This window comes from Neltuma alba, unplaced genomic scaffold (assembly GCF_004799145.2).
Source record: "Neltuma alba isolate B1F8T4 unplaced genomic scaffold, ASM479914v2 tig00010511_pilon, whole genome shotgun sequence".
Lineage (NCBI taxonomy): Eukaryota > Viridiplantae > Streptophyta > Magnoliopsida > Fabales > Fabaceae > Neltuma > Neltuma alba.
The window spans coordinates 890,194-1,034,042 of NW_021635387.1; the positions used below are offsets into that span (position 1 = coordinate 890,194).

The 143,849-nt window shown below is 33.5% G+C and overlaps 11 protein-coding genes, 3 non-coding genes and 1 pseudogene across 15 annotated transcripts; 7 read left to right on the top strand and 8 right to left on the bottom strand.

The window, feature by feature from the left end:
- Positions 1 to 1,888: 1,888 nt before the first annotated feature.
- Positions 1,889 to 2,106, bottom strand: LOC114756852 (small nucleolar RNA U3). Its single transcript, XR_003741510.1, has one exon. It is a non-coding gene; the product is annotated as a small nucleolar RNA U3 (small nucleolar RNA).
- A 3,331-nt stretch (positions 2,107 to 5,437) lies between these two features.
- LOC114756850 (small nucleolar RNA U3) lies at positions 5,438 to 5,655 on the bottom strand. Its single transcript, XR_003741508.1, has one exon. It is a non-coding gene; the product is annotated as a small nucleolar RNA U3 (small nucleolar RNA).
- A 990-nt stretch (positions 5,656 to 6,645) lies between these two features.
- LOC114756831 (uncharacterized) lies at positions 6,646 to 11,492 on the bottom strand. The gene is made up of 4 exons (XM_028945771.1): positions 10,991 to 11,492; positions 9,895 to 9,948; positions 7,651 to 7,776; positions 6,646 to 7,179 (listed from the first exon to the last, which is right to left on the bottom strand). Exons 1-4 carry the CDS (start codon positions 11,354 to 11,356, stop codon positions 7,000 to 7,002), a joined length of 726 nt encoding a protein of 241 aa, XP_028801604.1. The 5' UTR covers positions 11,357 to 11,492; the 3' UTR covers positions 6,646 to 6,999.
- A 12,391-nt stretch (positions 11,493 to 23,883) lies between these two features.
- Positions 23,884 to 27,808, top strand: LOC114756833 (chloroplast envelope quinone oxidoreductase homolog). The gene is made up of 4 exons (XM_028945773.1): positions 23,884 to 24,025; positions 24,701 to 24,842; positions 26,289 to 26,380; positions 26,891 to 27,808. The coding sequence occupies exons 1-4, from the start codon at positions 23,933 to 23,935 to the stop codon at positions 27,578 to 27,580; spliced, it is 1,017 nt and encodes a 338-aa protein (XP_028801606.1). The 5' UTR covers positions 23,884 to 23,932; the 3' UTR covers positions 27,581 to 27,808.
- Positions 27,809 to 30,824: 3,016 nt separating this feature from the next.
- Positions 30,825 to 34,242, top strand: LOC114756834 (chloroplast envelope quinone oxidoreductase homolog). The gene is made up of 4 exons (XM_028945774.1): positions 30,825 to 30,964; positions 31,594 to 31,735; positions 32,092 to 32,183; positions 33,163 to 34,242. Exons 1-4 carry the CDS (start codon positions 30,899 to 30,901, stop codon positions 33,850 to 33,852), a joined length of 990 nt encoding a protein of 329 aa, XP_028801607.1. The 5' UTR covers positions 30,825 to 30,898; the 3' UTR covers positions 33,853 to 34,242.
- Positions 34,243 to 35,058: 816 nt separating this feature from the next.
- On the bottom strand, positions 35,059 to 53,759 carry LOC114756835 (uncharacterized). Of its 2 annotated transcripts, XM_028945775.1 has the most exons (5): positions 53,754 to 53,759; positions 38,355 to 38,762; positions 36,117 to 36,169; positions 35,392 to 35,571; positions 35,059 to 35,279 (listed from the first exon to the last, which is right to left on the bottom strand). In XM_028945775.1, the coding sequence occupies exons 1-5, from the start codon at positions 53,754 to 53,756 to the stop codon at positions 35,063 to 35,065; spliced, it is 861 nt and encodes a 286-aa protein (XP_028801608.1). In that variant the 5' UTR covers positions 53,757 to 53,759; the 3' UTR covers positions 35,059 to 35,062. The 2 variants fall into 2 exon arrangements, with proteins under 2 accessions (XP_028801608.1, XP_028801609.1); XM_028945776.1 differs by lacking the exon at positions 53,754 to 53,759 and having other exon boundaries at positions 38,355 to 38,844.
- LOC114756832 (putative F-box/LRR-repeat/kelch-repeat protein At1g11620) lies at positions 46,175 to 47,705 on the bottom strand. The gene has a single exon (XM_028945772.1). The coding sequence runs from the start codon at positions 47,628 to 47,630 to the stop codon at positions 46,500 to 46,502; it is 1,131 nt and encodes a 376-aa protein (XP_028801605.1). The 5' UTR covers positions 47,631 to 47,705; the 3' UTR covers positions 46,175 to 46,499.
- Positions 53,760 to 53,806: 47 nt separating the features above from the next.
- On the top strand, positions 53,807 to 71,179 carry LOC114756837 (DNA mismatch repair protein MLH1). The gene is made up of 16 exons (XM_028945777.1): positions 53,807 to 54,137; positions 54,334 to 54,506; positions 54,711 to 54,783; positions 58,080 to 58,214; positions 58,325 to 58,535; positions 59,443 to 59,591; positions 60,578 to 60,676; positions 61,371 to 61,440; positions 61,540 to 61,675; positions 62,224 to 62,318; positions 62,393 to 62,501; positions 63,165 to 63,330; positions 65,378 to 65,539; positions 66,176 to 66,341; positions 69,524 to 69,687; positions 70,746 to 71,179. The coding sequence occupies exons 1-16, from the start codon at positions 53,880 to 53,882 to the stop codon at positions 70,788 to 70,790; spliced, it is 2,211 nt and encodes a 736-aa protein (XP_028801610.1). The 5' UTR covers positions 53,807 to 53,879; the 3' UTR covers positions 70,791 to 71,179.
- Positions 71,180 to 73,254: 2,075 nt separating this feature from the next.
- LOC114756823 (caffeic acid 3-O-methyltransferase 1-like) lies at positions 73,255 to 77,449 on the top strand. Its single transcript, XM_028945765.1, has 4 exons — positions 73,255 to 73,724; positions 74,080 to 74,393; positions 76,140 to 76,204; positions 77,150 to 77,449. Exons 1-4 carry the CDS (start codon positions 73,255 to 73,257, stop codon positions 77,447 to 77,449), a joined length of 1,149 nt encoding a protein of 382 aa, XP_028801598.1.
- Positions 77,450 to 78,188: 739 nt separating this feature from the next.
- On the bottom strand, positions 78,189 to 80,957 carry LOC114756838 (uncharacterized). Its single transcript, XM_028945778.1, has 4 exons — positions 80,686 to 80,957; positions 80,281 to 80,621; positions 79,573 to 79,743; positions 78,189 to 78,681 (listed from the first exon to the last, which is right to left on the bottom strand). Exons 2-4 carry the CDS (start codon positions 80,374 to 80,376, stop codon positions 78,607 to 78,609), a joined length of 342 nt encoding a protein of 113 aa, XP_028801611.1. The 5' UTR covers positions 80,377 to 80,621; positions 80,686 to 80,957; the 3' UTR covers positions 78,189 to 78,606.
- LOC114756849 (small nucleolar RNA U3) lies at positions 80,721 to 80,938 on the bottom strand. The gene has a single exon (XR_003741507.1). It is a non-coding gene; the product is annotated as a small nucleolar RNA U3 (small nucleolar RNA).
- Positions 80,958 to 82,560: 1,603 nt separating the features above from the next.
- Positions 82,561 to 90,789, bottom strand: LOC114756842 (12-oxophytodienoate reductase 1-like). Its single transcript, XM_028945783.1, has 6 exons — positions 90,704 to 90,789; positions 90,479 to 90,592; positions 89,425 to 89,541; positions 84,877 to 85,007; positions 84,076 to 84,228; positions 82,561 to 83,245 (listed from the first exon to the last, which is right to left on the bottom strand). The coding sequence occupies exons 2-6, from the start codon at positions 90,547 to 90,549 to the stop codon at positions 82,653 to 82,655; spliced, it is 1,065 nt and encodes a 354-aa protein (XP_028801616.1). The 5' UTR covers positions 90,550 to 90,592; positions 90,704 to 90,789; the 3' UTR covers positions 82,561 to 82,652.
- A 19,854-nt stretch (positions 90,790 to 110,643) lies between these two features.
- Positions 110,644 to 113,585, top strand: LOC114756824 (G-type lectin S-receptor-like serine/threonine-protein kinase At1g11330). Its single transcript, XM_028945766.1, has 5 exons — positions 110,644 to 112,264; positions 112,346 to 112,456; positions 112,673 to 112,875; positions 112,976 to 113,186; positions 113,347 to 113,585. Exons 1-5 carry the CDS (start codon positions 110,644 to 110,646, stop codon positions 113,583 to 113,585), a joined length of 2,385 nt encoding a protein of 794 aa, XP_028801599.1.
- A 65-nt stretch (positions 113,586 to 113,650) lies between these two features.
- LOC114756843 (G-type lectin S-receptor-like serine/threonine-protein kinase SD1-13) lies at positions 113,651 to 114,392 on the top strand. Its single transcript, XM_028945784.1, has 2 exons — positions 113,651 to 113,821; positions 113,954 to 114,392. The coding sequence occupies exons 1-2, from the start codon at positions 113,678 to 113,680 to the stop codon at positions 114,260 to 114,262; spliced, it is 453 nt and encodes a 150-aa protein (XP_028801617.1). The 5' UTR covers positions 113,651 to 113,677; the 3' UTR covers positions 114,263 to 114,392.
- Positions 114,393 to 133,819: 19,427 nt separating this feature from the next.
- On the top strand, positions 133,820 to 137,516 carry LOC114756825 (G-type lectin S-receptor-like serine/threonine-protein kinase At1g11330; annotated as a pseudogene).
- The last annotated feature ends 6,333 nt before the right edge of the window (positions 137,517 to 143,849 follow it).

A 143,849-nucleotide genomic window follows, 5' to 3' on the forward strand; every position in this document is an offset into this window, starting at 1 on the left:
AACTTTGAACACATACAGAGATGGGTGACCCTATGGGCATCATCATTCATAGAGCGAGAATCCCACTTGGTAGTTATTCAAAATGATGAACTCTCAGTTATAATCATAACGCATATTTGTTTCTCGCATTAAGCACGTCTAATGGCTAAACCCCAATTCCTCTGGAGTATTGTGAATTTTGCAAGCCTTATACGAGGCTTGAGTAGCCATTAACCATACGTTCTCTGCTTCATTTTGGTTATTATTAGTTGGACAGCTAAGGTACCTCTGATTGAATTTACCTCTAAAAAAGCCAAGTCAATTCCATTCCCAGTTGAATGTGTCTTTAGCCAGCATACCCATGCTAATTCCAATCCATCAAAGATTTCTCATAGCCTGCGCTTGTTTCATGGAAAAGGGATTCAAGGAAAGGGCAAAATGTAAGAGAAAGTGTTTTTATGATATTTGGTTGATGGCAAAGTGGTTTTATTCAAAAAGGGAGCTTCTCATGCCTATGAGCCCATAGTTCAGCATCAGAACACAATGCTATCTTCTAACAAAGTGATTAGAGTAAAACGAGAGCTTCCCATAAGTTACCGTGAAAAAGTTCTCATTTTCACCTCAAACAATTGCTTCCACACAAGTATGAACATGCTATCATTCTCACTCCCTTTCCCATTTTGATTTTGTACTAAATCAGGGCATAGTTTTGCATTTAGGACTAAACCGTCCTCTAGAAGGAAAAAGGTGGGGGTGGGGGTAGGGAAGAAAGAGGAAAAGATACGACAGTCCAATATATCTGAGCATTCACAATCCCATGGCAGAGGTCTTCAAAACTGCTTATTTTCTTCCAAGATGCTTTTGTTTCAGGATTCACCATGCTATTTCAGACTTCGCAACTACCCTCACTCCTATCAGGTGCTTTGTCTGTAAATTATTGCTAAAATGTCACTGTTCGGAAGAAAGTTTCTATTCTATTCCCACAATTACATAAGCTACATTTCCTGTTGATTAGAAGTTTCAGAACTCAAGATCACTGATAAACTAGTGCAGCCCATCACAAGTCGAGATAAACAAACCTGTTAAGAAGTTTCTCTTTAACTACTAGCCATCAGGCCAAAGAAAAACTTCACTTCGAGCTCCTGGCTATCTAGCCGCCATATTTCTTCCTCCTCCCCCCAAATCGTCACGCCTTGATCTTTCATTTCATAGGATGATTTTACTGTGAATACCCCATCAGAGCAAAAATTCCAATCGTATTGTGCTTTGCCACTATCTTCTTGTAGTGGCTTTACACCTACAAGCAAATTTTGGAACGCTTCCTACTTCCATTTAGTCCAAGCTAACAAAGTGTCTTGGCAACCCAGATGCCTACGCAGCATATAACATTAAATGGGATAGCAGCTGAAACTGAGTTTATTTCATTCCCCAAATGCGCACATAATAAGTAGAACTCCCAAGTATGGCGTGCCGCAATTCGTCCATGCGATTTCATGAATATAATCACGCCCAAGTAGGTTAGATGGTAAATTGAACCTGAGATTTCTTCAATCACAAGCTCCCTCGGTTCCTCTCTTCATTGGATGTTCCTCAGAAGCTAGTGTCACGGGCCCCTGAGAATGGACTTTCCCGTCGATCTCCATCGCTCATCGGAGGATGTGAAATCTCTTCTAAAGAGAGGTCGACATCAACGGTTTTTTGGCTGTGAAATACCCTTGTATGAAAACATTCCAAGGCACAGCACAGGCCACTGCGGACCTCCAAGCAAGCAGCGCGCACAGATCAAACTGGAAAATATTGCAATTGAACAGAGAAACCAACAGAAATAAGGAATCCTTACGCGTTGTTCGGGGAGAAAAGGGAGCAGTCCTTTCGGCTTTTCAGGAATAAACCGGGGAAAAAATTTTGGGGCTTGTCAGACAACCAAGTGACCATCCCACACAGTGGAACTGCCCGGGAACGATCCTCTGCGGCCAAATCGACCCACCAAGATGGACGACTCAGCCAATAATCACGCTCTGGTCACCTGGTCATGATTCATCAACCAAGCTGCGGATCTTGTCTCCTTGATACTCAAGGACACAGAGGTACGAGCCTATAGAACAGATCCTGTTCAAGTAAGGTCGTGCCCGTTACTATTCTGCCACTCGCTTATATCTTCTTTTTTTGTTTTTGTACAGCCGATGTGGGATTTTAGGGTGGCTTGGTTTTTTCTCGCTCGGCCCAGATGCGCGTCCGGGTCTAATGAATTTGTGTAGGTCAGTTTCAACTTGTGTCCTCTACTTTCTTCACTACAGAAAATTTTTAAAATTTTTTTTATTACATTGGCATGTGGAAATTCATGAGAGAGAAGTAATATCAATTATCAAATGCACTTCTAAACTAAAGAGTTTCTTCCTATAAAACTAACAAAGTTCCGCTCTTGTTTGTGCAGAATTTCTTTTATACCGAATAGGCTTATGGGACATTTTACCTTCATAGCTCCATTATTTGCATTTGCTAAAATAAGAAAAAGAATTTACTCTTGCATATAATTTATGATTCCATGTCAACCATTTGAAAAGTAGTCATGTTATGTGTTCTCAAAAGGGGTCCGATGGAGCAAGTCTTTCGACCATCACCTGAATTGCTCATTGAAGTAAATATCAGTTTTCTTTTGATCACGATGTTATGCAAGTTGTTATTCTTACCTTCAATCTAAAAGGTTTAGACTTATCTTGGCTTATGATTGTTATTTCGTAAGCTTTTTATTGCCTACTAATTTTTGTTCATTCTTTGATCTTTTCCAAGTCTATTTTAGTGTTTGTGTATCAATTTTCATTTACTTAAGTTTCTCTTTCAGTTAGCCAAAACAAATTATTATTTTAGAAACTAATTTTTGCTTGATGCAGTGAAAGTTTTAAAAGCAATATCATCAAAGATATAACTTGAATTGAAATGTGAGAACAAGTCCTTGCTTTGTTGGATGCTGAAAAAATGAGACCATTAAAAAAGAGGAGAACATCATAAAGAATGTAATGTGCAATTGCACTTTCTCAAGCAAAAAAGTTTGCCATGTTACGTATATATAAGTAAGTATTCCTCCGGTTCCTAATATAGGATCTAATTAGAATATTGATCTTGGTCCTAAATATATGACATATTTCTTATATTTACCAATTCTTTCCTAAATTACTCCTATTAAATAATTAAATATCACAATAATACTTATTACTCATTAATTTTACACATACATCAATTCTACCGTTTTATATTTTAATAAAATAATTTAAAACATTTTTTGAAATGTCATTTTTTTAAAGAAGTTTTAACTGAGGGTATTTTGGGAAACATATGCTATAGTTATGATTATTACCTAACTTAACAAACTTCTTTAATTTAATCGAAGTAGTTAAATAGATCTTATATTAAAAACTGAAACAGTATATCATAACTCCTTTTAATTTATGTAAGTATCACAAGGAGACATTTTACACTCCTGATCCAGTTATTGGTTACACCTATCGATCACCCATTTTTTGAATACAGTTTTTAGGTACGCCTTTGATTAAATTATTTATATTTAGTAAGAGCTTATAAGAGTGTATCCTAACCATCTATTTGCGATTTAAAGGAAATGAAATGGTGTGTTTTGGTTAGTGCGATGTGAAACATCTATTTAATCACAATCATACACTTAGAATAAATTGTTAATGCGTCTTATTGAATCTAATTCTGTTGAAAGGGAATTTGGACCTATGCTTTTGTTCAATAACTTTCGCACCGTATTGCATATTCCAATTTTAGTGTTGACAACAATAATTTTACAATATGCCAATAAGAAGAATAAGGTAATAATTGCATCCTAAATGTACAAGTTAGTTTTTTATGCCAACTAAATATAGAAATTAGTTGAGAGGTAAGTTTTAATACTAAAATGTGAAGTCTTAATTAACTTTATTTATCAAATTTGATACTTTTTTCCATAAACTTCATTGATTGCACAAAATAATGGGTGCAGCCAATGGTTGTTTTCAGACATAAGTATTTCATGAAAATTAATACTACCTCCGATCTTAAATATAATAATTCGTTTGCGGAGGAGGTAGTATATATATTTGGTTCATGGGAAAATGGTTTTATTGAAAAGAGAGCTTCTCGTATATTTATGAAAAAGTGTTTTCTCACTGCCATTCTCAGTCATCTTGCAGTTCTCATTTTGTACCATATCAGCCCATAGTACAGCAATATGATACAATACAATCCTCGAACAAAATGATTACAATAAAAAGAAAGCTTCCTTCCCATTTGTTTATGTAAAAAATACAACCGTCCAATATAGCTAGAGCACTCAAAATCTCATAGTAGAGGCCTTCAAAACGCGGTTTATTGCTTCCAAAGATGCTTGATTGCAGAATTCACCGTATGCCGTTTCAGACTTTGCAAGCTTCACCCTCATTTCTACCAGCATTCTTTGTCTTTAAATTACTGATAAACCATTAATCCCATGGTTCAAAAGAATTTTTTTCTATTCTAGCTCCAGATCCCTTTTGTACATAGGCATCCTCTTGATACAATATTCCATGTATCTTCATACCCATAACTACATATTCATCACTGGTTAGAAGTAATCACTGATAAACTAGTGCAGCGCACTTTAAGTTGAGATACACGCACTGTTAGAAGTTTCTCTCTAACTACTAGCCATCTAGCCAAAGAAAAACTCCAATACTTTGACCTCCTGGCCACTTAGCTGCCACATTTCTTCTTCATCCCCCCAATCTTCACGCTTTGGCATTTCATTTCAGAGGATGATTTTACAGTGAATACCCCATCAGAGCAAAAATTCCAACTGTACTCATATTGTGCTTTGCCACTATCTTCTAATAGTGATTTGACGCCACTTCCATTTAACTTTATCAACATATAATTAAGGCATCTCGTTCACTAACAGCTAACAAGTGTCTTAGCAATCTACAAGTCTACATAGCATATAACATTAGCGGGGATAGCTGCTAGAACTGACTTTGCCAGGGTGATTCTGCCTTCAAGTGATTAATCTTTTGGCGTTGCCCCATTTTTCTAACTGTTTCTGTCTTTATTTTATTCCCCAAATGAACAATAAGTAGAACTCCACGGATGAAGTGTTGCAATTGGTTTGTGCGATTTCATGAATATAATTACGCCAGGGAGGTTGGCTGTGAAGATAAACCTGAGATGTCTTCAACCACAACCTCGCTCGGTCCCTCCTTCCGCTGGAAGCAACTTCTTCTGAAGCCACCGTCACTGCTTATCCCCGTCAATCTCCGTCGCTCATCGGAGGCCGGCGAAGCACATTTCACTACTGCCTAATGGCAACCAAATAGCAAGCGCGCACAGAGCAAACTGGAATACTGCAGTTGAATTGAGAAATATTGGTGAATGAGAAGAAGATAACCGGATTGCGTTTGCTGCTACTTCAGAAAAACAAAATTTTGGGAGCTTGTCAGACAACCAAGTGACCATCCCACACAGCAGAACTGCCCGGGAATGATCCTCTGCGGCCAAGTCGAGCCATGAAGATGGACGACCCAGCCAATAATCACGCTCTGATCACCTGGTCATGATTCATCAACCAAGCTGCGGATCTTGTCTCCTTGATACTCAAGGACACAGAGGTACGAGCCTATAGAACAGATCCTGTTCAAGTAAGGTCGTGAACGTCCGTCTCTGCTATGCTAATTATATGCTCTTGTTTCGGTTGTTTAATAGCCGGTGTGGGATTCCAGCAGCACGCATCACTCATAACTCATTTTCATATATTAAAAATATATTAAATTGATTACCACAAGTGATTTACAGAGTAATATTTTCTCGCTCAGCCCAAAGGCGCATCTGGGTTGATTAGATTTATGTCTTTGATTTATGTTTGACATTAACCCATTTTCAACCGTATCCTCTTTTTTCACTACAGAAAATTTTTAAAGCAACTTCGATTAAATTGACACTTGGGAATTCCAGTGAAAGAACTATTATCAATATCAACTATCAAATGCGCCTATAAACTGAAGAATTTTTTCCCATAAAAGCTACAACGATTCCTCCTTTTTTTTCTTCTGCCTATTTCTTTGTGTAAAATTTTTTTTATACTGAATGGATTTAAAGGCATTCAACCCCTTCAGAGTTTGATTATCTTCTTTTGCTAAAACAAGAAAAAGAAGTTACTATTCCATGTTTATAATTCCACTTGAATCATATGAAAAGTACTTGTGTTGGTTAAAATAGTCATTATCTTAAAATTAATTAACCTTAAAATTTTGAAGTCTTCATACCTCTATACTCAATTTAAATGTGTTGCTGGTTTTTCCCCAGATGGATTCAGTTAATAATACCCCAAAAAACAAATAATGATATGACCCTTCTACTTCCACCACATCGTCAAATCATTTTAAAATATCAGACCCAATCCTTAACTCAAACCTGGCTTAGAGCCAAGTCAGTGCCAGGTGGGACTGAAATACCACGTCACTAGATTGCCATGTCACCCTTATACCCAACATCAATACAAGCAAATACAATGATTGAGGTATCAAAGATTGTCGTGTTTTTTAAGTATGTTAATGTTCATCTTAATGCATACAAATCAGAAATATGTCAAGCCGGATGGTACTAACCACATCATTCCTGTTGTGTAGAAATTAATTAGAATGAAAATGACAAAACATTTGAGGGGCGATACATTATTCTTCCCAGATCTGTTCTCTGTACAAACAAGGTTGCACCAACGCAACGGCATATAACTTGCCTTTTCTTCTTCGTCTTTTTTTCCTGTTCTCCCTCTTCCTCTCTTCATCTATTCATAGTAATAAGAAAGGATTTACAAGTCCATACAGCTGAACAAAACCTCTAAGTACTCGAAGCATTGTGTAAAGAACAAAACTCAACCTAGCATAACTGAATAATACTACAAACAAACAAACAAACAGAGGCATTGTATTCTACTTGTTGTATGTTTCCACTATAAAGCCAGAATCATAAATGCGGATTTAAGCATCCCTTCCTTCATTTCTCCTCAAAGTCAACGTCAATAATATCCGGTTCTGATTTAGAAGAGGAGTTTCTTCTTCCATCCTTTGAAAAGAAATCCCCTTTGGGTTGCCACACAATGTTGCCACAGCTAGAACATCGAATTACTTGGTTCTTGTAGCCGGCAAATTGCATTTTGCAAGCTGGACAAGTGCCCTGCACAATTGAAGATTTAGCAACCGCTTGAGGCAAGTTTTCAAGATGACTTGAGAGTGGATTATAGAATAAAACAAATAATCGTTAGCTGTAATTGTTTGGAGCGAAATACTTTTACTTCAGAAGAAATACCGTGGAAGTGCATAACTGTTTAGGCTTTCCCTTGTTACAGAAACTGAATAGTTTAAGTACTCTATTGGGTCAAACGAGCTACTTTGTTACTGTTCTCTTAAATGTTGTGCTTGTTTTAAGAAGACTTTATGTTCATCCTCGTTTCTTAGATGCCTTTCCTTTCATCTCTTATAAGCAAATTTCAATACACATCAGAAGAGAAAAATAAAAGTTTTGGCAAAAAAAGGAAAAAAATTGAAATTCAAATCAACTTCTGTCAACGACTAATGCTAAGCAAAAATATTCAGAATGCTTTTAAGTGCAAGGTACATTGGGGACCCAATCAACTATCTCAAATACCTTGATAGTTAGGTTGTTAGCCAGTGTACCAATGAGAAGAGGTCCAGCAAATGGAAGAACCCAAGTCGCAATCACCAAGAACCGGAAAAGCCAGCCAGATAATGCAAACCAGAGGAAGAAAACTGTCTGAAAGAAACAATTGGCACATAAACAATAGAATAAGGCTGTGTTATCAGAATTGAAAAATTATATGAAGTTTATTTCCGTTCACACAACAAGATATCACATTCAAGTAATTCTTCTATTGGGGAAATGGATCAACAGTTATATATTTCCTTCCCAGTAAAAGAATCTAAGGCAGAAAAGTGCCATAAATCAGAGGAGAACCCCCCAAGAAAAATTTAAAAATGTACAGAGCTGTGGAAATTTTGGGAGAAAATGTATTTCTTATATTAGAATAGTGAGATACACCCAAATATCTATACTAGGGGCAAAGGCAAGAGAATGAAAGCCAATAAATGTTACCCAATCTTAGAGAACAATTACGATCAAACAAACATATTCCCACAAAAACAAAGAGAAAATGAAAGCAAAAGGAATTAAATATGTAACAAGTTTGCTTGATCCCTACGTATATCAAGGAGAAACCGTGCTAAATGGCAGCCACCAGAAAGACCCCATCCCATATAACACCAAAGGTCCTTGAAGCCTAATTTAGCATGCCAGATTTTGTGAAATTCTGGGCAGGTTTGGTCACCCAGCACTTATAAGATATTTGTTTTCTTCTCAAGTAAATTTTGGGCAGCTTAACTGAATAGTTGAACCGTCAAACAAACTCATTTTGCCTCAAGCTTTTTCTGGCAAGTTATGTGGAGGGCTCCATCTCCAATTTTCTGAATTTGGGAACCCTTTACAACAATCTTGGGCCTAGAACAATTAAGAGCTAGAAATTGATCAGAAAAACAGACACTATCTTGACCAGCAGCCCAAGCAGAGGTTTGGTACCCTGTACTTCCTCCACTTACAGCGTATATGATAATATAGGGCACCACTCCAAACCAGAGGGAGGGGTTGAGATGCCAAACTTCTATCTATAATTTTCTTCCCAACTTTCCCCCCAAGTTCTGGCATATTTGATGGCAAGTTTTGGTAGGAATGTTATGGGGCACTTTACAGATGTTTAAGGAGCATACAAATGGGTACAAGAGTGCTAATAGGAAAAGCCATCATATTTGTGTTTGAATGATTTTTCCTAGCTCTGATTGTGTTACATGATACCATCTGTGGGAAACATACGGAACATAACCTATCATTTTCTTTCGTGAGCTATTTGTACCAGGCATATAACCTATCTGAGTATTTCATTGATCAGAATATTGCCTTTAAACGAGGACGACTGAATATACATAGTAGAAGAATGAGAGAATTGCTTCCAAAAACCAATGAAAACAACAGAAAAAGAAAAAAAAAAATGTGACAAATAAAGGACATTGATACCCAACAGCTAGAAGAGCAATAAAGGCCTAGATCTGGATTCTGGAAAACTTAAAGGAACTTGATATTGAACTATTCAAGTAAAATAGCCATTGTAATTGCAGCTAATCAACGAAGAAAGAATGACAGAACATGAACACAAGATAGTGACAGATCTGGAGAGATGACGGATACAGGATTTGGAAAGAAAAGCTACAGATCTGATTGCGCCAGATCTGAAGAGAAAAGCTAAAACTTGTCTTCTGGTACAAACAATGGCAAATACAATAACCATTTTTTTCCCGCAAGAAATACATTTTTTGATGCTAAAGCAAATCTTATTATTCTACCTAAAAGAAACATCCAAACCAACAAAAGAGCTAGCCCTAAACAGAATGAAATATTATATAACCTTCCCTATGCTTTAAGACGCTGAAACAAGGAACCTAGAGCTAAAATATTGCAAAGGAAGGTGTGCCATGCATATTTTTCACTTACTATCACGCAATAAACTGCTAGCACCATAATAAGACTAGTTTTTTGCGCTCAGCAATGAGATTATGAGAAACATATGTCATTTCAATGATGACATCAGAAGCACATTACGACTAACCTAGCTAACAACCATAATTATAAAACATATAACTAGAAGATAAAGATGGAATATTTTGAAATGATTAAGACTACTACAATAAAGGAGCACACTAAGAAAACCCATGAACACAAGACTACACTTTATAACAAGCAATGCTGGAGTTATGACAAAGAAGCACAATTAATATGACAAGAGTCACAAAATAATGATTGAATAATAATATAAAGCCTACTTACTGCAGAGCTCCTTCCAATTGGACTATCCAGAAAGTTGTTGAGCTGCGTCCTGTACTGCAAACATAACCAAACAAAACCATAATTGTTCAGACAGTAAAAACCATCGAAAGACAGAAAAATTTCTTAAGACAGCAAAAATTCATCAATCTCAATGTCCCCTAACCCAGAAAAGAAACAAAGAAAACAGTTTGATCAACCCAATTACACTTTCTCCAATACCATCTTTAAGCCATAGGTAATGGCAGAGATGAAAGTGCGGGACCGGGATGAATTAAAAATATGGAAGTGCTAGATGACAACAATGCTTTTGGTGGTCATAGCGGCCATTTTCTCCAACAAGAAGGCAATAATTAGATATGAAAGTATTTTCTATAGCATCCTTTCAGGACATATTGACATAATCACCTGTAAATATTCTAATAAAGAGATTATTTATGACTTATGCTACACTTATGGTCAGTCATCTTAGTTTGAGGATCCAAAATCAAGTGAAAGATGTTATATTACCTCAAAATAAAGTTAAATTCGCAATCTTGAATATGTTTGATCTATCTATTATGATAACCCCAATTACCACATACTCTAGAAGGCAGAAACGTAAGGACAGAGTGGGACTTAATGCAGAAGAATGAGTGAAGATGTGGCTCACCAAAGTGAGAGTTAATGCAAGATGCGGGTCGTGGGGCAGGAATTGCATGATTTTCAAATTTTTAGCAATCAGTATTATCTTCTATATTTTCTACTTGAATTGGTGGATAGGAGGATTAAAGTAAATAGCATAACCAAAATTAGTAGAAGACCAATTTGTTGAGTATCAACTTAAGTAATCCTTTTGACCAAAGGAAAAAAAAGGACCTTAAGTAATCCATTTTACGTGTCAACCTATCAGCGTCAGGATTAGTACACTATTTACAACTCAAATTATCCTTTCTTTTTAATTTTGGACAAGTTCAACACATTTTTCCTTCTAAACTCCTAATTTGAAAGCTTTTTGAAACCATATGTTGTTTCAGAAGCATAGAAGACAATTCTGAAAAGAATAAATAGACAATAAGAAAATTATATATGCGCCCCGCAAATTAAAAGGGCAACCCACCCTCGGCCAGTTTCTACTGAAATCCATGGTGAAAGCACGCCATCGCATTCCAATCTCAAATTCACGATCAATCTCACGCGCCCGATCAACAGCGGACCTCGTAGCTTCACTTACCCGCCGCGACACCGCGTAGCGGCGGTCTATCCGCTCAGCAGTCTTCTTTGCTTCAAAAAGCAGCTGCTCGAAGCCATCATTGGCACTGCGCCAAGCGTCCATCCATGCCTCACCAGAAGTCATGCGCTGAGCAAAGTTATCGAAGTCACTCCGACGGAAGGCTTGAACCGAAACCGTGGGCCGAACCAACACCGAGCAACGACGAAGCTTTACTGGGCGAATAGGTTGCCATGGAAGCGTAGTGGTGGCCATGGCAGCACCTTCAGCAAGATTGGTGGTGGTGGAAGAGCGATGCTAAGCCCTGAGTAAGGTCACGAGACAAGAAGATAAGCAACCAGGACGCCGGTCGGCGAAGTCCTGGAAAGTAAGGCGTTTTGGCGCAGATAACAGATGCTTTGTTTAGAAACGAAAGTCATGAATCCAAGGCGTAGAAAGTGCCACGTCGTTTTATCATGCGGGACGCGCAACCGTTGGCGCGTTTTGCCTCAAAACGACACAAGGCATGATTAGATTGATTAAGAAGACTCAACCGCAAACGACACGTAGTTAGGGATGAATGGGGGGGATACGGATCACGGGCTTTCTATTTTCCTTTCGAGTGCGATATGACCATTCTCTCTGGAACGGGCCCCATTGAGATACTTCCTTGTGGGTCCCTCCATTGTAGGTGAAGTGGTGAACCTTGACCGTTCACTTCATATAAGAGCTCCCAAGGGTGCCAAATCAGACTATTGGTGTTTTATCTCAGCACCATTTTTTTGGGGATGGAAACTGAAATGAATCATTCACCAAGAAAAATTACAAAAATAAATCAAAGAAATTAAAGGGAGAAAAGGCTCTGTTTCATCGTTTATCACCTCTGAACGAAAAAGCAGGTAATAATAAAAAAAACAACACAAAACTGGATAATGAGTTGATAAATAAGTTATAAACAATTATAAGTACTTTTATCGAAACATTTTATAAAACATTATTAAAAATCTGTTTATAAATTATTTTAAAATTTTAAACAAGCCCATTATTTTTCTTTTAGCTAGAGTGTTTGTAATACAAGTCACTTTCCTCAAAAAAATTAATTAAGGCTTTACCAATGCCTGCGAAGCATATAAGAGCTAGGTTGTAGTGTAATTTACGCTACAACCTAGCTCTTATATTTAAGATCACATGTAGTATAATATAATGTAATATAAAATAAAGTTATACTCTTTCTGTCTCTTTTTATAAGCAACATTGGAGCTCATCACGTAAATCAAAATATTAGTTAAAATTAGTTAAAGACAATAAATGTATAACAATTAGAAGTTCTTTCTCTAAAATGCCCTTATTTATGGGGAAAAGAGTATAAGAGAGAGAATAAGAAAATTATTATAAAAAAAATTATAAAAGAGAGAGAATGTGTAATGGAGGGATGATGGTTTGGGAAATGAGATGATAAATATATTGAGTATTGATTTATCCCTATTTTATTATATATTTGTACATATATTTTGGGGATTTTATTATAATTTAAGGGTTTTATTGCAATAGGTGTCAATAATTTGAACTGACAAGGAATTATATAAATAAATGCTAAAATTGGTCTAATTGTTATGTTTTTTCCAGTTAAACTAATCTACACGAAAGTATTTCTACTTTCTTGTGTGTTTCAGGATAATCAGGAGCTTTTAATCTAAATTAGACCCAAGACACTATTACAAGCTGATAATGAATCAAGGAAGGTGGGCTTTAGAGCCCAAACGGATTTGGAAAAAACGTAGATGTTTTCAAGAATCAATAGATTTCAGGGCCTTAAGTATGCATTTGAGCCAACTTACAGCATAGTTAGCGTCCATATATGTTAACTGACCACTTATACCTTTCAAATGGGTCCAAACACCTCTACTTAAGCCCAAATAGCATCTCTTTCATAGCCTTGTTGTTTAAAAACGTGGCTAATGAAGAGTAGGAAGGTGATTTCACAAGGTTTTCTTTCTTATCAAGTCAAATATAGTGCCACCTCATTAATAAAGTGCAATTTTGGGATTGTAAAATTAATTAAAGTAAAGGGAGAATTGTTAATATCTAATTAGAGATATCCATTAGAGAATATCCTAAAATATCTTCTTTAAATTAATTATCATCCCAAATTCATATTTGAATAAGTCAAAACTCCTACTAAATCCTCTTACTTTCTCCCCAAGTCTTCCTTTTTAATTATTTGAATTATCTTAAATCCTTCATACTTCCACTCACATTGTGCTAACTAAGTTCCTCATTATCCTAAACCTTAATCTAAATCAACTTAAATTATCTTTTATCTTAATTCAAATATTAATTTGATGACTTATTTTCCAAGCCAAGTCAAGAGATAAAAACCCTATCCTCTTCCATCTAATCCTTTTGACATTTTTCAATTACTATCATTACTATCATATCTTATCATATCCTCCTTATTAAGCATGCCATTCTCTCCATTTTTTTTTTCTCCATCCATATTTTATATATGACAACATTTTAGTTTCCTAGGTGATTATCTTAAATTATTTGTATAGGATAATTTATTCAAAATATGTAATATTTAAATAGATTATTCTAGAATTTATTTGAATTGTATGAAGATAGTCATGGGAAAATCAAGGAAGGTATGAGGAGGCTAAATCATTCAAAGATCAAAAGTCCAATATGAAATAAAAATCATGAAGATAGATTGAATCCTTATCCCATAAGAAGGTATGGAGAGGGTTAGCCAAGGCTATGAATGGAGGTTTAAGGGCAAGGAGCAGAACACGTGTTCTTCACTCACTCTCTACACTTCTCACAAGCATTCACTAAGATGTCAAATTCTCTCTATTTTATCTTTATATTTTTGTTTTCTTTCTTTATCAATATGATGTGTTCTAGTCACATGAGTGACTAGTCTCCTTGTTCTTGAGGAGAGATGTTGTGGCTTAAGTCCCATGCTTTAACTTGGATGAGTTGTAATTAGAGTTTTTAATCTTTCATATGTAGGTTTTTATGATTTCCTACTTTTAGGTTTTGAAACTCTTATATGTGGTTCTTTTGATTATTAAAGTGAATTTTTTTTTTCAATTATAATTTGTGACCTTATTTATAAATCTTTTTTCCTCTTATGATTATTTCATGTTATTCTAATATGTTATTTTTAAGGTTGTATGATTAGTTATGAATTAAATTTAGCACTAGCTTACTTTTCAAGAATATATCGTTTGAATATTCTTGTTTTGAGAAACAAATTGTAATTGGAATTGAATTTCACATGTTAAGTGGTTCTGAAAATAATTATTTGGTTGATATTTATATACTAGTTCTAGGTATAGATATTAATTAAATAGTTATGACCTATGTGTTCACCTAGGATTTATATTTTAACTTAGTACTCTCCTTTTTATCAACTCCTATTAACTTTTGGATCGGGATAGCCATACATCAATCTTTAGGAAGCTCATCTTATAGGTAAAGTTTTTCGTATTTATTATCTCCTATTTTTACGTTCTCTTTACTTTCTTGTTCGCTTTAATTTAAAATCAATATTCTCTTCTATTCCTTATTTCTTTTTAATCACATAACTCAACTTAAAAGTTGTTTTAAAGCCAAACTTTGACTCCAGAAGAGACTGACCTAGGATTAGCTCCTATACCACATAGGGTTAATACTAGTAACTAATTTGAACCGCTAACGACAAGTGCAATCACTTATTAAAATAAATAATTAATGAGGATAAAATAGGAAATTCACTACAAAAATTTAAGTCAACTTGCAAATATTATTTATATTTAGGGAAAAAAAAGATAGTAGTTGTTGCTTATAAAATAAGATGGAGGGAGTAACTTTTTAACAAACAATGTCAAACTCGCAACTTTAGCTTTTGTTTTGTAAATTTTTTTGTAAATAAGAGTTCGTAGGTTTAAATTTTTTTATAATAAAGCAAAATTATATGAATAAATAAAAGAGTCATTACAAGACAGGTGTAAGAATATTTGTAATCTCATATTGCTAGCGTCTAACTCCTTTAATTCAAAAAAAAAATAATGAAATATATAAGCGACTGTGACCTAAATTTATTTGGCAGAACATAATTTATTTTTATTGTTGAATGAACCTCAAATGAGATTAAAATGCCTCTCCATGGCATAGGATGGCAAGTGGCAACAAAACAAGATGATGGCTTGTAGCAGCGGATAGTGACTGGTGAAGGATAATGATAGATTGTGGTGGCAGAGCATGGCCAATGGTAGATAATGGCCAAGCAGTAAAGAAAGATGATAATTGACAACAAAAATGGACACCAATACAAGAAAGTAATAAGTACTGCTTTTGATACTTAATATAAGACTTAATTTAATTTTTAATCTGGTTTTAAATATAAACCAATTCACTTTATCTTTAATATTTATTTATTTTGTCCTCAAGTAATCCCTATAGTAATTGTATATGTTAAGGAGTTATTATCAATTTGTACCTGAGAAAACATATGACGAGATGTGATATGGTTCTGAAAGATGAACTAGACAGTTCCAATAAGATTTCATTCTTCAACAAAAATCCATTTTTTGATTTATTTCATCTATTCCATGACTGGAACAGGGGGAGATACACGTTACACAAAAAATTTCCATTAATGAAAGATATAAATCCATTGGAAAATCAAAAATACATATGCCGGATGAAATGGTTATTGCTATTTGCTCCAATAATGAATCATTGGTTTAACTGAATAACTAGATAAAATAAATAGACCTTTCTTTCTCTTCATCTCAGGTCGATGAATCTTCTCAATTGAAAGATCCCTAGCTCCCATAATGTGACGGGCAGTGTGTACAAGGCCTGGGGATGAATTCACCGCCGTATGGCTAGCCGACCATTAACTTAACTAACTTTCTTAATCTCTACAAATTAATCAACTAGGTCTTATATTAAGGGCAACAGATAATAATATTTATCCTTATATGTTTGGGTATATTTTTATACTTAAATTATGTTAGATGAACATATTATTAATTTAAACGTGTTTTTGTGTGGGTATGTGAGCTATGAATATATATACTAATGTGTGTGTGTATAGCCTAACCATTTCAATCACATGCTTCTTTTAAACTTTAAAGCTCATATCTTGTACTACCTCTGATTTTTAATATAAAAGTTTTTACACTTTTAATTTAATTTTAAATATAAGATTTCAATCTATTTTGTCTCTCATATTTATTTATTTTTTTAAAGTAGTCTTTGTAGTAATCGTATATATATCAAATATTTCATCAAATCACCCTTGATTAGTAAGGATATTTTAGGAAAACTAGCACCTATTTATTACAACCAACTAATTTAACTAATTTTCTTGATCTACTTAAATTAGTCAACTATATTAAAATAGTATTGAAAAATTAAACTTTAATTATATTATTTATAATTTTTTATAATTAACGTATCAATATGTGTGGCTTTTCTTTGCATGTTTTTTTAATTAGCTATTTAAAATTTTTATATCACTATGCATAATCTGTTTTCCAATTACTTTTTTGTGATCAACTTATTTGAAAAAATTATTTATGACAAAACATAAAAAATAAAAATTGATCTAATAATATGTAGATAGATAGGTACATTTCTATAAGTTGGCGGGCTCCGTCCTTTGTTCTCCATACAAATATACAACACATGAAGGATTTTGGTTCCAAATCGGCCTGTGCTTGCTAAGACGTGATTTGTTGTTATAAATCTATTTGCAGTGCGTCCTCCAGAGGGTATGAAGCACCAACATGGGTGAGCAATAACGTCAAGGAAGGTAGAAGTTGACACGGATGTATACGTTGACAAAATTCATCTCATGTCGGAAAATAAATACTCCTCCAGTTCTTAATATAAAACATATTTAACTAATTTGATTAGATTAAAAAAGTTAGGTAAATTAGTTAATTATAAGAAAAGTAACACATTTTTCCTAAAACACCATAATCATCTTTTTTAATACCCCATCTTCCTCTTCTACTTGATTATAGTTGATGAAGTATCCATAGAGGTAATTTAGAGAAAACTGATAAATATGATAAATGAGTCTTATATTTAGGACCAAAACCAATTCAAGAAATTGGACATCGCGTACGCGGTTAATCGACTCAATCAATTCTTGTCACAACCTCGAACCACTCATCTCCGCGCCGCTAAGAGAATTCTGAGATATTTAAAGGGAACCTATCGCCTCAGCCTCCACTTGAAGTCTATCACCTCTCTTCAATTACATGCATATACGGATGCCGACTAGGCTACTGACGTTGATGATAGAAAATCTATGGCTGGGCTTTGTGCTTATCTGGGTGGTACGCTGGTGTCCTGGTCTGCTCGGAAACAACGTGTTGTGGCAAGATCAAGCACGGAGTCGGAGTACAGAGCTTTGGCCGATGGAGCTGCTGAAGTTAAATGGCTCAACTCGCTGTTATCTGAACTTGGGTTATTTCTGAAGCAGCCGTCAATTATATTCATTCCTAAATCTCTCTTGGTATTATATTAAGGACCGGAAGAGTAACACATATGAAGTTAAAGTTAAGAATACGTTGGATTCATGTTCAAGTTAAAATTAAGAATAATATGTTCGGGTTGTTCTGAATTTACCAATGCTAAGACAGAGTTTAGAGTGTAAAATTGAGTGACACAGCAGAGCACCACATAAGAAGGACGCCTCTTATCTATAGAGTCAGAGTCAAAGTGACCATAGTTTTTTTTTTGTCAAATAGAAAGTGTATATCCATTAATCACAAAAAAATAAAGCAAAATCAAAGGTACAAACAGAAAAGTAGAGCTTCTTTTATCATCATCCATCTCTCATTAAGAAAGATGGGATGTGATCAAAGATGAAATAATTCTCTTCTGTCCTAAGTGATAACTTGACAAGGTGATCAACCATAGAATTATTTTCTCTATAAGTGTAGTAGATTGTCATCTGCCAATAGTTGACCATAGTTTAGGAAGTGTAATCTCTCCTATTTATTGCAAGATAATTTCCTGGTTGCTTTTTAATTCACAATCCATAATTAACACCTAATTGACTTCTCTTCAATTCACAATCAAGACCTTAATGCCTGATTGATTTCCTAATCAGTCATTTATTGTCCCCTAATGTTTTTCTAGCGATTTATTTCTCCGATTGACTGGGATTTGTTTGAATAGAGAGATTCTCTGATTTTCCAATTAAATAATTCATCCAGACCATAACTTGTACTGCCACCGATTTTTAATATCCAATCTAATTAACCAATTTCAAGAGATTAAAAAAATCAATAAATTCTTATTTTGCATATTCCACACGGCCACCTCCTCCTTCCTCGCTTTCTCTTGAGAACCCCCAATAACCTATGTCCTTCTCTGAGAGCTTATTTGGATGACATTTAAAACTATAGTTGAGAAGGCAAAACCATGATTTAGATAAGATGACATCCAAACAATTACAAGTGAAATCATGGTTTTGAAGGCTAAAACCATGGTTTGGTAAGAAGTGAAAAATTGTTACTTCTGGGGAGTGAAAGCCGAGTCATTGGAGTGATAACTAGGAGTCAGATGGGAGCAACGGTATATTTTGACCAAAAACACCCAAATTAATATTTTCAAGAAAAATTAATAATTTTGTGTTTACAAAAAATTAATTCATTTTCTCCGAAAACATTTTTACTGTTATATTTTATATATATATACACACACATGTAGTAACAATTAATTAATTAATTATATTAAATATCGGAGGTAGCATGTTGTTACAAAAACTAATTGTAAACAAATATTATGGGATTTCATGTTTAAAATCTTTAAAGAAAATTAATATTTTTCTGTTAGCAAAAAAAAAGTCATTTTTCTTTAAATATATTTAATCTTATATTTTATAAATATATATCGACATATTAATTATTTATTAATTATATTTTTTTATATATTATTAATTATATTGGTAAAAAATATTATTAACAATTTTATTCCTTCAAATTAAAATATATTATAAAATATATCTTTTATGTAATTATCATATTAATTTATGCTCTTTTTAGTAATTTACATATATAAAAAGTGTTTCTGATAACAACTATCCAAACACTCTCATTTTATCAGAATCACTTTTTTACAAAATCTATTCTTCACAAAATATATTCTTCTCAAAATCTATTCTCTAAAAACTATTTTTTAAATTATGATTTGGTTTCATCTAAACACGTTCTAACTTGTCCATGTTTTCTGGCTGCGGTACATGTCTCGGTCCTTTTATGTGCCCGGGGTTGCTGCGGTACATGTGTGTTATGAATATGAAGGAATCACTGTTAAGATTTGAGGAAAGTGCTAAGACGGACATTGAAAATTGTACATAGATATAAAATAATTATTTACTATACAATTGTTGAGTTTTGCTGCAGTGCATGTTAATTTATCCATATCATAAAATTTGTGTTGTAGTCTATGTTGATGTTGTTATTATTTTTTTTTTAACCTTTCAGATTCCTAGTCTTAGTTCATTTTCCCGCCTAATTTATTTATTTGTTTGATACTTTGTTACAAAATTTTAAGATTTGGGGCAATTGCTTTATTTCTGCGGATTAGGATCCTAAATATGCAGTTACTAATAATTCAACTAAAATAATAGGAATTGGAGCTAACATGATTCCAAATAGAAAAATTTAATTATTTTTGTTTTCTTGAAAGTAGAAAGGAGGGGATAATATATAGGGAAAATGACAGATAAAGAAGGTGGAATATCTGAAATTCCAATTTGGGAAGCTAAGCAAATGTAATGACAATGAGGGAAGTACTTCCCAAATTGGAATTTTGAAATTCAGTGAAATGACAAAAATGCCCTTTGTCTTTTTTTTTTACCCAACCTCTCACCGGTGGCCGGCCGCCGGCAACCACCGCCGGCAATTGGCCGCCGTCGGCCGGCGGCCGCCACCAGGGCGCCGCCGGCGGCGGCCGTGTGGTGGCTGCCGGTGGAAGTTTTTTGTAATAGTTTTTTTTGTGTGTGGGAGAATATTACAAGAAGTGGTAGGGGTGGGATTTGATCCCACGACCCCTTGGCCATTTGGGCCAACAAAAGGACAGATGACCATTGGGCCATCAAAGACTTCTTAGCTTTATAATGCAAACAAAAATATAAGTTGACTCTTTTACTGTGACTCCAGCCCGTGACAATAATTTACCTCAGGATGACAAGTCTTAATTGAGAAATAACAAGTCTAAATTTGATATTAACAAAGCGACTTTTCCTGATACATAATAAGAAGTAACAGTATATTAATTAAAAATGACAGTTTATTTGAATATGACACGTCTTTACTGAAAAATGACACGTCTAAACGCGAGATTAACAATATGCCTTTTTTTTATATATATATATAACAAGAAGTAGCATTAATAATATGTCTTCTACTGAAAAATGACAAGTCTAAATTTCATATTAACAATGTGTCTTCTCCTGATACATAATAAGAAGTAGCATTAATAATATGTCTTCTCCTGATACATAACAAGACAAGTCTAAACTTGAGATTAACAATGTGTCTTCTCCTAATACATTACAAGAAGTAACATTAACAATATGTCTTATACTGAAAAATGACAAGTCTAAATTTAAGATTAACAATGTGTCTTCTCCTGATACATAACAAAAAGTAGCATTAACAATATGTCTTCTCTTGATACATAACAAGACATGTCATTTTCAAATAAATTATGGTCATTTTTAATTAATGTACATGCTACTTCTTGTTATGTATCAGGAGAAGACACATTGTTAATCTCAAGTTTAGACTTGTCATTTTTCAGTAAAGATGTGTCATTTTCAAATAAATTATGGTCATTTTTAATTAATGTACATGCTACTTCTTGTTATATATATAAAAAAAAGGCATATTGTTAATCTCACGTTTAGACGTGTCATTTTTCAGTAAAGACGTGTCATATTCAAATAAACTGTCATTTTTAATTAATATACTGTTACTTCTTATTATGTATCAGGAAAAGTCGCTTTGTTAATATCAAATTTAGACTTGTTATTTCTCAATTAAGACTTGTCATCCTGAGGTAAATTATTGTCACGGGCTGGAGTCACAGTAAAAGAGTCAACTTATATTTTTGTTTGCATTATAAAGCTAAGAAGTCTTTGATGGCCCAATGGTCATCTGTCCTTTTGTTGGCCCAAATGGCCAAGGGGTCGTGGGATCAAATCCCACCCCTACCACTTCTTGTAATATTCTCCCACACACAAAAAAAACTATTACAAAAAACTTCCACCGGCAGCCACCACACCGGCCGCCGGCGGCGGCGCCCGGTGGCGGCCGCCGGCCGACGGCGGCCAATTGCCGGCGGTGGTTGCCGGCGGCCGGCCACCGGTGAGAGGTTGGGTGTTTTTTTAAAAAAAAAAAGACAAAGGGCATTTTTGTCATTTCACTGAATTTCAAAATTCCAATTTGGGAAGTACTTCCCTCATTGTCATTACATTTGCTTAGCTTCCCAAATTGGAATTTCAGATATTCCATCTTCTTTATCTGTCATTTTCCCTAATATATATCCTTAAATATTAATTTGTATTGTTTGTGAATCTCAATGACAATTAATACGGTATAAAAAAGTTATAGAATAGTACCTCCGATCCTTGATATGATATTTTTTTAATATTTAATTTGATTATAAATATAAGATATTAATCTATTTTGTTTTTATTATTCATTTGTTTTGCTCTTAGATAATTCCTATAGTGGTTACATATGCTAAAGAGTTATTATTAATGAATAATTCAAATAATTAATAAGGATATTTTAAGAATGATAATATTTATTTACTACAAATAACTAACTTAATTAATTTTCTTAATCTCTCCAAATTATTTATTTGAGTCTTATATTAAAGATACGAAGTAGTATATTGAATATGGTGAGTTATTCATACTTAATGCCATGCATGAAGGCTTAGAATGAGCCATATTATCCAATATTCATGCTAATTTTTTTTTTGGGCACAGTATTCATCCTAATTCAAGCATCAATAACAACCAAATATATTATGAAGTTTGGCCAAATCATATGTACATGATGAATAACAAATAAAAAAAAAAACAGATTCCAACCGCACTGGTCAGCAAGTGGTCATTTTTTATAGGTGGCCCAAAACAATATCTTGATACAAAGTTGGTAAAAATAAAAGGAAAATAATTTTTAAGGAAAATTTAAAGTCACTCAAAAAACCAAAGCCTCTTAGAAATCACAAGTAACAACTTTAACCATAATTAATACTATATATTCTAAATATAAAAACTAATTGACTAATTTGAATAGATTAAGAAAATAAATTAAATTAGTTATTTATAATAAATAGGTATTGTCTTTTCTAAAACATCCCTATTAATAAAGTGTAACAGCTGAATTACTATTGTTAGAAGGACTATTTTGAAAAAAAAAGATAAATATGAGAAATAAAGTAGATTATGGTCTTATATTTAGAATCAAAATAAAAATTAAATAAGATTTTATATTAAGCTTCTGTTTGGGTAATTGTCCAAATCATGTTTTGGGCAAAAAAATTGCCAAACACTGAGGAAAAAACAAAAACAATAATTTTGGGCTCAAAACCATAGTTTTAGAATAAGTGAATCCATTCTACTTCTGGCTCAAATCAGAGAGTATGATTATGTCTATCAGAATAGATTTCAACAATAATATGATTTTAACATCCCTTAATTATTTTTTATAAACATATTTAATCTTATATTTTATAAATATATATACAGATATTATTTATTTATTAATTAATTGTCTTATATATTGTTAATTATGGTGGTAAAAAAATATTATTAACAATTTTATTCTTTCAAATTAAAATAGATTATAAAATATATCTTTTATGTAATTATCATATTAATTTATGCCTTTTTTAGTAATTGCATATATAAAAAGTGTTTCTGATAATAACTATGCAGACAATCTTACTTTATCAAAATCACTTTTTCACAAAATCTATTCTTCCATAAGTTTATTCTCCAGAAGCTATTCTCCAAACCATGATTTAGTTTCACCCAAACACCCCCAAGGATGGTAGGTAGTAGTAATTAATACTTCTCTTGTCCTTAATATGATACCTATTTAACTAATTTGATTATATTAAGAAAGTTAGATAAATTAGTTAGTTATAAAAAATATGATATGTTTTTCTTAAAACATCATAATCATCTTCTTTAATATTCCCCCTCTCTCTTTTACTTGATTATGGTTGATAGAGTATCTATAGGAATAATTTAAAAAAATTAATAAATATAAAAATTAAGGCTTATATTTAAGATCAAAATTAACTTAATAATTAGTTCTTATACTCCTCCGGTCCTAATTATAAGACCCAATTGACTTATTTGAGGAGATTAAGGAAGTAAGTTAAGTTGGTTATTTATAATAAATAAGTGTTGTCATTCCTAAAATATCCTTGCTAATTAAATATATTGGCTAAAACTATCATTATTAGAAGGATTATCTTGGAAAAAAATACATAAATATAAGAGACAAAATGGATTGGGGTCTTATAATTAAGACCAAATAAAAAGTCAAATGGGGTCTTATAATAAAGACCGGAGGAGTATTAAATATGAGAGGAGTATATTTGGTTTTGATTTCAGCCTTTAAACAAAGAAAACCTCTCCACGGTAAAAAAATTAGACAAAACCTTTAATATGTCGTTTTCTGGTTCAACGTCACTGAGTCATTTCAGTTATAAATAAATAAATAATAAATGCCCAAAAACAATTTAATAATAAGCCGAGACGCAATCCCCTCAACACTATCCTAACCTGGCGGAGCGCCCAGAGGCTTCTGGTAGATGTCAACCCTCTCGTCATCAGTGGAAATGGCAACGAAGCTTATGCAAGCGATCCAATACGATAGCTATGGCGGTGGTCCCGCCGGTTTGAAGGTGAATTTTCTTCTTCTGGGTCGTTGTTGACTTCCAATTCTTCTATATGCTGCTATTTTTTTAATTGAATCGCAGAACGGTTTCTGTAAATAAATCGAGAAGGAGGAGGAGGTCCGCTTATGAAAACTGATCATTACGTTAGGGATTTTAATTTTTTCTTGATAAAAAAAAAGAATAGTAATTTTCTTGGTCGAATCTTTGTTGGACTAGTTCAGTGTAAAAAAATAATAAGGAAACGTGCTGCGTGTCTGTGCAAGCAATTCTTTTTCTTTTTGTCCAATAATACTTGCTAAGAATTTCAAAGGCTTATTATTAGTCAAATAGGACCGAGCAATTGGGAATTTCATTTATGCGGCCCTCCTTTCTTACAACTAAATTATATTTAAGCACCGGATCTGGTTGGACTGGGCTTTGTTTGAGGGGTTGACTCAGATATATTAATAAAATCATTCTTTGGTCGTCATTTGGGGTCCCTAATGGTCAAATCTAGGGTCAATGATTCCGAATACTAGGTGATTGTGAATATATATCTATATATATGTTATTGGATCTTCATCTAACAGCTGAAGTTTTGGTATGAAGCGGCCGTTGACGATGATTCTCTCTTTCTCTTCTGTTTTGTGCATTTGACATTGCTGTAAAAAATTGCTATGCTTATTTTATATTTGTAAGCAGCATGTTGAGATTCCAGTTCCCACTCCAAATCAAAATGAGGTTTTGCTGAAAGTGGAAGCAACTAGTCTGAACCCTGTTGATTGGAAGATTCAAAAGGGCATGCTACGGCCTTTATTACCTCGAAAGTTTCCCTACATTCCTGGTAAATTGATTTTTTTTTTTTTTGGGGTTGTATCTTGAGAAGCTTTTGAGCATTCCTGGTAATATTGCAGTTATATTATGTAGTTAGCTCTCAAAATTTGTGATAAACTCGTGTTGTTTGATTTTGCAATTTGTGATTTCATCAACATTTGCCAGTTGTGTTAGTATCTCACTCACTCACTCACTCTCTCTCTCTCTCTCTCTCCTTATACATCTTTATCAGTATGTTCTTATATTTATTGAACTTAGGCAGACTTAGCTTCCCTTATTTGAATTCAACATGCAGATAATCAATTTACAATTACTGAAAATTTAGGCGCCTGGTACTTTATTAGAGTCAAAATCTCTCCAAAAACGCTAGAAATGTCATCTATTGCTTAATTTGGAAATTCAAGTTGGTTTTACTACTTTACAAACTATGTTTTGATTCAGGAACTTCATACTTTGCTGTTCCAGAGCTGTGAAACAGAACTTTTGTGTTTGTGATTAAGGGTTAGGGTTCTAGGCAATATTGAAGCAAGAAAAAGAGGAGGATATCTCACTAAAACTGTAGGTTTAGCCTGATGGTATAGTCAGGGGGAAAGAGAGCAAAAGTATAGAAGCAGAAGATTATCATAGGCATAACACACATCTTTGCAGCTTGAGCTATTTTGAAAATAAACCCCTTATTCAATGGTTCTGGTAGCTGATTATGACAATTGATTGGGCTTTGGAATCAGGTAGTTAGCTGCATAAGGCCCCTGTTATTTAACCAGTCACTAGAAAATTAAATAAGAGCATAGATAACCAGGAAAAAAAAAAAAATTAGAGATCATTGTACGGAACATATAAAGCACCTTTAGCGACATGGACACGCTGACATGTCCCTTCTCCCTTTCAAAAAGTATAAACACGGCATGCCTATGTAAAATTTTTATTTATTGATCTACTTCATTAAAAAGAGCGCAGCATCATCCTATATATCCTATGTATCTTATTTGTTCATTCTCAGAAAACTTCTATCAAATAAATATAAAGGTATTAAATTATATTATTCTAATTATTAATGTATACCTAAAAAGCATTAAGCAAGAACGTGTATGAGCTCCTTGAAATGGGAGTCATTTTGCTTGAAGTTGTCTTAGAAGTGTCTGACTGGAGCAAAAATTCAATTTTGACATTTTTCTTTACTGTGACAAAGCTAAATAAATAACTTCTTGAAGACCCTAACATTAATGTACTATCACCTCTAAGACTGAACTTAGAGTACTAAATAAAATGATGCAGGATGACTGCACACTCCGCAATTCCAAACAGGTTTTGTTGGCTGCATCATGCTTGCTTACTTTGGATGTTTATTTGGTTTGTTAACCATGGGTTTTATTTGTCAATTACTTTGTTTGGCGTGTTCCTCTAAAATTAAGGGAGAGATTGTGCATCTGAACTAATTTTTTTTTGTTGAAAACAGGTACTGATATAGCTGGAGAAGTAGTAGAGGTTGGACCCCAAGTCAAAGATGTCAAAGTTGGTGACAAAGTTGTTGCTAAAATTTCTCATGATGTAATCTTCTCTAACTTTCTTTCTATGTTTTCTTTTTTGGTTTTTTGTTTTTTTTTTGGGGGGGGGGGAGGGGGTGCAGGTCTCTACCTAACTCCTTTATTCTGGTGGCTGGGGGATAATTGTGACTCTGAAGAAAAATGTATAGCAGATAGAGAAAAGCAAAACTCAGTTGTTTGCTAATTGCACCATATGTCTAGTTTTCCTACTCCTTATACTTTTATCTGTTAACTAAACGTAACAATTGTGAATTATATCCACCGTTCTTAGTCCCTTTTAATGGAGACTGTGCGCTTATTTTATTTGCTGTCTAGAAAACTCAGGATTTATGAGGCTGATTTTCCTTCTTCCTAATATCTTAGCAGTTTTAGTCTATTAGGTAGTTTTTTCAATTTTTTTTAACGTACCTTGTAATTTAAAAAGGAAAAAAAAAATCACTCTGAGGATACATGATTGTTTGCATGAGTTTACAATCTGTGCCAGTACATTCTAATCATTCTTGTCGAATGACAGCGTGGAGGTGGGCTAGCTGAGTTTGCTGTGGCTACTGCGAACTTAACAGCTTTAAGACCGTCTGAAGTTTCAGCTGCTGAAGCTGCGGCGTTACCTGTGGCTGGACTCACAGCTCATCAGGCCCTCACTGAAATTGCTGGAGTCAAGCTTGATGGAACTGGTGAACAGAAGAACATCTTAGTAACTGCAGCTTCAGGTGGCGTGGGTCACTATGCAGTTCAACTGGCAAAGTTAGGGAACACCTTCGTGACAGCCACTTGTGGGGCCCGGAACTTTGACTTTGTCAAGGGCTTAGGTGCTGATGAGGTTCTTGACTATAAGACTCCAGAAGGAGCTGCTTTAAAGAGTCCATCTGGTCGAAAATACGATGCGGTGATACATTGCACGACCGGAATACCATGGTCGACTTTTGACCCTCAATTGAGTGACAATGGGAAGGTAATAGACTTCACGCCTGGCTTGAGTTCAATGGCGACTTTTGCTCTGAAGAAACTCACATTCTCTAGGAAGCAGCTGATACCGTTCTTGGTGACAGCCAAGAAAGAGAACCTGAGTTTTCTGGTTCAATTAGTGAAAGATGGGAGGCTTAAAACTGTCATTGACTCTCGTTTTCCTTTGAGTAAAGCTGAAGATGCATGGGCTAAGAGCATCGATGGCCATGCTACTGGAAAAATCATTGTGGAGCCATAGGCAAAATTTCTTGGAACTGCTGGATCCTCTGTTTCTGTGAGGGGTTTGTGGGTCCCCTCCCATTCATATATGTATGTAGAAGAACAGTAAATAATTATATGTTGTATTTTCACGATGAAATGAATAACTTGACATATCATTGAGACTTGTGGTTAGGTTTTTAACCCTGTCGTCTTTTGAGCTTCTGTTCTGTAAGTTATTGATTTATGAGTGAACTTGTCCTGGTCACCTTCTGTCTCCTCTCTTGTTGCTTTTGGAAGGAAAAAAAGGGTTAAATGAATAAATCCATTATGAATAGAATGGTTGTATAGAGGGAGATATAAATATTTTATAAATTACATTCACCTATATAAATGCAAGAATTACACGTGTGTTAATTTCTTATGTAATACTACTTCCTGTCTTAATTATAAAAGCTAGTTGATTAATTTGAAGAAATTAAGAAATAAGTTAAATTAATTATTTGTAATAAATATGTGTTACGATTGTTAGAAAAACTACCTTACGAAAAAATGCATAAATATGAAAGATAAAGTGGATTGGAGTATTATATTTAGAATTAAAATAAAAATTAAACAAAATCTTATATTAAGAATCGGAGGTAGTATTGGGTTATATCTCAAATTGAGTCAAAGCATGTCAGAAGAAGACATGGGATTGCATCTACCTGATAAATCATTTTCTAATATTTATGCTCTTTAACCTCCAATTGTTTCATTATGTACAATTATGTAGATTATTTTTTTTTTTTAATGTAGTTGTAACTCGTAGGTCAATTTTAATAGTGGGAAGCATATATAGAAAGAGGGTGTAACAAGTGTGTTATTTGTGAATGAAAAGAATTCGATCCTATCTACAAGTGTATTATTTGTGAATGAAAAGAATTAGATCCTATCTTCTCTTTAAAGCTCTTGTTCCTCTCAACTTACATTTTGTAGTTTCATAATATACCTATGGATGGGAACGATTTTTCATGCAGTAGGAAGCTCTTTTTTATTTTTTTGGGGTTCAATTTCAAGGAAGCTTATTAGACCCTATTCATGCCAATTCAAGGAATAATAAATACCGAAATACATAATGAATATTTGGCCAAAAAAACACGAAAAATACTTTTTTTTTTGGAATAGAAAATGTGTATCTATTAATCATAAAAGAATAAAATCAAGGTTACAAACAAAAAAAGGTTTTCTTTCATCAACATCCATCTCATATTAAGAAAGATAGAATGTGACCAAATATATAATAATTTTCTTCTATAATAATTTTCTTCTATCCTGTGTGATAACTTGACAAGATGATCAATCATAAAATTATTCTCTCTATGAGTATAGTTAATCATCACCTGCCAATCCCTATAAAAAAGTAATCTAGCTTCGTCAATAATGTTTTTGAGGGGTGTGTGGAATCATAGCCACTATGCAAAAAATTAATAACCTCAATACAATAAGAATAGACAAAAATTAATCGATATTTTTACTTTAATTTTACTATTGATTACTTTTATTTCTAAAAAAAAAAAAGCAACCAAAGCTTCTAATATATTTCTCAAAATTTTGAAATTGAAGCAATCAACACCAAAACTAGAATAGTTGATAGTTTAAAACAAATAGTCACCATATCTTTAAAAACAAAAATAATCAATAATAAAACTAGAATAATCAATAAGTAAATAAGAATAGTGATTGTAGCACTGATGGCAAATCTAAAGCTAGGGGTACTTACGTTGCATTCTGAAAATTGAGAAAAAAGTGACTTTGCCAAAAAAAAAAAAGTGAGGGTAGTGGTGTCATTTTGTATCATTTCAAAATACCAAATGGGTGCAAATGTACTAATTTGGCATTTAGCTGCTATTAATTACTCCTTCCGTTTCTTATTATAAGAGACATTTGATGCTTATAGCATGTTTCATATATAAGAGACACTTAAAAGTTATCTCTATTTTTTTGTATCGATTTTCTACTTTACTCCTATTTATTTTGTCTCCAACTCATACTCTTTCTCTCCCTCTCACTTCTCTTTTTTTTTAATAATTTAATTGTTATCTCTCATACTCTCTCTCTTTATTAATGGGAGCATTGTTGAAAAAAATTATACTTTTTACACATTAATTGTCCTAAACTAATTTTAACTGTTTTTTGAATCAACATAATTTGGTTATTTGTCTCTTATAATAAAGAACGGAGGGAGTACTCTTCTTCCTCGAAAGTAATAATCACAACTTCCGATACATTTTTTTTTAAACTTTTAAAATAGAAGTAACTAATAAGAAACTTGGAATAGTTAATGCTGAATGGTTAAAGAAGAGTAACTACCATATCTTTAAAAACAAAAATAACCCATAACAAAATTAGAATAGTTGCTGGTAAAACAAAAACAAAATTAGAATAGTTAATAGGGAGAATTACAATTAGGTCCCACTTAAGGGAATTAAATACAAAAAGGTTCCTTGAAATCATGAAATTATTCTGAAGTCTCAAAGGACCTTTTTGTAATAAATTTTATTTGTTTAACTACTAAATTACCCTTCTTCTTTTTTTTAATTTGTATTGACAACTGAAAGAGCAGTAGTTGACAACTCAGGGTGTAAAGATTGACAACTATGACGGCTAGTTTGACAACACATTTTCTCAGCATATTACACCATAAGTTGTCAAACCAGCCGTGATAGTTGTCAATCCTTACATCCTGAGTTGTCAACAACTGCTCTTTTAGTTGTCAATGCAAACTTTAAAAAAAAAAAAGAAGGGTAATTTGGTAAGTGAATAAATAAAATTTATTGTAAAATTTTTTTGGGACTTTAAAATAATTTCATGATTTTAAAGAATTTTTTTGTATTTAATTTTCTTGAGTGAGACCTAATTGCCATTTTCTCAACTTAATAACAGCTACAAGATAAATAAGGACAGTAACTCGTAAAGCCACTATGCTTAGGTCGCGTTCTACAAAAAAGGAAAGAAAAAAAATGGGGCGAGTGACGTCATTTTGCATCATTTCAAAATATCGAATCAGGTCAAATGCACTAATCTGATATACTACCTAATTTGGAAATTTAGCCTTCCCACTAATGTGGCAGCCAGCATTTTTAAAGGCTTTTTTTTGTTGTCATTTTCCCAAATAGTCATCCTATCTTTTTTTTTTGTTGGGGTGATAATAGTCATCCTATCTTCCAAGTTCCAACTGTTTGATTCTTATTCAGGTCAACAAAGACTGTTTGATTCTCGTGATCAGGTCAGAAAAACTGTTTGAATCTTCCCTACCAAAAAGATACTATTTAATAAGGCGAGACGCCATCCCCACGAGACTCCTAACCTCGCAGAGATGGCAACGAAGCTTATGCAAGCGATTCAGTACGATCGCTATGGCGGCGGCCCCGCCGGTTTGAAGGTGATTTTCATTCTTCTGCGTCTTTCACCTACAATTCATCTACACCTTTTCTTTTTTTGAGTTTTTGTTGGATCGCTTAACTTAAAAAGGTTTTCTGTAAATAAAAATCAAGAAGGAGAAGGAAGACCAGGAGTTATACTAATGAATTGTGATTTCTCTTGATTACCAAAAAAGAAGGAAGAACTGTAATTTTTAGCCTGTCTTGGACTAGTTCAGTTTTTAAAAAATAATGCAGAAAGTCGCTGCGTGTCCGTGCAAGCAATTTATTATTATTATTACTATTTTTTTAAGAATTTCAACTTAGTGATTAGTGTCAAAGCTTTATTTTATTAATAATTAAGTCCGGACCAAGTAGTTAAGAATTAGATTCATGCGGCCCACTGTTCTTCCAACTAAATTAGATTTAAAGCTCGTGATACTGTGATTCCCGCTTCAAGTCCAAGTGTTTTTGTTTGAGGGGGAAGTCCGATATATAAACAAGATCATTCTTTGGGTGCCCTGATGATCAAATCTAGAGTCAATAATTCCGAATACTAGGTGGTTGTCTATATATGTGTGTGTGTGTGTGTTTTGTGCATTTGAGCTTTGCTTTTAAAAGATTGCTGAGGTTATTTTATATGTGGGAGCAGCATGTAGAGATTCCAGTTCCCACTCCAAATAAAAATGAGGTTTTGGTGAAAGTGGAAGCGGCTAGTCTGAATCCTTTTGATTGGAAGATTCAAAAGGCTGTAGCAAGGCCTCTGTTACCTCGAAAGTTCCCCTATATCCCTGGTAAAAATTATCTTTTTTTTTTTTTTGGTATTTAGAAGGTTCTAATGTCATAGATGTATTTTGTAGTTAGCTCTCAGAATGTGATCCAGTCATGTGGTTTGATTTTACAATTCTTGATTTCATCAGCGTGCTTTTTTCCCCCCTTTTCCTTCCAGTTTTGTTATGTCTCTCCATATATTATGCATGCATGTATATTCTATGCACATCTTTATGTTATCATATTTATTGAAGATAAGTACCTTATTTGAATTCAACATACTGCGCAATTCTAAATAGGCTTTGCTGCAGCCTGCATCATACGTAACTCTACTTTGGGATACATGATGCGTCTGAACTAATTTTTTTGTTGAAAATAGGTACTGATATAGCAGGAGAGATAGTAGAGGTTGGATCAAAAGTCAAAGATTTCAAAGTTGGTGACAAAGTGGTTGCTTATCTTGCTCATGATGTAATCTTCTCTCTAACTTATTTGATATTTTGGTGGTTTGTTGTATACTCCTTCCGTCCTAAATGTAAGAGTTAGATAACGGATTTATAGTAATTAAAAAAATTAGTTAAACTAATTATCTGTAAGAAATATGTGTTAGTTTTCTAAAATACCCTTTTAATTATTTTTTTTGGAAACTACTCCTTTATGTAAAACCCTTAATAAGTGTAATTATTAGAAAACAAATTATAAATTTGGGAGATAAAATGAATCGGGATATTCCATTTATAACCAAAGCGAATCCCTCCGCTAACTGTTTAGGATGGGAGGGGTATAATTGGTTGCTTGATTAGATATTTCATTGGTGGCAGTGAGGAAAAATGTATAGCAGATGGAGAGGGGGGGGGGGGGAATCAAACCGCAACATATGTTCAGTTTTTCAAATAAAAACCACCAGAGGTGGATTTATGCCTGATAAACCAGGGAAGCTAAATGTAATATTTTATGTCTCCATTAGTATGTGCTAACGCGTTCATCTTAATCCCTTGAATGTAAGTGTATTGTGTTTATTTTATCTGCAATCTAGAAAACTCTGATGATGCAGCCTGATTGCTTGCATGATTTTACAATCAGTGCCAATATATTGTAATTAGGATCGAAGTACAAATTTACCTATAAAGTATTGATTAATGTGTAATTTAGACCATAATGTTCATTTGATTACAAAAATGTCCATGAAGATTCCAAAAGGGCAAAAAAATGCCACAGCCGTTACTCTTTAATGGTGGCTCTCACATTTGTTTACGTTCTAAAAGTTGAAGGACATTGACTTAAATTAATGGGGACGGCATTTTTGCAACCTTTTGGAACCTTCCTCGGCTTTTTACACCCAACTGTATATTATGGTTCCAGGTTCGCATTTGTGAATGTAGATTTGTACCTTAACTTTTATAATTATACATAATTCATTTTTACGAATGTTGTTCATATTGAATGACAGCATGGAGGTGCACTTGCTGAGTTTGCTGTGGCTACTGAGAGCTTAACAGTTTTGAGACCATCTGAAGTCTCAGCAGCTGAAGCTGCCGCTTTAACTTTGGCTGGTTTAACAGCTTACCAACCCCTCATTGAAATTGCTGGTGTCAAGCTTGATGGAACTGGTGAACAAAAGAACATCTTAATAACCGCCGCCTCAGGCGGCGTGGGTCACTTTGCAGTTCAACTTGCAAAGCTAGGGAACACTTTCGTCACGGCCACTTGCGGGGCCCGCAACGTTGACTTGGTCAAGAACTTAGGTGCTGATGAGGTTCTTGACTATAAGACTCCAGAAGGAGCTGCTTTAAAGAGTCCATCTGGTCGAAAATACGATGCGGTGATACATTGCACAACTGGTATACCATGGTCCACTTTTGAGCCTCAGCTGAGTGATAAAGGAAAGGTAATAGACTTAACGCCTGGTTTGATTTCAATGGCGACTTTTGCTCTGAAGAAACTCACTTTCTCTAAGAAGCAAATAGTGCCGTTCTTTGCAACACCCAATAAAGAGAACCTGAGTTATCTGATTCAGTTGGTGAAAGATGGAAGGCTTAAATGTGTTATTGACTCTCGTTTCCCTTTGAGTCAAGCTGAAGATGCTTGGGCTAAGAGCATTGATGGCCATGCTACTGGAAAAATCATTGTGGAGCCATAAACACCACATACATATATACAAATATGCATAGATACACGAATATGTACATGCACACATACACACATACACATATATATATATATGTATGTAGAAGAATAGTGAATTACAGCATGGTGTATATTTGAGTTGAAGTGTGATAGGAACCACTGGCCTCTTACTATTTCATTCTAGGAAGAGGCGTGGCAGTTCTTAGATATTATGCATGTGTTTTATGTTGGTATATGCCTTTGTGTCTATCCTTAGTAGTTAGCTGTTGTTATTGCTAGTTAGCAGCAGTTCCATGTTTCTAGGGTTTGGAAGTTAATTTCAGCTATATGCTGTCAAAATTATGAATGTCATATCATGTATTTTGCCAAAGATATAAATAAAGTATTTTTCAGTGGATTATTTCATCTTCTCTCTTCTTTAGTATTCTCTCAGATTCTTAATATAAAACCTATTTTGTGATATAAACTGCAGTATAAAGTAGGTTTTATATTAAGAATTGAAGCAATGTGGTTCTAGGATTTTTTTTCCTCTACTCTTTTTCTTCTTCTTCTTTTCATTTATCCTATTTTTACTTCTACTTTCCAGATTCTCTTACTTCATATTAGTTTCTGATTCTAGAGAACTCTCACTCCTTTTTACAATTTTATTTTTTCTTCTATTTATCCTATCTTCCTATTTTTGTTGCTCTTGATTAAAAAAGACGTGCAAGTTGTGTGTGTATAAAGACTTGAATGAGTTTGGATTACAGAAAAGTATTCAGATTAGACTAAGCCTTACGATTCAAAAAAACACTTGCCAAAATATAAACAAACTTTTCATTAATCGGATTCTCATGTCGTTAACAAAAGCCAGGCTCACAACTTTATGTACAGTATGGACCAACTTCCTCTGTAATATGAATGGATCAACCAAACCAATCTTAGTTAATTGAAAGAAATAATATGGTATTAATAATTTTACTACCTGTAATTGGTTAATCGTAATAAATATATACTGATTTTCTTAAATTACCCTATTTAATTATGAATATTGGAACTATCTTTGATGAGAATCCTTTATAATGAGTACAGATATTTTAGGAAAAATATTATAAATTTGAGAAACAAAGTAAATTAAAATATTATATTTAAGATCAAATTCAATCTTTTAACTAGTTTTTATATTAAGAATAGGGGACAATATATTACAAGCTTTACATATATATATATAAGTTTTATGTTGACTAAGTTGTTCGTTTAATCATAAGAACACGACATTTCCTTCCAATCCAAGTGGACAACCATGGCGGATCTCTGGACACAACTTTGTAACCAGCTTTTGAATATAATCTGCGAGCACCCCAATCTTCCTCATATGCTCTCAGTGCCAAAAACTCACATCCCCACACATCTGATAGCACATCGCAGGCTCTTAACAATGCAGTTCCCACCTTCCTCCTCCTGTTCATCAATTACTCACACAATTAATCATCCCCTTCTTCTTCTTCTCCTCCTCCTACAAGCATTTTTGTATATGATTCTTTGTAGTGAGATTAAGGTTTAAGTAGTTGACCTGAAATTGGAGGAGACCGCAATTCCAGAGATGTAAAGATATTCTGTTGCATGAGGAGGGAGATGTTGAAGCACATTCTCATCCCTCAGGGCAGTCACGTCTACAACTCCCACTATCTGTTTTGATGAATCTGATGAACTCTTTGTGGCTGCTGCCTCCTCAGCAACCAAACAAGCATACCTAATATTGTAATATGAATCAAACTTGTCTCAAGCAACATCAAATATTAACTTGTTTTACGACAATCTGATCCATTTAATCCACATTGTGGGGGAGAATTCTATTTTTTTTTTTAATGTTTTTGATAAGAAAAAGATTTTGAAGGGAATGAGTATATACCTGTAAATCTGACAGAGTGATTAATTTACCCATTCCAAACCAAATCACGAAGCAGACAATATATTACACAGCAAAGTTACCGAAGGTAGAAGGTTTTTTTCTTCAAGAGGGAGAAACTCTGATTTTTGAATGATGTAAATTTGACCAATTGAGTGGGTTGAAAAGGGTTTTTTCAATCTTATAAAAATGTTTTTTTTAATCCCCCAAAAATGTTTGTAATTTAATGGTATGGATGCTTTCTATATGTGGAAGATCACAGGTTCAATCTTCAACCTTTTGTCCCCCAAAAAAAAAAAAATCCAGCCGTTTAGAGTTTCGGATTAAATGAATCAGATTTATAAAATGTTATGTGTAACCTTTCAAGAGAGAAAATATTTTAAACTTACCTGTCACGAGGAGAGCTCTTTAACTTGTAAAGGAGGCCGGAGAGCACTTCTGCCTACGTGCATCGCAACAGGACATCAAGAAGTTAGGAAAGAAAATTTGCATTTCATAAAATATTACATGAAAATTGATAAAAATTAGCTAACCTAAATTATTGTAAAATATACATATATATGTTGATTTAAGGGGAAAAAAAATCCTCCTTCTTTGGCAAGAAAACAAAAAAGAGAAAAAAAAAAGTCCTTTATATTTGCAATAATAAAGATAACTTAAGAAAAATTGTAAATAAAAAAAAAATGAATTCATGTATTACATTTAAAAAATGGTATTGAATCTTGTAAAACGGAGAAAGAGTTATCATTTCCTTAAACTGGGAAATGTTTAAATTTAAATTAATTAATAGTTTTATAGTGTGTTTGGTTGGAAGGGAGGGAAGAAGAGGGGAGAGAAAATGAACCCCTCTCCTCATTTAGTTAAAAATTTTGAAGAGAAAGGAAGCCAAAATGTTCTCTCCTCTCATCTCCGTCTGTCCATTTTAGCTCACCTCCAAATTAGAGGTTTTTGGAGGGAAGCTAAATTTTTGAACTATTATACTCTTATGATTTGTTTGATATTCTACATCTATCCATAAAATATGTTATTATAATATTTATTTTAAATAAAAAATATATTATCCTAAGTAAAAAAAATATAATTATTATAATTAAAAAATATATTATAATAAAAATTAATATAAATTATTATAAAAATGAAAAACATTATTTAAATAAAAAATTATAATATTATAAAATTAATTGTTTTTTATAAATATATTATTTATTAAATATATTTTAAAGTTGAAAAAAGGCATAGCCTAAAGAGCATAAAATTTCAATTTTTATAGAGCATATAAAATTTGTTAATTTGATTATTTCAAATATATTATTATATTAATTAGAATTAAAAAAATATTGTACCAATTTTTTAATGCACATATTAACATGATAAGACTGAATTTTTATTAAATTATACGATTTAAATTAAAATGCAAATTAATTTATATAATATATCAATAAAAAATATAAACTAATATGTAAGAGTAAAATAATAAATTGATTATTACTATCCTTCCTCTTTCCTTCTTGAACCAAACAGGGAATCATTAAATATCCTTCCGTCTCCTCCTTTTTAATCAAACTAAACAATGAGGATAAAAACTCCCCTCCCCTTCCCTACCCACCCTCCCCTCCCTCTCTTACCTTCCTTTCAAACCAAACAGGGCCTTAAAAAAACTTTGTTTTAAAATAAAAGGGAAAAAAGATGCGGTATAAGTAAAATTTGAAAATAAAAAGAAATATAATCATTAAGGCAGCTATATTTCACCTGCTCACCGATTCAACTAATCAATTTGTTTTCACTTTTAAATTTATAATTTTTTAAATTTTTTATAGGGAAAATCCCAAAAAAAGTCTTTGGAATATGGGAAATGTCAGATTGGGTCCTTAAATTTCGAAAATGACAGAATGGGTCATTGACCCAATCTGTCATTTGTGAAATTCAGGCGAATTGACAATTTTGCCCTCATTTATTCATTCACTACAATAATTCAAGGAATCACTATAAGAGTTTAGGTGTTACCTAGATTCGTATAGCGAATAACTATTCACTTTTTCATAGTCAGGTGTCTTGTTATTAACTACAACTAATGCTGTAATCACTAGAACAATGTAAGCACTACCTAGATTTGTGTAGAGAATAACTACTCATTTTTTCATAGTCAGGTATCTTATTATTGTCAGGTACCTTATTATTAACTACAACGAATTTTGTAATCACTAGAACAGTATAAGCGTTACCTAGATTTGTTTAGAGAATAACTACTCACTTTTGCTCAAGGGTAAAAATGTCAATTCGCCTGAATTTCACAAATGACAAATTGGGTCAATAACCCATTCTGTCATTTTCGAAATTTAAGGACCCAATCTGAAATTTAGTATATTCCAAGGGCTTTTTCTGGGATTTTCCCTTTTTTATATATTAAAAGAATTTTTTTATTACAAAAAGGTTACTCGATAATATCGAGAGAATAATTAACAACTTCAAAACATATTGACCCAGGAGGAACGCCGTTGAGAATGAGAATAAGTTAATAACTAACCTCATAACAACATTGGCTAAACAATTTCTCAAGATTGAAATTCCAAAAAAAGAAAAAAGATCAAAATCTGCTGAAGTTGAAGACAAGGCGAATGAATCAGAACCTGAAAGAACTGGAAGAACACGGGATTGAAGAGCGAGACAGGAACATGGAAAGCTTCCGCCTGAACATTCGCAGCATTTCTGATTTCCTCATCTTTCTCCACAAGCCTCCTCACTCTCCATCCATTCTCACACACCAAACACTCTCTCTCATCATCAGTCACACTCATCATTCTCCTTGTCCTTCTTCCTTCTTCTTTCTCTTCTTCTTCATTCTGCTTCTCGATCTGCAATTCCGCAGAAACTACGCTCGAATTCGAACACCTTCCGCTAAAACGATGTCGCTTCGTTCTCGCATTGTAATACCCTGCGTTTCTAACACCGTTAACAATGGCGGATTCCGACGAGCAGAAGAAGAATAGTTTCAGCGAGGTAGTGGGAGGGTTAGTGGTAGCTAGCAAATGAGCCATAAAAGGGAGGGATTAAAGAAATGAGGGCTCATTTGGGAGAAAAAAGATCAGTGAACGGTGAGTGAAGAAGGGCATTGTTTTGTTTGTGGATTTGGTGGTGAGAGATTCGGGTTTGATTGAGGCCGTGAGTTGGAGAGAGGGAAGGGTCACGTGGAACAAGGCGAGCCAAGGGAAGAGGTACGTCTTTCAGGGAAGATTTTGAACATGAAGGACAAAACGTTTTGGGCCTTGGGAATTTTTTATTCTTTTTATGGTTTAAGACATTAATTTCTATTAAAGTATATGAAATCAAAAGTGTAGTTTGGTTCGACTTTCATCAAAACTTGAACCCAACCAAATTTTAAAAATTTGATTTGCACAAAAAATATTGTTGTTCAGTCCTAGATATAAGATCATGTTAGGAGGTGAGTTCTAGTGTTAAATATAAAATTTTAATTTATTTATTTTATATTTAGTTTTTTTAACCAATTTATATAACTTATAAACTAATATATATCTAACATTACAAATTATTATTTCAAGAAGATTAGGTAAGTAATTTATTTAACTTAATAATACTTTTCCAGTCTTTAATATATGACTTAATTTGAGAGTTTACATCAACCTTATATATAAGATTTATTTCACATTTATTAATTTTTTTCAAATTAATCCTATTAATATTTTCTCAATAATAATCAAGTAGAAAAAAAAGAAAAAAATTAAAAAAGATACTTAAAATATTTTAAAATATGTCATATTAACTAATTTAATTGATATCAGTAATCTACCAAATTAATTAATTAAATCTTATATTAAGGACCGAATGAGTAATAGCAACATAAATAGCTCTAGATTAAGAATCTGATAAGTAACGGAATGCTTTTTTTTCTTTTAAAAGATTATTTGGCTTATGCAATTTGATTTAGTGGGGTTTATATATGGATAAGTTCATTTCATTTTTTTTCCCCAACTCTAATGGTTGCCCATTTTGTTTTATTTAAAAAAAGGTTTTTTTTTCCCAAACCGGAACTCTTTAGAATGCGCAGATTGCAAGTAAAATTACATTAACTCTTCATGTAAGAGTTAAATCTAATTGGTAAGAAGTCCATGACTCACAAAATTATGAATTGAAATGTCACTGCAATCGAAATTTTATATACAAATACTTATTTTGCATAGTAACATTGTAGTTCCAAATAACAGAATCACTTATTCCCATTTGTCATGAGCTACTTTTTTTCCGTGCCAAGAAAACAAAATCTCTCTCGCTCTGGTTTTTTTTTTTTTATGAACTTGATATTATTGATAGATTAAAATAAAATTAATACCATTTTTAGTTTCTAAAGTTTGACTTTTTTTTAATTTTGATTCTTGAAATTTAAACTTAATGATTTTGATCACTAAAATTGGTTTACATAAAGATTTTCAGTCTTCAAATAGTGTTTTTGGTCTCTAAAATAAGATTTCAAGAACTAAAACTACTAGATTTCAAATTTAAAAAAATGAAAAAAGAAATACTTATTGAATTTCAAGATGATAAATAAGTGATTTTGATAGATTTTTAACATGTCAAAACCATTTCAAGTGTAACTAGCATAACCTATTTATCTTTTTAAAGTTCAATGGGTATTTTTTTTTTATCATTTTTTCTTTTAAATTTTAGGAACCAAAATTAAAATAATATCGAATTTCATAAACTAAAAATAGTATTAGCCACTTAAAATAAGGCATGAAATTTTACCATTTGGTATTGAATACTCCTCCGGTCCTAATTATAAAACCCAATTGACTTATTTGAGGAGATTAAGGAAGTAAGTTAAGTTGGTTATTTATAATAAATAAGTGTTGTCATTCCTAAAATATCCTTGCTAATTAAGTATATTGGCTAAAACTATCATTATTAGAAGAATTATCTTGGAAAAAAATACATAAATATAAGAGACAAAATGGATTGGGTCTTATAATTAGGACCAAATAAAAAGTCAAATTGGGTCTTATAATAAGGACCGGAGGAGTATATATATATATATATAATTCATCATTCCAGGTAACATGACCACTAAGGACATCAACAATCAACAACTATAACTAGTGTACCTTTTGGTCCAGCTCCAGCTGTCTCCTGATGTGCCTGTAGCCCCCTCCATCACCCACAAATTAACACAATCCATAGAAAACTTAATGATTTCCCTGATTCAGGCTAAATCCATAGAACATACAAACCAAAATCACATTGGGATGAAGACCTTGCAAAGTCTCTTGAAGTATTTTCCATCCACGCCCATATGAAAAGCCGCACTATGTGAGGATCATTAATCTTCAAAATTTTCCACCAAACACCATTCCCTCCCATGAATACCCCACCGGAGAAAATTTAAATTTTTTTCTCCTCCAATTTTTTCATCCAATTAAGCATTTAGGTTCTTATGATCATCAGATGACAAGGACTTCATAAGGATCTCGAAGCAGATACTATTAATTATAATCCTACAAAGAGCACGTGCCACCTTGTAAGGTGGAAAACTACTTCCATAAAAAATAAATAACTGAAACGAAAGGGTTACAAAATTAAAATAAAAGTTGCTTCCCTTACTTTTCTAGCGTCTCACCATCAGTATATTGCATATTCAACAAGTCTAAAATTATATGTGCATATTGGAAGAAAACTGAACACTTGATGTCATAGATGGGTCAGATAAAGCTTGAAACATTCAGGGTTTAATATCTGCATTCATCATTTTCCTACATAACATCACTGGAGGGCATAAATCAAAAAACAATATCTCCAAAAGAGTTCGTGCAAACTAAATCTGCAATGTAAACAGTTCAGACTTAGGATCAATGCTCTTCAATGTGGATGTTGTCAATTGATACAAGGCTTTCCACATAACATGAAAATTCCAAGAAGAAACCATCTGTCAAAAGGAACAAACTTGAATTCATCATCAGCATTGATATCGTACAGAGCCAGAAGAGTTTGTATTCTATGCTTCCTGACTTCAAATTCATTTATACAGAATAATTCATTCCTCCAAATAATCATTGGATGTAATACCCAGGGAGTGAGGCTGCTAGTATATTTCTTAATCCAACTCCATCTCTCCTCAGATGGGCCAGTACCCTCGTCCATCACCCACAACTCAACGTAATATTTATGTCCAGTCCATTTGTTACAAAGCACAGCAAATTTTGTCATCATACACGGCAAGCGTTTCATGTTTAGTCGAGTCTAATGGAGGCATTGGTATTATGGTAAATATTTCTCTTGTAATGTCAAATGAAATTATTGATTCACAAACTTCTATTCCTTCTTCGTTCACCTCCGTCCCAAACCAAAACATATTTCCATTGGCAGTAGCAGTGTCCGCACTAATCATAAAACCCGAAGAGTCCCCAAATCCTACTTCCCTCCACAAGCCAGCGCAAAATGAATACACTTCCACTTTTATCACTCGATAACCACAAGCCTCATCCTCATCCTCAAACATATGAACTAACACTATCTTATAATCATTAAGAATGGGACTGAATCCCAATCCTACCCGATAAACGCTCCGAAAGTGAATAATAGTTTCAGACACACGTCTGGTCTCTCCAATAGCTGGATTCCACAACAAAAATGTGGGGGGAGTCGTAGCATACTTACCTATTTCAAGACAGAGCAAGCCATTGCTGGAACCGACGATGCTCTCTGGTAACGAGGAACTGACCGAAGGTGTTTGGCAGTTGACGGAGTTTCATATGAAAATCAAGCAAATATAATTCCCAGGGATCAACTCTGCCATTCCAATGGAAAAGAAGAGAAGGGTTTTGATGGCGGGAGTGGCGGAGATGGTCGTTGATAAAAGACGGGGTTTTCAAGAGATATTTCCAATCTTTGCGCACACACCGAAATCGGATTAAGGATTTCACCGGCAGCCGTTTGAGAATGTTCCTCATGATTTCTTCGGGAAGAAATGGTGGCCATTATCTACTTCACCGTGCGAAGAACTGAGATAAAGAGTGGTGAAAGCTAGGGCTTGCAGAAAAGAAGGCCTTCGGTGTCAGATCCGGAGGAATGGCGCGCGCGCGTTTATATTAAAAAGTGGGCCCCTATCTATCAACTAGTAACATGGTGCACAATAAAGGTTTTTAATTTAATTTAGATATAAAATCTCAATCCATTTTGTTATTTATATTTATTTATTTATTTATAATAATTCTTATAATAATTGTATATATTAAATGTTCTATTAACTAACTCTTATTTATTCATTTTTCAACATAATATATACTTATTTGGTCTTATTTATAAATTACTTCTAACATATTTCATACAAATCAAGAAAAACATTAAATTTCGTTAACTCTCGTTTAAAATTTAATAAATTTTTAATTTTATTCCTATTTAATATGTATTATAACTTATGTAAATAAAGTCAACACAATAATAAATGAAAGGTAAAATTATACATCTATACAAAAATTTCTCTCGATGTCTTATAAATAGAGCTAAAAAAATATTTTCTTTCTGTCTTATAAATATGATCAAATGAGTAGTTATTACAAATAACTAACTTAACAAACCTTCTTAATCTCTTTAAAATATTCAACTAACTCTTACATTAAAGATCATGGATATTACTATTATTCCTTAAAAGAAAGAGGAGTTTTTATGACAATACTTTAAGGGGAAATTGCAATTTAGGACCTTAGAATTGCAAAAACGCAAATAGAGACTCTTAACAACTTCACTTTGGGTTTTGACAATTTCATGACATATTATTGTTGTCAAAACCCAAAGTGAAGTTATCAAGGGTCCCTATCTGCGTTTTTGTAATTCCAAGGTCCTAAATTGCAATTTTCCTATACTTTAATGGGTTTTAATAACACTAGATTTGTAAATAATAACCCCTTTTTATTAAAAAAATTTATTTGAGATATAGTAATTTCAAACTTATTTTCCCTTAAAAACATTACATATAAAAAAAATAGATTAATACCTAAAGCCCAAATTGATTAGATGATTTGTTCCCACCACTTAATAAATGCAAAACAATATAAGGTAATTATCGAGTTTTGAGATATATAAAATGACTATGTTCGCAAGATAGATAGATAGATATAGATATAGATACACACACATATATATAATGACTAAAACAGTTAAACGAATAATAACGAATAATAATAATAATTATATAGCAAATGGTCATACCATCTAAATAAGTTAAAAATGTTTGTAATAATGTTGGCAGAAAAAAAACTACTACCTCTAGTCCTTAATATAAGACTCTGTTTAACTTTTATTTTGATCATAAATATAAGACCCCAATCTACTTTGTCTCTCATATTTATATATTTCTTTCCAAAATAACTCTTCTAATAATAATAATTTTAGTCAATACAATTGATTAGTAAGGATATTTTAGGAAAGATAACACTTATTCAGGACAAATAACTAATTCAACTTACTTTTTTAATTTTCTCAAATTAGTCAACTGGCTCTTAAAATTAAGATTGGAGGTAGTATTATTTTCATAAGCACTTGTTGATTCAATCACAAGTTTAATTAAGGATGATTATATTTTTTGACCTGAGTTAAGGATGATTATAACAATGTAGCGTATAACAATAATGTCAAAGGAATTACAACTTAGTGACACAATATGTTACTAGTTTCATTTCGTTTGTAACCTCAAGCCATTAGTATCTATACTTTCTAATTGAAAATAATTAAAAGGGGTGTTTAGATTATTCAAGAAGTGCTTTTAAAAAAGACTTTTTTTATAAATTGAGATAAATTTTTTCATATATTTAGTTGGCACTTTTAAAATTATGATTTTATTTAAATTAAAAAAAAGGCATATAGCAACAATTGACTAACCAATGACTACTGCCTAAACGAGTAACTACTTTTTCACAAAAACTCATAGGTTCAATTACAAGGTTAACTATAAATTACCATTAACAACATCGTGAATAACAACAATTGAATAACAAGTGATCATATCATCAAATTATGCGACCAAATGTTTTCTTGTTGCTTTTTAAAGAAAAAAGATTTAAACATATGTGGCAATTTTTTTCTTTTTTTGATAGTACATACGTGGCAATTTTAATGTGCGGGAACAGATTATAATTAGCCACAATAGCGTGGTCAAGAGATCACCATAGCATGAAATTAAGGAGATTAAAGAAGTTCCTATCAAAAAAATATTTCAATATACACGATTAAATATAATAATTTACATAGATTAACACACACTTATGATAATAAACAAATAACTAATTTAACTAATATTTTTAATACCCCAATATTAGTTACTCCCTCCAGTCCTAAATATAAAACCCATTTTGTAGTATAACTTACCAAACAGGTTTTATATTTACAACCAGAGGAGTATGTAGTTCTCATATTGAGGATATGTGATAGTATTTGGAAAACACATACCCTTGCGAGGTGGAAAACTACTTTCAAAAACCAGAAATTAAATGAAAACACAGGAAACTCAATTGATTCACTAACTCCTATATAATAAAAATCATCTCTACATTTAATGGACAAGCCCCAAATGATATATCCATATTTGAAAACCGAACAATCTGCCTTAATCAATAGGCCTAATAAAGATACAAACATCTGATGTTCTTGATCAGTACCACCACTCAGCAACAATAATATGCTCAGAATGATCCAAAATGGTAGCTACATATATGTATTTCAATCAGAAATTCTTAAGCAAAGAAAATCTACCATGTATGTATTAATTAAGATTTAAGTTCAAGCCTCAATGTTGTTAACTGATATGAGGCTTTCCCCATAATTGAAAATTCTATTACACCTACAAGGAATAGTGAACTTCTTGAATGCATTAGTAGAGAGATCAAACAGATATGTATAAAAGACTTTATTTCCACATCTTCGTCTTCATCATCTTCAGGATGGGAGAAGGAGGCGATTTCATTCCCCCAGATAGTCGAATGGCAATGGGCTTGGCAGTATACTAGCCAGAGGTATGCCAAGGGATCAAAATACAACAAAAATAAGCCTTATCCTATTAGATGAGTCGGCTAAATGAATCGCACAACGCAATGCCATTGTTCTAACCACTTTTGAAGCAGCTTTTTCGTTTCTGTTTTTTTTTTGGTAAAAAAGAGGGGCTAAGGCCCAAAACAAAGAGATTAACTAGCTAGAGTTCTTCGCATAATGCCAATCCCAGCTTGATCTTCCAGAAAAACTTGCTAGACTTCTGCTGGAGGCACATTCCAAATGAACTTTCGTCTTTCTTGATCTTAGCTTAACGCAGCGAGCAGGCGGGCGCACCTATTCCCTTCTCTGTAAATATGCTGGATTCCAACTTGCCATTCTCTATTCAGCAACTCGTTAAAATTATTGGCTAGAACGTTGCTTCCCAAGATCCTCCGTGTTTTGAGTTCCTCTTCCAATTCTGCAGCATCACATTCAACAATGATCTTTCTAAAGCCCATTTGCCAGCAAATATTAAGTCCTTCATAGATCCCCCACGCTTCGGTTATATGTGCATCACACTCCTCCAGCTGGATAGCAAATCCTTGTAGTCCTTCACCTTCATTCCAGCGAATTAACCCCCGCCCTTTCCCAGGGCAGCACTTTGTAATAATGAAGCCGACCAGCAAAAAGCATTAAGGATTTAACAACCATAAATACCCAAATGAGATAAGCTACGATAGATTCATTTCCACCAAAAGTGTTTAAATAGAGCAAATATTCAATGTAACAATCAAAATTCAGGATCAAAGCTTTTCAACGTTGTCGTGGGCAAGTAATGCAAGACCTTCCACATAATTGAAAAGCTCAATGTTGTAGGAGTTAGATCCAACAGCAAGCTTCTTAAACACATCAGTAGTGATATTGAGCAAATACAAAATTGGTGTTTGACCATCATTCCCAGTATCAAAAGGTAGGAAGACAATCTCATTCTTCCACATACTCACTGGTTTTAACTTGCATGGACAAGGGCAACTAGTATATCTTTTAGTCCAACTCCATTTCTTACAATCCTGCCTGGATTCAAATGTATCCTCCTCCCTCACCCACAAATGAATGGAATATAATTTATCCTCTCCTTTAATGCAAGCAACCACAGCAACTTTGTTCTCATAAACAATAAGCCTTTTCTCATCATAAGAGTTTAATATAGGCATTGGTATTACTGTGAACTCTTCTTTTGATAGGTCATATGAAAGTATCTGATCATAATCATTCCCACCCTGCTTTCCACCAATCCAAAACACAACTCCATTAACAGTGACATTTCTAGAACTACGAACTCTAAAGCCCTCCAAGTTCGCAACTTCAACTTTCTTCCATGACTCAGAGTTCAGTGAATACACTTTCATTCGCTTAGGCACAATTTGATAATCAAGAACTTTAATTCTCACAATCTTGTAATCATTATCATTTGGACTGAACCCAAATCCGAAAAAATAATCAGTCGCACTAGTTTCAAGACACACCTTTCTGACCTTTCTAATCGCTGGGTTCCACAATAAAAGGGCATCAGAAACACCTTTCTCCACGACGCAGAGCAAGCCGTTGCTGGAACCAACGATCCAAGCAAAATTCCAATTGGCCAAAGGTGATTTTTGAACTTCAAGGACTTGCATGTCGCGATCCAGAAAACCAACCTGCATTTGCGCGGACCCAGCACGGTGCCATTTGAGGAGAAGTAAATGGTTTTGATGGCTGGACTGGTGGAGCTGGTCTCGGATGAAGGATGGAGTCTTGATGAGTTTTTCCCAATTTTTGCCTACGATTCGAAAGCGGATTAGGGATTTCACTGGAAGTCTTTCGAGGATGGTAATGACCATATCGTGGGGAAGAAAGGCTTGGTCGGCCTCCATTATCAGCTGCTCGCTAGCCATAGGAGACGAAATCTCGTTAGAGAGCGTCCGTGCGGTGATGATGGTACTGGATGCTGGTTCTCCCTTCAACTCTTCGACTGGGCTTGAAAATTGAAAGAGACTTCAAAAGCTTTTTCAAAGGCGAAGCTTTGAGTTTTAACCCTTTACGGAAAATATAACGATCGCACATGTAAGTCATGGTTGAGAAAAAATCTGAGGAAAATCATTCAATCTGTAACATGGAAACCATTTAGCAAAGAGGGATAAACATACTCATAAGATTATGAAAATATTGCATTTTAATGCTTTTGTCATCATTTTGTGTCATTGTATGTGTGCAGTCACCATTTTTTTTTTGTGAACTTATTTTCAAGAGAAATTGGAATGATCGCACTTTTTGTGCTTTTGATCATCCCCACCTTTCCGTGTTGAGGCTGTTGGATGATGAGAAGAGGGTTAGAATTTAATGTTTTATATTCAGATTAGTCATTTATGCTCTTATATGATCCACTTTTATTTTTTTAATAAAATGATCAATAATAGAAAATTAAAATGAGTTATCCAACTGAAGTTTTTTTTTGGTACAGAGTTATCCAACTAAAGTTGTTGTAAGGGTTTCGGGGAATGCTCCAGTTTTTTTTTTTTTTTTTAAATAAGGTGTTTAAATATTCCAGAAGAATCCATTAAGGGGCGCCCAATATCTGAAAGTTTTTTTGGTTCTTCCATGCCTTGGAAGTTTTATTTCGCAGCATTTTATCTTGTTGTTTAAGTTTAACCGTTAAATATGCCGGTTAAACTATATAATTTAACAATCAAATTTAATGACAAATAACGACTAGAATATTTTTGTTATGAAAACAAACTTTTAGGACATATAAAGAGAAAAAAAAACTGTTAAGTGCTGAGTATTTCGTGTATACTTTCGGATATTTAAAACCTTATCCAACAAAAAAAGCCATGTCTCATGGGAAACAAAAGTCTGATTTTTTATGAGATTGTGAGTATTAGTTTCTATTGTTCCACTGTACTTGGTTACTTACTTTGTCATCTCGTAAGTTTAGGAAGCAACGGACAAAAGGTATGATATTTTAAAAGTGATGCACATTGTAGGATAAGGGGTCATTGGCTCTTGAATCTCCCAGAGGATGCAATTTTATACGTAGGCATGTTCTTACTTTAGTAAATTCTTGATACTTAACTTTAAAGTTTTTTGCTATCAAAAAGAATTTTATCAGCAATCATTCTCATATTTCAATCAAAATTTAATTCATGTACCATGCTGTTCTTTTGACAAGATAATCAAACAATCTAAGAAGTTGTGTGTGTGAAAAAGGTCTAAGAAGTATCATTCAATCTTTGACATGAGAAATTGTATAGATATAAGTTGTAATGAAATTCAAACCATTCAAAAATTTAATCTGAACAAATCATATTCAAAATTTTCTAATATGCAGTTTTTCAAAAATAAGTTTATTTTTTTAAAAGAAATATGAGTTGGTAACATTCAATGATCCTATAATATTATGAAAATCACATTATCACACTCAGCTTGTACAATTATTACAGAATATATAATTTAACGACATTGATATTTTGGGAAAATTTTTAGTTAAGTCCAAAAATATGAACATAATAGTAATTATAAAAAGTCTAAACAGGTTTTGAAACTCCAAATCAGTCTCTCTGTCCCATAATGAAATTAAATTGTAAATTTCCATATTTTGAGTTTTCATTTTTTTTTGGTAAAAAGAGAATTTTTATATTTTTATTATTCGTTATAAATTTTCATATGTTGATATGTTATTTCTCCCTCCATTATTTGTTGTTAAAGCTTGTATTCCACTTATAAAGGCAACATGGTCCTTTTGCTTTCTAATTTGATTTCATTTTAGGTTTAAAAGACTTCAATGACACTTCAAAATGTTTTGGTAATTATTTTCAACAGCCCCTTTTATGGGACTTAAGTGAAATTCTCCTTAATATTTTTAAATTTTTTCCCTAAACTTAGGTATCTTCCCATTGGTAGTAATTTTATTTGAGATATTGTCGGATAGTAAATATGGGCACTTCTCCTAATGAGGATTCGAACCTTGATTTGTCATATTGTGAAAGATTAGCCTTTTCTGCCAGATCTAACATCTGCTGATATATTTTTTGAATTTTTTTTTGAATAGAAACAAAGAAATTCATTTAATGTAAAGTCTGTACAAAGCATATTTTTTGAATTTTTAGTTGCATATATGTCCATTTTCTTCCAACATTTTTTGTTTCGTAATTTCGTAATTGTGTTTCTTTCCGGTTTTTCATTTTAAGGCCGACCTATTATTTTAGTTCATTTGGATTTTGCTTAAATCAACTCATTATAATGGGCTTGCTTTTTAAGTTATAGTCATTTTACTTGTTTTTATGAAATTGTCCGCGGATAAAAAAATGTTGTTGGAATTTTAAAACGAAGAAGTTAATTAAACTTCCAAAAGACTTTGGAAGAAAGTTGGTTTAATTAATTAACTTAATTAAGCTAAAATAGCTTCATTTTTTTAATTAACTTCCTAAAATACATAAGGTTAGAAACCCTATAAGTAAAATTCCTTTAACTTACCCTAGAATAGTAATATTACAGTTCAGATAACAAAATCAATTATTATCTAGTGTTTTTAAAATAAAAGCCAGATAAATAATTTCCAAAGATTAAAAAAAATTAATAACTACTTATTTATAATAAATATGTCTTAATTTCTCTAAATTGGCATATTTAGTCACGTGTATTAAAATTAACCCTTAAATAAGCTTCATTAGCATGTGTAATCTGTAAACTATGATAAGTATACTTTTGGTAAAACATTATAAATACTAAAGGCAAAGTAAATTGAGATCTTGTATTTAAAACTAAAATAAACCCTCATCTAGTTATCTAATTCTTGCATTTAAGGTCGGGGACTTCTGACAAAAAAAAAGAAAAAGAAAAGGTTGGGGACTTTGGGTTTTTTTTTTTTTTGTGTCAAGCTGCTTTCATTTTTGATGTCCGGTACTAAAATTAGTTTTCTTCATCGAATGCACTCTAAATCATCATTCTACAAAGTACTTCAACCCTAATAATGTTGGATAAAACCAAACTTAATCATTTTACAAAGGACTTCACCAACTTTAAATACATAATAATATAGACTACCATGGATTCATTTCCACAAAAAGGGCTTACATTACATACATTTCTAAGCTAATTAAAATCTAGGATCAAGTTTCTCCAATGTTGACATTGGCTATTGATACAAGACTTTCCACATAATTGAAAATTTCATTTTCATAGTCATATCTAAGCTTAACATGCATGTCAAACTCATTAGCAGCGGGATTGAACATGTAAAGAGCAATTTCGCTTCCATCGTCTACATCTTCATCTTCATCTTCAGATTCATCATATTCACCTTCAGATTCTTCATATGCCTCACATTCACCTTTAGATTTACATACAATTTCATTCTTCCAAATAGTCACTGCTTCCAATCTTAAGAAGCCACATGACCTACTTGTATATTTGTTAGTCCAACTCCATCTCTCTCTTGATGCCCCTGTACTTTCCTCCATCACCCACAATTTAAAGCAAAGACCAAAGTCTTTATCACCTTCGTTCCATTTCTCACAAAGTATAGCAAGATTATTCTCATACACAGTAAGCTTTTTCTTCATGAAAAAACTTACTGGAGGCATTGGTATCAATGTAAACACCTCATTTGCCATGTCAAATGAAACTATCAAACAATTATCCAAACTTCCATGTTCCTTGAACCCAAACCAAAACACAGCTCCATTGGCACTAACAGCTTCAGGCTTGCCAATAATTATACCCTTCAGGTTTCCAAATTCTACTTCCTTCCATGACTTTGTAGACAATGAGAACACTTCCACTCGAATTATTCGTTCACTCTTCTTGTCAAGCACATAAATTAAAACCACCTTGTAATCATTAACAATTGGACTAAACCCAAATCCTATATGGCACAATCCTCTAAAATCCTTAATAGGTCTGACCTCTCTGGTTGCTGGATTCCACAATAAAATGGAATGTAGGGATCCACTGCTACTATCATCTCCGGCCAGAAGACAGAGCAAGCCATTACTGGACCCCACTACGTATACGGACCGAAAGGAATCAATCAAAGGTGCTTTCTGCACTTCAAGTTCTCGCATGTCACAACCCAGCACACTCAGTTGGAAATCAAAGTTTCTACAGTGACCCCATTGGAAATCAAAGTCTCTGTAACCACCCCATTGGACAAGAAGTGAAGGTTTCCGATGAGTGGAGTGGCCAAGATGATCTGCTATGAAAGACGGTGTCTTGACAAGATTTTTCCAATGTTTGCATACACATTGAAATCGGATTAGGGATTTTACGAAGTCTTTGAGAATGTTGATTATGATTTCATCGGGAAGAAAGGCTCTGTCGCCTTCCATTATCAGAGGCATTACAGTCCTATCCATTGATGATGGCATCACAGAAGAAGAAAGTGTTCGGAATCCACAGAGGAGATCGAAAAAAAAAGGTAGGTTAAGTCAAGTGGAAACCCAGCAACTTGGAGATTAAATGGACGGAAAAGTACAAATAAATCAAAAGAATAAATCAACCTTTGCTTCGTGCTTCAGTCTTGTCCTTAACGCAAATGCATCAACGAGAAGTGTGAACTGTGAAGAAGGACGGCGTAGAAGAACAGGAAATGAAATGGACGATGAAGGCATCCTTCGCGCTTGAAAAATGACGCTCGAAGTTCCCTCCAGGGCCTAACTTAGGTGATCTTTAGTTTTAAAATGCAAGTAGTGGATCAATCTCAAATCCAAATCTTTGGCCAAAAAAACAAAAAAAAAAAAAAATCTCAAATCCAAACCCTACTTTCATTACCTTTGTTTTTTTTTAAAAAAAAAATCATCTCGGAAAAAAAACCCTCTCTCCAAGGACATTTTTGTCCCCCCGGGCCAAATTTTAAAATCTCACCTTGAGATCTCACAAATTATTAAATTCCAGTGCATTAATTTGACATTTCATAATTTCTATGTTTTTTTAATCATTTCCCCCACATTTTAGTTTTTCTTGTCAACAGTTTTAGTCTTTTAATTATACTATTATATGACATTTCATTTTTATCTTTTAATTTTGGAAATTGTTTCTAGTCTTTTACCCTTTACTCTGAAGTCTTAATGTCATTATAAAAAAAAAGACTAATATTACAATTTTAAATATTAACAAATATTGATATTACTTTATTAAATTTAATTTTACTAAAAAAATACCACTTGAATTTTAAAATATTAAAAAAGTGATCTAATTACTTTTATAAGAATATTGATTATTATTGTAAAGATTTTGACACGTTAGCATAATCTAGTTATCACTTTGAAATTCAAATACTCTTCCGGTCCTTAATATAACACCTATTTAACTAATTTGATTATATTAAGAAAGTTAAGTTAGTTAATTATAAGAACTATAATTTGTTTTTTTCTAAAATATTATAATCATTTTTCTTAATATCCTTCTTTTTTCACTTACTTGATTATAGTTGAGGAAGTATCTATAAGGCTAATTTAAAAAAAATTGATAAATATAAGAAATAGGTCTTATATTTAGAACCAAAATTAACTTAACAATTAGGTCTTATATTAAGGACCAGAGGAGTAGTATTTTTGAGTCATTTTTATTAAAAGTATCATAGGGTTAGAAAATTGAAAATTATATAATAAAATTGAAGATTTAAACTGAAATTATGCATCAAGTCAATCGATACAATGTGTAATGCTAATTTTACATGTCATGATAACGGTTGTCTTGAGTGCATTTTGAAAAATGTTCTCTATTTTTTTCATTTTAGATACTCCTCTTGTCTTTAATATAATCCCATTTAACTAATTTGATTAGATTAAAAAAGTTAGGTAAATTAGTTAATTATAAGAAATATGGCACGTTTTTCTTAAAATACTATAGTTATCTTTTTTAATACCTCTCTTCCTCTTCTATTTGATTATGGTTGAGGGAATATCTATAGGGGTAATTTAAAAAAAATTAATAAATATGATAAATGAGTCTTATATTTAGAATTAAAACTAACTTAATAATTAAATGTTATATTAAGGATGAAAGATTTTTTTTTTTTTCATTTTTTTAATTCCAGGTTTGACGTTACCGTTCTTTTGCGCGGGTTTCCACCCGAGGCCCTTCTTCTACCCGCTGCGAACACTGAACTGAAACTAAACTGAACTGGACTGAACAAGCCAATAACCATGGAATCGCGAGCCAGTGATGAGCCCTTGCCAATGGACGTTGAACTGCAGCTGCCTAAAGAGCCTCCCAAAATTCACCGCCTCGACCAGTCTGTCGTCAATCGAATCGCCGCCGGTGAGGTCATCCAGCGCCCTGTCTCCGCCGTCAAGGAGCTTGTCGAGAACAGCATTGACGCGAACTCTTCCTCCATAAACGTCACCATTAAGGACGGAGGCCTCAAACTCATTCAAGTCTCCGATGATGGCCATGGAATTCGAGTCGGTTGTTTAGCCCCTTTTCTTTTCTTACGTCATTTTGGGATAATCAGCTCTTTGAACTAGCAATCTCTTCTCGCTTATTATGCCTAACTAGGAATATTTTGTTTAAAACTTAGCTGTTCTTGGTTTAATGATAGATACTGCCTTTCTTTTGAATATATTTTTGTGTGCTTACTTTGGCATTGTGTTCCTGTAGTATGAGGACCTGAGCATACTGTGTGAGAGGCATACAACATCAAAGTTGTCTTCATTTGAGGATTTATGGTCCATTAAATCAATGGGATTTAGGGGAGAGGCTTTGGCAAGCATGACGTATGTTGGCCATGTTACAGTCACTACCATCACCAAAGGGCAGTTGTATGGTTACAGGTGAACAACAGTTTAATATGATTATATGAATAAGACAAATGTGGAAAAATCCAAAGTATTATGTTTTGCACTGGTTTGTGGTTTGAAGACGTTAAGAGTTTTGCTAGCATAGCCAGTCAGTTGTGATTTTAATATCTTTTCTACTTTGCCGATCCAACTGAAGTATACAACTTTTTGTTGACCTGTTCTGAATATTCGGTTCAGGGTATCATATAGAGATGGCGTTATGGAGCATGAACCAAAAGCATGCGCTGCTGTAAAAGGAACCCAGATAATGGTATGAACAAGTCTTTTTGCTGTGCTAGCATGAATGACAAAGAAGTCTTTTTCCTAAAGTAGTGCGAAGTTTTCTTTTTTGCTCGGAATCACATACAGAATTCAACTGAAGACCCTGAACAGAAAAAAAAAAATGCTGAATACAAAGATCAGTCTGATTAAACATGTAGAATTTTGTGTTTTATTTCCAATTTAATATAGCTACATAATATATATGTATGTAGTTGTACATAAATATTTTGCTATTTATGAGTCTTTTTGCGCCTTCTCTTTTCACCTAGGTTTTTTATTAAAATTTTTTCACCAAACTCATCTTTTCCCCAAAATGAAAGAAGAATTTATTGATGATATGAGTGATCACTACAGAAAGGAAAAAAACAATAGACAAGAGGCCCTCCCCTAGCAATAGAATGGACTAAAAGAAAACAAGCTAGACTGTTGAATTGAAATTAGCCGTCCAATCCCTTTGAAGACCCAATAGGAACTTCATGTAAACAAAATATCTTTCATATAAACCGTGTAACCTTGTCAATTTATGCTGTTTCTGAAACTTTATGTTAACTATGTTTGGGTTTGTTGTATGCTATACAAGACAATTAATGAGCTGTCCAATCCCTTTGAAGACCCAATAGGATAAGGTTTGATATTCATAATTCTTTTGTTTGTTTGATGATGCACGTCATCACAATAAATAAGATGAAAACTATTTTGAGAAGAATATGCTTTTAAAAGAATATATCTATACAAATTCTGTTATTATGTTATTGCTTAGTGAAATTAAAGTCCTTCTATCATTCCAAAAGAAGAAAAGCAAAATTAAAATATAGGCCAGATAGAGTATGGGTCTTGCTTGGTTTTGCATGAAGTTTCATTTTAAAGTTGGGTTTTCAAGTTGGGCTGGTTATTGAAGTTAATATAGCCTTTTTAATTTTTGTAATTATCCAATCTTTTGAAAGAAAATCCAATATAACCTCTGATTTTTTCTAAAAAGTATGTCCCTATAAAAGTACATTGTGCTTTGTAAAAAAAAAAAAAAAAAAAAAATTTTTTTTGAATGCTCTTATGATGTATTTTCAAAAATAATTGCATCCTACTAAATTGGTCAACATAAGATATTAGGGGAACAGAGATGAAGATATTGACATGGCTGTGTGGTTACGTAAGAAAATGTGAGATTCATAATGATCATATATGAGGAAGAGTTGGCATAACATATCTATTGAGGATCAGGAGAGATTGGTAGAAAATTGTCTAAGATTGTCTGGATATGTACAAAGAAGGCCAAAGGAGGTGCTAGTGAGAAGGATTGAATATATGATTTTGAGTCATGTGAAGAGCGGTATAGGAAGGCCAAAAGAACACTTAATCTCTAGTCAACGTTATATTTAAAGAACCAACTCCATCTAATGAGATAAGCTTGTTGTTGTTGGTTGCGCAATGTTTGACCTTGGCCTTATCAATTTTTTCTTGTTCTCCCTCCTTCATGTCTTCAATGGGATATTTGGAAGGATAAATGATAGGATATCATGAGGCATTTATTTTATGTTTGAGCAGTTCATTGTTATGACTTTATTTTGTTTTCCATTAGTCTTTTTAATCCTTTCTTTTACTTGAAGTTTAAGTAAGTTATTATTTTATTTAGGTTTAAGTTACTATTATATTATAATAATAACAACAACAACAATAATAATAATTACTACTTTGGGCTCTACAAATGGCCCTACGGTTATTCTTACTGGAGACTTTCTAGATGAGTTGACTATTGAGATTGGCCATTTGCCATCTACTTTTCCCCCATTCCTCCCTTTCTCTTGTTCAATACCTTGTTCATTGGAAAGGTTTTCCACATTTGGATGCTACTTATATCATGCCCAATTGGAGTCCTATCCTCAGTCCTCTTCACCTCTGCCATCTATTATGTTGCTTGTCATTGTGGCCATGGATGGTTATCTTGTTCATCATTTGCATGGTCCCTTCCGTCATTATCTTGTTTGCTGGAAGGGTTTCTGCTAATTTCAAAAGAGTTCCCTGCTTGCTTCTTGCCTTATTAGAGTTGTGTAAGTTTTCTTCTCCGGAGGGGAGCTTAAGTGGGGAAGAATTGATTAGATATCAGGAAAGATGAACGAAGTGATATCACAAAGGATTGATTTAATGTTTTAGTAATTTATTATTATGGCTTTAATTTATTTTCTTCTAGGTTTTCTTGGATTGTTCCCTATTTTATGTTTTCTTTTGCTAGAAGTTTAAGTTAGGTTTTATTGTATTTCATTTAGGTTAAGCTAATACTATTTTAGTAATTATACTTACAGCTTCATAAATAGCCCTGATGTTATTCTTGTTGGAGACCTTGTGGATGATTCTCTACTCTACTCTCTTTATTTCTTCTATTCTTCCCCTTTTTGTTTATTCTTGCCATTTGTCCTATATTACTTATATAGCGAAGTCTTATTTCGTCTAATCCTACTAAAAAAGCTTCATTATGAAGCACATTGTTTTGATGTGTGATAGGGGCTTGATGAATTATCTAATACATTACTCACACCAATCAAGCGATAAATTGGAATATATAGCATTAGTTTATACTATCACCTTAATAAAGAATGCTATATGGTTTCCTACGAGACTAACTTTTATGGAGGAATTTTGATGGCTAATTCAGATCAAAACTGATGTGTAATTGTAAATAAATTCAAATATTTTAAAGATTGTAAATGGTTACTAACCGTTAGGAGCATTAGTTAGTAGGCATTAGTTGTCAGGCACTTCATACTTCAACCTAGGCCTATAAATAGATATGAAAGGGTACCCAATAGTACAGATTTGATTTCCAGAATTATTCAGTGCACTATTCAGTTTTCTAAACCCGCCTTCTCTCTGTCTTCCTCTCTGTTCTTTCTCAGATCATTTCTCCTTTGTCTCTCGTCCTAAACTCTCTCTTCTCTGAATCTTTCTTCTATTTCTCTCTTTCTACTTCTATTCTATCAAAAACACTCTTGTTTCCTCTGTTTATTTTTTTTCAAAAATGCCTATGAATCCTGGTACGTCTTCTCCCATTTGAATCTAGTTTCAGATGAAGTCATACAAGGGAAGAAGCTCAGTAAATTGGTCCTTGGATGTCCTTGCCTTTGTTTAAATGCCTGCATTTCTTGTGTTATCCTTACTTGCTAATTGCTTAGTTTTAAAGATTATTGGATTTATTAGTCTCCATGTAACTAAATTGTCTTCAGAAAATATACTCTAAATATGATGTTAGACTTATTTTTCTGTGAGTTGAAATTCTTGTCTTATTGTTACAAGGTTGAGAACTTATTCTATAATATGGCTGCAAGGAGGAAGACATTACAAAATTCTGCAGATGACTATTCAAAGATTGTAGACTTGATTAGTCGTTTTGCCATACATCACATAAATGTTGGTTTCTCTTGCAGAAAGGTTGGTGTCTAGAGTGGTAAACCTGCTCTTTGCCTCTTTGCATTCTTTGGCCCCATATCATGTTCTTGATACTAAATTTCTTTGCACAATTTGCCTCTTGTTGCACTCAGCATGGATCTATGAGAGCTGATGTACACACAGTTGCTACATCATCAAGGCTTGATGCCATTGGATCTGTTTATGGTGTTTCAGTTGCTCGCAATTTGATGGAAATTGAAGCTTCAAATGATGATCCATCTGGTTCACCTTTTGAGATGCACGGTTTTATCTCTAATGCAGATTATGCTGCCAAGAAGATCACAATGGTTCTTTTCATCAATGGTATGTGTTTGTGTGCACAGGCGCGTGTGATTAATATGTAATTTTATATTTAGCTTCCTTTGTGTCTTTTGCTTTTAGTATAAAAAATTTAATACTGTAGAAATTCATGGTTTTATTTGAACTTGAGATTATTGAATGAAAATAGTCAAATGTATACGGGAAAGGCAGCAGCAAACCTTACCACTTAAATCCCAACAAAAGATAATGATCAGGCTTATAGCTAACCGTAAAATATCTGAAGACTTCTTATAAGTAGGACTCCTATTTTCAGAAATATTTTGCCTGCCAAAAGAAAAAGAATTATCCTTATCGAAAGTGGGGGAGAAAAGGAATGGACATCAATCAGAACATATTTTTAAAATTGATGACAGGATGTGTTATTGCCCCTTAACCTTTATCTTTGCTATTGCTGTAACCAGAGACATGGATATCTTTTACACTGCAACCAAATTCCTGAGAACCCCCCCCCCCCAAAAAAAGGGGGGGGGGGAACCTTTCTATCCTCGGGGCTTAATAGAAACAGCTTATTGCTTAACCTACTAGACTTCCTGTTTGCATTCCTTTAATCTTGGGACTAACCTTCTTGTCAAGCAACAGTTTTGGGATGCAGCAGATGATGCTATGACATTGTGCTGTCTGATGTAGTGAGCTTTTCCTCCTACGTGCTTTCTTCATGGCACTGTCAAGGAATTGTATTTGATTGATATACCAAGAGATTGGACTGAGAGCCCTCTGCTTTTTCCCTCCGTAAATTATTCCATGCTTAAAAAGGATATCTTATCATTTGCGTTGGAAATCTTCTTCTTCCTTTTTCTTGTTTTTTTTTTTTTTTTTTTTTTATAAAATTTCAGCTTCCTTTTGTCTAAAATACTATATAGGTTCTAATGAAATTTTTCTTGTTCCTCAGATCGATTGGTTGAGTGTTCTGCATTCAAGAGAGCAATTGAAGTTGTTTATTCAGCAACATTGCCCAAAGCTTCTAAACCGTTTATATACATGACAATTGTAGTACCTCCTGAGAATGTTGATGTAAATGTGCATCCAACAAAGAGAGAGGTAAATAGTACAAACCTAATTAAAATATGCATGTCAGTATCTCTTTATAATTCTTGCTGACCGTAATTACTATTTAAAGAAAATTGATTGGAAAGAGAGTTAGAGAAGTTTTATTCTTATTGAACAAATGTCATGATATTTTATGAACATGGGTGAGGCCTCTATTTATGGGCCTAAGTAAAGAACAAGTTTCCAAGAAAGTCCCTAACACTAAAAGGAATATACAACAAAATATCCTTAAGAAGTCCTTTTAACTGCATACCTTCACAGGTTCCATGAGTCATAGCTCTAATTGGCCTTGGCGGGAGGCCCAATGCAATCAGCATTTAGAAGCACACACCTCTATGCATCTTTTGGTACTTCTCCTGGAAAACAACCCATTCTTGGTGTCCTTTTTTAATATTCGAGAGTGTGATTTATTGCCTCTACATGCTATTCAGTAGGGTAATTCCATGAATTAGCGTGGGACACTCAATGCAAAGCTAGTACCAGGTTGGGTATGGAAAAATATATTAATTTCCCTACTAATCTTTGATGCATCGCTTTATCAACTTAACAAGAATCTTCCCCCATTATTTTCTTCAGGGGATCCATAGGTATTAACAAGGCTACATCCGAGCATTTTTATTTATAATGCCTTTGGGTTTTTCCTTTTTTTTTCCCCCCCCCCATCCGACATTGCAGGAACATAAATCCCTTAGAATCTCTAGCCCTAGCTCTGGTATCACGTTGTATTGTGTTTTTTTTTTTTTTTTTGGTGGGGGGTGTATATATTCCATTGATATGAGAGATGGGGTACACCAAATACATACATACATGCAAATAGTTTATGTTTCTTTTAAATTGGTAACTTCATGTTCTTCCCTTATTGCTAGCAACATTTTACATGTAGCTCTTGGAATGTATTTTCAATATTTAGTGGGATTTGCAACATTTCATTTGTGAGTTCGTTGTTATTAAAAATATTTTTTTTTTGGGGCATACAGGTAAGCCTTTTAAATCAGGAAGTTATCCTTGAGAAGATACAAACATTGGTTGAATCAAGATTAAGAAGCTCAAATGATGCACGAACATTTCAAGAAGAGGTATGTCTCAGGGCACAGAACTCTAGATTTGAGACACTTCTTGGAATATCAGTAATATCTGCTTCTTTTGTACATGATGAGTGGTAGTTGCTTCTTTGAACTTTGTGGAAATAGATTTGTGCAAATATCAATAACTTTTTCCCATTTTCTAGTGATGTGTTTTCAGTGTTGTTTCAAGTGGGGTTTTTACTCATGGTTACCTGTGCTGGTTTACTGGGACTGGCAGCTTAATTTGTTAGAGATTATTTCATGTCAAAATTTTCTAGTATTATTCATTTGTTATTCTTGTTCATGTTTTTAAATTTACAAGAGGATTGATAATTTAGGGGAGCATTCTCTTTACCAATGCTTGTTAAAGATTCACATTGGAATGTAGGATCAACCGCAGTTCTTTCTATTTGGTACTGCTTTATTTCACTAAATGATTTGGGGCTAGTTTATATTTCTTTTATTGTGGAACTGTAGCTTGAAGTTTTGAAAATTGTCTTGAAGTAACTTTGACCAGGATCTAAAACTTAGATTCTGCATCTTTTTTTTTCCCTTTTTGAGTTTAATTTTCTTGTATTACTTTTGTTGCTAAATTTTTTCTTCAAATTCTTAAATTATGAGTGAAATTTTTTATCTGTTTCATAATGTTCTGCTCTGTTAATGCTGCTTAACTCATGAAATTTGATTTTATTCTATCTTGCGACAGACAACTGAACCATCCTCTTCTTGTTACGTGAAACCATGCAAGGAGGCTAACCTCAGCCCCTTGGTGTTAGGTATTGCAAAATTGCTTTTCCTTATTTGTGTTCCATTTTTTTTGTTTTAGTCTCTGAACATTCTTCATTTAGCATATGATATTTGTTTATTAATCACAGGTTCAAAATCACAGAAAATTCCAGTACATAAAATGGTTCGAACAGATTCATTGAATCCTTGTGGAAGATTGCATGCTTACATGGACACCCAGCCAATTGGACATCTTGACAAGAGTGCTAGCTTGACTGCAGTGAGGTGATTTTTATTTGCTTCCTGTTCTTTTTTCTGCTTATCAAGATAATCCGAACCCTTTTTTTTTTTTTTGCAAAAGATAATCCCAACTTTGACGATGTAAGAGGGGCCCATGACAGAAGAGGCTAACGTGGAAAAGGTCCCACTAATGGAGAGAATAGTGGAGAGATGGTTATCTAGCATTCTAGGGTTGCCAGTTGTGTGCCCTTGTGAGAGATAGACGGGAACCTTGGTGGCTATGGAGAGCTCCTGACCTCTCAAATGTTCTGAAGAGTTTCATTTCAGGAATTTTGTTTCTGTTTTCCTTGCATTGGAATCCCTGCAACTAGTCCTAGTTAGCTATTTCTATACATTTTCCTCTTCCATTTCCCCATTGAAGAGGTTGTAGATGACTGATATTGTGATTAACGGGCAATAAAACTACCAGTTCCATCGATGCTATATTTGAATGCTAAAATTATAAAGTCTTTAGATAATTCTATAACAGATTAAAACTTACGAAGTGCTTTGTTCTTAAATAAATGAGTTTCTGTACCTGTATCCGTTGTCAGGTCCTCAGTTAGACAAAGAAGGTACCCAAATGATTCTTCAGGCTGCGTCACTGTTCAGCAGCTTCTTGACGAGATCAATAGCAGTTGTCACTCTGGTACTATTTTTTCATGACTCTCTCTGATGATTTCTTCTCACAAGGTTCACTAATATGGTAGACATTCTTTGAAGGTTTGCTTGATATTGTAAGGCACTGCACATATATTGGAATGGCAGATGATGTTTTTGCATTGCTTCAGCATAACACTCATCTCTATCTTGCCAATGTGGTAAACCTGAGGTAGATATTTTTCTGTTTCTGGTTTATGCTAAGAAGCTGTTTATGCTTCATTTCTTTCCCTCTTGAAAAAACACAATCACTACTGTTTTCAGCTTTTGAACATTAAAAATCAGTCATGCCATGGGAATTGGTGTCATAGGTTAAATTTTGTTTCCCTCTTAAAAGCACAATCACTACGGGTCTTTAGGGGACTTTTCTTTTGTCCTTAGTCAGCCATCAGATTGCTAGCATCTATGTTCTGTCACTTTTATATTAAAGCTTGCAAGAGAGAAATAGTATGGTTTGTAAACTGAAAGGAATTGCCAACATGGGATTCCCAGCTATATAATAAAAAAACCTAGTCAGCTTGTTTGGTGATGCTGTCCTGCATAGACGAGGCTGATCTTTTTCCTTGGGAGATTAGTGGAGATGTGGATCTGAGAGACTTTATTATCTGTTTTCTCAAGTATCTTGCCTTCTTTCTCGAGAAGTATGGAGATGTAATATTGTATTTATATATGGGTCCCCCCCCCCCCCCGGTTTCTTTTGCTTTCTTTTCACCTGTAACTCATGACTGTTTCATGTGGTTCTTTTTACAGCTTGTGAAAGAGCCTACGCATAAATATGTTACATGTTCTACAATTTTTTTGTTTATATTTTTGTTTTGTATTATTACACTTTCAGCAAAGAACTTATGTATCAGCAAGTTCTGAGTCGGTTAGAACATTTCAATGCTATTCAACTAAGTGATCCAGCTCCCTTGAAAGATTTGATTATGCTGGCTCTGAAGGAAGAGGATGTTGATCCAGAATCCATAGAGAATGATGCCTTTAAAGAGAAAGTTGCTGAAGTAATTTCCCTGCTTTTGGATTATGGTTATATTATAAATGTTATGCATTGCTTCTTCCATTATGACATTATGAGCGTATTGCTTAATTTAATTGTGTGAGATTAATTTAACTAAGTTATTGATCAAAGATCTTTCGATTAATAATCTATCCAAAGACTTGGTTATTGATAGAGCTTAATAGTATTGCACGATCCATATAGTTGGCCCCACATAATGGGATAAGACTGTTGTTGTCGTCTTGCTTAATTTAACTGTGCTAAGCTATGCATAGCAAGAACCTGTCCCCCCCCCCCCCCCCCCCCCCAACATATGAAGAAGTTGAATTCAAATATAAAAAAAGGCATTTCTCCCCCTTTGTTTGAAAGCTTGAAAACTTAAAATCTTCACAAAACTATCTATGCTCGAATATTGAAGAATAAAACCACTTCATTCTGTGTTTTTTTTTTTTTTTAAGTGAAAAAAGTTTATTGATGAGAAGAGAGAATACAAAAAGGCAGAAGTAGATATAAAAAAAATCCTCCTTGAACAAATGGGAAACCCCAAAAAAAAAAAAAAAAGGACGTCTGGATTCAACGGTGTTTTCTGTGGAAACAAAGGAGTTTATGGGCTTATAATCACAAATCTTTATTGTCAGAATCGAAGACTTATTTCCTAGCTGTTAAGACATATCACTGAGTTTATGTTATTTCCCTTTCTAGAGCCCAGGATCTCGGTCTTTGACTGTGGGATGATTACCCATCATCTCTACCATTTAATATAATTGGATTTCCAGCTATGTTGTAGGAAATCCGATTCCTATTTATTGTTTCAGTATTGATGAATTATCTTCTCTGATGCTTATCAGATAAGCATAGCCCCATATATTTGTGAAACAATAACTACATAACAACGAACCATATTAAATAACTAATATATATATTCAAATTAAATATTGAGTAGCAAAAAAAAAAAGAATCTTTGTAAAATATGGTCAATGTTGCAACAGTCATTTTTCTTTGAAATTTTGTAGCACATTTTGAAGAAAAACAGATGACTAGGTCTGTAGCATTTCAGAGTTGAGAATAATATTTTGATCTAAATTTTACTGGAGAAGAAATGCATAGATATATGAGGAAAGGAGACGAATCTCCTAATCAATCCAAACAAATGGCAATGGTCAATGAGGAATAAGTTGTGCTCTGCTTCCAGCCTTTCATTTATTTCTTCCTAGTTTCACCATGGATTGATGTGTCCATCTGGTCCATGGACTCCATATATTGACCAATATTCTAAACGAAGTAATTTTGCAGATTTAAGATTTCCTCTTTTGAAGTCTTTCTCAAGAAACGAGTGATGACATATCTACTTTTGTCAAATAATTTGTTTAAATGTTGTTGTAATCCCGAAGCTGTTCTATAAGCTTGAGATTCAATCTTCTTCTTCTTCTTCTTCTTCTTATTATTATTATTATTATTTTCAGTTTTCCAACTTAAGGCATCTTGAACTAAAACCATCATTATTGTTATGCTTCTTTAATTGTTATGAATAGTTGAATACTCAAGTGCTCTTGCTTTCTACAAGTTTAACCTTTATAACGTATATGAACTGATTCATATACAACAACAACAATAATGAGCCTTACCCCACTGGGTGGCATAATGGGGTCAGCTACATGGATTGTATAGTACTATTGTACTCTATAAATAACTAAATCTTTGAATAAATTGTTAACTAATTGATAATATATATGACCTGATAAATATGTTTTACCAAATTCCTTAAGAAGTGGCCGCCTGTTGCCTTTAGTTCTTGTGGTATTGACTCTTGTCTCGTGAGTATGTGTGGCTTTTAAGATGCAACTTTGCTTGCGCACTTCACTGTACGTTGTCCTTGAATTCATCTGGTTATATTTGATTTTGAGCAGTTGTTTAGTTCATGTAATCTTATTTTGTCCACCATTGTGTGAGAATACTGTAATTATCTATACATAGATATCTCGTAAACTGCTGTCTTTATAGTCTTTATTTCTTACAATTTTGAGCCGCATTTCTTTTACACTTTTTTCCAGATGAACACAAATCTACTTAAACAGAAGGCTGACGTGCTGGAGTTTCATTTCTGCATTCATATTGACCAACATGGAAATTTATCTAGACTTCCTGTGATACTTGATCAGTATACTCCTGATATGGATCGCCTCCCTGAATTTGTGCTTTCTTTGGGAAATGATGTTAGTATTGTTTTATGCTTCTCTTGCCCTTCTGATCTGTTTTTGCCTTCTAAGCTTTGATTTCTATTTCTCATTTGCATGTCTAGCTCATCATTAATTAAGTAACATGGACACTTATTACCAGTTCAGAGCATGATGCTGACATGGATTTTGTAATGCAACCTTGAACTGTCTGTTTCATAGACCCGTCATTACATTGTCAGCTATATTGTTACGCCTTAGTTAATACACTAAAGATGAAACTCACTTAGGATATTACATCTATGCAATACATTGGTTTAGTTCTGTTCATTTTCATTAAGATTTACTGACAAAGAAACATCTCTTTCCTGTTTCTCTTCCTCCCTCTTCCCCTATTGTTTTTAAATGATGGAGTTGGAGGACCTAGTTGGGGAAGAGGGAAGTAATGTGTACTTATCAGATCTTGTGTGAACCATCTTTGGGAGGACATTGGAAGGATGGAACCCAAGCTGATGTTCGCCCAAACTTTATGGGCTGGGCCATAACTTGCAACCATGTGCACGTCAGCTGTGAAATAATCATGAATGCTTGATGTTTTTCCTTTTTCTTATGCTTCCTTTTTTTTTTTTTTTTTTGAAAGATTGTAGAATGTAATTTCCTTTTCTTGATAAGCAGGTTGACTGGAATGATGAAAAGAAGATGTTTCAAACAATTGCAGCAACTCTTGGAGATTTCTATGCAATGCATCCGCCCCTGTTGCCCAACCCTTCTGGTGAGGGATTGCGGTTTTACAAGAAGAGAAAATTAGGTTGTGCTGAGCAAAATCCTTGCAACACTACTGGTATGGATTGTATGGCTACAATTTGGGTTCAAAATATTTTGAATTTGGAGATTGATTTTAAATTCCTGAAGCTAGTTGACATGGATGCTTTTTTATTTGTATTTATTTTGGTTTTTTAATTAGCATTATCAATGTGGGAATTAAGGCTAATTTTTGTTTGCTTTGTTTGGATTTTTGTTATCCATGTCTTTGATGATCGCTGCAATTGTTTTGGTTTCTTAGTTTTGTTGAACTTCTAAACCACCATTCTTTTACAGTTTTCCTTTTATTTTCATTTTTGGTGCTGTATGACTGTTAACAATAGATTTGGGCAGCAGACGTCAATAAGTTAGGGGTTTAAAAATGTTAAACTTGGTCTTTGCGTAAGCTTGACAAATGTCTTTTCATTTAAGGTAGAAGAGAGAGAAAGAGAGTTCTTTCTTTATGGTGCTTAGCTATGGTATTGTTTATATATATATATATATATTATATATAGGGAATACAACTTCTATCTCCTCAGAAATAAGGAGTAGTTGGCTGAATTGTGTTATTAAGAGGCAGAAAGTAGAAACAAAGAAAATAAGAGAAGAAAATAGCACTCCTGGTTTTTATGGCCAGGTTCTCCCACTCCTTTCCAAGAAAATTATATGAATCCCTCTCAGCTGCCTCCTTCGATCATAAAATCACAAACAGCTGCTCTCTTACTCACCCACATGCACTACGAGATAGTTTGTTGTTTCTAGCTTGTTTCCCCTTATAATCCTTTGTGTTTTAGCCACCTCACCGTTAATTCTCATTATGGACAGCCCTTTTGTTTTCACGCATACACGTTACCCAATTTAGTATCTTTCCTTATGCTTCTCATATATACCTTTTTGATTCTGGGTTCATTATTTCTTACCCCATGGAGTCTCTGCTTGTCCTCATGCTAAAAGTCGGCAATGCATTTTAATTACTTCCTAATCCTTCAACATACTGTGACATTGAGGCAGACCAAGCCACTTGATAAGAACTTCTTGTCCCTAGGTCATGGTTCACTTTTGCATTGCTTAAGGCTGCCCCTGCCACTTCATTTCCTCGGGACAGGAAACAGGAGTGGATTGCGTTGAGAGTTGAAACAGGAGATACAGAATTTTTAAGTTGTTAAACATGGGACGCCTTATGAATGCGTGCTGCTAGGCAGTTTCCGCTTATAGGCTACCTTCACAAACCTTCCCACTATATTCTGGGAACCTGATCGGGGTGGTGATTCCCAAAAGATTTGGACATCTTTTCCTAAGACCATGGTAGACAACATAGGAAGGGAAGTGATTTATATAGGACTAAAACCTGTGGTCTAGAGATTTATCCCCAGGTCTATAGCCATAAGGCTAAAATGGTGATAGACATGTTAGGGTAGGTGTAGCCAGAGGTTTGGGCGGTGTTAGTAGGGGTGATGGCTACTTTTTTTGGGTTATAAGATCATCCTTTCTGCCAAGAGGTGAGGGGAGTTTAATCTTTAGGAAGTATCAGGTTGTATGAGGGATATGGGTTTAGCTTAAATCATCTTTTCCCCTGTAATCTAATTTAGTTATGAAGTAATAGTATTATCAACCTCAACTTTATTCCCACTCTCGTTGTCTATTTCTGGTTTTAGTCTTATTATCAACTTGTTATAATAGAGGGTTCTATCAGAACCATAACTCTTGGTGATAATTTCTCATTCTAGTTCTTGGCTAAAATCTCCAAATTGCAAGGCTTAAGATCAAGGTATACTGATAGAACCTGTTGAACTTGAAACAAGCGATAAACAGAACAGGATGCAGTTGGGCAGAATCAGTAAATGAAGAGGAAATCCTTAGGTTTTGATATTTAAATGACGAAGATGTCAAACTAGTCGTACAAAATTTCCTCATTGTTTCTAGCCAAAACCTTGTTCCCCCAGTGCAAAGTCAACAGAAAAGACAGTCATAGAAAAACAAGGAACACTAACAGAACACACGCACTGCACTGGCATCTGAGAGGTCAGAACTCTCCTCACCTACTCAGTTTACAGAAAGCATCAAATGACACTCCAACCCTCAGAAGAAAGGCTTCTAAAACCCAAAACGTTACCTAGACTTCTCCCAACCCAAACCATACCCCTTCGCAGCACTAATACATCACTAGGCCAGCACTTTCCCATACAACCAGGATCCGTGAAGAGATTTGCTACAAATTAAATATCTCAAATTGGGTCTCTCGCCATGAAAAGATTTGCTACATCCACACCTCCTACAACAAAGGATAAGCTGCAGTTACACCTATTGTTGACCAAAATAGCTTCATATCTATAACTGACATCATAGAATTAGTATTCAAATATGATTTGACCTGTATCAAATTGTTACTCTTAAATTTCGAAATAAATTAATTGGGTTAATACAATTTTTTATCCCTCAAATTTGTCATCATTTTTGTTTTGGTTTCTCAAGTTTCAAACCTTAAGTTTTGGTCCCTTAAACTTATTTTGTTTTAAAACATTAGTCCCTATAATTTAATAAAAATCAGAATAATTTTGTCCCATGAGGGATAAAGACCCATGGTTTCAAACTCAAGAGACTAAAAAGAAAATTCGTGCAAAGTTAAAGGATCAAAGATTATGTTAACTCAAATTAATTTTATGAGTTTAAACGCAGAATAAATAACAATGAAAGAGAAGTTTAAGAAATACATTTTCTTCAAGTTCTTTCTATCTAAAAAAAACAAAATTATCTTTAAATGCATGTCGCTTATGTTTTTGCTTCAATGGAAATTTGTGTATCTTTTTCTAATAAAGGGAAGGGTTGTGCAATTTGGACATCTCAATAATTCACCTGGATCATAATTTTTTGTCTTCTTTTGTCTTGTTTTGGTTCTTACAGACCTTTTGAATTTATTATGCTAATATGCAATGCAGAAGTAGGGGGATTCGAAAAGTGAATGCACCATGGGCTGTGATAGAGCCAAATAAAAGTATAGATGGTTTGGTTTCTTAAATTGAAGAACCGGTTACTGAGTGGGACCATGAGTGCCCCTAGGAGGCACTCATGACATAATTAGATAATATGAAGTGTAATTTCTTTTTTCATAGTTCGGATGAGATATTGTGCTAGATTATAGTGACTTCCTATTTTATCTCTTTTTTTTTTTGGGGGTCGTGGAAGATGTTAGTGATGTCTAGCCCCGGTGAGTTTCATGTTCAGGGAATGATGAGATATCGGAGAATGATGTTGATCATGAACTGCTATCTGAGGCAGAGCTTGCCTGGTCTCAGCGTGAATGGTCAATACAACATGTGCTGTTTCCATCTATGAGACTCTTCTTCAAACCTCCCGCTTCTATGGCTACTAATGGAACATTTGTTCAGGTAAATACATATTCGTAATGTGAACCTTCTAACATTTTTTTATGTGATGATATCACTGTATGAATTCGTAATTCTTCATTCAAATCTCATCTGTCTGATGGTTACATATGATGAAATCCTTACTTCTTATCTGCTTATGTATTTTGGTCATTCCATATATTTTACTGAAAGAAGTTACTAAAGATTACATGCTCTAAAAATACCAATCAGTTTGGTAAATGGAATGATTTTCTTTTCCAGAAAAATTGTAAGGAAAAAAAGTTATCAATATCCCCCCAATTGCTTAAAACGAATTATTAAAGAGAGATAAAAAAATTTTCAATGATTAAAAAGGCATAATAGACCTTGTAAAATAAGGAAGGAAAGGAAATGCCAAATGAAACGTTATAGAAGTGTTTGCATTATTATCTTGAACGAATTATGGAAGAGGGGGCCAAATCGAACTGGCTAGTCTTTTATATCTGCTAAAATTAGCAGCTACTGACTATTTATTAAATAAATACTTTTCATCCGAAACTTAACAATTACAGGTATTTGTCATTTTTTATTCATTTTCCTAATTATTTATATCTTAGACCTTGGACGGAATCTTGGTAATTTGATTTCTAAGTGTTCAATTCTGCGTATGTAAATATCTTTATAATCAATGTCAGAATTCTATGATGAAGAACCCAAGTGATTAGGACTTGCACCTTTGTTTCCTAATCAAATTAAGCTCTTGCACCAAGTGTAGTAGGCCTGTACTTAAACTCATCGGTCTAAACCAAAAAAAAAAAAAAAAGGGCTCGTTAATGTCCATGTTAGAAATGTCATAAATTAATCTTGGATCCTCACCTGCTAGCTTAAGCAGTTGGGATGGAATAATTCTTTATGTGACTACAGGGGTTCTCTCAAACTTGCATATCTGGAATTTGCTGTATATCTAGCCTTGTTAGTTTTTGACTGACAGCTAATAATAAGTTGCTACTCAATGAAGTTTGGGATAGATTCGGGATTATTCAAGATTATATGTATCTCTTTTAATTTTTAATCCTTTTTAATTGTCGTTCCTTTTCCAGGTTGCTTCTTTGGAGAAGCTGTACAAGATTTTTGAAAGATGCTGAGCTCCCACACAGAATTTGATTAGGCTAAAGATGAATTGTTCTTCAGAAAAAAAATGCATTTTGGGCTTTCTGGTTCTTCATTTTGGGGTGCTTCGAAGAATTACTTGGCCTAGTGATGTTGAATCACGTTGTCTCTTGTAAAAATATATCTGTATCTATAAGCAACCATGTTAAATCATCAATGGAGATATTTTTCCTTGGAAGATGATCATTGATATAGCGGCAGCTTAGTAGGGCTTGTAAAGCTTGTAAACTGCAAACCAAAGGGGTTCAAAATTTCAGTTAGCCTCTATTACTCACATGTTGCTGTGAATGTGCTAACATTGCAGTTTGTTGGAATTTTGTAATTCCTCCGAAGTCATATCAATTGTTAGAGTTGTTGGTGGAAATATTGAGCCTTGCATGATGTATTGTCATGTATAAAACTGACTCCTGGTGGAGGGGCTGGAGGCATATAATAGCGGCTGGAATATTTATAAACCTGAATTTTTCTTTCAAACTTGAATATTTTTTATCAACAGGAAAATAATTATTTGAAGAAAAATGTAGTACAATTGTAGAAATTAGGTTAGATGCAGTTTATATATTTGGCATTTGAGTAACAGAGACTTAAATGTTGCATTATCTTAACCGAAAACAGAAAACTCATTGAAGTGGATGTGAAGTTTGAAAAGAAGGGTTGGGCCTACTTTTGGACCCCTATATTTTTAAGAGTTTTGGTTTTAATTTCTATCATTTTAATTATTTTTTCCCCTTTATTTTATGTCATTCACAATGTTAGTCTTGTAAAATATCTGAATCTGAGTTCAATGACGGCAACTTTGTGTACATCGAAGTATATATGGATCAAAACTAAAACTCACAAAATATAGGGACTCAAAACTAGAACTTATTAAGTATATAAAACAGACAATTTAAATGTCATGTCAGAGGACAAAGAAATCAAATTTTTCAGACATGTATTGGGTCCTTCTGACTTAAAAAATTAATCAAATGGCAACTTTTCTCCAATTTTCCCTATAGTTGTTTAGACATGAATGCTTCTCTATATCATTTTCATCTTAATTAATGTGTTTAAAATATTAGATAATACCTTCGGGCTTGATTAAAAGACCCTGTTTGTAGATTATAAATAAGGTTTTATAATTAGAATCGGGGGTAATATATATATTACGGTACATTGAATTCAATATATTAACAAATCACATCACTACTTAATATAAGTCAATTATCATTTGGCTTTTAGAAACGTTTAAAATGCATGTGTTGCACGTAAAAGTAAAGCTGAAAGGGCAACTAACTGCAGTTAAGAGCACTGACTCGCTACTCCAATACTCAATCTTCATCTTTTCAGCACATTTTTAATATTTTTTAGTACTAAAAAAAATTAAAGATAAGTGCCAAAAATATAGTTTCCAATCCTATATACGTAGATGTGTATGCGTATATGTATTTGTCATCTTAATCATGTCTCAATTTTAAGTTTGTGTGAATAAAAAATTACGTTAAACGTTTTTTGCCCAGCATGAAATAATGTCCTTCAATGTGAGAATGAAAATCGTCCTTGAGTGAACTGCTGAGTACTTGAATCAAATTGTGAGAAAAGTCGTGAGTTTGAATCCCACTAATACAAGGCGTTAAACCTCACTGTTAGATGTCTCACTTAAAAGAGTCCACACCCAATCCAAAGTAGTCTAGGTTACATGCTAATTAAATACTGTATTTGGTTCTTAATATAAAAGTTAGTTTGATTTTTAATTTGATTCTAAATATAAGACTGCAATTTATTTTATCTTTCATATTTATCTATTTTTTTAAAAAGTAGTTGCACATATTAAAGTTTTTATCAAATGTTAATCATAACTAATGCACATAATTAGCAAAGATATTTCAGAAAAAATAATAACTATTTATTACAAATAATTAATTTAATTAATTTTTTTTATCTTTCTAAATTAGTCAATTAAGTCTTATATTAAACTGCAGAAATAGTAAGATAAATTTGTCTTAATAGCCTTGTCGCCTAATAGTATACCGGTCGCCCGCCTTATCACAATATCTTTGATCACTTCTGGTAATAAAATAAGGAAACAAAGAAAGATATATTAGCGCAGGCCGCGTGTATTTATGTGTGTATATTTATTTAGGGAAAACCATATTGGAGGTACCTATACTTTTTTTTAATTTTCAATTTGGTACCTATGTGTTTTTTGTTCTTAACTAAATCTTTATTTTTCCTCTATTAACATCATTAATCCTTATGTAGAGACTAAAAATATCAATAGAACAAAGTTATAAGAGTTAATGTTGCTAAAAAGATAAAATTAAATGTTTAATTAAAGAGAAAAAAAACACATAGGTACCAAATTAAAAATTGAAAGAAAGTATAGGTACCTTCAATATGGTTTTCCCTATTTATTTATATGTATGTATGAAAATCTCCCAAGTGAGCTCCAATCCAAAAATGGCCGCAGACCTCACATTGAAATCTAACGGATCATCCAAACTAAACGACGACGAATCAGACGAAGAAAATAGCTTCAGTTACGCCATGCAGGTGGCCATGTCCAGTGTTCTGCCGATGGCGTTGCAAACGACAATAGAACTCGGCGTTTTCGGGGTCATGGCGAAAGCTGGAGCAGGCGCCAAGCTCTCTGCAAACGACATTGCGCATCAGCTTCCGATGGTCTGCACCAACCCAGACGCACCTAAAATGCTGGATCGGCTTCTCGGCCTCCTCGCGACTCACTCTCTGCTTCGTTGCTCTGAAGAGGAAGAGGAAGAAGAGGGGATTGGATTGGGTACGCGCGGCCACAGAGTGAGGCTGTACAGCCTCGCTCCTGCTTCCAAGTTCTTCGTTGCTGATGATGATCATGCAATGTCGCTTGGACCTCTTCTGGCTATGGTTCAGCATAAGACCTATTTGGAAAGCTGGTGACACAAACAATCATTTTAGTGATTTAGGCTCTTGAGGATGCAATATCCAATTACAATAATTATCAGTAAATTCTAATGACAAACGAATATTTGTCATTTCATACACTGAAACTTGTTATACACGGAAACTTGTTATTGTCTCTTTGACTTTTATTTTTATATGTCAATAGGATTTTTGAGTAATTATGTTTTTATAGCTTCATAGCAAATCTTCCCAACGTAAATAATTACTAACACTGATATTTTAAGAAAATCAACACATTTTTCTAACGAATTAAATTAATTTTTTTATTTTTATAAATTAATTATCTAACCCTTATCTTAATTGCTTATTAATTTTACTTCTGTCTAGGTTTCATTTGAAAGACGCCATTGTAGACGGAGGGACGGCTTTTGAAAGGGGACATGGAGGCAGAACAAAGTTCGAGTACATTGGTTTGAACTCAGAGTTGAATCAAATATTCAACACAGCATCGGTTCATCATACATGCTTAGTGATGAAGAAGGTTCTAGAATGTTACAAAGGGTTTGAGCAGCTGAATTCTCTCGTGGATGTTGGAGGTGGCCTTGGACTCACCCTCAGCTTGGTCACTTCCAAATACCCTCATCTCATGGCTATCAATTTTGACTTGCCTCATGTTATCAATCATGCCCCTCCCTATCCAGGTATATAATCTCTTTTTTTCCATTACTACTACTTATTATTAATATAAAAACCAACCGTTGAGAGGTTAATTTGATTCTAAATATAAAACTTTAAACCAAATTAATTTATTTAACTTATGATCTAATTTGTAATGGAATGTTATATAGAAGTATTATAAACAGATCATGTCATATTTGTTATAATAGACTAATCTAGTTAACTTCTTTAATTTACTTAAATTAGTTAACTAAGTCTTATATTAAAGAGCACAGATAGTACAAATAGTTTGATATCCCCTCATGTCTTAAATATAAACATTGGATAGCTAATTTGTATAGATGAAGAAAATCAGTTGAATATATTATTTATAGAAAATGTGTATTGATTTTCTAAAGTATTCATTTCAAACATTCACATTGAATACTACTTCATTATTGGAAAACCTTCTTAATATGTATTATCAATAAAGAGATTTCAAAAAAAAAAGTTACTCCTCCGGTCCTTAATATGGGACTCAATTGTTGAGTTGGTTTTGATCCTAAATATAAGACTCATTTCTCATATTTATTAATTTCCTCTAAATTATCCCTGTAGATATTCCTTCAACCATAATCAAATAGAAGAGAGAGATGGGGTATTAAGAAAGATGATTATGGTGTTTTAGGAAAAACATGTCATATTTCTTATGATTAACTAACTTACCTAACTTCCTTAATCTAATCAAATTAGTTAAATGAGCCTTATATTAAGGATCGGAGGAGTATAAATTTAGAAGTAAGGTGGGTTGAAGTCTTGCACTTAACATCAAAATAAATCCTTCTATTAATTGTTATATTTAGGGCTCACAAAATTATCTAGTATGGCTGACTCATCCCAATCTGAGATGGATTGGACTTGGAAGAAGCTGTTCTTAATAATTTTGGATTATTTTAAATATCCATTGTACCTCTTTGTGCACCCGAGCTACCTTGTTTACTTCATCCTCATCGCATGCCAATAGCCACTCTTTGACTTTTTGTTTTTGTTTATTTTTAAGAATTTGTGTTGATTATGAGAAGATGTAAGGGTTAATGCACTAATCATACAAATCATTTGGACCTCTTCTATCTGTTGAAATTATGTAGGGATCCCTCCTATTTTTTTAAGAAAATTATTATATGAACTTCCTACAAAATAAAAAAGTGAATCATACAGATTAGTACTACATTCTTTATAAATACTTAGATCTTTTTTTTAAAAGCAAATGTTCACCTTAGCTAAAATAAAACACAGAAACGGTCCTTTAAAAGTTTGCTAAAACTGTATATATCTTTCATCAGTTTTTTTTCAATAAAAAAAGCTGTGTATATTTTAAAAATAAAAAATATATATTTAATTTTTGGTGTAACTCAATGTATCATCAAGTCATTTTAGACTTGAGGCTATTCTCAGTAGGGATGGGAGCCTAAAACCGCTTGTTATCTTAACAAACAATTTGTTAGTTATATTTAATTATTTTTAATTACTATTCCTGACTTTTGAAGGCAGTAATTGGAATAATGTACCCAATATATTAGACATGAGCTTTTGTTTCTTATAGTTTTGATCAAAACATCTATTTTAAAATTATCTTATACTCAAGACCAAGTAAATTGTGAAGGACGAATTTCTAAGACTAACTAAATTAATGAAAAGTACTCGGCCTAGTGATGAACTAATTTATTTGGATACTTGATACTAGACTATGCTTATAAAAAATTTATTATAATTTGCAAATATTGTTATAGGTGTTCAACACGTGGCAGGAGATATGTTTGAGGCTATACCTAAGGGGGATGCCATTTTCATGAAGGTAACAAACTTATTCTACTTTTCCCAATAGGCAGCAGCACTTCATAATACATCTCATCACACTTGATCTTTGGCAAAGCTTATTCTTACAAATGAGCTAATGTTTACTATTATCTTCATCGATTAACAACTTTTGACATTTTAAAATGTTATATTTATTTGTTTATAATGGGATAATTCTTAATCCAACTAAATATTTTTTTTTCAAGTTAAGAAATATTTACTTATCAGACTGGTCAATGTTTAGTATATTACAAAAATTTATAAGTTACATTATTTATAAGTCAAGATAGTACAATAAATCTCAAACTCGGTATAATACATAATGGATAAAGTCACACATAAAGTTAGTTTAAAATAGTTAAGAAACTACAATGGGAGTTGATTCTAATATAAAGATCAGTCCCTTACAACATAAAAAGCCAAGGTTTAAGGTCTTTCTAGGAGACGTATCCAAATTTAATACCTAACAGTATCTCGAATATGATTGTTTTCAACAGCAAGATTTAGCAAAAGAGAAAATAGTTAAGAAATTTGTGTCTCCTTGGCTAGCATGGAATCGGAATTAGAGAAGTGACAGTAAAAACGGAATTGAACAAATGAACTGTTTGGTACAGTTGATTTCACTTCTTTATAAAGTCCAATTCCAAAAGAATGATGAAACTCACCTCCACCCTCACTTCCTCCCTAAAAAATGACTCACACGAATAATATAGCTTCCTTTGAATATTTAATTTTTTAACTTAAAAACGAGAATTATATTGTACGTGTTATCAGTTAATTAGGTATTTGCATGAAATTGAAAACTTACTCTCCTCTGGCATGATAAAAAAGCAAAGCGCAAAGTCTTCAATCTCGCGAAAGAGCAAGTAGCTTTTCGCTCTTCTATTCTTTCTATATTAATTTTCTTAAAAATAATAATAAGGGTGTACACATAATATTGCAGTGGATTCTTCATGACTGGAATGACAAAAAGTGCTTGAAGCTATTGAAGAATTGCCACCAGTCCATTCCAGAAGATGGGAAGGTGATTGCAATGGAGTCACTCATATCTGATATGCCTGAGACCTCCGCTTCAGCAAAGTGCAACTTCCAAATTGATGTCTTCATGATGGCTCAAGGTGCTGCTCATGGAAGACTTCGAAGCCATCAAGGCTTCCTCAACCTTGCAAAAGCTGCTGGATTTAAGGATGTTCAATTCAAGTGTTTTGTTCGTAATTTCTGGGTTATGGAGTTCTTCAAGTAGTTAACTATATTACCTACCATTTGATGCTGTGATTGTTTTCTCTCTAATAGAATTGATAGGATTTCTTTTTTAAAATTGAATTGATAAGATTTTGTTCCAACTTATGTTTTTGTACATGGGTAATAAATTGGCATTGCGTGATCTATATAACTAGCCCCATCTAGCAGAATAAAACTTGTGGTTGTTGTATACACGGGAAATAAACATAAGATTGGCTCGCAAAAAGTGATCTTCCCCAAAATCCAATTATCTCAGATCTTTCCTTGCTTGCATTTTCGGATCTGGTCTGCTAGATAATAAGGTTAGGTCTTCCTCTTGATGACTTTTTACTGAATGATGGCTTCAATTGCAACAAAACACATCCATATCATCCAATAGATCCCATGAAAAGATTGATCAAATTGCCTATCAAGCATTGTAAAACCAAAATCAGGTGTGCAGCCAGTTTTCTTCACTTCTCATTGCACTAAATTGGCATCTGTGATACACGTCAAAAAGTTCACTATCCTAAAGGATACTTCATCTCTATGAGGAGATTCATACACCTCAGGACTCAACAAACTCTTCCTATGAAAAATTCTATGGGTAGCAAGAATCAACTGATGAAATTCTAAAGAAAACCCAGCAGGCAGAAGAGGAGCTTATGGTGCTTTTTATCTGTTTTAATAAGTGGCTGAAAGTCACTCTTCATATAAGCAGGAGAGAAAAGTAATGATTGGGAACAGTTAGTAAGTGCAGGGAAGGTAAACCAAACATTTTAGACTTGATCAACAAATGAGTTAATTTTGGGAATTAAAAGTGAAAGTGATCCAAATATAAAGAGGTTAAACGTGCTGGGGCTTTTGAAATACTTTTTCCGCCCTCTAATTTTACAATATGCTGCATTCTCTATAAATAATCTGCAGGCTTCTCCAATCACCTTGACCTTCACAGACAATGTGAATCAATCTAGTCTCAAGGTTTGTTCAAGGCTAAGAATGCAGCATCTTCATCTGGAATCCAAGCAATCTGATTCTGAGGGGCAGCCTATCTTGCAGAACATATAAACCAACTTGTCCTCGCATTTCGTATTGTTTTATGGCATTGACTTCCAATGAAATATTATACATCTTGTCAGATAATGTCAAGGGAGGAAGAATTGCGCAGAATGATAAAATCTAGTCAGCTTGGACCTTCTCCGACTTGCTTAGTATGACTACACCAATCACAATAAGCAAGGCCCCTGCAACCCACTGCCAACCAGTATTTTGCATCAGCTATGCATAAATCAAGAACCTTGAATACATAAAATGAAAAGGCATGATTTCTCCCTCCAAAATCCACATTAAATTCAGAAATAACACCGGAAGAAACATAAGCAGAACAAAAAGCAGATATTTTTTGTCAGTTAACCGTTTGTTCGTTTTATTATTTTGTCAAGTCAGATATAATCATTATGAATCCATTACTATTGCTACATTGTTGGCTGATTTTGCAAAGATTAGATTGGAGTTTTTTTTCCTTCTTTCCTGCCCTGTGCACATAATTCCTTTCCATTCAACAAAATCTGAATTCAAAAGTTCAAATGGTCAGAAATTCATCATCGTATCAAAGCCTATGGGTTTACATCCGTTGTTCAACACAATTTGGCAAAGATAGAGCCATCCACATAAAGAAGGTAAAAGCCACATGAAGTTGCTGCGTAAACCAGCAAAACTACCTCTTCAAATCACGTTAAAAAAAAATTTAAAAAAAAAAAGCCTCTCGAGGTTAGAGTAAAATCCCTATGTTGATGATTAGGGTAAAAAAGTGATTAATAGCTTGCAAAAATCCGAGTCTCTGCATCACAAAAGATTGCGGAGCTAATAACTAAATCAAGACCTTTGCCATAAAAAGTAAGGAGGCGAAGTTAATGAAAATAAAATCCTGTGAATGAAGAATATTGACGTTGTTAGCTCCAAGATTGCTAAAATCAAGGCCAGTGTTACACACACACAAATGCAGGCCAAAGGGCATAACACTTTATCAAAAAAACACAGCTAGATCCGCTTTTAGTAGAGCATAGTTTATTGTTATCTAATAAAAAGGAGAAAAGATGCATCTAAAATTTTCCAGTATTCGGAACATGATCAAAGAGAATATACCTTACAGGATACTGGTTCCTGAAACAAGAAGAATCCAGCTAAACCAGAAGAGATGAAATTGGTAGCAAAGTTTGTCACGGTTGCTTGCAGGGATGAAAGAGCCTTGAGACTGTTGACATAACAAGCCCACATCACCACATTGAATGCTACAACCAGCCCATACCTAAGAAACTGATCAGAATACGGTTATTATATATCACAATTACAAAGTAGGAGAGGGGAAAAATGCAAAAAGGCTATGACGAAAACATCACAGATATATTGAAATCACTAGGAAGCAAAGAGAGAACACATACATATGCCAAAATTCAAGCAATTACAGTTACATAAAACTAACTAAATGCAGATTTCTCATGTATGTGCATGTATTTCTGTGGGTGTCCGTGTCTTGTCTTTGTGTGTCTTTCACAAGCCTGGACCTGAAACTTTGCAGTTGCAGAGCATACCGAATATCAACTGTATACAGTAGATATCCGACCGATACGATTCTTTCTAATTTATCATAATGTAGATTCCATCTTGTTTTGCTTACTCTGAAAGTAAACATGAGAAAATGCAAAACTTAATGTTTCACCTCGTTATCCTTTCTCAAATTCCCCTCAATCCAGACATCCCTAAGAGGGCAGCTGTTTTATTAGAAAATGGCAATACATTGCTTTGGCAAATTAATAAACATAACAATGGATAATAATAATAATAATAATAAACCTGCAAAACGGAGAGCTTTGCAGAAATGGCCGCCATAGCAGCACAAAATCCCGCTGATATTGCCCATGCGTAGCCTTTCCTCTTCCGATCATCCATCTTTTAAGTTCTTCCAGGGAAGTTGGAGGTAGCTATCGAGACACAGAACCAGGAAGCATCGATTCCAAATCCAAGATCAGTCTGAAATCGCTCGTGATCGAGATTTCCTAAGATCGGTAGCGAGTAGGAAACAGGAGATCGATATGCAATAAAATATATGATGCCGCTGGTTTGTAACGCACGATGGATACGAGACTAGATGTTTGGGAAAATTCCTAAACCCTAAACCGAAATAATTTTTATCCCTGCATGGTTCCAGGAAATGTTCAATAAATATCCTTCCCAGGAAAATATTGCAACTGAAGTTACGCGGGATTAAGGATTGAACGGAAAAAAATTTTGGGAGCTTGTCAGACAACCAAATGACCATCCCACACAGTAGAACTGCCTGGGAACGATCCTCTGCGGCTAAGTTGAGCCATGAAGATGGACGACCCAGCCAATAATCACGCTCTGATCACCTGGTCATAAATCATCAACCAAGCTGCGGATCTTGTCTCCTTGATACTCAAGGACACAGAGGTACGAGCCTATAGAACAGATCCTGTTCAAGTAAGGTCGTGCCTACAACACCTTGTTCCTGCACTTATATAGTATTTGTATTGGTTTTCTATAACCAATGTGGGATCTCAAGGTCCGTCAGATTTTTCCCATTCTGTGGGTCTAATAAATTCAATTTCAACTTGCATCCTCTTCGAGGTGAAAAAAAAAAGGGCAAAAAGACCAGAAGATTAATTAAAAGAATACCATCATAAGAAATGCAACATGGAATTGCAGTTTCTCAAGGGGAAAATTTTGGCACCAGTATTCACGATCAATATATTATCAGTCATTCTCCCCAGCAAGCTGGTAGCAAAAAGAACTCCATATTCAAAATATTATTTCCTAACAATTTTTTCATGGGCTTTTTTTTTTTAAAAAAAATCTAATACGCTTCTTGCTAAGCTGTCCATTCCCAGCAGCACTTCAATGCAACCCATTCAAATTTCAAAAACCCAACCTTCGTATATAATGCTCACATAATATCAATCGGAGAATCCCAACAAGACTCTTTATTCCCCCTTTTTCCTCCTTAAGGTCGTTTTCACATTGTCTATGACAAAATGGGACAATGCCAAAATCACTCAAGGCAGAATCATCTTCGCAAAGTCAGTTCTAGCTGCTATCCCGACTACATGTTATGTGTTTTGGAGATTGGAGATATCTAGACTGCTAATACACTTGTTAGCTTGGACTAAATAAAAGTGGGAAGAATTCCAAAATTTGCTTGCAAGTGTGAAACCGCTAGAAGATAGTGGCAAAGCACAATAAAGCTGGAATTTTTGCTCTGATGGGGCATTCACTGTCTCAAGTCATCCTATGGAATGAAATGGCAAAAGCGTGAAGAATGGGGAGATGAAGAAGAAATAGATGGCAAGGAAACCACAAGTGTTGCAGTTTTTCTACGGCTGGTAGTTGAAGAGAAACTTCCAACAGTGTTTGTATCTCAACTTATAATGGGCTGTACTAGTTTATCAGTGATATTTACTTAGTTCTGGAACTTCTAATATTTAGTCATGGGAATCAAGATATAGACTATCGTATCAAGAGAATACCCATGGAAGAAAGGGATCTGGAGGAAGAATAGAAAATTTCTTTCGAACCATGGGATTAATGGTTTATCAGTAGTTTAAAGACGAAGCATGCTAATAGAAATCAGGGTGAAGCTTGCGAGGTCTGAAATAGCATGGTGAATTCTGAAATAGAGGCATCTCTGGAAGCAATAAAAAGAGTTTTGAAGGCCCCTACCATGAGATTGTAAATGCGTTTTTCCCAGAGGACAGACAGTATTGTATCCTAAATGCAAAACTATGCACTGATTTAGTACAAAATGAGAACGGGAATAAAATAACACTTATTCATAAATACATGATTAACTCCCACTTCAATAAAACCAAATATCATAATGAAACCTATTCTTACATTTTCCCTTTTCTTGAATCCCTTTTTCATGAAACAAGCGCAGGCCATGTGAAATCTTACCCGAATTGGAATTGGCATGGGTATGTTGGCTAAAGACAAGTTCAATTGGAAGTGGAAGTAACTCGTCTTCTTGGGGAGAGGTAAATTCAGTTAGAAGTATCATAGCTGTCCAACTAATAACATAATAACCCGAATGAAGTAGACAATGTGTGGCTATCAAAGTATTAGAAACCAAATCGATCAAACTGGTTAAGACATTTATTCAAGTATTAATGGTCTAACTGTGGTCAAGCTGTTTAAATATAACCAATATATTAAGAACTATCTTCAAGAAATGGGTAATCAGTGTAACCAATAACTGGATCAGAAGTGTAAAACGTCTCTTTGTGATACTTATTGAGAGGAGCGTCAATCTCAAATCTCTTTGGCAAATCTGGATTTGCCAAAAACCATCGGCCATATGCCACAAGATCTGCTCTGTTCTCGGCAATTGCCCTGTTGCCATCTTCACGTTTATATCCTCCAGCAGTAATGGAAGTGCCATTAAAGGCCTTTCTTATGCGCACAAGACCATCAGGGCATTCAGCTTTTTCTTTATCCGTCTTCCGTTTTGGGTCTACGATGTACAAGTATAGAATGCCATATTTGTTTAGTGAAGTTGCCATATATAAGGCAAGTTCTTTCGGATTGGAGTCCACACATTCCTCAGAATCTGTAAAAGGTGACAGTCTAATTCCCACTCGCTCTGGTCCTATCTCATCAGCAACTGCTTTAACAACTTCTAAAGGAACCCGGCAACGGTTCTCTAGTGACCCACCATATTCATCTGTTCGGTCATTGACTTGATCTTTCATAAATTGGTCAAGAAGGTAACCATAGGCACCATGGATCTCAACACCATCAAATCCTACAATTAAACATCTATGATCATATTAAACTTCCATCAAGTTATATTGTCAAGCAACATTCATGTTGCATTTTAAAGTGAAATTGGTTCTTAGTTTGAAAGCAGCAAGGCTGCCCTATTTTAAAGTGGGAAAAAAAAACAAGTATCCTTTTGTTACATTGTTACCAGAAAATAGATGTCAAACTCAGCATTGTGCTGATTTAGATGTTACTTATTTATCATATGACATTAAAATTACACTCAATTTTTGTGCCTAAGATAGCAAAGTAAATTTGAAGTTAAATCTTGGATAAAGATGTGACAAAGTGGCAACATGTGATCATTTCACAAAATAGGAGCAACGTAGCTAGTTTGCAATTAGAAGGACTAAATTGAACCTTCAGTCAAACGGGAAGAACCAAAATTGTATTAAGCTTGTTGTTCATAACTACAATCAATGTATTAAAACAAGAAATAATATAGTTTGTAAAAATCAGATTGTGAAAAATCCTCAAATAGCCAGCTGATTTGTGAAGTACCCCGCCTTGTAGGCATCATTTATATGTTATCCTAAGGTGGTCACAAATAATCTTGTATCCAAATAGTACTATTGACTTATCCAAATTTAAGTTAGGTTGGACCTCATACTGGAGAAAGCTCTCCCAACGTGTCATTTTTTATCCACAAAACTCCCAATACCTTGCTTAAAGAGTGTTTGATATTTTCTGACTTAACCCAACTCTTATTAGTAACACATTACTTATATCAATTACGGTGGAAATAATCTGACTTCTCAAAACATTTTATGGTTGGTATTTTTTTCCCAGAAATTTTATAGTCAGTAGAATTACCAGCTTCCATAGCATTTCTGGCTGCTACCCGGAAATCATTGACAATTTGAGGAATTTCATCTGTTCTCAACCTTCTGGTTGGCGTAAATCGTGCATGGTCAGTCATTCGCTTGTCTGTACTAGATATTGGGGCCTGTCCATTTGGCTGGTAACCTTTTAACATAACAATGTACGTAAGATGAGGATACATTCAACATGTACATAAAACTTAAGTATTTTCCTTCCATATAATGCAGAAGATAAAACAATGGCTAAAAGTTCTTGGAAGAATATGCCTTTTTTAATAGCGGAAGTAATTAATACAAGGTGGTGAATAAGTTGTTTCAAAATGATAAGAATTTTACCACCATGTTGTAAGTTACAACCAAACTATATTAAAAACGTTATCATCAGGTTTAAGAAAATTGTTACACAGTTATATATGAAACTTACCGCCACAATTTAGGTAATTACCTACCATGTTTTCAATGTAATTGCTTAAATCCTAGCATTCTTACATCTAGGACCAAAGGAAGCAGCCCATTATATCATACAGGTAACATGGTATGATGGGCGAATAACTCAAAAAACTTTGTCGTTAATTTCCTAAGCCCAGATGCTAACATTCCTATAACTTTGTAGTGATTTAAAAAACATGCCAGAAATGTTTGCATAACCTGGTATTAACTAAGGGTATTTCGTCCTATGTCCAATTTGATCCTTTGGTTTTCACAAATAATATTAATCATTGAGAGATTTCTTAATAAAAATTCTAAGATTTAGATCCATTATTATAGTTCATAAAATTTAGCTAGAGAATACCTGTATTTGAAACCCTTCCAACGTGCCAAATCTGACAAAAGAATATACCACCTTTGGAATGAACAGCATGCACAATGGGTTTCCATGCTTCCACCTGCTCTCTTGTCCATATGCCTGGTGTATGCTCATACCTTTACATTAAAAACAAAACACCAAAAAAGAAACACGTTTTGTAAAACATCCTGGCAAAAAATATATAGATATATAAAACCTATAATGTACTGATACTTTAGAAAAATAGGCATATTTACGTCAGATACATGATACACAATATGTGTATTATACTTGCAGATACACACACCGGCTGTGTTGTTATGCATTAATCCATATTGCCTCAAATCTTCACAGTAAAATAGAACCTTTCTTGTACTTCCATGGTGGGATAGTGATAGAGACCAAGATAAAACAGTAGGCAAGTAATGCTGAAACTGATATTAATCACAAAAAAGGCTGGGTTCAATACAATATATAACTGGCACAGCTCACACAGGAAACAACAAAGGTCACTCAACTCACTAGCACACTAAAATATACACTGAAATACAAAGAAAATGATGAAGAAAGACTCTCTTCCTCCACCCCTCACCTGGCATTCGAGAGGCCAGCACTCTCCTCACCAAACTCAGTCCAAAAAACAAGTCCCCCTTCCCCTGAGAACCCAACGAATATTAATAGTCCAAAAAGTGATCCTCACAACCCCCAATACAACAGTTTCCTAGGTCAGGCCTATAGCCACTCTAGAGTAACTAATATGCTCAATAACTTTCTCTAAAAGACAATAAAGCTTGAGGCCAACGTCCAGGGTAGCAGAAAGTGATTTTACTCTTTCATGTATCTTGCTAATTTTACTTTTATAGGTCTGGTAAATAAAGCCGATTCTATCATTACCCTCCCCTAAAAGCTGCACCTTGTCCTCAAGGTGATAGGTGGCGGAACCATGAATTACATGTTCATCTGTTTCCATAATCATGCCATTCTTCGTCAATCCTTGGGCGATATCTTCAACTTCTATGCCTGAAAATGCACTTCTATTTTCTTCATTGGCTCTTGAGAAAATTTGTAGCTGAATATCTGTTCTTTTGCTGACAAAACCACAAATTCTAGTTAGCCCCTCAATTTTGTCAGCATATTCCACCTGTCGGAAGCAATGGGCCATAAATAAAATTGCTATATTCTGATAGATGGCCCTAAATGCGTCTAATTCATCACTAGCTTCAATTAGGAGCTTAAAAACAGCAGAGATATCTGAAGCATTATGCAGAACAGATGCAGACCTATCACCTCCAGCCACTTGAGCATTGAAAGTGATTATTAACTCCCCTTGACCAGAAATTATGACAGCCCACACAATAATCTCCAGCACAAAAGACCTTTTACCCATTAACCAGAATCGAAGTCGAAGATGTATGGTCATTCTCCCTTGGTTCGGCCATAACTCCCCAAAAAGACCTTTAACCCTGACCCACGTGTTACTGTCTTCAGCACATAGTCCTTGCTCAGAGAAGCAAGTCAGAGGCAATATAAACTGATGGGAGACGTTGGGTGTACTGAATTCCTCATTAAAGCCATAGAATAGTTCGAAATCAGGGAGAGGTACAACTGAGATATTATGTAATAAAAATAGGCATCCATCTTCCTCTTCCCAAGTTTTCACTAACACAAACTGAATTTTCTGGTTAAACCAGAATATAACTTCTACCAGAACAAAACGCACCTGGACCCTCTTTAGTGTTTTGAAGTTCTCGAATGCGAAGGCCCAATAATCTGTCTCTTCAGAAGTCTCAATAACCCAGAAAACTTCTCTACGTAAACCCAAAGTCTCCAAATCATGAGCCTCTGATTTGTTTCCTATAGGGCCAGTCAACCCGTTAATCCCAGAACATGCAGCACGGGAATAAGCAAGTGGGGTGGAGTGAATTTTTTGTTTCCCAAGCTTCCAGTATGTATCGTCGGTATTTGCACAGAAGAGACATTGCTGTACATCGCTAAAACCTCCGAAACTAGAACATACGAATTTGCAGAATTTCTTGTAGGCACCAAGGGTTGTTTTAGTAGGAAAGAAAGTCGCCTCTGTTTCGACGCCTTCCACCCCTGTATTCAGACTACCCTTGGCTGGTTCCCAAAAGCGCAATGGAAATGTTCCCGTCAATATATTTGAAGATGAATTGGATTGCCGCGTTATGGATTGAAGGCTTTGGGCTACTTTAAAGCCCAAGCCCATCTTCCTCTTAATAACTCTGAAATCAGTTGGTGTATGCGACTGGGTCATTCCCCTCTCATAATGTAAGAAGATATTGAGCCCAATTTTACCTATTTTTAGGCTTCCACTACAAGCAATTAGCTTAACCCGATCCAGTCTCCATTTGCTTCTTACCCTACCTTTGCCGTTTCCTCTCCCTCCTGTGTTTAACGACCAGTTTTGGGGCCGTTGGTTTCTGCGGTCTTGACTGAATTCGGATGACGACTCCCCTTGTGCTTGCTCATGCGTTGAGATGAAATGCCATATGGTCCCGAAACGTTCGAACGCATCATTGTTTGCATGCCCTACTACTGCTACCTTCTCCTTCGTCTCCCGCATCTTACTTTTGCCCAAAGAAATTGGTATCTTAATTTGTTTTCCAGCCGCTGCAAGTTTTTCTCCCTCTTGCTCATCATCATTTTGCTTCTCATCTTCCTTCTCAACATCTTCTTGCATTTTTCCTTCTAACTGAAAATCTTCAACAACGTCTCGCAAGGTCTTAAGAGTCAACGGTTTCAACTCTGCCTTTAGCTTCTTTCTTCGTCGCTTATCATATTTCCAATATTTTTTCCTCTTCTCAAGATTACAGTTTTGTGTCTCCTTCTTGGTCGCTTTTGCTGCAGCTGCACCCATTTGTTGAGTTTCGATGGAACTGCTTATCATTATTTTGGTAGCTTGTGAGACTTGACAACCTTCGTGTATCAGTCTTTCTTTTGGATGGTTGCTGAAAACTTCTTCAAGCTCCTCTCTTCCAGAAAAAGGTTGAAACTTTATTAGTTGTTCAGCCTTCAGTTCTTTCCCTACTTCATTCTCGGTTGTGGCTTCCTCTGGGCTTATGAAATCACTTCTTTTAACATCAAAGGACTTTGGTGCCGTTACAAGCTGCAGCTCAGGTTGATCTTTTTCAATCTTCTCTTCAAGTGAAAAAGGCGCCAACTTAAATTGTTGCTGAACAGTAGGCTCTTCCTTTCCCTCTTCTTGCTCATCTGATTTCTTCTTGTCTTCTTTCTCTTCTATTACCCCATCTTCAACTTCCATTTTTGTCTCTGAGTTTTCCTCTGCTTCCACAAACTTATTCCCTTCATTTCCTTTTCGCAGCTCTTGTTTAGTAGAGAACCTTTTTATTATCTCTCTTTTGAGCTCACTCCAGCTTTGTATGGTTGCTTGGGTGTCAAACCAAATAAGCCAGTCCATAGCTTTTCCCCAAAGACATGCCACAGCAACCTCCAACTTTTCATCCTCTGCGATGAAGCTGTTTAGGAAATTTTTCCACCTGACAGACCCATTCAAAGGGATCCTCTCCGTAGAAAAAAGGTAGTGTTTTGTACCATCTTCCATCCTTCACCATTCTTCCTACCTACAGCCCTAAGATCTCACTGCTCTGATACCAAAATTATAGAGACCAAGATAAAACAGTAGGCAAGTAATGCTGAAACTGATATTAATCACACAAAAGGCTGGGTTCAATACAATATATAACTGGCACAGCTCACACAGGAAACAACAAAGGTCACTCAACTCACTAGCACACTAAAATATACACTGAAATGCAAAGAAAATGATGAAGAAAGACTCTCTTCCTCCACCCCTCACCTGGCATTCGAGAGGCCAGCACTCTCCTCACCAAACTCAGTCCAAAAAACAAGTCCCCCTTCCCCTGAGAACCCAACGAATATTAATAGTCCAAAAAGTGATCCTCACAACCCCCAATACAACAGTTTCCTAGGTCAGGCCTATAGCCACTCTAGAGTAACTAATATGCTCATAACTTTCTCTAAAAGACAATAAAGCTTGAGGCCAACGTCCAGGGTAGCAGAAAGTGATTTTACTCTTTCATGTATCTTGCTAATTTTACTTTTATAGGTCTGGTAAATAAAGCCGATTCTATCAGATAGCAAAAGGATCTCATGAGCGTTAATGGAAATGTGACACTTCTGCATTTTTTTAATCAACTGATGTTTTGCATTTAAAAATAAACAACAAATAGTAGTATCTTCTTTTTGTGATAAACAATAAATATTTTATCTGCAAATTGTTATGGACATTTATTCATGCATGTAGTTTGTTCTAACATTTATCCTATAGTTTTTAGAACATTCAATACAAATCTTTACCTTTTTTATCAGTAGAGATATGTTGATTATATATATAAATAATTATACAAATGCGTATACATCCCTCTACTCATATTCTAAAATTTCAAATTCTGTCATATCTTATATATCATATTATATCATGTCTAGTACGCAAATGTGTTGATGCAACATTCGATAAGATTAACATGAAAATAATGAAAATGTGCAAATTACCCTTGAGCAGTGTCGGAAACACCAGTAGCTTCAGCAATCAGAAGACCCCCCTTAGTAGTTCGTTGAGAGTAAAATAAGATAACATGAGGCTGAGGAACATAGTTGTAGCATCTCTGTCTAGTCAGTGGTGCCAAACAACTCTGTATGTAGTTGATGCATGTGATTTTCATAGCACACAAGTAAAGAAGATGTATGCACAAACAAATTAAAATTATCAACACCTTGCTATCCTATTTCTTGAATTCAGATTTCCTAACCTTTTTTCAAGAATAATTTATTTTGGGCAAATTCCTGTCGACTATTCCTTGATTGCTTAAATGTCTTCTTTTATTAAAATGAAAAATGACTCCCAACAGATGTTGACCTTTCAGATTAACTGATTGATAAGAAATGGTATTGTTGATTTTCCCACCAAATCATCATCATCCCAACAGTAGGTATTTCTCACGGTATATTTCCACGAATAATTTGTTTTCCTTCAGCAATTGTTATGTTGAGCTCAATTCTATGAGGAAAACCGTGAAAATTTGTTTTGGTATAGCGAATGGCCTTTATCACACTAAAAATGAAGCAATCCATACATGGGAAAATGATAGTCATTTTAATTGCACACTGATCATTCAGTTAATAATTTGGATAGTCCACATTTACTCAACAGTTTCTATCTTTAAGAAAAGAAATCATTCAAATCAATTAAACAAAAAAGATTTACTCAAAATAAGTTACTTCTCACCTCAAAAAGAAAATTCACTCAACTTTGCAAAAAACAGGTGTAAAACTGTAAATCCTCAAGAAAATAAAATAAAAAATAAAAAAATAAAGCAACAGGGCTAAAATAAACTTTTATTTTGAATTAGAAAACTATAAGCCACTCATACTTTTCGAAAAGAATAATTTTTCCTATCTGAAGATACCAAATTTCAAAATTTGTGATTATCAAGAATTATAGACATCACGATCCATATCAATTCTCAGCTGGGAGTTTTCACAAACACCTTATCGGCGTGAACTTTAAAGCAGAGAAATAGAAGAAATTGATGAGGAGTCTGAGTACCTATGGGATAGATTGAAATTGCCCATCTTGTAAGGTGTAAGCAGAGGAATAAAGGGAGCTTTACCAGCCATTTCTGCACGACACTACAAGTATAGTTCGTATCCAACTGCTCCTCTGACCAGATGAAAGAGAATCAACGCAAGATTTCAGAAAATCAACGCAAGATTTCAGTGGGTTTAAGTAAAACTGAGATTTTCATATTAAATCTGAATACACGGCGCGTACGGATTCAGTGCGTGGAGGAAGTCCCCGCGCGTCTCCCATTACGACGTTGTTTTCTCAGAACTATTGATGAAACCATTTTCTTCATAGTTTGATCATAACATTAACCGCAAGAGATCGCGATTAGAAATTATAAGCAGATTTTATGATAACTTCATAAACGAGCTCGATGCATGAAGAACGTGGAGAGCCGGAAGAAAATGTTGAATCCAGCAGGCTTGCCGTAAACCTCGAATACGACACCGTTGTCTTCTCCACGCATGCTATACGGGGAGTGGCGCCACACTGGATCAAGACTAGAGCTGTAATACGGGCCAACCCGTGATAGGCCTGATAGGTCTTTTTAGGACCGACTTCCAGAGGGTTGAAATTTTTCCAACTCAATCCACCAATTTTTGTAAACTTATTTTTTACTTTTATTTTCTTTTAATAAAATCAACTCAAATTCCTAAATACCTAAAATGAAACATGTAAATAAAAATTATCATAAATAAAACATGGAATTCAAAGTTTCAAATGTCTCAAAATATCAAACATACATGATACATCCTAAATAATTTAACAAACATCATAGATTAAAATATAAATCCAAATCAACAATAACACAAAGTCACAAACATAATCTATCACTATATAAATCACTATCAAATACTAAATCATGAGTCATCACTCAATATTGATAGGGTTAAAAGCATGATCTAAAGATGTGAAATTATTTGATTGAACTTGAGAAGTAAAACCACCATCTCTTTGTCTAGCTGACTCTGCCACAAATAAAGTTTATAATATAAAGTGAAAAAGATGAGAGTTGAGGGGGCAGAGACTCAGAGAGGCTAAGAGCTCGAGCGAAATGCAAATGACTAAAGAATGAGGGGAGGAAATTGCTGCCTTTCGAAGCAAAAAATTTTTTTAAAAAAAAAAAGAGGGGGAGAGACCATGCGTTTCAAAGGGGAATTTTTTTTTTAAAAAAAAAACGTAAAACGGGCTAGTGCACTAACCCTGTGATTAGCCCACTGCGGGTTCGGTCTTAGTAATTACTGGCTCAAAAGATCCATATCAACCTAACCTGCCACTTCTTGACAGTTTAGCAGGTTGAGCCTACAGGCTTAACCCATATTACCGGTTCTAAATTTGAGACACATACATCGTTGCGGCCCACCCCTTACTGAGAGAATTATGGGATCGTGGCATAGAGGATTGCGTTTGCTGGCGGCAGATGAATCGGCATATCACTATCTAATATTGTTCTCTAATTATCAGCCGTCTAAGGCGTATTTGGATTATGTTTTATGTTACTTTCAAAACTCTTCTTATATTCTTATTTTCACCTCCTATTTTTTAAATTATGATTTAAAAAACTACTTATAAATTATTAGTCATAAGTTCCATCCACACTTATAACAACCTTTCATGTAAGTTAAAATAATCCCTCTCACATACTTTATATTAAAAAAAGTAAAAATAGAGTAATGAAAGCAGAGATTAATTTTGACAGTTGGTACCTCAGTATATTCACTACTTCATTCAACGCTCTTCGTGCCATTTATAGTTAGAGTCTTTCAAGTTTCCGTTAGACACAAGAACTTGTAACCTTTGGGATACCGATTGCATGTGTTGGGAGTTGTAACGGTTGCTCGTAATAAATGCACTTCCGACACAATAGTCTGAGCCTATAATATAACTGTTGAGCTTCACAACTTGTGGAAATGTCTCGGTAGAGAGGTAAGTTTTCTTCATGAGAGAATATGAATGAATAACAGAAGAAATGATGATCCTTGGATTTAATGCAAGAAGTGAAAATCAAAAATCAAAGATCAAAGAATTAGATAATCAAATTATCAAAGATTCGATCGATAATTAGCTCGATAATTAGCTTAATCGATGAAGTTATCAATTAATTGGAAATGAGGCAAACTGACAAATAGACTCATTTATCGATGTCATTATGGATCATACATTTTATGGAACAAATTATCAAAAAATAGTGAATTATAGTCAAAGTGATTTTATCAAGAGAATACATATGAAATCAGTTGAAAAGCTTATAACTTGAATCAGGTGCCTTCTCTACCTTTCATAAGAATATAAAATGATTACTGAAGGCAAAGAAAAGCTTAAAGAATATCATAATATTATATTTCTAAAAAACAGTGTGAAGACCAATTTCTGGAAATGCATTTGAGCTTTATGGAACAAATTATCGATAATCCACTTTATCTAACAGCTTATTGATAATTGAAGTAACTGTAGAAAATCATTTGAAATAAATTTATTTGAAACGTTATCGATAAATGACTTGATCGAACATGCCATCTAAAAAGTTATCTGAAACATTTCAAATAGAGTAAGATAGGAACACGTAACTTTTATCAATAAAGTGATTGATAAGTGCATTTATCGATTAGATGACCGATAATTGTGATTATCGATAAAATGATCGATAATTGATTGAATAAAACTTGAAGTTGAGTAAGACTGAGAGAAACTTAATCGAACAGCTTACCGAACATAGTAGGAAGTTTAGCAAATCAGATGTAGACAATTGTAGAGCAAGTTACCGATTAGTATGATTATTGATAAGGTGATAGATAACTCAAAATGTGATCTAAATAGATATGATTTGAAGGAAACTTACCAATTATCTGACATGTGATCGATAATCTCATTTATCCCTAAGGTTATTGATAAAAGCCTGTCAATAATGAAAAACTTATCCTTTTTACATGATAGCTTATCGAACATCTAATTTATCGATCAAATGATGGATAATTTACTAACAATAACCATATTCAAGCAAGTTTACCAATGATTGATAAGGTAATCAAAGAATACATTTATCTAATAGGTTATTTAAAATCGTAGTTATGCGACATGTTATCGATAAATCTTAACAATATTAAACTCATAGATATTCAGTCATTTATCTAACACATGATCAAACAACTCAATGATCCAACATATGATCGAATAACAGCTTAATAGTTATGCAGAGAAACTTAACTACTTATTTTGTTATTATCAAAACCTTAAATCTAACGGAAAAGTCATTTTTCTTCCTTCTTCCTCTCTATTTTGGCAGCATTTATTGTGCTCTTATTGGTGGGAATTTTTCGAGAAAGAGCATGTGAAGGCATGTTATGAAAATGGATTAAAATGATATTTTGGATTTCAAATGACATTCCAATTTAGTTATGAAATTTAAATCACATTTCAATGAAGTTAAGAGACGCTTGTGGAGTCTAAGATGATGACACCTCACCCATGTAGTTTCAACCAAGTTTGAGGGCTAAGTTTGGACTTGAGATAACCTTCCAATATAGTTAAATTTCATGGTATCATAAATACCTCTTCTCTTCTATTTTCTCAAGGATTTTCGCCAAAGCAAGGAAGAGAGGAAGAGAACAAAAATTTGAGAGCCAAAGAGGAAAAGGAAGAAAGAGAAAATAGAACGAGGAATCACTAAGCAAATCAAGCATCAACTCTATACAAGAATTGGTTTCTGTTGATGTTTATGTTGTTGCTTGTGTTGATTGAGTCTGTCTATGGTTCTTGATAAGTTTAAGGAGTTAGAAACCCTAAGTCTTGATGTTGTCCAAAGTTACTTAAAGCAAGCTAGGAATAATTTAAGGTTAGATTGATGATTAAGAGGTAGAAAAAGATAAGAATCTTATGGTACTACATGTGAAATGGAAGAATTTTTTTGTTGCTCAACCTATGTGTAATTTTCAGCCAAGAGGGATTGGATGGCCTAAGGTTTGATTCATGTTAATTTGATACTTTCAATGAGTTTAGAAGGAAAAATTATGTAAGGTTACATTAAAAGAAAGTGATTGGAAGCATTCAATTTGAAGATGGAATTTTTCAACCCTAACCCTAATGTTTTGGCCAAATGGAGTTTGATAGGGAAAAGTTGAATTTTGATAAATCTAAGTTTAGAAAAGGATTCTACATGCAAATTTTATGTGGGAATGGCATGTAAAAATAATTTTAAGAAGGATGGTAAAAAAACCGTAAAATCCTAGTTAAAGGTTAAGGGATTTAAGGGAGTTTATTATGAACTTATGGTTTGGTATTTAAAATGCCTCAATTATGTGGATGATAGGACTTGGTAGCCATCAAAGGAAGCTTCAAACTCAAGAGGAAAGGACCAAGGATCTAGCTTTGGTGAAATGTAACAAGAATACTGAACTTTAATGTTAACTTACTTGATTGTTATGTTGTACTTTTATGCCATGATTGTGGTTGAGCCTTGCATTGTTATGCCTTGGCAATATTCTTGTAGAGTCTTGTCATGAATTAAAGTAATACTTATGCTCCTTGCTCTGTGGCATTATTTGTGCTTATTTGATAATCATGCATTATTGACATTGTTGTTAATATTTTTTACTACTAAGGTTTCTTTAAAATCTCATCCCTATTACACTTAATATGTCACCAAATTAGGGGCTGAAACTTCTGAAGGTAAGGAGAAATATATGGAGATGTGATGAAGAGAAGAATTATTATGTTATGTTATGACTTATTTTGATTATATGTTTTGCAAGGATTGTAAATTATTAAACAAGTTATGTATGGGACTGTGACTTTTATTATATATTGTTCATAGTAAAGAATGAAGGTTGACTTGCTTGTATGGGGCATGTTTGGTTATATGCTTAGTTAATCAAATTCCAAGGGCATTTTTATGGAGGATGAAATATTGCTTTTGAATCTATGTTGCTATGACTGTAACGTGCCTAAGGTAGTAAATGAATCTACCCTAAATACATGACGAGCTTATAGTGCATGTCTTAAGTTTTAAATAAAGTGGTAGATAACTAATTTTGGAGTTGTGTGCTCAAAGTTATGAATTTTTTAAGTTAAGAAATCTTGAAATCACTGTTTGACCAAATGAACAGTGTAGCTTTCATTTGAAATTGGAAATGTTTTAAGGTGTACGTGGACCAATAAATTGGGAATATTTTTCTCTTGCAGAACATTAAAAGATTTGAAATAGAGGCTAGAACCACCAAGTTTTTATTTTTCTACATTCAATTATGAATTTTCAAAGTTTGCTAAAATTTTGGGGTTAACACATGAATAGTAACCAGTGAAGACCAATTTTCAAATTTTGATTTCTTAACCCCTGTGACATACATGGTGGTACCTACTAGTATGATTTGGTCTCTAGTACACTAAAAAGAAGGGATGTTATATTGGGTGCACCTGAAAAATATACCCAAGAGTACTGAATACATGAGAAAAAGAGAGTGGAAAACAAATTTTGGACAACATTGAATGGTTCGTTCATCTTATTGAATAATAAAAATTAGTTACCCTTGAATTAGCTCTTATTCTAATAGACAGACTGAGAGTTTTAATCTATTCCCATGAATTTTTATTTGGCCATTTAGGTTTGTTTACCTGTTTGATTCACTAATTTTAAGGCGGATAACTAGTTTTTAGCCAGTCTAAATCCTATTTGGTTCTGTATGAGTTAAATATAGGTTTCCTATTTTTTCTTAGCATTGATGATTGATTTTTTTTATAAAAGACAATTTTATTAATAACTAAATAAAACAATACGTAAAAAAAAGTTTCAACAATTAATATATTAAGGTATGTGGCTATAAAGACCTCAACAGAATGCAATAGAGAAAACATGTATAATGATTATAAAAAAAAAAGTACCACAAATAAAAAGTATAGAAAACTGAGACGTCCAACAAATATAAAATAAGTAAAAAGCCCAGAACAATTAAAGAAGAAACCAAAGAAGACCTATATTTGAAAGTAGGTCCAAATTCTAGCAAGTGATGAGAGACCACCTGTTACATCTTGAATTTTGGATCCAGAAATATTAGAATTAGCCTGAAATGAATAGGCTATCAGACCTTTTTTGGCAAAAGTTTTAGAAATTTCTTGGAATGACGGGGGGATTCTCAGGGACTAAATTGTAAAGTAAGAGTTTTCTAGAACCACGAGACAGGCAAGTTAGATACTTCGATAAAGTCTCGAGAACTCGAGTATAAGAATTAGAGATGATTAGGGGCCAATGATTGTGTTGGGAACCTCAATGAAATGATTCTTGAGGCTAAACCCAATTAGGGACTTAATAATAAATTTGAAAAGTTTCATGCCAGCAAGGGCAGTGATGAAAACTATGACGAAGATTCTAAAAAAAAAATTCAAAAAATTCCAAACAAATGAAAATGAGAATTTGAGTCTCACATAGGGTTAAAAATGATGAAAATACTCCTGAAGCAAATTGCTGAAATTCTCAAGGTTTTGGCTAATTACGAATATTAGCCAAAATTAAATTATTTAAAATACGAGGAGGGCTCTAGTAAGTGAAAAAATGGGGAATAATACGTGAAAAATTATCACAGGTTTTAAAAATAATTTTGTCCCCAAAAAGTAAAGAAGTTTGGCTTTAATAGAATTTAAAGCCTATTTACACACTATTTGGGGGAAGTCAAAATAAACTGTTTATGAGTTGACTTTTGACTTGACAAAAATTAGAGAAATTACCCATGATGAAAAGGTAGTGTTGGTACCAAAGATAGATTCTTAGAGTTATGGACTGATAGAGATAATTCAGTCAAGTTTACTTTAAAATAAATAATTATTAAATGTTTTAATAGAAGAACAAGGGAAGAGCATCACTTCCTCTTTAGGCATGTTATACAATGCCATATGGACTTATTTGAGATAAGAAAAGGATGCCAGAACATGTCTCAGTGTTATCAGGTAAGTTAGGACTTGAAAAAGTACCCGATACAATGTAAAATCGTAAAATAGATAGAAGAATAGCCTAAGGTATGGTTATGCACGAATTTTCCTTTATTTTCTCCTTGTTTTAATGAAAATTTGATGAAAGGACATGGATTGAATAATACAAATTATGTAAGGGGCATGTTTGGAAGAAACAAAATTTTGTAATAAAATATTGCTTATGATTACATGTAGGATTATGTCCCTTGATGTGGCATATGAGGTGGCTTTGGCATTGATTATGGAGGACACTTAAGCAGGTTATGTGGCAAAATCAAGAGGGACGAATCATGGATAGAAGACAAGTGTTAAGTTAGGGTAAATGGTAACATGAAGAGTTACTATAAGGATGAATTTTGAAGCAATTTTGAAGAAGTTTCAACCAATATAGAGAAAGGAGAGGGGAAGACCACAATTGAAGAGGAAGAAGGAGAAGAGAAAGAGCAAGAAAAACCATGCAAGATTAAGCTCCAAGACAAGATATGTTTATGGTTTTTGATGTAGTTTATCTTGCTACTTGTCTTGTTGAGGTTGGTTATGGGTTTTGTTGAATTTTATGAGCTTAAAACCCTAAGGTGACATGCTGCACTAAATTTGTAAGGGGAAGATGAAATTGATGTTAGAATAATGTTTAAAGGCTTGAACAGAACAAGAATCAAATGGTTTTATGTTAACATTGAATGAATTCCATGATTATATAACTTAAAAGGACTGTGCGGCCAATGCTGGTTCTTGGTGTTAGGACTGGATTTGATGATTTTGATGCTTCCAATGAGTGCAGAATGAAAAATTGTGCAGGGTTATGTAGAGAAAACAAGTTTGGGAGTATTGAAATTAAAGATGGGATTTTGAACCCTAAAAGGGCAACCTCTCGGCCTTAAGGAGTTCATGGGGAAGGAGTTGGATTTTTTTAAATCTAAGCTTATATTTGGATTCCTCATGAAAAACTCAGTGGGAAATGGTCAAGAGAATGGTTTAGAATTTAGGAATAAGGAAGTGAAATATTAAGGTTAGAAAAGAATCAAGTTTGAAAATAATGGTTGTTAGTAATTTTCATGGCCTTGATGGATCAGTTATTAATGTGCAATGTGAATCTAGGGCCATGAAACACCAAGAATGATGAATGGCAAGATTATTCAAGCAATCTTGGTGGTTCGAAGTAAAAGGAGCAAGAAGAAAGTTTAAGGATATAAGGTAGTGAACTTACCCTATTCATGTGCTTGAGATAGATGCTTGTTTATTGATGTTACTTAATGATACTTTGATATATGCATGATGAAATGTTGCTCTATTTCTTGTATAATTCATGGCCATGTGCATATGAAATATTGAGCATGAAAGCATAGTATTTTATAAGTATGAAAGCATGTCATTTTAATGCCAAGCATGTAATCCACGAAGCAATTGTCTTGCATATATATATGGGTAATTATTTGCTATTAAGATTTTCTCGCTTCTCACCCTCCCTTAACCAACCCTAATAGATGTTAATGAACAAGCAAAAAGATGCATGAAGTAAAAGCAAGGAAAAGAGGAAAAAATTGAGGAAATGTATTGTATTACATTGTGTAATTTGTATGCCAAAGTATGATATAAATGCGCCACTAATGTTATGTGATGATAAGTGATGATAATAACATGTAAGACTGAACATGGTGATGTATGGAAATGGTTAGTGTATTGATGGAATGGTAATATGCATGAAAAGAATTAATTATAAATTATTAATGCAAATAAGGGAGATAAGTTATCCCTAAATGAGTTACGAATTTATGATAAAGTGGAAGTGAAGAAAATGATTGAATCTGCCTATGAAATTTGGCATACTTAAAGTAAAAATATGGAGCTTTAAAATAAGTGGTAGATCACTTAACATGAATGTATTTGCTAAGAGTTATAACTGCTTAAATTTAAGGCAGAAAAACTGGAAAGTACAGTTTTTATCAAATAAACAGTAAATTTCATGCAATTAACTGTATGAATTGGCAAGGGTTAAATCCAAATTTGTATTCTTTTCCTATAGAGAATTGAAATACCTTTAAATAAAATTTTGAACCACCTTAATATGATTTTTTTATAATTAGTTATGGATTTTTAAATTTGGACTGAAAATCTGGAATTTACTAGTGAACAGTAACCTGAGAAACAAATGTCAAATTTCAATTTGCAGACTTATTTCGTGATTGGCTTAAACCATAATGCTTGCGGACACACAGTTAAGGGAGAAAATAAAAGGATGTTTCACTGCCCAAAGCACAAGTCTCTACCTACACCAACTGTCCCTTCTTCATGCACAATAGCTCTGAAAGGTCCAATACCCTTGATACAAAACAAACTTTTAAACTTAAATACCCTTGATACAAACAAACTTGTAGACTTACTTCCATAAAGTAATGTAACCGCAAGGTGTCACATCTCCTTTAATATTCCATTATACATCAATTAGAACCATTATAATGTGTTTTACAATGTTTCTGGATGAAAATTTTCAGTTTCAAAATTTCACCTTTAATTCTGTCCGTATACTATTCATTCGAATTTGGGTCAAATTTGAAAATTCATAACTAATTCTAGAAAAATTAAAACGAGGTGGTTTCAATTTTCACACGAAGATTGCTAAGAGTTCTATAGAGAAAAAAAATTCATTGGACTCAATTCCATCCAAAAAAGCACCAAAATATTCAATAAAATGCACTATTTATTTGGTCAATTTTTGAATTTCCAGTATTTTTGTCCAACTTTAGAAGGGCATAACTCTTAGCACAAAACACTACTACAAAATATTTGATTTGTAGCACCTATTTTGTAGCATTTATTAAATAAAATGCTATAGCTAACACTCATTAATTTATTAAAAATAAAAAAAATATTTTGTAGCACTTTTCTAAGAAAGTGCTACAGCTAGTATGGGCTTTCCTGTAGCGCTTTCTCAAGAAAACGCTACAAAAGATCTTTTTTTGGGGGAAAAAAAGTTACACTTGTTGTATCTCACTTGTTGTAGCGCTTTCTTAGGAAAGCAATACAGAAGGTTTTTTTAAAAAAAAAAACATAGTAATTCACTTGCTGTAGCGCTTTCTCAAGAAAGCACTACAGAAGGTCCTTTAATTTGCTTGCTGTAGCGCTTTCTCAAGAAAGAGCTACAGAAGGTCCTTTGCTAGAAAGCACTATAGAAGGTCCTTTTTACCACTTGCTGTAGCGTTTTCTTGAAAAAGAAACGCTACAGCAAGTGTCGTAAATTTTTTTAAAAATTTCCTTCCTTTTTTTTGTTTTCCCTCTCTTTTATCCCTCTACACAGTCACATCTCACCACTCTCAATACTCATCTTCACCATTTTTTCTTACTCCCCATTTCCACACAGCTCCCTCCTGTCTCCACACTCACCTCCTATTTTTCACCAATCGTCCCACCTCTCATTTTCCCTCCCCACTTCTACTTTTCATATCACGGTCCTTCTTTTCATCCCACCCATTATCCCACCCCATTTTCCCCTTCCTTATTCGGACCCATTTCCCGTTCCTACACCATTTTTCTTCCTCATTCCCACCCCTTCCCGTCCCCACCCCTTTCCCTTCCCAACTCCCTTTTATTTGTCCCTATCTCGACTTCCCCTTCCTGTACTCACCTTTCTCAATCTCCATTTCTGTTCCCTTTGTCCTCACCCCTCTTCTCCCTCCCTACTCTCTTTTTATTTTATTTATTTATTTATTACAGAGCATTCAATATAGTTCTGCTCAATTATAGATTTCTATTCCCTTTGTCCTCACCTGTCTTCCCCATCCCTGCTCTCTTTTTATTTTTTTATTTTTTTGCAAGGCACTCAATATAGTTCAGTTCAATCTATAATACATTGTAAGTATTTTTATTTTTTTTAAGCTAACATTATTTTAAAAGCTTACAAATTTAAGTTTGTCAGTAATAGATATTTTAACTTGCTTAATATTTTTTACTTTAGTTGGTTAGATTTTGTAAAATTATTCATTTATTTTTACTTTATTTATTATTTTGCAGGGCACTCAATATTAGTTCATCTCAATCTATAATACATTGTAAGTACTTTTATTTTTTAAGCTAACATTATTTTAAAAGCTCACAAATTTAAGTTTGTTAGTAATAATTGTTTTACCTTGCTTAATATTTTTTATTTTAGTTGGTTAGATTTTGCAAAATTATTCACTAATGAAAACTTGTGAGATATGATTAATTATTATCAGTTAAATGTGAAAGTATGTGATAGTTATAATTTTTTATTTTCTATTTTAGGTAGAATAATATGCTAGCAAATATGATCTTTATTTTTATAGGCCATGAAAAATTGATGACATATATTCTATAGTATTTTATTAAAAAAATGCTATAGAATATCAATTAATTTTTTTAAACAAAAAATACTTTTGTAGCATTTTCTTACGAAAGCACTACAGAAATTATAGTTATATTCTGTAGCGCTTTTCTGAGAAAGCACTACAGAAGATGCACTTCCTGTAGCGCTTTCTCAGAAAGCGATAGAGATGCACTTCCTGTAGCGCTTTCCTGAGAAAGCGCTATAGGAGATGAATGTCTTGTAGTGCTTTCTCTGAAAAGCACTACAGGAGGTTACCATATTAAAAAAATAAAAAAAATAATGTAGCGCTTCAAAAGCACTACATCTTATTCCTAATATCTTTTGTAGCAGGTTTAAATGTAGTGTTTTGAAAATGCTACAAAAATTTAAAAAATAAGCGCTACAATTAGCTTTTTCTATAGTAGTGAAACTCCAAATTTGATAGTTTACCACTTGATTTAAAGCTAAAAATGAGATCTATTTGCCTGTAAAATTTCATGTCCAAATTCCAATAATTGCTCATTATTTTATGTGCCACAAGATTGGCATTATTTAGGGAGATTTTATCCCCTAATTCCCTTTTCTTTAATTTGTGTTTCCCTTTCTCCTTGTCCTTAACCTTATATCATTGTACCATTCAATATTCCAACATTAGGGCATGTCACGACAACATAATTTACATCATAACATTATCCAAGATTCATTATAACTTAGCATAAAGTTCATTAAAAACATAACATAACATAACAAAGTGACATCAATTCCACAATGCTCTTCTATCATAACACCAATACCTTGCCCTGATCCATAGTTGAGCCACTTCCTAAATGAGACATAATTTAACATAGGGAATGAGATTTCATGAAAATCTCAATAGTATTTGAATTACAATTATCATGTAAATCAAGCAAGTTACCATGTGACATATTATAGAAGTCGAGGACATCTTCCAGTCACATGAAATCATACTTATTCTCATGCTAAGAAAGGAACATGAACACTTCCACATTAACACCAATAATGCATTTGGCCAAAGCATAAATAAAGGTCATTCAACCAACCAATATCACAACACAAGTCCTTTGATCCAAGCAAACAACATGTCACATTAAACAAGCAAGATAAATAATCAAATTATATTTCAAAGCTACCTTTTATCACTTGATCACTAGGTTACTTCAAGGAACAAAGCTTCTGCTTGCTTCCTCCTCTCAATGCCTATTAAACCAAGTACAAACACAGGCCACATTAATCACTAAATAACTTAATTACAATTCTTGAACTTCAACTTAATAATTTCCCTCCTTTTTCTTTGATTTTTAACAAAGTGATTCCTCTTTTAGAATCAATAACCTCCTGACTTATTTCTACACAATTTTTCATGAGGAATCCAAATATGCAATTAGATTTTTGACATTCACACTCCTTCCCCATGAGCTTGGTTGGTTGAATAGGGGATTGTAACTTTCAAAAATTCTATTTTTGATTCCAGTGATTTTAAACACTTCCCAACCATATATCCCTACTCAAAAACATGTTTTAAAGCCATTGGAACCATCAAATTAAGCCAAAACAATTTGCTTCTGCATGAACAATGCTTGGCCAAACCTTCCCCCTAAAACCCTAACTTTGATTTTCTTCCAAAAATCAATCTATACACCATCTAATCTTGCTTTTTCCACTTGATCATTAAGATTTCTATCCTTCCCTAAGTGCCACATGATTTAGCGAAATTGGACAGCATTTTCCCATGATTTTCCAAGCTAAAAATTCTAACCAATCAAGCTTGAAACTTAGGGATAAGGATGCTTAAACATATCTTCATATTTCCTTGATGTAAGTTAGATGATTCCTTGCCTAAAACACTTAAAAATTTCAAAGAAATAGGGCTGGAGCTACAGTGACAGCGTCTACCCTTGTTTTTCCAATTTTCTAGCATTTATTTGTATTTTAAGAGGGGATATTTATAGACAAATTAAGCTACCTCCCCCTCTGATTTTTGCATGACCAAATGGCAGGAAAATGGGGTGAGTTGGAAGCCATCAAGTGTCACTTAACTTCATATTAAACCATGTGTCCAATCTCTAGAATTTTTCAACAATTATCCCTTAATTTTTGTATTTTTCTTTAATTAATTTGAAGCCTCCAGATCCTGCATGAAATTGGGCCCTCATTTGGGTCCCACAAATAGTTTGGGCTGGTTCAAAAAGCTAACCCACAAATTAAATCACTATCTCAAACCAATTAGAAACTTTATCGGTTACTATTTACTAGTAACATTTCATATATTTCCTTGACCTCCAAAAATTTATTTCTATTCATGATAATTCACCTTTTAATATGAGAACATGATCTAAAAATTTTCAGAATTTTTCACCACCTCTAAGTATTTATTTTGAATTTTCTCCGATTAGGCCTTTATCGGTGTCATTGTAGGAAAATAAATTCCCTAAAATTTATTCCTGAGCTTCCAAGGCCTAAAATCAATTTTATAAATTCAGATAAATATTTAGATGATTTATCCATCTTTTTTTCAAATTTATTGAAGCCTCCAACTACTTAAAATAATTATTTTCCTTCGATTTCCCAATATTTTCTCGAAAAACATCCGTTTACGGGAAATTCCATAATAATTTACTTTTACCGTAATTTTAAATTTTGAGTCTCAACCTAGTTTCCAAAAATTTCAATTTATAATTTTCCCATTTTTCGGGAATTTTCTAAATTTTTCTGAAATTTTTTCGTTTTGTCCTTCCTAGACCAATAATTATAAAAATATCAGTTCGGACCTTAGTGGGATTTTACATCAAATGTTGTTTCATCTCCTCGTTTAGTCCTTACATTGACCCTCATCCTAATTTTTAATTGGAAAAATGGCAAATAAAGACACTTGAATATATAAAATTGTGATTTGGGTTCTTGAATTTATTTAATTTCTGTTAAGGACCCGGTCTCAAATAGAAATTATGAAATGTTGGTTAAAAGTCATAAATGGCCTTATGTTTCTCATATCCTCTTCCTATATCCATTTCTCAATCTCTCTCGTCATCTCTATTTTCATTTGCTCCATCCTCCCAAACTCATATCTTAAAACTTTAATTGCACTCATCATCTCTTCCACTGGATCCCTCTCTCTCTCCCCCCCCAATCTTCCCCAATCTGGTTCTATGTTTCAAATTTGTCTTCACCATGATGGGCAAGAGAGATAGAGCACCATTGATAGAACCAAAGGATACGACTAGATGTAAGAAGAAAGAGGGGCTAACCCTTTTTCTTCATCCTTAGAAGGTGAGAGTTGGAATGAGCGAAGGGGAGAAGGATGCCATTATCACTGTTCATCTCCACCTTCAACGCAGAACCAGAAAGGATGCTGTGGAAGCTGGATCATGAAAATAAGATCGATGAAACTAATAAGTAATGTTAATCAGTTCTATGTTGTAATAATATAGAGCTATTTAATGTTGTACAATTAACCAAAAATGTGGTGACAACAATGCAGTGACAGAAACACATAAATTTTGTTATCTAAACATAAAAAATTAAATTTTATAAATAGCTTATCAGAGGTTATCATTCGCCATACAAAACTTGTCATTGGCATTACTAAAGTTGTCATTAATTGTTTATTAGAACTAGTTGCTGTCAAAAAAAATCTGCAAATTCTCATTTCAATAGAGAAATTTAAAATTGTATGAAAACCTTATCAGAACTTGTCATTGGTCTTAACTTGTCATTGGCCAAACTGAACTTGTCATGAATCCTATATCAGAAGTGCTTGCTGTCAAAAATTCTCATTTCAACAGAAAAATTTAAAACTGTATGAAAACCTTATCAAAACTTGTCATTAGTATTGTTTAACTTGTCATTGGCCAAATTGAACTTGTCATGAATCCTATATCAGAAGTGCTTGCCGTCAAGAATTCTCATTTCAATAGAAAAATTTAAAATTGGATGAAAACCTTATCAGAACTTGTCATTGGTCGATCTTAACTTGTCATTGGCCAAACTGAACTTGTCATGAATCCTATATCAGAAGTGCTTGCTGTCAAGAATTCTCATTTCAACATAAAAATTTAAAATTGTATGAAAACCTTATTGAAACTTGTCATTAGTCTTGCTTAAATTGTCATTGGCCAAACTAAACTTGTCATGAATCCTATATCAGAAGTGCTTGCTATCAGGAATTCTCATTTCAATAGAAAACTTTAAATTTGTATGAAAACCTTATCAGAACTTGTCATTGGTCGATCTTAACTTGTCATTGGCCAAAGTAAACTTGTCATGAATCCTATATTAGAAGTGCTTGCTACCAAGAATTCTCATTTCAACAGAAAAATTTAAAATTGTATGAAAACTTTATTGAAACTTATCATTAGTCTTACTTAACTTGTCATTGGCCAAACTGAACTTGTCATGAATCCTATATCAAAAGTGCTTGCTGTCAAGAATTCTCATTTCAACAGAAAAAATTAAAATTGTATGAAAACCTTATCAAACTTGTCATTAGTCTTGTTAACTTGTCATTGGCCAAATTGAACTTGTCATGAATCCTATATCAGAAGTGCTTGCTCTCAAGAATTCTCATTTCAATAGAAAAATTTAAAATTGTATGAAAACCTTATCAGAACTTGTCATTGGTCGGTCTTAACTTGTCATTGGCCAAACTGAACTTGTCATGAATCCTATATCAGAAGAGCTTGTTGTCAAGAATTCTCATTTCAACATAAAAATTTAAAATTGTATGAAAACCTTATCGAAACTTGTCATTAGTCTTGTTTAACTTGTCATTGGCCAAATTGAACTTGTCATGAATCCTATATCAGAAGTGCTTGCCGTCACGAATTCTCATTTCAATAGAAAAATTTAAAATTGTATGAAAACCTTATCAGAACTTGTCATTGGTGGTCTTAACTTGTCATTGGCCAAAGTAAACTTGTCATGAATCCTATATCAGAAGTGCTTACTATCAAGAATTCTCATTTCAACAGAAAAATTTAAAATTGTATGAAAACTTTATTGAAACTTGTCATTAGTCTTACTTAACTTGTCATTGGCCAAACTAACTTATCATTAATCCGATATCAGAAGTGCTTTCTGTAAAGAATTGTCATTTCAACGGAAAAATTTAAAATTGTATGAAAACCCTATCAGAACTTGTCATTGGTCTTACTTAACTTGTCATTGGCTAAATTGAACTTGTCATGAATCCCATATCAGAAGTACTTGCTGTCAAGAATGCTCATTTCAACAGAAAAATTTAAAATTGTATGAAAACTTTATCGAAACTTATCATTAGTCTTGCTTAACTTGTCATTGGCTAAACTGAACTTGTCATGAATCCTATATCAGAAGTGTTTGCTCTCAAGAATTCTCTTTTCAACAAAAAATTTAAAATTGTATGAAAACCTTATCGAAACTTGTCATTGGCATACTGAACTTGTCAAGAATCCTATATCAGAAGTGCTTACTGTCAAGAACTCTCATTTCAATAGAAAAATTTAAAATTGTATAAAAACCTTATCAGAATTTGTCATTGGTCTTACTTAACTTGTCATTGGCCTAACTGAACTTGTCATGAATCTTATATTAGAAGTGCTTGCTGTCAAAAATTCTCATTTCAACAAAAATTTTTAAAATTGCATGAAAACCTTATTGGAACTTGTTATTGGTCTTACTTAACTTGTCATTGGCCCAACTGAACTTGTCATGAATCCTATATCAGAAGAGCTTGCGGTCAAGAATTCTCATTTCAACAGAAAAATTTAAAATTGTATGGAAACCTTATCGGAACTTGTCATTGGTCTTACTTAACTTGTCATTGGCCAAACTGAGCTTGTCATAAATCCTATATTAGAAGTTCTTGACAAGTTCAGTCATTGGCCTAACTGAACTTGTCATCTTGACAGCAAGCACTTTGATATAGGATTCATGACAAGTTCAGTTTGGCCAATGACAAGTTAAGTAAGACCAATGACAAGTTCCGATAAGGTTTTCATACAATTTTAAATTTTCTGTTGAAATGAGAATTCTTGACGGCAAGCACTTCTGATATAAGATTCATGACAAGTTCAGTTTGGCCAATGACAAGTTAAATAAGACTAACGACAAGTTCCGATAAGGTTTCCATATAATTTTAAATTTTTTGGTTGAAATGAGAATTCTTGATAGGAAGCACTTCTGATATAGGATTCATGACAAATTCAGTTTGGCCAATGACAAGTTAAGGAAGACTAATGACAAGTTCTGATAAAGTTTTCATACAGTTTTAAATTTTTCTGTTGAAATGAGAATTCTTGACAGCAAGCACTTCTGATATAATAAGACGAATGACAAGTTTAGTAAGGCGAATGACAACTTTTGATAAGCAATTCATAGGAATTTTAGTCTTTTGGGCATGATTTGCTTGTCAGGACGCATGGACAAGGACATTGAACTTTCCTACTGTTGCTAGCGTTCAGGGTGCTTGCAAGGAATTACTTGGATCTTGAGACCCACTATTTGTACCCAAGAAAAGAAAAACTGTTTTGAGAGACAGAGATGACACCTACTGATGTTGCTGAGAATCTAATGCCAAAATCAGAGGAGGAAGACAAGGAGACTTGCTTGGAGAGGTTGATTGAAGCACTCGAAACGGCCAAGAAGAAGGCTAAGGAAGACGCGAAGAAGGCTGAAGAAGAAGCGAAGAAGGCTGAGGAGGATATCTTATTATCTAGGATTGTGAAATGAATGTATTAAATCATTTATAATTTATTGAAAACCATATGCTTCGTCCAGGTCTTTCATCGGGGGAATGGTTCTTCCTTTCTGTATTCTTCTCTTCCTCTAGCTTTCAATATAGGCTGAAGAAGACGGGAGAAAGATAAGATGGGGTGAGGGGTATTTTAGTCTTTTGGGTATGATTTGCTAATTGCAATTTAAGACCTGGTCTCTGATAGCAATTATGTTAATTGAAGAACCCATTTTACTATTTCATATATTTAAGGGTCTTTATTTACTATTTTTCCTTTAAATTTTTTCAGGATGCGACGCAAGGCCTAATGTTTCAACAAGCCAATACCATTTGACGCGTTGAAAGCGACCTTGGTAACCATTCATGATTGATTATGAAAGCTAGTGAGAGGTTTCTTTGCATGCCTCATTGACTTGTATATTGCAAAAGAGAAACGCACTTTATGGTGGACTGCCTAAATTCACGGACCAAAGTTGGTTTGTCACAAATTTCATGTGTCTTTATCACAAATAACAGTCAAGTCATTTTGTCCACAAAAAAAGCGATGTCTTTTAAAACTTATACAATTTCTATATCAAATATTATCTCCAGTTCTTAATATAAAATCCTGTTTGACTTTTATTTTGATCCTAAATATAAGACTCCAATCCATTTTATCTCATATATTTATATATACTTTTTTAAAGTAACTCTTCTAATAATGATAGTTCTAGTCAATACACTTTGATTAATAAAGATATTTTAGGAAAGACAATAGCTATTTAGAACAAATATCTAACTCAATTTACTTCTTTAATCTCTTCAAATTAGTCAACTAGCTCTTATAATTAGGACCGGAGGTAGTATGAAACCCTGCAATCATTGAAAGGTTTTAAGAAATTTATCATTAAATTCTAAGAGGTTACTTTTATATTTCGTGAAAATTATGACCATTGACTAAACTAAGATTGTAACATCCTTGAAATTTGACATATTTTTAAAATCTGATAATAAAATATCTAAAACATAACAGATCTTTGATTTTTAAAATAATTTTATATTTTAAATGTTATTTTTGATCTCGATATTTTAACCTTGTTTGGTATAAAATTTTAAAAGATTGAAACCTTACTACTCATTTTAAAATTTTTATCCTAAACACTAATTAATAAAAACATAGTTTATAATTTTTAATGAAGTATTCTTAATGGTGTGAAAAATTAAACTGTAAGCTTTGAAAATAGAGGGAAGACTTCTGGTTGTCCCAGAAAAACATTTACTCTTATTATCTTTAAGACGAAAGCAAAATGCCCTCAATACTTTCTCACCCTTGTCTATAAAAATAAAACACAGTACACACTTCATATAACGTCCATTTGCGTGAAATAATTTTATCCATGATTTCAATTATTGAAAGGAGGATCCAAACAATATTAAGTAAAACCGAACAATAAGTCCCATTCCGTGAAGTTTACGTTTGAATCGGTGCCGCCGTGAACGTTACTTCCTCTAATTTCTTATAATTAATATTAGGTCAAAATTGGCACCTTTCTATAAGGAAACAAGTCCATTGACTTGATCACTAACTCCTAGGAGAGATGGGAACCATGGAAAAAAATTATCAACACAACGGAACCTTCATTTATGGCGCTAGCGTCTTGAATCTTCCAACACAACGATGGCGTTCTTCTGCAGAGACACAAGCCTGTTCTCTGTTATTCTATGATCATATACATGGATCAGCCCACACAATTGGTTTTGCTTTTAATAGCTCTTCTCCAATCCATATCAGGTAATTGTAAATCAAAAGTGGAAATTATGACTATCAGACATCAAAGTTGAAAAATAAACATGAATTTTGTATTTCATTTAGCAAAGTTAACACTATTGAGTCTGACATCTCTCGGGATTCACTTGCAGGAGTAACTTCAACAAAGTTCACAGTAGCTAACAAATGCAGCTACACAATATGGCCAGGCATTGTTTCAAACGATCCATTATCAAGCACCGGTTTTGTTCTTAAAACGGTGAATCTAGGATCATTTCTGCTCCCCTTCTTGGAATGGCCGCTTTTGGAGTCGAACTCAATGCACACAAGACTCCACTGGAAACTTCTCTTGTGTTACCGGTGACTGCGGCTCCAGGAAGCTGGAATGCGACATGGGAGGTACACCACCTGCGACATTGATAGAATTTTCTCTAGGCCAAGTCCAAGGGCAAGATATTTATGATGTGAGCTTGGTAGATGGATTCAATGTTCCTGTAGCAGTTGTTCCTCACGGTGGTTGTGGAGAATGCAAGAGCACATATTGTCTGGCAGATATGATCAGCCTATGCCCTTCAGAGCTGAGGGTAACGAGCAAAGATGGAAAAGTTGTGGCGTGCAAGGGCGCTTGTATGGCAGATGGCTCATCATCATCACAATCCTGTGGCAGCAATCCTTCCAAGCCCTCAGCTTCTGCAGAACTATTCAAGAGTGTTTGCCAACGTGCCTATAGCTATCCAGAAGATTATAATCAAAGCAATTTCAGATGTAAAGGCGCAGATTATAATATCACCTTCTGTGAATCCCCCTACACAAATTTGGACACATCTGGCTCCTCATCATGCACGGAAACCATCACAACATCTCATTACATCAAGGATCCAAATACAATAAGCTCCAAAGGGGGTTTGTTCACACTAGGGTTCTTCACTCCTGAAAATTCTACAAATCGCTATGTGGGAATTTGGTACATGTCCAATTCCACTATTGTATGGGTAGCTAACAGAAATCGACCATTAAGGGATACTTCAGGAATTGTTAAGGTATCTGAAGATGGCAATCTTGTCATATTAGATGGGCAAAACCAAACCATTTGGTCATCAAATGTGTCAAATATTTCATCTACTACTAGTTTTGAGATTTTAGATTCTGGAAACCTTGTCCTAATTGATAACTTGACGAAAACTATATGGCAAAGTTTTGAGCATCCTTCAGATACATTGTTGCAAAGCATGAAAATTACCAGCAACAAAAGAACAGGGGAGAAACGAAAGTTAACAGCATGGAAAAATCAGTCTGATCCATCACTCGGCAATTTCTCTATGAGCCTAGAACAACTAAATTTTGCAGAACTGTTCATATGGAATGCAACTAGCCCCTACTGGCGTAGTGGTCCATGGAATGGCCAAGGCCTTACAACAGTTCTCAGGATGAGTTCTGAGTATGATAATGGTGCTGAAGAGATGGTTTTTAGCCTCTCAAATGGGTCTGACATCAAAGAGATGGTTGTTTTGAATGCAAAAGGAAAGTTATTACATAAACAATGGGATGATACTGAGAGGAGATGGCTAGAAACAAATCTTGTTCAAAATTCAGATTGTGATGTCTATGGTATATGTGGGGAATTCGGAATTTGCAATTCAAAGAGTACGCCAAAGTGCAGTTGTTTGAATGGGTTTGAACCAAGAAATGGGGAGGAATGGAATAGACAAAATTGGGCAGGTGGTTGTGTTAGGAAATCAACTCTGCCATGTGAGAAAATGAAAAATGGCAGTTCTAATGGAAAGGAAGATACGTTTTTCCATCTGCAAAATGTTAAAGCACCAAACTTTGGAGAACAATCATCTAATACAGAAGACGATTGTAGATTACAGTGCTTGGAGAACTGCACTTGTAAAGCATATTCATATAATTCAGTGCTTGGCTGTATGACTTGGAAAGAAAATCTAATTGACGTACAACAATTCTCAAATGGAGGAGTTGACCTATACATTCGTGCAGCCAATTCAGATTTTGGTATCTAAATTTTCTTAGACTACTTGGAATTTTAACTTTATTTTTTGGCATGAAATTCCTCACCTTTTACTTTCATGACAGCTAAGAAGAGACATAGGACATTCATCATTATCATTGTTGCAGTAATAGCAACTATTATTATCAGTGTCAGTTGTGCATGCTTCTTATGGAAATGGAAGGCAAAACATTCAGGTACTATTCCTTTTCATATCATCTTAATAATTTCAAATCCCACCACATCTATTAGCTTTAAAATGACATAGGCAGTTACAATTTAACTATATAAGGCACTTTCAAAGGCAATATTCATATGGTTAGATGTCTTTTGGATAGTTATGTTTCCACATTTTTCAAATGAAGCACTTCCATCTCTTTCTATTTGTAAATACACTAGATTCATATGATCAGCAGGAAAACGAAATAGCATACAGTTCTTGTCAAAAAAGCGTGGTGCAAATGTAGACAAAACAAGGGGCAATATTATTGGAAACTTGTCACAAGTTAAATTCCAGGAGTTATTGATCTATGATTTTGAAAAGGTTGCAACTGCTACAAACAACTTTCAATTGACCAATAAACTTGGGCAAGGAGGTTTTGGTCCAGTCTATAAGGTATTTGATTTCATGAATTATTAGTTTAGTTGGCAAAAAAAAAATTGGTTTAATTCAAATTCATTATGCATAACAACTTTTTCATGGGATTTTCTTCAAGGGAACACTGCAAGATGGTCAGGATATAGCAGTTAAGAGATTATCAAGAGCATCTGGACAAGGACAAGAAGAATTCATGAATGAGATGATTGTCATTTCCAGGCTTCAACATCGTAATCTTGTAAAACTTTTAGGTTGCTGTATTGAAGAAGAAGAAAAGATGTTGATCTATGAATACATGCCAAATAAAAGTTTGGATGCATTTATATTTGGTTGGTTTTTCTGATCCCTTTTGCTCTAGCTCTTTCTAGTCATGCACATAATTAAGGGGGTAAAACAAAAAATTTGTTTGTGATAGTCTTTCATACAGATATTTGAGTTTTCTTTAAGGTATGGACAAGACTTATATAACCCTCTCCTGTACTGCTGTAGATCCAGAAAAACGTAAACTTCTAGACTGGGGAAAGCGCTTTGTCATAATTGAAGGAGTAGCAAGAGGAGTACTTTATCTTCATAAGGACTCTAGACTAAAAATTATACATAGGGACCTAAAGGCAAGTAATATCTTGCTAGATGAGAACCTGATTCCAAAAATATCAGATTTTGGTATGGCTAGAATTTTCAAAGGAAGTGAAGATCATGCTAACACAAGGAGAGTTGTGGGAACCTAGTAAGTTTTCCTTCCTTACCTAATATTATAGTAGCATACTACGTAGTGAGTACTCTAACAATTATTTGTTTTACCCAACAATACAGTGGCTATATGTCTCCAGAATATGCTATGGAAGGATTATTTTCAGAGAAATCAGATGTGTTTAGCTTTGGAGTTTTACTATTAGAGATTATAAGTGGAAGAAGAAACTCAAGCTTTTATAACAATGAGCAGTCTCTTAGCCTTCTAGGATTTGTAAGTCTCTACTTTTTATTAACTTCCTCAATACCTAATTAAAGAATTCTATTATTAACTGTTGATTTTACTCTTAGCTCTAAGGCTTCCAAAGGTAATAATTATATATGCTTCTTTTGCTATGTGTTTTAGGCATGGAAATTATGGAATGAGGGAAACATTGTACAGCTAATAGACCCAGAAATATCTAATCAAAACCTGGAGAAGGATATATTGAGGTGCATACACGTAGGACTTCTATGTGTACAAGACCTTGCAATAGAGAGGCCAAGTATGAGCACTGTAGTTTCTATGCTTAATAGTGAGATTGTCAATCTTCCTCCTCCAAGGCAACCTGCGTTCATCCAATGGCAGAGTATATTGAATCAATTGACCCCAGAAGAGAATCAAAGATTATTTTCCAACAACGAACTTAGTATTAGTGACATACAAGGCAGATAGCTACATTACCAATTTATGAGTAAAATAACTGTTTTGATAAATCACTTCCTAGTTGTTATATTCTTGGTGGTATGATGTACTAGTGTTGTGCATGAGCTTTGTCTATTTTTTGTTTTCTTTTTTAACTTAATTTCCATTTTTTGTATAAGGATTCCATTTGAAATCATGGCACGAATTGTAACACTTAGCAATCTTAAATCCATTCAAGTTTTACTCAAAAGTTTCTCTAACATTATCTCAATAATGAAACAGAACTGGCCACCTGCAGCCAGTCACACAATTGCAAGATGAGCGTCCAGTTTTTTGTTCCCTTAAAAAATTAGTTATTTGAAAAACCCAGCCAAGATTCATAATTTCAGACTAAGCTCCACCAGAGTTTACTCCAGTTCTTGTTCTTGTTTGCTGTTTTTGGATAAGGATTTTAATTGAAAGCATGCTATGAATTGTAATATTAATGATTTGAAACCCATAAAATTACTAAAAAAATATAAGATCTATTGCTTAACTGATATTTCCCCAAGAAAACTAATGTTGCAGTTGCAGATGATTATATTATATTTATGATCTATGCATGATTGTTTTAGATTATTACAATAATGAAATATCAAGATCTTAGATGCTAGCTTCCATGTTTTAGTCAATAGAAAATGTAAATTCATAAATTATTTGCAACATTGTTTGGAACCTAATGTACAACATGTAATATATCACCAAAAAGTCTACTAGCAATTTGATTATATAGTCTTCTAATGATAAAAATATGGCAGAATAATTTTTCTGACTACATTTACCTGAAGTACCTTTTAGCACCTCCAACGACCGATAAAAACTATCAAAAATAAAGCAAACAGAACACAAACTACAAGTTCTGTAAAATTTCAAGGCAAGTGAAAAAGTATTATCATACAATGCCTAAAACACAAGATCCCATATCCAGATGTAGCTAATTCCAGTTAAGAGGTAGAAGTTAATAATTAATTTTTGAACATTTGGGAAATAAATTAATTGGCAGAAAATCACACAACTTTTCACAATATGTCAACTAGTTATAATTTAAGTTGTGAGCTCCAGAATACTAACAACCAATGCATATTTATGGATAATATCTGATCACTTAAGGAGTTTCAAATGTTGGGTAAAAGTGGAAAATTACAAATCCATCTTATATCACTTGTATAATAAACCAACCCCAGGTAAATAACACCTTAGATTATTTAGAATTTAGACCACAATAAATAGACTCACACTAAGACAATTACTGTTTCCAAAATATATTACACTAAAACACTTGGTATGTAGAATTACATGATGCTCAGACAGGAAGTCAGTCCCCTGTATAACCATAATCACTTTCCATATTCAAACCTACCTACTTAGACAGGAAGTGTTACAACTTTAATGGCTTTTATCGTCAACCACCAGAAGGGATCAAGTCACAGCCTCTTGGCTATAAGGCTAACAAATATAGAAATTAAAACAGCACCAATATTGTATTTCAAGCCTAAAATTAAGAACACTACATCAATTGCCCTAAACAAAAATATATTCGATCATTAATGCATAGTAATCCCCAAAATCTCAAGAAAATTTCAGGTTTTAGGACCAAACACATTAAAAAACAGCTCAGAATTATATTAGAGAAAGCTGGAATATCATTAAGAACTCCAGGCTACCATCAAAGAAAGCCAATGCCAGAGCAGTGTTGCAGCACCTAACTCTAGAGACTTATATTAGAGCTGTTTATTAAAATAGAACCACTTTTTAAATTATAGAGTTCCCAAAAATCTAAACTTCTTAAAACTTTTCTTTAAAACATCATAGGGTACTTTTCAAAGAAGGAGATTTTCTGAAAAAAACATGGCAAATCAAATCTTGTTTTGAAACCAAGTTAGTGGTTCAATCTCTATAGTAAATACCTGATTAAATTCTATGATATATTAAGACCCAGGTTCGAATTACACTTCGTTTCAACCAATACTCACTCTATATAACTATTCTACAACCATATTTAACCTGTTACCACTTGCAGCGTTTAATACATTCACTGCCCTGACTTTCCAACAAACTTAACTGAACATCTATAATCATAATTATAATAACAGTTAAAAAATATCATACACTTATACGGAGGCCATCTCTAATGATGGCACTTACCTGAATGTCAGTTGCCTTGATCCACCTCCTTATGGAGGGGTTACATACATACATGTATATATACACAAGTATCTAACATAAGCCCAAAAGATATGTATACAACTTATATGTATAATGAAGTTATCTACAGAATCTCTTGCCTCTTGCTTTATTTAGTAACCTTTGACTTTATAAGTTTCACATTTCTTCTTCTTTTGGTTCCCATAGGCCAAACCCCACACACACACGCACATATATTTACGAAACTTCATAACTATTGCTTCTAAACTTTAACACTTTAATCTTAAATCAATTCTTATCATTTAAACTCTTATAATCATTGACACACCTAATCCCCTTTCTATTTATTTAAGCAACTTGAACACATTTAATCACTTTCAACAACAGTAAATAACAACTCTAATCTTTTAGCCATCTATCTAAGGTATCCTTATAAAAACCAATCAAAATTCCCTTAAACTGATAAATTGAGCTTCAAAATTGTAACCAAGAACATTAGGTAGCTTCGTATAATTTCACTTAATCATGTTCATATCTTCATCCTAAACTTCAATTCCAACTGAAATTTACTAACTTATTATTTTCCAACATCTAATTCAATACCAATCCATAAAATCTTCAGCTCAAGAAGAATGTCTAATCATCATTCTAAATTCTTCAACTAAGATCTACATAGTTAAGTCACTCATTTATTCTAAGTGGCCTCAAACAGCAAAACACTTACGGTTTCTGCAAGTTCCAGCTTTCATAGGTTTTTTTCATAATTACATAAAGGGGTCATGATTCACTCAATACTTAATTCTCCCTATTCAACTAGTTTACAATATTCTTTTAGTTTAAGTTCTTAAACTACATCCTATTAAAAACTGGACAGCAACTTCCAAGCACTTTATACATCAATTTTCGAACTCACCATGCCCTTCTAACATTAAACTAACTAGAATAATCTTATTATTCAATCTCCCTTGTTTTTAATCCAATTTAAAACCTTATCAAACTCAAACAGTCTCAACTACACAACATTAATTTAAGTCTCACTTGTGTGTCCCTAAACAAATTTAACAATCTAAAATAACTTCTTAACAATCTAATTCCAACATTGCACTACAATTTTTCATTACACTACAAAGCAAGTCTTATATTAAGGACCGGAGGGAGTACCTATATAATGTTTTGCTCTTTCTAATTACATGAACCGAAACCCCACACTAATATATGTATGTATGTATGTATGTTCTTATATCATTTAAACACCTATAATTTCCACTTCCAAAAGTCCTGTTACAATCCACACTCATTACGTTACTTATCCACATGTATATCTCATTTACAACTCTCTAAGTAGTCTTTTGCCTCTTCTTAATTATGCAATCAGCTACGTCATTAAATCCAGAAATTTCTAGCTTTACAAACATCATATACACACTTCCTTTTTATTCTTTAGTAGCTCCTTAATACGTTAAAACACCTAAACTTTCGTTCTTATCCAAACTAGAAAATATATTCCCCTTGGAACAGCAACCTAATTTAATTCTAATCTTAACCGTATTAATCATGCAACTTAATATAGATGTATCACCTCATTTCTCTCCAATCTTGTTAGAACCCGATACCCCAACACAAGAAAAACTTAATACAGTCTTGAACCGGAGAGAATCAAACGCATGCCACAGCACATAACGCACCAACAAGCTTCACTCTACACTCCATCATTCCTTGCTCAACAGTAGACAGCATTTCCACCGACCAAGACCAGTTCTTCTTCGATATTTTCCCAACCAAACAGCACCCAGAGAAGAAAACGAAAATAGAGGAGGAATTGAGGGACTCACATTGACCGGAAATTACAATTGCATGCAAGATCTTCCTTCTTTTTTTACCCTTCTTCGCCGTTACTCTTCCTCTGTTTTTCTCTCGGTTCTCTCTCTCTCTCAACTCCCTGCGGTCACAGGTGAAGAATGAGGAGGGAAGGGGTGATCTCAAAGAATGAGGAGGGAAGGGGTGATCTCATCAGACAATTGAAAGAGAGGGAGCACGTGTGACGTGTGTAGGCAATATTACTGGACTATTTTACCCCTCTAATTATTTAAATTATTTTTGGGTAAATAAAAATAAACTTTTCATAAATTTTGTAAAAACTCAAAATAATATTCCATAACTTTTTTTTCCAAATTTTCAAAGATATTAGGGTATGTTTGGATTGCAGTTCCAAACTGTAGTTATGCCTTGGAATCTGTGAAACTGAGGTTGCAAACTGAGTTGGATCAAAACTGTTGTTTGGTTGGGCTAACTTTTCCAACCAACTTCTGGCTTTCAACCTCAGTTAGACTCAACGGAAAAAAATCTAACTTTTCAAACTGTAGTTTCAAACGGTGATTACTAAAAATGAGCATCCCAGATTTACCCTCACATTTTTCTTTCTGCCTCATCTCCTTCGTTAGCATAATAAGTTTTTATTTAGACCAAATAAATTTTAATTTATATTCATGTTTGTCTATTATGTATATTTAATTAATTATCTACAATGTGTTTTCAACTTTTTCTTCATAACAAATATTTTTATTTCATAATTTCACAATTAAACTATTTATATTTTATCATAATAATTTTATATGTTTTTTTAACCTATTATCACATTAAAAACTACTATTTAATAAAGTTCATGTCCTTTTTAGTCATTTTACAACTAAACTAACTTTTTCATTCATCATCCAAACAACTTTCAGCTTTTTCAACTGACTTTTCAAAAGCACCTATCCAAACATACTCTAACTGACTTTTACTCTAACTTCAGTTACAAAAGTCAGTTGAGCTAGAAGTCAGTTTTGCCTAACGCCAATCCAAACATACCCTAAATTTTTCTTAATTTTTAACCCAAATTAAGTTTTTTGGCCATAAAAAAATATTTTTGAAGTTTTAATCCTTAAAATAATTAAAAAACTCAATAAAAGACTTTTAAAATATCAAAAGCCCAACTTAAGAATATAGATTTGCATAACATCAGATTGAGAGAGGAGCACTAATTTGGAATTCGCAAATCTTGCAAAAAGACCTTCTTACCCCTTATTATTTTCTTCATCATTCTCATCCTTTTATTCTCCTACCATAGAACCCTCCTCCACCCACAGGTTACAGCCCAACTCTCCTTCCACACCTCCCTCGCACCGATGTGAGTGAAGAATCCCAACTTTCAAAGATACAGACCCAAAATCTCTCAACTCACGCCGTCTCCATTTTGCTGGAATCACATGGCAGAGGAGATGCTGGATGTTATTAATTATTAAACGACGTCTCCAATAAGAAATGCGTCGGAGGCGAGATCACCTTCGTTAGAGGAGGCGACGGCATAGAAAACGACGATGTGATAGGGTTTCTTGGAGTCGAGGAGATGGTAATGGGGAAATCTCGAGTCCAAGAGGTGCAGAGGGGCGAGGAACAGGGAGTGGGGGAATATGAAGAAGAGAGCAGGGGATTAAAAATGAAGTTGAAATTGGGGGATTTTATGCATTGATGTCATGAAAGTTCACTTTTGGTATGAAGGACCATGGTAACATTCTAAGGGGCTGAGCCAACAGAGAGCGAGACGGTTAAAGTGAGAATGTGATAGAAAGAGAGCTTGCCTGACGAAATAAAGACCGTCGGAGTGTTTGGGTTTTAAAAGGTAAGAGGAGAGAAGAAGAAGCGGGAAAAAAATTAACGAAGAAAAAAAATGAGAGGAGAAAGAGGAAGAGTTAATATATTATTAAAAAAAAATGATAACTCATTTTTATATCCAGCTTCCTTTTTTTTTTTTTTTGACCGGAATATCCAGCTTCCTTAATGTTTACCCACAAAGCAGCTTCTATCGTGTTGATTTTTTGTCATAAAATATTATCATATGAAAATTTAGCAAGAAACAAAAAATATCAATAAACCAGTTAAGGCATTAGTTGAAGGATTGATGGTTAGATTGGAATCAAAGAAGTGATAATTAAAATAATGTAGTTTAATTAAAACATGTAAAAATATTCATATTTTAATTATGAAAAAAATAATATTTAATCTTTTTATTCTCTCTCCTCCGCATAACCCATTAAAGTTTTTATTTTTTCACTTTTACTTCTTATTATCTCTCTTCGCGTGACTTTTTTTTTCCAGAGAAAAATGCAAAATAATTGAGCATTAAAATTTAAGAGGTCTCCAAAGTGCACTGAAGAACAAGATGAGCAAAATAAGGGGAAAAAAACAAAAAAACAAAGAGAAGAAATTATGGTCCCTGCTAACAACACAGTCTACTTTAAGAAAAGAATGCAAAAGAAATTTAACTTCATGCTCGAGCCCCTCCTCTGTGATCATTTAACTTTATGGAAAATTAATCTTCTGGTCCTTTAACTACTGACTCACTTATAATTCAGTCCCTTATAATTATGACTTAGTATGATTCAATCTCTTAACTTTTAACTTTCTCATGACTCAGTTCCTTATCTTTGCCTTTTTTAATATTATGATCCTTGTCATCTACAACTAATCATGAGTCATCCTATGTGGCGAGAATGGGTAAGAAAATCACTTCCAACTCAGCACCACATAAGCAACCAAGAACGAGGACCAGAGAAGACGGTGAAGAAGGAAAAATAAAAAGAAAACACGCTATGAACCCAGTACAGGAAACGAAGAAGAATCTGAATTGAGTTAAGCAAGGCGAGTCAAATTGGGGTGTTGGAAAAAAAAAAGAAAAAAGAAAGAATAATCTCAAGAAGGGAGAGAGGGAATGAGTTCGAAAATGATTGTAAATAGTAAGGTAATTTCAAAGTAAATCTGTCAGATATGAAATTGAGCAAGATGCGAATTGCGAAGATGGTGGGAAGTATCTCTGAAAGAAACAAACAAGAGTTACCATATAACCACACCAAATAATAAAAAAAAAAAAGAACAACCATTCAACTTGTGAACGACCACGCATAGGAGACAACCCACCTATTATACCTGTCCTCCTCTTGCATCTTCATGTTTTTTGAAATGACGAACCAAATGCCTTCTCCTATTATCATATGTTGTGACACTTTTAGCCCATTCATCGTATTACAACTTTGATTGCCCAGATTTTTCTTAAAAACCCAAAAAAAATGATTGATTTTTAAAAAAAATCTTTAAAAATGATATTAGACATGTCGGAACTGGTTGTCCTCTCATTTCATGGTAGCGTGTCTTGCTCTTACAAATTAAACCAAAGAAGAGTGCTTTGCTGAAAAAAGTCTATAGCATTCGGCCACATAGGATGACTGTACTGGGCTCTAAAATCTTTTAAAAAGTTTGCAGCACTTTTATGGTGGGTTCTCAGCAGTTCAGATCCTTCTTCATCACCTGTACAGGGTTCGTTGCGCCGTCGTCTTCTTTTTCCCGTCAGCTTTTTTTTCCTCTTCACCTTCTTCGCCGGTCATCCCATCTTCTTTGGTTACGTGGAGCCGAGTTGGAGGTGCCATTCTTGCCACAGAGGATGACTCATAATTAGTTGGAGATGACAATGACCATAATATAAAAAATACAAAAATTAAGAGATTGAGTCATAGGCAAGTTAAAAGTTTAGAGACTGAGTCGTACCGAGTCATAATTGAGGGATTGAGTTATAAGTGAGTAAATAGTTGAAGGATCAAAAGAATAATTTTCCCAAGGTGGGTCAAATCAACTAGTTTCGTCTGGAAGCAAACAAGTTGAAGTTGAGAGCAATCATCCCCTATTGTTCTGCCCACTCTAGTAATCCAAAGCAAAACAGTCCCAAGATAGAGAGAATTGAACTTATCAGGATTAATGAAAAAGCAATGGCAGAGGAAACCTTAGATAGGGTCTCCTCGAAATAATATAAAAGCATGGAAAGAAGTGCTCCTTCTGCATTTCTTTTTCAACAATAGTATAGTCCATCCCTTGTTAGTCAAAGAGAAATTTGCAGAATTTGCTATAGCAGGGTTTTCCCTCTGTGCCATTTTCAAATGAATTGAGTGAAAACCCATTTCGAAGTATGCCTACCAGCCCTAGATTTCTTTAATAACTTTTGTGGGTTGCTCAATCTTTCCTTCATGTAAGGCTTGATTATGTTTCCACCATACTTCATTTAAAGAGATGATGATGCCCTTAAGAAGAAAATTGAGATTATCATGAGAAAGCCTCATCATTACTGTTTTCAACCAGAGTAGGAGTGAGTCGAAGGTGGTTGCCTCCATCCTAATCGATAAACATCCAAACCATAAGGCTAGGACATACGGGCAGAAGTTGAACAGATACTCCAGGGATTCTAGGCAATCACAATCGAACTCATAATCAATGGTAGCAGAGAGATGATATAAGTTCAGGACATCACTCGTTAGTAAGCCTTTATTTAATAGTTTCCACATGAAAAGCAAGAACTTCAATGGAAGAGACAGAGACCAGAGAAATTTCCAAAAGTTGTCATTGTGACATTATAATTGCAAAGAGTTACAAAGTTGGATTTTGAACCCATCTCTTATAGTATAAAAACCAAAAGCATTAGTAGTCTATCGAAGAGAGTCATGCTTTGAATTCCTAAGAACTGGAAGTGAAAGGATTTCATTGATAGTGTTCTTAGAGTAGAGAGGTTTAAGCAAAGCAAGATTCCATCACTTGGGGTTCCAGTTGAAACAAATATGCAGTAAGAGATCTTTAACCTTGAGCAGATTGAATACTAAGAAGGATCCCGATTGCATAGGCCACCAAAGGTGGTAGTTAAGAGGGATACAAGAGTCAAAAGAGATATTCCACCAAAGGTTATCCACTATAAGACCAGAATTACCAAGCAAACCTTTCCAAAACTAAGAGGCATTGTAAGGTTTCAAAACAGCTCCTTATGATAGAGATCCACATATTTAGCTTTCATAGTTAAGGCCAAAAAATTAGAAAGTTTCGTAGAGAGGATGCGCCAAACCTGTTTAGCAAGCAGAGATTGATTAATATACTTGGTAGGTCTTATACTAAGCCCTCCTTGATCTACCAGGTGAAAAAGAAGATCTTTATTCTTTAGATGGATTTGATTTTTCCCTTCCATTACACCCCAAAAAAATTGATACATAAACTATCTACTTTATCACATATGCGCTACGGCTATTTGATACAAGACAGAACATGCACATTAGCAGCTAAAAGAACCAATTTACTAAGAGTTAACCGAGAAGCTTGAGATAGTAGTTTCATTCTCCGGCCAGCTAGTCTTCTCTGCACTGCCTCAATGACTTGATCACTGATTGATTTCTTGTGTCTTCTTAGGTCAATCAAAGTACCCAAATACTTGCCCAATCTAGATGTGAAGCGGATAGCTAATATCTGGGAGAAGTTCCTTTTATTGCTTGAAAGAGGTAGCTAGCCTTTACTTTCTAAATGTTACATTGCGTTGTATTTATTGCTTTATGTTATGATATATTGCTATACCATGATGTGGATGAGATAATGATGTTATGTGATGTATAACTCCATGCATGTAATGCCTTGGCTTATACAATGTTGACTATTATGAATGAGAAATATGTTATGTCCTTTCCATGGCATGTGTATTAAGTGAAAGTATGTATTAGCAAATTCATGTGGCATAAATACTTTACTTGTGTGACATTGTGAATGTAATGCTATATTACTAAGATTCTTATAAATCTTATCCCATATTCAACAAAAACGTAGGGCCTTCAACATCACAAGGAAAGGGCAAGGAGGTGGCCAATGCATGAGGAAGAAATGAATGATTTATGGCTTTAACCCTTTCTTGCCTTTTGTAGAAGAATGTAAATTAATCTTTTATGGATGACTATACGTGACAACTTTATGCAATTATATGCTAAAGTGTGTTGTTAAAACCATTTGGTCAATTGATGGGTATGCCAAGCTAGAGATTTGTTTATGGAAAGATTTGGTAGTTAGGGATAAAAGTCAACCGTTTGGGAGGAAACTTTGATTGATGTGAATTTGAGCAATTGAGTGAGATAATTTACAAAAATTTCCAAATCAATAGATCTTAGTTTTCTCTTTAAAATGAGTGATAATATGCCTCAAATGGATATTTGTGCAAGAAGTTGTGCCTATCTAAAGTTAGGCAAAAATACTAAAAATTAAAAAAAAAATAACCAAATGAACAGTACTTTTTGCAAATAAAACTAGGCTCGAATTTGAAGACAATTCATCTAGAACTTATTTTTCCTTAAAGGATAATCCAAAGAGCTTCCAATAGAACTTGGAGTCACTTGATTTCAATTTTTCTAAAATTAGTCATGAATTTTCCAAGTTTAGCCAATTTATGACTTGCTGTGAATAGTAACCTGAGAACAAAATTCTTCAAAGTTAAATTTTTCAAACTTTTGGCCATCAAAGGTGATTCCATTTACTTCTAATTAGTTTATTATTTGGTAAAGAGTGAAGGTGTTATAGTGGACAAGCATTTTGATGAACTTAAGAAGGAGAATCCCAATAAATTTGAAAGTTGGTATGCCAAAGTATATAATAAACAATTTATATCATGGTTGAAAGAGCATGTGCATGACAATTATAATATTGATCCTAGTTCAATTTCTGAGAAACTAAAGTTCTTGACAAATGGACTGAGCAAACATGTAATGGCTTTTACAAGCTTCCTCATCAATGGATTCACTTTCTATACTAAAGAGCAGTGTAGTTAATACCATACATATATTGAGTGTCAAAAATAAAAATCCTATCTATGCAAGTATGTCATACTTTGGGGTGGTTGAGCATATTTGAGAGCTGGATTACATTGGATTTAGGGTTGTAGTATTAGGTTGCAAGTGGGTGGATAATAATGCATTAAGGATTGATGACTTAGGATTCATACAATTGAACTTGAATAAGGAAGGGTATAAATAAGAGCCTTTTATTTTGGCTTCTCAAGCTAGACAAGTTTTTTATGTTCCAGATCCTACTACAAAAGGATGGTCTATTGTTTTGTTGATTGATAAAATGAATGAGGAGACAGGATATGAAGACAATGCATTTGAAGAGATCCATTTCAAGGGATATCACTTGAAGATCTTTCAAATGAAGATGAATCCATATACATTAGGTATGATCACAATAAAGGAATATGGATTTAAAAGAAAAAGAAAGTGCTGTAGAAGAAGATAAAAACAGTTCAAATTAAGAAGAACATACAAAAAGCTAAAAGTAAAAAGAGAAAAAGAGCTAGTTGATTATATAAATTCTCTTTATTATTGTTTGAGTTAAATTTTACTTGATTTGATTATGTTTGATTCATTCATGTCACTAATGACTTTATTTTATTCACTCATTTAATGCTATGTGCTTTAATTTGTCACAGATAACAGATGATAGTAGATTTAGTACTGATAATCCATCTTAGCCCACCAATGCCACTGAACAAGAGCAACACTTATAAGAAAAGGCACAACGTATATAGAGAGGGCTGTGTGTCATGAAAAAGGTGATTAAAATGGGATCAAAGGAGAAAAAGTTGTCTGTGTAGTGGAATAAGAAAGGACAATCTGTGAAATTAAATAAGTTCATTAGCTATATTGGCGTTGTGGCTAGAAGCATTGTGCCGATCACTATGCAGCACTGGAGGAAGGTCGACCGCACAGTACGCAATGTTATCTGGCATGATGTATTAGTAAGATATTATTATGATAGCTCAAATTTACTTTTTCCACAAGATACTTCAAACAAATGGTTTGGTTTCCATGTTTTACAGTTGGGATTTGACATTGATAAGAGCAAAAAGAAGTATGTTTTGGGAAAGGTTGGGACAGCACTACACCCATTTTGGTGTTTTGTTATAAAGAAATACTTGAAGGATCTTTTTTCAATTGACAAGTTCGAGGTTCCTCTCCTAGTATGAGAAGCAGTCAAACAAAAGGATTAGGCAACTTTTGTTTAGTCACGTCATGAAAAGCAATTTTAGATAGCATTTATTCTCCATGCTAAAGTGAATTACATTTACTATTTAATGTGTTCACCTAAATTTTCTTTGTTTTTATAGGAATTAAGCACCTAAAACAAAGAAAGGGTGAAGAATAATAAATATCCCTATCAAAAAAGACACTTAGGGTATGCTGACCTTGAGAAAGAAGTGACAGAAAAGGAGGGATCAAATGTTACCATATCCCATTAAATGCTATAGGCATTAGCTAGGCAAAACAAAAACGGACAAATTAATAATCCTTGCATGAAGGAGATCATTGATAGGATGGTAAGTCTTAATGTGCATTCTTGTCTAATTAATATCTTAAGGTAGCAATACTAACAATGTTTGTTGCATAGGAAACTATGTCCCAAGAGGTTTCCCAAGAAAGAAGCAATCCATCAAATGATCAAGATATATTGAGGATGGCACTGGGGACTCCTTATCACCCCGATCGTCTTAGGGGTGTTGGCTTTGGAGTCACGAAGCAAGCTTATTTTGGGACTATACAAAAGGCCTCGACATCAAACGCACCTTCTTCAGTTGAGTTTATAGAGTTGAAGGAGGAAACACGTTGGTTAAAGGAGTAGGTCAAAGCCCAAGTGCTCCTAATTGAGCAATTGATTAAGGCCAAGCACCACAGTTGACTTTAAATCTCAACCCCAGCAAGAAAGATAGATGCATATTCCTCTCTCTACCTGAGGTATAATACTACTTGTTTTTATATTATCATATTTATTTATTTTCAAAACAAACTAAATAACATGTATATGTTTACTTAGGGTGAAACGGACATCTAATGTATGGCAAATAGCCTTAAACATCACATCGTCACCACATGCCACATGTTCAACTTGTCGGGAGAGACCATGATTCATAATGTGCCTCTACCTACTGATCATGTGGGTATAGTTGAATATTGTTATAGATGGTAACTACGCCCTTCCTATGCCCACCCTAGATACAGCTACAATGGCCTAAGTAGTGGGTAGCTTTGTTGCTTGGCCTGGATGTCTTATTTCGTTAGAACCGCCTAAAAAGGGGTGTGTGTGTGTGTGTGTGTGTGTGTGTGTGTTGAAACCTTTAGCTAATTTAAAAAAATGTATAAATTTTGTTTTAATTACCAACTATATGTTTATTAGTTTAAGAGGAAGAAGAGCCTGTTGGGAGATCAGTCATTGCATGTTCGCAGAGGAAGCCCTCTGAGCCTACTCTTGTAGTGTCATCAAGATATAGAATATGTCTTGAGGAATATGCACTTGGGGCAATATTAGAACACGACCCCTACTTGATGCTTCCTCTTGACTTTGAGCCAGAGGTTTATGGTAGACCCACATTTGAGTACGTCACAAATGATGTACTGAAAGAAATTCTAGCTCATGAAATGGCTAGCATAAATACCTATAACTTTTACATAAGGTATTTCTTAAACCATGATTAAATACTTAATTACTTAGAACATTAACAATATTGATATTTTTGTTTGGGCAATTAGATACCTTTACAAGATTTTCATTGTTCCTGGCGGCCTTGATGAACAGTTTAGGTTTATGAGTCCCCATACCTTTACTAGCCACGGCCTAATATGAAGCAAGACTTATTGAGGGATTTGACAGATATCTTCATTTTTAGGGCAGTAAAAGATAAGGATACTTTCTTTTTAGCACCTGACTGCTAAGGGTAAGTATACTAAATTTTCTTTAATTTTTTTATTTTATATTAGTTTCTATTGTTCTCATTGTCTTTATTGTACTTAGGGGACACTGGATGCTAATTGCGGTCAATCCCCCCAAGGCAAAAATTTGGTATTTTGATTCTCCTAATGGGGATCTGGCCAATCGACCATTTATACAATCACTGTTTAATATGTATCTTGAATATGTTTTATCACATTGAATTTAATTTCTTTGTTCTATCTATTTTTTTTTTACAATCATTAATATTTAATTTCATTGTATTCTCAGAGGTCTGTGGCTGTTCCGTACGAATCAAGGCTTAGCATGCCCCCGAGTCAAAGGTGCCCTATTCGATTCTATGTTCCCATGAAAAAAAATGAAGGTATTTATCACCATTAACTATTCAACTAAATATAGCTTATCATTATATCATCATTAATATATTTTCCTTCCCCTTTCTCTACAGTGCCCACGACAACCAAACAAGATCTCAGATTGTGGATATTGTGCCATGAAGTTCATGAAAGAGATACTTATGCACAATACTAACACAATCCCTACCAAGGTAACATGTATTTATTCAAAGTTCAATTTATACTTACGTTAATTATACATTTATACCTAACATCATCAATTTCTTTATTTTTTGCATATAGTACTTTGTGGATACATATTGCACGTGATATTCATCCAGTTAGATGGAAGTAATTGTGGAAGAATTGGTAATGGCATTGTATCGTTAGTGGGCACAAAATAGATAGACAAGAAGATTGGTATTTGTCTTTTTTGTTTTTTATATTTCTCACGGTTCAATTGTGCTTTTCGTTTTGGTACTTGGACAATTTTGTTATGGCTTTTGTAAATAGCCAATTTTGGTTTTGATTTAGTACTTGAGATTTTGTTTTGCTTTCTCTTGTCCAAGTTTCCTATTGTATAGTACATACGAAAAGAAACTACCTCATTTCTTTTTAAAAAAAAGGTACATAATACTTGACGGTTATTCGATATAACCGTTAAGTATTCTTTATATATTTTATGGTTATAATTAATAACCGTCAAATATACATAATACTTGACAGTTGTAGACAACAACCGTCAAGTATATTTTAAATATACTTGATGGTTTTTATCAATAACCGTCAAGTATTTAGAATAATACTTGACGGTTATATAAATAATCATTGAGTATATGTTATACATACTTGACCGTTATTAATAATAACCGTCAAGTATTTGGAATAACACTTGACGGTTTTTAACTAAAAATTATCAGGTATTGTGTCAAATATTTCACGGTTATTGACCGTCAAATATTAGATAGGCAAATATTTAACATCTCCATATTTGATGATTATAAATAGTGGGGGAAAAATAACCGTCAGGTATTTATATTTTTGTAGTAATGTAAAGTTGTAAAAGGGTTAATTTTTTAATTTATGAGAAAAACCGTTATTAATGGCAATAACAAAAATGTTAGTACAGTTAAACCAATTGTTCATCATGTCACAAAATTTAAAAAATGACACTTTTTTAATTTCATGGAAAACCTATTATTAATAGTATTACAGAACTTGTTAACTGTGTTACAGGAGTTATAAAATTCTCCATTTATGATGCCATGACTAACATCTTGAAGTGTAAAAAGCTCTTAGATCATGTGGTTAATGATGTTACGTGAATTGTTAATGTTGGTACTTGACTTATTAATAGCGATATTAAAATTGGAAAGTGCCACTTTTTTTATTTCCAAGAAAACCTATTATTGACGACGATACCGAACTTATTAATAGTATTAAGAAAACTTGTTAACCACATTAGAAGAGTTGTAAAATTCTCTATTTATGATACCATGACTAACACCTCAAAGTATAAAAAGCTTTCAGATCATGTGTTTAATGGTTTTATACAAGTTGTTAATATCATTACACAACTTGGTAACAAAGTTACTAAAGTTGTAAAAGTGCCATTTTTTAATTTTTTAAAAAACCTGTTGTTAAAAGTGATATCGAACTTGTTAATAAGATTAAAAAACTTGTTAACCCATGCCTCTTTCTCTTTCTTTCTTTAAAAAATTATACATGGTAATATGGTCATTTCGGCAAAACTTGAAAATCCCTATTTGATCCCATGTGATTAAAAAGGAATTTCCCTTATTCAATTGACTATTTTGGGATTTCCAAATTTATTAATCATTTTTCTATCATTTTTCCCATTTAATTTTTGTTAATAGTTATTTGTTTAATATTTTCAGGATAAGTTTAAGTAATTCATTTATGACAAACATAAAAGACTTGATTAAAAATTTAAATAATTTTTTTAATAAACACATATACTTGACTATCTATAGGGTTCTTCAGTCTTAAAAATTCTACAAATACCTGTGTGAGAATTTGGTACATGTCCAAATTCCACTATTATTATTTGGGTAGCTAATGAAAATTGATCATTAACTCTATGTTTGGCATGAGGGAATTGGATGAAAAGGGAGAGGAAAGAAAATTTTAATAAGCTTGATTTCAAAAACTGAAAAAGTGGAGTTATAAAATTTTGACAAAAAATGTAAGATGAAAGAGTGAGCAAAATTAATTTAAATTTTTTAACCCTCATTTATCTAATTTTTTAAATCGAGCTTATTAAAATTTTCGTTAGAACATTTGATCATCAAATGTGTCAAATGTTTCATCCACTACTGGTTTTCGGAATTTAGATTCTGCAAACATTGTCCTAATTGATAACTTGACTGTAACCATATGGCAAAGTTTTGAGCTATCCTTAAGATACATTGTTTCCAAATATAATTATAATGCATGCATTTTTAAAACTTTTTTTAATCATATTTTTAATTTTCTTAAATACTTTAATGTAAACCTTTTTAATTTACTAATCCTTTCAAGTTTAAAGTTACACGTGTAGGGTTAAAAAAATTTGCGAAAAATGAATATGGATTTTGATATAATGAATATATGTAATCAATATAATTTATTTTTATTTTTATTTTATTAATTTTTAATATGATATTTTCTAAAAAATTATTTAATTATTACCTTAATTGTCCAAAATTCTTTAAATTAGAGAGATAGTAAGGGGAGGGGGGAAAAATTCGAATATAATGGAAAAATATTCATTTTAAATTCTTAACTGAAATATTAATTCAAAAAAATACTTTATATTTTTTTAATGGAATATCCTTAATTGTGTGACTTTTTTTTTGAAAATATAAAGAAGAACTTTTGTAATTTTAGTGAAACTAAGATAAGGGAAATGTAATTTTTCTCTTATTATTTTAAAGATGAAATCAAAATTCCTTCGGTAGTTTCTCACTTTTGTTTATATACAAAACACAATTCTTATAGCATCGATTTACCTTGAATATCTTATAGATAATTTCAATTATTGAGGGGAGGATACACATATTGGAGTAAAAACAAACGGCAAGATCCATTGCGTGAAGTTTGCGTTTGACAACATTACTTTTTCCCCCCTTCTTTCTCCGACTTTTTTTCCCCTTAAAATCTCATATACATCATTAGATTAAAAAATAAATAATTCAGATTTAACATTTATAAAACATTAAAATTAATGTTATAAGCTTTGTTTGTCTTGTTTTGAAAATAATTTTTTGTTTTTGAAAAACCAAAAAGCTTGTTTTTTTTTTTTATATTTAGTTAAGTGTTTTGGAAAACAAAACGACCTAAAATATTTTTAAAAGGTAAGAAAACAGGTTTTGGATATAATTTTTTTTTTTTATTTTTATATTTCTTATTTTTTGTTTTGGAAAATTGGAAAAACTCTTTATTCTTCACTCACTCACAACCAGCTAATCGGTGATATCTGTCGCTTGTCACAAATTAGCGACAAAATGGTTCCATTAGTAAATTTTTTCCTGACTACAATATTTTGTAATTTTATTTTTCTGAATGTGATTTTTTTAAATAATTATCTAAAAATATTTTTTTATTTTTTCAAAAAAATAATTTTATAAAATTGTTTTGAAGGAAAAAAATAAAAAGCACAAACAAAGAAGCCCATAAGATCTTATAGATTAAAATTTTTCTATTGTTTATACTACAGTTATGAATCATATAAGTAACATTTTAACGATTTAAATTTATTTATTTACTTTTATAATAATAATTTTATAAAATATTAAATTTAAATTATCTACTTCTAATTTAAGAGGGGAGGTGAGATTTTTTTTTTTTTGCCCCGGGGGGGGGGAATGAAAGGACCAGGATCTTGCATTTCTACAAGGTGGTAAGTCCGTTGACTTAGACGCGACTCTTGAGAGATGGGACCCATGGTAGAAAATTTTCAGTGCAGAGGATTCTTCATTCTTTTCTTTTCTTTTCTTTTCTTTTTTTTGACCAGCCAATGGATTCTTCATCCGGGGCACGGCCTTTTTGAATCCTCCAACGGAAACCTGTTCTCTGTTATGATGCATGCAATGGATCAGCCAACACAATATGTTTTTGGTTCTAATGCATGCGTCAAGTAAAAAAAGAATTTCAAATAATGAACTAGCATTTTGATATAATGAGGCATAAATTGATCAATGTAATTTATGACTTTAGTAACTTTTTTAATAAAATATTTTCAAAACATTTATTTAAAGTATTACCATAATTATTTAAAATTCTTTAAATTTGAGCATTGTATAGTGGGGAAACTGGGGAAGGGAGGAAACAACAAAATATAAGGGGAAAATTAATCATTTAAATCGTTTATCCTAAATATTAATTAATAAAAATATATTTTATGATTTTTAATGAAATATTCTTAATGGTATGAAAAATTAGACTGTAAGTTTTGAAAATAGAGAGAAGACATTTTGTAATTTTAGCAAAACTAATATAGGGTACACGTATTTTGCTCCTATTATTTTTAAGATGAAAGCAAAATGCCTTCAATACTATCTCACTTTTGTTTATATGCAAAATATAGTACACAATTCTTAAACAATCCTTGAATATCATATATTACTTCTAGTTCTTAATATAAAAGCTAGACAAAATAAGACCTCAATATACTTTGCTTGTCAAACTTGTAATTTTCTCCCCAAAATATTGTTATTAATTACACATATTAAGGAGTTCTATGAAGGAATAATTTCAAAGCACATTATGAATAAGAATATTTTAATAAAGTTAATACATATTTATTATAAATAATTAATTTAACTAATTTTTTTAATATTATCAAATTAATTAATTATTTAGCTCTTATATGAGAATTAGGCAGTACATGATTTCAATGATATTGGAGTAAAAATGGTAAGTCCCATAACGTGAAATTTGTGTTCGACTTGATGCTGCCGTGAACGTTACTTCCTCGAATTCCTTATAATCAGTACGATGGAAAGTGGTCAAAATTGGCACCTTTCAATGAGGAAACAAGTCCATTGACTTAATCAACTCTCAATAGAGATGGGACCTGCAGAAGAAGAGTACCAACACAGTGGATCCTTCATTAATGGCGCTAGCATCTTGAATCTTCCAACAGAAAGATGGCCCGCTCTTGCAGATGCATATTCCTGTTCTCTGCTGTGAACATACAGACTTTATGATCATATACATGGATCAGCTAACACAATTGTTTTTGTTTTTAATAATAGCTCTTCTCTAGTCCATATCAGATAATTATATACCATAGTTCAAAGTTGAAAAAAAGATGGCTGGTCAGAAGAAAAAAAAGTTGAAAAAAAGATTAATTTTGTATTTCATTTGCAAGGCTAAAACTGATGAGTCTGACGTCTCTTGGGATTCTCTTTGCATGAGTAACTTCAACAAGGTTCACAGTGGTTAATAAATGCAATTACACAGTATGGCCAGGGCACTTTTTCAAAAGAGGGCAATCCTCCATTATCAACTACTGGTTTTGTTCTTAAAAAAGGTGACTCTAGGGTCATCTCTGCCCCCACTTCTTGGTCTGGCCACTTTTGGGGTCGAACACAATGCACTCAAGATTCCACCAGAAACTTCTCCTGTCTCACTGATGACTGTGGCTCCGGGAAGCTGGAGTGCCAAGGCACTAGAGGCGAGTAACCTTTGACATCAATAGAATTTTCTGTCGGCCAAACCCAAGGGCTTGATTTTCATGATTCGAACTTGGTAGGTGGATTCAATGTACCTGTGGCAGTTGTTCCTTTAGGTGGTTGTGGAGATTGAAAGAGCACATATTGTCTAGCAGATATGATCTGCGTATGCCCTTCAGAGCTAAGTGTGATCAAAAATGGAAAAGTGGTGGCGTGTAGGGGCTCTTGTGAGGAAGGTAGCTCATCAATACCTTGCTCTAAAAATGCTTTCTAGCCCTCCTCCTCTTCAACACCATTCTAGAGCGCCTGCCAACATGCCTATAGCTATCTGTTTGATGATCAGCTAAGCCAATTCACATGTAAAGGTGCAGATTATACTATCACATTTTATGAATTCCCCTATACAAATTTGGACACATTTGGCTCCTCAACATGCGCAGAAACCATCACATCATCTCACTACATCAAGGATTTAGGTACAATAAGCTCCAAAGGGGGTTCGTTCACACTAGGGTTCTTCAGTCCTGAAAATTCTACAAATCACTATGTGGGAATTTGGTACATGTCCAATTCCACTATTACATGGGTAGCAAACAAAAATCACCCATTAAGGGATGCTTCAAGAACTGTTATGATATTTGAAGATTACAATCTTGTGGTATTAGATGGGAAAAACCAAACCCTTTGGTCATCAAATGTGTCAAATGTTTTGTCTACTATTAGTCAGATTTTAGATTCTGGAAACCTTGTCCTAATTGATAACCAGATTAAAACCATATGGAAAATTTTTAAGCTTCATTCAGATACATTGTTGCCAGGCATGAAAATTACCATCAACAAAAGAACAGGGGAGAAATAGAAGTTAACATTATGGAAAAATCAGTCTGATTCATCCCTAGGCAATTTCTCTGAGTTTAGAACAACTAAACTTTCCAGAATTGTTCATATGGAATGCAACTAGCCCCTATTGGCATAGTGGTCCATGGAATGGCCAAGACTTTACAACAGTCCTCAGGATGAGTTCAGCTAGTAATGGTGTCGAAGAGATGGCTTTTAGCTTATTGAATGGGTCTGATGTCAAAGAGATAGTTGCTTTGAATGCAAAAGGAAAGTTATTGCATAAGCAATGAGATGATACTAAGAGGCAATAGCAAGAAACCAATCTTGTTCAAAATTCAAATTGTGATGTTTATGGTATATGTGGAGAATTCAGAATCTGCAATTCAAAGAGTGCACCAATTTGCAGTTGTTTTGAATGGGTTTGAGCCAAGAAATAAGGAGGAATGGAATAGAAAAAATTAGACAGGTGGTTGTGTTAGGAAATCAACTCTGTAAAGTGAGAAAGTGAGTAATGGAAGTTCCAATGGAAAGGAAGATACATTTTTCCATCTGCAAAATGTTAAAGCACTATGCTTTGGAGAACAATCATTCAGTTTAGAAGACAAATGCAGAATCTAGTGTTTGGAGAACTGCACTTGTAAGGCATATTCATATAATTCAGTGCTTGGCTGTATGACTTGAAAAGAAAATCTAATTGACATACAATAGTTCTCGAATAGAGGAATTGACCTTTATATTCGTGCAGCCTATTCAGTCTCTGGTATCTAAATTTTCTTAGAAAATTTGGAATTTAGTTCTTCAAACTGTATTTTTTGGCAAGAATTTCTTTATATTCTTTTTCTTTTGTGGCAGATAAGAGAGGCATAGGACATTCATCATTGCCATTATTGCAGTAATAGGAACTATCATTATCAGTGTCACTTGTGCATACTTCTTATGGAAATGGAAGGCAAAACATTTAGGCACTATTACTTCCTATATCATCTTATTAATTTCAAATCCTACCACATCTGTTAACTTTAAAATGACATAGGCATTAGCAATTTAAGTACTGAAGGCATTTTCAAAAGCAATATTGATAGGAGTAGATCTTTTTTTAAACAGTTGTGTTTCCACATTTTAAAAATAAAGTGTCTCCATCTCTCTCTCTCTCTATAAATTCATTAAATTGATATGATCAGCAAGAAAATGGAATGGCAAACAGTTTTTGTTAAAAAGGCATGGTGCAAATGTAGACAAAACAAGTGGCAGTATTGGTGGAAAATTGTCACAAGTTAAATTTCAGGAGTTTTTGATCTATGATTTTGAAAAGGTTGCAATGGCTACGAACAATTTTCAGTTGACCAATAAACTGGGGCAAGGCAGTTTCGGTCCAGACTACAAGGTATATGATTTCATGAATTATTGATCAGTTTAATTCAAATTCATTATGTATAATAGTTGTTTCATAGGATTTTCTTCAAGGGAACACTGCAAGATGGTCAGGTTATAGAAGTTAAGAGATTATCAAGAGCATCTAGACAAGGATAAGAGGAATTCATGAATGAGATGGTTGTCATTTCCAAGCTTCAACATTGTAATCTTGTAAAACTTTTAGGTTGCTGCATTGAAGGAGAAGAAAAGATGTTGATCTATGAATACATGTCAAATAAAAGTTTAGATACATTTATTTTTGGTTGGTTTTTCTAATCCCTTATGCTCTAGCTCTTTCTAGTCATACATATATATAATTAACAGGAAAAAAACACTTGTTTGTAGGAGTCTTTGTTACAGATATTGTGAGTTTTCTTTACAAAACTTATATAACCCTCTCTCTATTATTACAGATCCACCAAATCGAAAGCTTCTAGATTTGGAAAAGTGCTTTGTCATAGTTGAAGGAAGAGCTAGAGGAGCATTTTATCTTCATAGGGATTCTAGACTAAAAATTATACATAGAGATCTAAAGACAAGTAATATCTTGCTTGATGAGAACCTTATTCCAAAAATATTAGATTTTGGCATGGCTAGAATTTTCAAAGGAAGTGAAGATCAAGCTAACACAAGAAGACTTGTTGGAACCTAATAAGTTTTCCTTCCCTATCTAATATTATAGTAGCATACTGAGTAGTGGGTATTCTAATAATTGATTGTTTTCCTCAATAATGCAGTGGTTATATGTCTTCAAAATATGCAATGGAAGGATTATTTTCAAAGAAATTAGATGTATTTAACTTTGGAGTTTTACTATTAGAGATTATAAGTGGAAGAAGAAACTCAAGCTTTTATCATAATGAGCACTCTCTTAGCCTTTTAGGATTTGTAAGTCTCTACTATTCATTAACTTCCTTAATACCTAATTAAAGAGTTCTATTATTAATTGTCAATTTAACTCTTAGCTCTAAAGCTAATAATTATATATGCTTCTTTTGTTATGTGTTTTAGGCATGGAAATTATGGAATGAAGAAAACATTGTACAGCTAATAGATCTTGAAATATCTGATCAAAGCATGGAGAGGGATATATTGAGCCATATACACATAGGAATTCTATGTGTACAAGCCCTTGCAACAAAGAGGCCAAGTATAAGCATTGTAGTGTCTATGCTTCATAGTCAGATTGTAAATCTTCCTCCTCAAAGGCAACCTGCATTCATCCAATGGTAGAGTATATTGAATCAATTAACCCCCGAAGAAAGTCAAAGATTATTTTCCAACAGTGAATTTGGTATTAATTAGTGACATACAGGGCAGATAGATACATTACAAATCTATTATTAAAATGACATAGTTTTCCTATGCAACTTCCTATTTGCTATATTCTTGGTGGTACGAAGAATCTACTGTTGTACATGAGTTTTCCCTATTACTAATTAATATATGAAAAGACAATACATGTTCACCATAACATTTGGGAATGTATCCCCTCCAGTCACATTGACTGCTGGGGTCAAAATCAACCTAAATTTGAATTGTGAGCTTTGCAAATCTAGAATAACTTAATGTAACTCAATATTTCTTCTTTCTTTTTCCTTATACATGTGTATGTATGTATTCATATACATTTGTGTTCTTTATGTATAATCTGAACAAAATTATGTTTAAAATTATATTTATATAAAAGGAGATATTATTAAAACAGTTTTCAAAAAAAGAAAATCTTTTTGCTGATAAATAAAAGGATGGGAGATATCTCTACCAAAAAAACAATGAAGGATGGGAGATATAATATATTTATGGTTATCGTTGTTTCTTTTTCATATAATATCATGTATGTAAATTTCCTCGTGCACTCCTATTCACTATATGGTATGTTAATCGACAAATTTTTTTTAAGAAAAAAAATTCTATTTATGTATAATCCTAACATAAATATGTTTTGAATGTATATTCATGTAATAACAGAAATATTATTATTGGTTAAAAGAAAAGTAATAAGAGAAGAATTATTAAAAATATTTTTGTCTTAAAAATGTTTTGTTGATGATAAAATTAGGAATAAAGTAGAGCCCATGACCCATGAAAACGACTATACAAAAACATTTTTGGTTTCTTCTTGTTCTTATCATGAGGTGTCCAATCGATTGGTTCTCAGACTGCTTCTAGTCAAGTATCCTCCCTTTGATTTATAAACTAGTCTTGACAATTAAGGACGCTGAAATGCTAGCTTTTCCCCTAATATATTATACAAGTGGTATAATTTTTGTTTTCTTAAATTTTAAACACATTATCAGCACTAAAAATCTAAAGTAACATGATTACACTCAAATATTTTTATATTTGTCTTTTTCCACATCATGATTCACATGTAATCTCTTTTATCCGCATTTACATCCTTTATGTGCTATATATTCATTTGAAAACTGACTGTAGAAATAAAAGAACTTGTATTCAAGAATACCAAAAAAAAAATGTGTATCCAGTCGATTGAGCCGAATCAGAATTTGGGCCAAGTATATCATAGCGAAAAAGAATATTAATGTGTAACAGGAGAGCAAGCTTCAGAAAGAAAACCGAAAACCCACTAATAAGGGAGAGTAATGACTTTTCAAAAGTCAGGGAAGTTATTTCCTTTCTCAGAATACTGTTTATTTTCATTGTTGGATGCTGTAATTAGGGACTGTTTCCTCTTAATTTTCCCTTATATCAAGAGGATTGTAACCTTTTCCCTAATTAACAGAAATAATACCAAGTCTCATCATAGTTTAGAGTTTCTGATCTGAAAAATTATTGAGAACATTTTGTAAGAAAGACTTATCACACAAGAAGGGGGTGAATTGGATGTTAATTAAAATTAAAAATCTTTTCACAATATAAATAAATTCATAAGAAATTCTGAGTATAAAAACAATGAATCGACATAAGTGTAATCACAGTAGTAAAATAGTTTAGCTGGAAATATAAAGAGGTAAGGGAAGAGAATATGCAAACTATAATTTATCCTGGTTCAGTTCTCACTGACCTACATCCAGTCCCTAGGCTCCTCCTGAGATTTTCAATCCATTATCTCCCTCAAGTTTAACACGGGTACTTGAGAACCACTGTAACCGCAAGTTTGGTCCGGGCACCTGTGACGCCACTTACAATCATTAGACTAATCAGTCTATTCAACAGCAACCTCACACTGAGATAAATACTCCCCCTTACAGACTGTAAGGATACAATCTGAATAATGATAATGAATATTGAATATTTCTTCTCTCAAAGAAGTGATAGATGAATCTTAAGCACATTTGGAAAACTCTCCTCTCTATCTTACGAATACATATCTTATAGTCTTTGAAGTATAAAAAAAGGGAGTTTTCTGTTGGAACTCTAAATGAAAATATGTTTATTTGGTATTTTAGCATTTGATGTTGTAAGCTCAGACTCTCCTCCTTTTTTGTTTTGAATGCTCTTCTATTTATAGATGATGTTGCGCATTTGACCGTTGAGCATCTTCTTCCCGTTTGGCTTGAAGAATATGATCGTTGAAACTAGTCGTTGGAAGCTTTTGACAAAAGTTGATTCTTCACGTCATAAATTCATTGTGGCTCTTTACCTAAAATAATCTTCCTCAAATCAAGTGATAAGTATCTGATAATCTTAGAAATAATAAGTGGGAAAACATGGAATCAATCATCAGATACTCAAAGTAATATGAACTTACCTGATCGATGTCTTGAATCGATAAATGTTTGATAGATCAAGTTATCAATTAAATATCAGAAGAAAGACTAAATCAGATATATGCATTTATCGAATAGATTATGGATCATACGATGATCGAACACATGATCGATAAATGAAGAAATACAGACAGAGTGTCCTTAGCAAGTGAAATACTTTTGTATTTTGTACAATGCTAATTTCTTCCAGATACGCATGCCTTCGTGTCTTTATAAAGAGAATAATATGATTAAGGAAGGCTGATAAAAGCTTGAAGACAAAGAGATGAAAGATTTTGAAGAACATCGTGAATAGCTGTTATGAAATGAACTGATTCAATGATCGAATAAATGATCGAAAAATGTTTGATCGATCATATTATCGATAAAGGTAAGTATGAGAGAAATATATTTTGAAAGTGTGCTGATCGAATACTTTATTGATAAATGATTGATAGAAAAAATGATCGAAAGAGGTTTTCAAGAAATTTTCACAGTGAAGTCACAGAATAGATGATGATTGATTAAATGATTGATTAATGATTGTCACATCCCAAATTTTGGGCCTAAAAGTACCAGAATTAGCCTGAGATGGGCATGCTACTAGACCTTTTTTGGCAAAGGTCCCAAAGATTTCCTAGAAGGATAGCAGGATCCCCAAGAACTAAATCACAAAGGGAAAGTTTTCTAGAATTGAGAAAAGAGGAAGTTAAAGGCTCAGAAGAAGTCTGGAGGCCCAGGAATGAGAAATAGAGATAAATGTAGGCCAAAGGTTATGTTGGAGGCCTCAATGAGGTGGATTTTGAGGTTAAGCCAAACCAGGGGCAAAATTGTAACTTTGCAAAGTTTTGGGCTGGTAAGGGCAAAAATAGAAATTATACCCGAAAGTCTCAGAAAAATATCAAAAAATGGGAAAGGGTAGGTTAAGGTCCAAACACTTCAGAAAAATTCCAGAAAAATGGAAATAAGGTTCAGAGGCCTGTATGAGGCTAAAAATGACGAAAATGCCCCTAGAAGGAATTTGTGGAATTCCTAGGGTTTTGACTGATTTGGGATATTATTAAAAATAAATTATTTAAAGTATAGGGAGGTCTCAGATAATTGGAAGGAAATAGGGGAAGATACTTGAGGAATTATCACAGGTTTTAAAAATAGTTTCATTCCCAGAAAGCGAAGAGGTTGGCTTTAATGGAATTTAAAGCCTATTTATATATTATCAGGGAAAAGTCAAAGTCAAAGGTCTAGAGGTTGACTTTGGACTTAAGAAAAATTAAAAAAATTCCCTGTGATGAATAAATAGTATTGGTACAAATTCTCGGAGTCTCAGATCGGCAGAAAGAATTCGGTTAAGTTCACTCTGAAGTAAATATGATTAATTATTTTAATTATTTTAATGGAAGAACAAGGGAAGAGTGTCACTCTCTCTTTGGACATATTACATAATGACATGTGGATTTATTTGAAGTAAGAAAACGGTGCTAGAACATGTTCCAATGGTCCTGGGAAAGTTAGGACCCGAAAAAGTACCCTATACGGTGTAGAATGGCAAGATAGGTGGAGGAATGCCTAAAGGTAGTATTTTGCACAAATTTTATATTAATTTCCTCCCTATTTTAATGCCAAAATGATGAAGGGATATAGGGGAGACAAGTGTATGGTTGGATGAATGACACGTGTACGGTTGGATACAAGACACGTGTACGGTCGGTGCAAGACACGTATACAGTTGGATTAAAAGCATGTGGATTGATGATATAAGCATGATGTCATCATGATGAGGTAAGAATGATGTCATAGGATACTTGTCACCACAAGATTAAAAGAGAAAATGGACAGTCCAAATCAAGCCATGTATTTTTAAGATCAACAGCCCAGATTCAGTCCTGTTTTCTATAAATACCCCCTCCCCACCCCTCATTTTCGTGCAAGCCATGTACCTATAGGGAAACTCTTGCAAAATGGTTTCTAGAGAGACAAAGAAGAGGGAGAAAGAAAGGCCAAGTGACCCCATGCAAGATCAAGCTCTAAAACAAGGTATGTTCATGGTTTTTGATGTAGTTTTCACTACCCTTGTTGTTGTCGAGCTTGGATATGGGTTTTAATGATTTTTGGGAGCTTGAAACCCTTGGGGGGCATGCTACACGAAATTGTTAAGTGTGGGGGAGATGAAATTGATGTTAGATTAATGTTCAAAGGCTTGAAAGGAACACGAATCAAGTGGTTTTATGCTAAAATTAGTTAAATTTTATGATTGTGTAACTTGAGAAAATGTTTCGGTTTTGGCCTAGGATGTGAAATTAGTTAAATTTTCTTAATTTATAATGTAGTGTTCTTGTGCCTAGGATGTGATTTTGATGATTTTGATGCTTCCAATGTGTTTAAAATGAAAAATTGTGTAGGGATAAGATGAAAGAATGAAGTTGGAAGCATTAGAATCAAAACTGAAAATTAAGTGGTAGATTTTGATTTTGGACTAGAACCAGGGGAAGGAATTAAATTTTGATTAATCTAAGCTCATATTTGGATTCCTTGGGCAAAATTGTGTAGGATTGGCCTAAGGAAACAATTTTTACAAAGCTAGAATATTGTATTATAAATTAAGGAAAAGGGATTACGTTTAAGGACATAAGTCTTCCATATTGTGTAATTCTTAGTCCTAATGAGTAAGGTGACCCTTGTGTCTGTGATTAGGACCTTGAGGCATTTAAGAGAAGGTTTGGATGTGGTTAAGCAAGCACCTTTATGGTTAGAAGCAAAAAGGGACTAAGAAGAAAGCTTAAGGATACAAGATAGCAAAATTTACCCTGCTTTTATGTTCTTGGTATTTGCTTGCATGTATGACATGTTCTGTGTTATATGGTTTTATGAACTCATGCATTGAGATTGTGAATATGTCTGAAATGTATCATAGGCCTATGTGTTTTATGGTTAATGTGTGATGATTTCCAAACATGTTACTATGTTATAGAAATGTTAAGTTGCAAGCATGTTATGAATGCCAAGCTTGCCATGTATGTCTGGATGGTTATTGTTTGCTACTGAGATTCTCCCGAATCTCACCCTCCCTTAACCAACCATAGTAGGTCAAATGATAAAGAGAAGGCATGCATGAAGAAGGGCAAGAAGATGGAAGCAAAGAAAGTGGAGAATTTACATGCATTTCAATATAATGATTGACATCGCTAATTATGTAATTAATTATGGATATGTCAAGCATGAAATGTGATGTAATGTTTGATGTATGATGTAATGGCATGCAACTCAAAGTATATGAATGAGTGGGAACCATAAGGCTAGTTGTTGCATGTTCGAATGAAGGGAGAATTAAAGTAAGAATTGTTTAATGGATAAAACATAGGTCTTGGAGCAATCAGTTTCCAACTTCAGTTTGACCTATTAAATGAATGAGTTACGACATGAAATTTAACATGATTAAAGTACACATCCTGATCTTTAAAACAAATGATAGATCACTTAAAATGGATGTGTGTGCTAAGAGTTATGATTGCCAAAAGTTGGACCAAAAAATCTGAAATTTAACTAATGAACAGTAGCCCGAGAACCAATCACAAAGTTCAATCTACGGGCTTGGTTAGTGAATCGCTTGAACCGTAACACTTCCAAACGCGTACTCTAAGAGATTAAAGGAAGGATGTTTCAATGATTAATTGATTAAGTGATCGATAAATGCTCGTTGAAAGTTGTTTTCAGAAAAGATCAGGAAAAGACTTTGATCGATCAAGTGATGTGAAAAAAAAGATGATGCAGAGTTCAAGATGATCGATCATTTTATCCATAAGTGAATGATCAAATAAGTGATTTGAAAATAGCTCAAAACAATCCTTGATGAGAT

What these genes read in the sequence shown, in the direction of transcription:
- LOC114756831 (XM_028945771.1), bottom strand. Translation starts at nt 11,356, where the DNA reads ATGGCCACCACTACGCTTCCATGGCAACCTATTCGCCCAGTAAAGCTT. An exon ending in TCAGTAGAAACTGGCCGAGG is followed by an intron (nt 9,949 to 10,990) that starts GTGGGTTGCCCT and finishes TTATGTTTGCAG; the next exon opens with TACAGGACGCAGCTCAACAA. An exon ending in CTAACAACCTAACTATCAAG is followed by an intron (nt 7,180 to 7,650) that starts GTATTTGAGATA and finishes TCAATTGTGCAG; the next exon opens with GGCACTTGTCCAGCTTGCAA.
- LOC114756838 (XM_028945778.1), bottom strand. Translation starts at nt 80,376, where the DNA reads ATGGATGATCGGAAGAGGAAAGGCTACGCATGGGCAATATCAGCGGGA. An exon ending in CAAAGCTCTCCGTTTTGCAG is followed by an intron (nt 79,744 to 80,280) that starts GTTTATTATTAT and finishes TATTCTGATCAG; the next exon opens with TTTCTTAGGTATGGGCTGGT. An exon ending in AGGAACCAGTATCCTGTAAG is followed by an intron (nt 78,682 to 79,572) that starts GTATATTCTCTT and finishes ACTGGTTGGCAG; the next exon opens with TGGGTTGCAGGGGCCTTGCT.
- LOC114756834 (XM_028945774.1), top strand. Translation starts at nt 30,899, where the DNA reads ATGGCAACGAAGCTTATGCAAGCGATTCAGTACGATCGCTATGGCGGC. An exon ending in GCGGCCCCGCCGGTTTGAAG is followed by an intron (nt 30,965 to 31,593) that starts GTGATTTTCATT and finishes ATGTGGGAGCAG; the next exon opens with CATGTAGAGATTCCAGTTCC. An exon ending in AAAGTTCCCCTATATCCCTG is followed by an intron (nt 31,736 to 32,091) that starts GTAAAAATTATC and finishes TGTTGAAAATAG; the next exon opens with GTACTGATATAGCAGGAGAG.
- LOC114756842 (XM_028945783.1), bottom strand. Translation starts at nt 90,549, where the DNA reads ATGGCTGGTAAAGCTCCCTTTATTCCTCTGCTTACACCTTACAAGATG. An exon ending in GTTTCCGACACTGCTCAAGG is followed by an intron (nt 85,008 to 89,424) that starts GTAATTTGCACA and finishes TTTAATGTAAAG; the next exon opens with GTATGAGCATACACCAGGCA. An exon ending in CAGAAATGCTATGGAAGCTG is followed by an intron (nt 83,246 to 84,075) that starts GTAATTCTACTG and finishes GTTTAATTGTAG; the next exon opens with GATTTGATGGTGTTGAGATC.
- LOC114756832 (XM_028945772.1), bottom strand. Translation starts at nt 47,630, where the DNA reads ATGGCTAGCGAGCAGCTGATAATGGAGGCCGACCAAGCCTTTCTTCCC.
- LOC114756835 (XM_028945775.1), bottom strand. An exon ending in TGTTCTTCCAGTTCTTTCAG is followed by an intron (nt 36,170 to 38,354) that starts GTTCTGATTCAT and finishes CGATGCACGTAG; the next exon opens with GCAGAAGTGCTCTCCGGCCT. An exon ending in AAGAGCTCTCCTCGTGACAG is followed by an intron (nt 35,572 to 36,116) that starts GTAAGTTTAAAA and finishes TTACAATATTAG; the next exon opens with GTATGCTTGTTTGGTTGCTG.
- LOC114756833 (XM_028945773.1), top strand. Translation starts at nt 23,933, where the DNA reads ATGTCAACCCTCTCGTCATCAGTGGAAATGGCAACGAAGCTTATGCAA. An exon ending in AAAGTTTCCCTACATTCCTG is followed by an intron (nt 24,843 to 26,288) that starts GTAAATTGATTT and finishes TGTTGAAAACAG; the next exon opens with GTACTGATATAGCTGGAGAA. An exon ending in TTGCTAAAATTTCTCATGAT is followed by an intron (nt 26,381 to 26,890) that starts GTAATCTTCTCT and finishes GTCGAATGACAG; the next exon opens with CGTGGAGGTGGGCTAGCTGA.
- LOC114756837 (XM_028945777.1), top strand. Translation starts at nt 53,880, where the DNA reads ATGGAATCGCGAGCCAGTGATGAGCCCTTGCCAATGGACGTTGAACTG. An exon ending in TGCATCCAACAAAGAGAGAG is followed by an intron (nt 59,592 to 60,577) that starts GTAAATAGTACA and finishes TGGGGCATACAG; the next exon opens with GTAAGCCTTTTAAATCAGGA. An exon ending in TGCTTTCTTTGGGAAATGAT is followed by an intron (nt 65,540 to 66,175) that starts GTTAGTATTGTT and finishes CTTGATAAGCAG; the next exon opens with GTTGACTGGAATGATGAAAA.
- LOC114756823 (XM_028945765.1), top strand. Translation starts at nt 73,255, where the DNA reads ATGGCCGCAGACCTCACATTGAAATCTAACGGATCATCCAAACTAAAC. An exon ending in TCATGCCCCTCCCTATCCAG is followed by an intron (nt 74,394 to 76,139) that starts GTATATAATCTC and finishes ATATTGTTATAG; the next exon opens with GTGTTCAACACGTGGCAGGA. An exon ending in GGGATGCCATTTTCATGAAG is followed by an intron (nt 76,205 to 77,149) that starts GTAACAAACTTA and finishes ATAATATTGCAG; the next exon opens with TGGATTCTTCATGACTGGAA.
- LOC114756824 (XM_028945766.1), top strand. Translation starts at nt 110,644, where the DNA reads ATGGGAGGTACACCACCTGCGACATTGATAGAATTTTCTCTAGGCCAA. An exon ending in TGCAGCCAATTCAGATTTTG is followed by an intron (nt 112,265 to 112,345) that starts GTATCTAAATTT and finishes CTTTCATGACAG; the next exon opens with CTAAGAAGAGACATAGGACA. An exon ending in TTTGGATGCATTTATATTTG is followed by an intron (nt 113,187 to 113,346) that starts GTTGGTTTTTCT and finishes GTACTGCTGTAG; the next exon opens with ATCCAGAAAAACGTAAACTT.
- LOC114756843 (XM_028945784.1), top strand. Translation starts at nt 113,678, where the DNA reads ATGTCTCCAGAATATGCTATGGAAGGATTATTTTCAGAGAAATCAGAT. An exon ending in CTCTTAGCCTTCTAGGATTT is followed by an intron (nt 113,822 to 113,953) that starts GTAAGTCTCTAC and finishes TATGTGTTTTAG; the next exon opens with GCATGGAAATTATGGAATGA.